The following is a 141,697-nucleotide window of genomic DNA, read 5'->3' as shown; positions in this document are numbered from 1 at the left end:
GCCTCCTCCGGCTCCTGCACCTGGAAACACAACCAGGACGTCAGTTCATTCACCAAACTCATCACTGAATTATATAATTACTTTTCCCACAGATTTCTTTCTTTCTTTATTTATTTATGTATTTGACAGAGATTGATGTTTTTACAATTATTTTACATTTGTACTGATATTATTTATTCTTGTGTTTTACTGGTACAGTCGTGTGCTTGGTTTTTGCATTTCACTGCACTGTTTTTTAACCCTGGCTTTAGCTTTGCATGTGACAAATAAAAATATCGATCCATCAAGGTTAGTGTTTTCTGTGCCATGGATAATATTCAGGCTATTTACATGGGACAAGAAAATACCAAAGGATACACAACACCAAATAACATACACACCCACTTGCCACTTCATTAAAATACTTGAAAATACTTTTTTTTGAAGTTCAACTTTAAACTCTACACTTTGCAAAGATAATAACTGGGTTTTGATTGAAATTGTGAAGCAGGACTTTATTTAATTATATGATAATTAATGAGGTTGCTGCTGCACTGGACTTTACTGGTGTATCTAATGAAGTGACCTCAGCACCACTAAATGTAACCATTAGAAAATGTTCAAATAAACTGAGCCTCTGGTTGCCATAGGAAGAAGATAAATCCTACAAGACACTTTCAAACAATATGTATGTAAACAGGAAACTCAGTCTTTGTGCTACATCATAATATTCACAAAATCTATTTGTTTTAAACCTTATCTAAATTTAAGTATTGAAAAGTTCTCAGTAAAACTGATAATCACAGAACAGAATCATATTCACATTCATTTTCCAGCCTGAAAAAACATCCTGTGACAGAAGTGAGAGGAGTAACACCAGACCTCAGCTGGAAACATAAACTTCTTCACCTCTTAGATGAAGGTCAAATATTAATAAAGAACCATAATCATGAATAATATCAAAGATATAAAGAGGAAAGTTCAAGTTAAAGTTCACTTTTATTTATATAGCACAGTTAAAAGACCTGTGAAAGGGATGTTATCATTTTCTAATTTATCTTTCAGTTTAGTTATAAAGCAGAAATGACAATGAATTATAATTACAACTGCAATATGAGCAGTGGTAACAGTGTGACACTGTGCAAACAACCCAAGAGCTATTTTAAGCCATAACTAATACTGTCTGTCAATAAAATAATGAGACAAACACTTCTAGACTCTGAATTATCCCAAAGCGCTGGCAGACAGGAGGAAGAAGCACAAAGTTTCTGCAGCAACGATTTGAACTGACAGACAGACAAAGACCATCGATGATTTACAGTCAAAACTGAGCGCTGCAGAGCACAAACTCACTGTAACTTCTTGTTGGACAGTACGAGGCTCCGACTCCGACTCCGACAGCACAGCGCTGGAAAACTGAACATCTTCAGGGTTCAGGCGCTTGTACGAAACCATCCTGACAGTGTGTTGCTTCTCCAAGTGAGAGACTGGACACATGTGAGAGAGACAGAGACACAGAGACACAGAGACAGTCGGGCAAAGGTCAGTACAGTGTCATTTCCGGCTGTTCAGAGTTGGTGGGAGAAGAGGCTCGTGCATGTTGCATAAGAAAAGGTGAAGTGCTCACTTTCAGTACTGTAACAGAAAGGAAACACAACAGAAAGCAAAGGATGGGAGTGTCGTCTATAAACTGTCAGGGATTAAAGATGAGCATGACCTTATTCGAACGGGGAACTGTTTTTTGTAGGACAATAATATAGCCTACTGAATTTTATGAATATACATACAATAGTGTATTGCTACACCCAAATGAATTGTCTGTCTTTTTGTTGGCATACACAAAGGCATATGCAAAGCAATCTTGTATTCAGACTGTTACTGCAGTCACAGTACAAAAGGATCATCTACACCTTTCATGGAGAGTATCAGGTTCCATTATTAAATATTAATACATTATGTCAGAATTTGTCAATGTAGAGCCAATTTTAGGTTATGCATTGCGGATAAAAAGCACTACGCCATCATTCATAAGAGTTGAGCATTTTTGACATACAACATCTTAATTTGAAAAGTTACTAGTTGCTGAAAACTGATGACTTATCTGACTAGATTCAGATACATTTAAAAAAAATCTCTTTGCAGTGTCAGTACAAAGCAGCACAAATTGAAAACCGTCCAGTAAAATGTGTTTCAACTCAGTTGGCACAGACACACACATGATAGTGAATATTGTCCATAGAATAAGAAAACAGCATATCATACATGTGTATTGTGTGTAATCATCAATCATACAAGTACTATTAATCCACTTTGCTAATCACAGCTGAATAATAATACGGCTTATTTAAATCTTGTTATGTGAGGTTACTCTTTTGAATACAGTGTGGGGTTTAACCTGGTGTACATCTCAAATATAGCTATCTACATGTCAGGTTTTTGGTCCAACCATGAGCAAGTTCAAACAGCGATACAAACACATGGTGTTCACTAGGTACAGGGAATATACTTGTTATTTGTTCTATTTATTTTGTTTGAAAATAAAGAAAAGAAAAGAAACAAACAGGACACACAGGAAGTCGGCTAAACAAGTACTAATAATAAAGTATTAAGTGGAGAAGAGGTTGGACTAAATGAGCTAATGCTTCTTCCTACTCCTTTTCAAACATGCAAAAGTTGTACTGACTGAAGTGCTTTAAATGTGTTATATGTTACTCACATGTTTGAAATAAAGCCTTCATTCATTCAGTCATTCATTATTACTGTTTCAACTCGAGATGTTGTGAAAGCTGACATGAAGTTTCTGCACATTTCACCACAGAACATGCTGCTGCTGCTGCTGCTGCTGCTGCTACTGCTGCTGCTGTTGTTGTTGTTGTTGTAGCTGCTGCTGCTAACTTCAGCTAGCTCCTGCGTAGAAAACCGAGTGAATGTCAAAGTTCACCATGGAAACATTTGACCACTTTTTGTTTTTTACTAACTGCAGTTTATTAACAGACTGATTGTCTGGCTGTATCTATGTTATATATTTTTTTTTATCTTAGTTATTTTAGTCAGGAGAAAACAGAGGCTAATTGGCCACGACTGGCATAGCAGCAGCTGTTCGGACGTTAGAAAATCAACGTTTATTAGCGTTAGCCACCTTTAGCAGCACCGTTTACTGTTGCTGCTAACGTTAGCCAACAACCAGAGCTGAGCACGAAGGCGTTTAACATCAGCATTTACTCACCTGGACGAACTTTACTGGCACGAAATATAGCAGGTTTCCACTTTGGATAAATGTTACGTTGGCAAGGTAATCGGTAATGTTGATAACCTTAACTGTCTGGATGGCACGAGTCTGTTTATCTCCATGTCACATTCAAGGACCCTCGTAATTTCCGAGACTTCCGCTCCGTTTGAGTGTGTGTGCAGATGACGGATTCACAAAAATAAAAGTCATGATGGTGTTATAATTATTGTCTAGGTGTTGTGTTTTTATTATGTCAACTAAAATATGCTGCATTATTAAAAAAACCTACATAAATGAAATATATTGGTTGAGGATAAAATCTTATACATTTTCCTGGGACCTTGTAGCTACATGCAGTTTTACGTATGTTACTTGAACACATGACTTGACATAAAGTGCAATGTTGTTATTTTTTTTATTTTTTTTATTTATTTATTTAAGTGTTCAAAGTGTACAAAAAGTGTCAAACACCGACACACAACACAACACGAGAGCTGCTCCACATTCAGAAAGACAGTGGATAAAACAAATAAATGTGCAATGTTGTTATGGGAATGGTTCATTGGTTTGTGTGACGTCACGAGTCACTTCCGTGTCCAACTCCTGCTGCTAGCAATGCATGTTCTATGTATGCACTTAAACTTTTATATGAAATAACAGGGTATCCGCGGGGTCTTAAAAAGTATAAAATTTGAAAATCTAAATTTTAGGCCTTAAAATGTCTTAAATTTGTTGAATTATTGTGTTCAAGTCTTAAATAATTTTAGTCTCGCATTTGCCCCTAAAAAAAAAATACATGTGTGAACCGGGGAAAAAAAGAAAGAGCACAACCTGCGATTGGTCAAAAACTACAAATCCCACAATTCTCTGGCCTCAACAATAACAGTAGTTAGTGCAAGTAAGGGAGAGTGGAGCTGTCGGTGAAAAGAGGAAACAACGCCACGTCTGGTCCTGTTCTATGTTGTTCGTTCACACCGTAACCGTTTATTCGTTACGTCCGCGGTGTAAAAGGCCGTGACGCAAAGACGCGATTAGGCGCGAGACGCGATTAGGCGCGAGACGCGGTATACGCGACTTTTTTTTTTTGCGACGCAATACACCCGATTTTTTTTGTGCGACGGGACCATCGCGTCTTCGTCTTTTTCATCGTGTTTGGTGGGAAGACCCACAAGGGGCTTCCCACCAAACACGAGGAACGCTTTTTTTTCGCTCGAGTTGTGACGCGCGACCAAACGCGAGATACGCGATTTGTCGCTCGTTTTGACTTTTCGCGTCTTCACGTCTTCGCCCATTTTCACTACAACAACAACATTTCTGCTCTCATCAACCATGGTTGAGGTCACAACGCTGCCCTGTAGCTGCTCTGGAAGTCCGAGACACTGAGGCCAAGTTCCGGGCTGATGAGCTGACCGGCCGGTGCCTCAGCGCGGTGTCCTCCCGTTTTTGACCTGGGTCGCTACCGGAGCTTGATATGGAAAAAAAAAAAAAAAAAAAACCGCCAGGCGCACGTGGAACCGAGAACAGCTGAGTTTTCCTCCTCCAGCTGAACATCTGATCTGTGGTGAAGACGTACAGAGACCTGCCACAGTGTCACATGGAGCTGTATGACAGGTTGAGTTTTATTTATCATGATAATTAATACATACTAACAAGCCCGTAAGTTCAACAAATCACCTATATGCTACTGTGATTTAACTTGCCGAGTTAAATAAAAAGATGTAGTTTAATACCATAATATATAGGGGTGACCAAAGGCCAATTTAAGTCAGACATAACCTCAAGATTTGTTTCTGTTAGGTTATACATGATGTACATGCTGACAAAGTTAGACATATGTGCTCGGAGAAAATCGCTTTGTTACTTTCGTCCCACGTTACGTTCATCTCTCTCTCTTTTTTTTTTTTACTGTAAAAAAAATATATATATACATATACCGGTATATGCTATATTGTGCATTGAATTCATATACATGAATATATATGTTTATTTATTCATAAATGAAAGCTCCCGCGGTGTTTTTGACCCGGCTCATATCCTGCGATTGGACACGGAAGTGATGTTTTAGAATGCGATGACGTAGCCACTAGCCATTAATCATGTTTGGGAATATTATATATATTATTTGGCTCAGTTTTAATGCTCAAACCACTTTTTAAATTAACCATAATGTTACTTTTTCCAAGTTTGGACCATCAATCCCTTTTAATAGTGTAAACCACACAAATTACACAATACTTTTAAATTATTCAAATACTTATAGGCTACTAGATAGATAGATAGATAGATAGATAGATAGATAGATAGATAGATAGATAGATAGATAGATAGATAGATAGATAGATAGACCTCTCTTACACCAACACCTGCAGACAGAGATCCCCACACACAGTTTAGTACTTCTGACTTTTATTGTTCAGTATAACATGTCCCATACATTTAGACAAGAGGCAGCACTGGGCGATACTTTCCACCCTTTTCGTATCACAGCCTTAAAGGTTGAATTAATTCACAACAGTTACTTGGCCTTAAAGAGCTGTTTCAACCAGGTGAACCTGCTTCATGGTTTGGTTGTTGAATAACTACAGTATACTGTACAAAACAGACATAAAAAATGTAATCACCAACTAAGGCAAAATGGTTTTGGCAAACACCTGATGAAAATCATGATCCTTCGTGGTTTCATTTCTGGGTACAACCCCCCTCCCCTGAAAAAAAAAATGAATTCCAGTTTCACCTGACTGCTCATTGGCCACAGTAACTGTCTGATACAAAAACATAATTCTTCTTCAATCCAATTTTCCACAAACACAATTAGTTGGAATGAAAAATACTGCATGGACAAAGTGAAATCACAAACCTTATATACCGGTAAGTCATTTTGCACTACCTTAAATACTATGATATTCCAATGCAACTAACATAGGAAAGAGTGATAAATAAGAGCAAATATGACCTTTAAAATTTATCATATACCGTAATCAGTTTCCAAGATTTTACAAAAGTTTAGCAAATTTTTTTTGTTTCTGTTGTTGTTGTTTGGTTTGAAACTCTGTTAGTTAGTTGCAGGACATCAGTGGGTTTGTGTGTAAATTTGGCTGCACCTTTGTGGGAGTTAAATATTTTATTTTTTAATACTTTTTGGGTGAACCGCCACATAAAGTTTTAATACAGTCTATTCACAGAGGTAGTCGCTTACGTCTCACTTTCAGTTCACGTTCTACTGCCTACAAACCTTGCACTGCTGTAGCACTACTGGCACGAAATCTGCGTGGTTCATATAAATACATTATAGGATGTTTTTGTCTGTTATACACATATTAATCGGAGAGTTGTCGTCGCTCTGTGAGAACTCGTCGTTCTTCTCGTTGAACGCCGACTCCTCCTCAGTCTCAATCAGCTCGTGTTTTCGTTTGTGGAGCCTCAGGCTTTGCGAGCGGCTGAACCCTCTCCCGCAGACGTCGCAGCCGTACGGCCTCTCTCCCGTGTGCAGCCTGAAATGGTTCTTGAGGCTCGACGCTCGCGTGAAACTCTTTTCGCACTCGGGACAGTCAAACTTCTCCCCGAAGTGGATTTTCTCGTGTTCCCTCAAGCGGCCGGACTGGTTGAAGCTGCGGTCGCACACGGAGCAGTGGTAGGGCCGCTCGCCCGTGTGCGTGAGCCGGTGTCTGTTCATGGCCCCCGAGTGGGCGAAGCTCTTCCCGCAGTCCGGACAGGAGAAGGGTTTCTCTCCGGTGTGGACCTTCTGGTGACCTTTGAGTTGACCTTTCTGCGTGAACTGCTTCCCACACAGAGAGCACTGATAGGGTTTCTCCCCCGAGTGAATTCGCATGTGGATTTGCAGCGCGGACATCTTGTGGCAGTCTCTACCGCAGAGCCCACAGCAGTACGAGCTCTTGGTCAGATTGTTGTTGAACTGTTCCTGCTCTTGCGATAACGGAGGACTGTCGGCCACGCGGTCGGGGTCCTCTCCGCTCACTGGAAACAGAAATGGAGAGATGGACACAATTCAGTATCTGTTCATTTCATCAATCTTGAATGATGTGTGAACTGTAATGCTGAATAGTAACAATCTTGTTCATAAGACGAGTTTCTTGTGTACAAACAATACTCAAAACAACCAACAAATCGCTCTCATGGACAAGTTGTGACCTGCACATTCACCACACTATGAGATAATAACAGAACGTTACCAGACGGAGTTGTTTTAGAGGGAAATACAGAGACTGTTTGCTGGAAAACTGTCCCTGAAGGCAACGCGCATCAGCGGTTTTGCATGAATTTACCTCTAAAACAACTCTGTCTGGTAACGTTCTGTTATTATCTCATAGTGTGGTGAATGTGCAGGTCACAACTTGTCCACGACAGCGTTTTGGAGTTGTTGGATTGTGTATTTGATGAGTTTGATGAGGGAAACCAAGAAATCCCATTAGCCTCCGTAGCGTAGCTCTGAGCAGCTCGCGGCTCTGCTCCACCGTTCTAAAAATAGCACCGCCAATTAAAGGTAACAAAAAAATGGGCCACTTTGCCAAAATGTTGAACTATCCCTTTAAAGAGAGTGCCTTAAGAGTTTTTCTCTGGTTTTATATCCCTTATATCCCTCTCCAAAGAGCACCTCTCGTTGAGAAATGAGTCCACGAAGCGCTTCTTGTTTGAACATTTTTTGAACAGCGGACTTCCGTCGGGTCCCTTGGATAGACACCACGTCTGAAACGCGTCCAAGTGGCATCGATCATCATATTTGTTCTGGCACGGCTTCTCGTGTTTAGTCGACTTATAATGTTTGGACTTTGTTTACAGCGCGCAAGCTTAGCTTTCCACTCTTCTTCTCTGTTTCTGGCATATTTTATTTGTGTGGCAGTGTGACAGCGCCCCCACAGGCCTGGTGTATGTACTATAGCGTAAGGAGTCGTGTCCAGAAATACACAGGAACTGTACGGTTAATATGCAAACTTGATCGTCATTGCAGGCCTAGTGTTGAGTGATATCTGCACTCGTTTTAATATATTTCCTTACAGTCGACAGGTTCCTCGTCTTCTTCCTTCACTGTAATCCTAATTTCTGTGCTGCTTTTCTCTTCCTCCTTCCGCTGCTGCTGCTGCTGCTCTTCAATCTCCTCTGGCGTGGTACAATCCTCTCCTGTGGACGGCTGCTCAGGAGCGTCTTCTGCAGAGGGAAACCACACATCACAGTTAAAATCATCATTACAGGTTTTCATGTTTGTTTTTTGCTATATACAGTACCAGACATAAGTTTGTGTATCCAAACCTCTGACTGGTACTGTGCAAATTTGGGATCTCATTCATGTTCATGTACCACACAACGGCTCCTCTTCTTCCTCCTCTTTTACTATTACATTCATTTGTGGACTTGAGGTGGTTTCCTCCCGCCGCTCCTCCGGCTGTCTCTGGCTGATTTCACACGGAGCTGCTTCAAGATCGTCTGAAGAACGAGGTTCATCTGAACTGGGTGAACTCTGTCTCCCAGACACCTACGAAAACATTTGCATAAGAAGAAATAGACACAGCACCTATGTTAGGAGGGTTAAAGAGCTACATGTATATAAGGAAAGAAAAACACAGATTCCACATTGAAATTGCTGTTTACAGCTGTGGCCAAAAGTTTTGAGAATGACACAAATATTAATTTTCACAAGGTCTGCTGCCTCAGTTTTTATGATGGCAATTTGTATATACTCTAAAATGTTATAAAGAGTGATCAGATATGCCATGAAAATGAACTTAAAGGGATATTCCGGCGTAAGATTAACCCATGGTCTAACACACCATGACACTGAGTAAGACCCCCGCCTCGAGAGATCACATTTGCTGACCGCAAACTTCTCTAGTTGTAGCAACTTCAGCACAGACCCCATGATAGCAAAACACTGCTGTTGATTCCTCCATGAGCCAACCGCGATCAAAAAAGCCACTCATAGCCACAAATAACGCTCAGAACAGCACCAAACTTCATCAGCAGTACAAACAGGGTCCCAGCCCATAATACATAACATCAAACACCTGCTGGCTTCGCCTGGTTTCTATTGAAAAGAGACGAAAACACAACTCAACCACTCTCCTCCAGCCGCTTGCTACTAATGCAGAAGCCCTAACAAGTCGATCACCGAGTGCAGTAGAAAAGTCAGGAGTTATATCAGTGACGTTTAATTCCAAAAATGCAGACTGTGATAGTTTGAGCAACTCAACTCCGTTCATTTCCCTGTCAACACTCGCTAGCTACTGTTAGAAACAGACAGGGAAGACAGAGAGGAACACTGATGCACTTGGTAATCAACTCGTCAGGGCTTCCCCAGAACTAGCGAGCGGCTGGAGGAGAGTGGATGAGTTTTGTTTTCGTCTCTTTTCTATAGAAACCAGGCAAAGCTAGCAGGTGCTTGATGCCTCATATTATGGGCTGGGACCCTGTTTGTACTGCTGATGAAGTTTGGTGCTGTTCTGAGCGTTATTTGTGGCTATGAGTGGCTTTTTTTGATCACGGTTGGCTCGTGGAGGAATCGACAGCAGTGTATTGCTATCGTGTGGTCTCTGCTGAAGTTGCTATAACTAGAGTAGTCTGCAAACTTGATCTCTCGAGGGGGTGGTGCTGTTCCTCTCTCTTCAGCCTGGTGTTTGGCTGCACTTTGTATAAAAACAGTTCAACATTGGAAGATCTAACTTCCATCTGAGACAGAGCACCGTGGATCTGCCTCTAATCAGCTGTTGCAATGTGTGTGTTTGTGTGTGTGTGTGGCAAACGGCACAAAAAAAAACGGTTAATAATCGATTAACGAGCGTTGGTTATCGGTCATAAAAAAAAAGTCAAAATGTGCATCCCTACTCCCAACAGTTAAAGACAATGGATCAACTTGATGTAGTTGTCAATAAAAGCCTTTGACACTTATGAAATGTTTGTAATTATACTTCAGTTAGTATCATCTGACAAAAAGATCTAAAAACACTGAAGCAGCAAACTTTGTGAAAACCAGAAACTTGTGTCATTCTCAAAACCTTTGGCCACGGCTGTTTACTGTCTCTACCTCTGAGGCGACGTCGTTGGTCAGGTCTCGTTGGGACGATTCGCCGACCGGAGCTTGAGCCGGGTCTGAGACGACACCTGCCGTGACCAGTCCGTTTTTGTTCTGCGTGCACGACCGTTTGTGGTTCCTCAGAGTTCCCGCCAGCGAGAAGTGCCTCCCGCAGTCGGCGCAGGTGTACGGCTTCTCTCCGGTGTGAATCCTCGTGTGTCGCCTCAGCTCTCCGGGAGCCACAAACGACTTATCGCACTGCGTGCAGCTGTACGGTTTTTCTCCGGTGTGCGTGCGCATGTGCGTCGTCAGCGTCCACTGCTGCGCGAATGTCTTCCCGCAGTCCGAGCAGTGGTACGGCGTGATGCCGGTGTGCAGCCGCTCGTGTCTCACCAGCGTTCCCGACAAGGCGAAGCGCTTGTCGCAGAAAGAGCACTGGTAGGGCCTCTCCCCGGTGTGAGTCCTCTGATGGTCTCTCAGCTCCGCCGCCGAGTTACAGCTCTTATCGCAGTCCGAACACGGGAACTTCTTCCTGGTGAAGCCGGCGACGACCTCCGAGTGCATCGCCTCTAAGTGCGTTTTCAGGTGCCAGTGGCGCGAGAAGCTCTTCAGACAGATGGAGCAGTGGTACGGCCGCTCCCCGGTGTGAGTCCGCCGGTGCAGCCTGAGCTCGCCCTGACTGGCGAAGCGTTTCTCGCAGAAAGTGCACGGGAACGGCTTCTCCCCGGTGTGGACCCTCTCGTGGATCATGAGGAGCCCCTTCTCTGGAAACCGCTTCTCGCACATGGAGCAGGGGAAAGGCCGCTCCCCCGAGTGAGTGCGTAGGTGGCGCTGCAGTTTGGAGGCGTAGGGGAAGTCTTTGCCGCAAACGGAGCAGCTGTGAAGAGACGGCGGCTTCTCATTCTCCGTCTGATCAAACGTCTTCGAGGGAACCTCTGCTAGTCCGATACCAGGGACGACGCTCTCTCCTGTGTCAACACAAAGACAAAGGAAATATTTTTATTGAAAGGGATAGTTCAACATTTTGGCAAATTGGCCCATTGCCATAATCCCTATAGTCATAGCAGTAGGTTCGTTACCTTTAATTGTCGGTGCAAGCTATTTTTAGAACGGCGGAGCAGAGCCGCGAGCTGCTCAGAGCTACGCTACAGAGGATAATGGGATTTCTTGGTTTCCCTCATACTCATCAAATACACAATCCAACAACTCCAAAACGCTCTGGTGGACAAGTTGTGACCTGCACATTCACCACGCTATGAGATAATAACACAACGTTACCATACGGAGTTGTTTTAGAGGTAAATGCAGAGACTGTTTGCTGAAAAACTGCTCCTGATGGGAAAGTGCATCAGCGGTTTTGCATGAATTTACCTCAAAAACAACTCTGTTTCGCTCTGTTATTATCTCATAGCGTGGTGAATGCACGTCACAACTTGTCCACCAGAGCGTTTTGGAGTTGTTGGATTGTGTATTTGATGAGTTTGATGAGGGAAACCACGAAATCCCATTAGCCTCCGTAGCGTAGCTCTGAGCAGCTCACGGCTCTGCTCCGCTGTTATAAAAATAGCTTGCACCAACAATTAAAGGTAACGAACCTACTGCTATGACTATAGGGATTATGGCAATGGGCCAGTTTGCCAAAATGTTGAACTATCCCTTTAAGACATAACATAGAAGGAACTGGGGATGCACAATAACTCTTTTTTGCCATCGATACTGATGACCGATAACTTCTCATAACATCTCATAACCAAAGTCGGTACAGATTACGATAACATTTAGAAAAAGAAAAAGAGCGCTCGACAGTACGATTAATTTAATATTTTGAACTAGTATCAAGAGAGGAAAAAGTAGGATCACTGTAGCTCTAGTCTTAAATATGTTTGGAGACATGGTGCATTCAGGTACCTGGACATATTTACAGACTAATCTAATGCAAAAGTGTCAGACCTGGAGATGTCTCTGGACGCTTATGATGCCTCTTCAATTAGATTTGATTAATACTAAAACACTAACACGAGATTGTCCTGTATGTGTGCAACATCTAAACTTTGTGTTTATGACACGCTTGCCTTCACTCTACCTTCCTTCACCCATAGTATGAAGAACAAGACCCTGACAACAGCCAATCATGGCTCTCTAACACATGACAAATGACAGTGTTTCCAGTAACAGCACATACTCGTTCATCCACGACTTAAAGGGATAGTTCAACATTTTGGCAAATTGGCCCATTGCCATAATCGCTATAGTCATAGCAGTAGGTTCATTACCTTTAATTGTAGGTGTAAGCTATTTTCAGTACGGCGGAGCGCAGCAGCTGGCTGCTCAGAGCTACGCTATGGAGGCTAAGGGAATTTCTTGGTTTCCCTCATTAAACTCATCAAATTCAACATCCCAAAACTCCACAGCGCTTTTGTAGACAAGTTGTGACCTGCACAACCACCACGCTATGAGATAATGACGGAACGATACGAAACGGAGCCGTTTTCGAGGTAAATACAGGGTAAATACGGAGACTGCTTGCTGAAAAACCCTCCCTGAACGCAACGCACATCAGCGGTTTTGTATGAATTTACCTCGAAAACGGCTCCGTTTCGTATCGTTCCGTCATTATCTCATAGCGTGGTGGTTGTGCAGCTCACAACTTGTCTACAAAAGCGCTGTGGAGTTTTGGGATTTTGTATTTGATGAGTTTAATGAGGGAAACCAAGAAATTCCCTTAGCCTCCATAGCGTAGCTCTGAGCAGCCTGCTGCTGCGCTCCGCTGTACTAAAAGTAGCTTACACCTACAATTAAAGGTAACGAACCTACTGCTATGACTATAGCAATTATGGCAATGGGCCAATTTGCCAAAATGTTGAACTATCCCTTTAAGTGACAAGCGCCGTTAATAACGAGCCCAGACGTTAAAGACCTGGGTCTCCAAAACCAGTCGGTGATTGAGAAACTGAAACACCCTCAGGCATCTACAGCCACATCCAGTTACCCTCATTTTCTCTATATTTTACTGTGATGTATCATAAAAACATCATATTATATTGTTTTTTTCTCATAATTTATATTATATGACCATGTATCTTCCATTACTTCACAGAAATGCCACCACTAACTACAAAACATCAACATCTAATATCAACATCTCATAAATATCAATTTGCATGATGTAAGAATTCATTACAAGACTATTATCAGATACAAATACATTGAACAGGTGACTCCATTTTTCCTGTCATCCACTGTATTACAATACATTTTTATTTTACTCACTGAGATCCGAGAAATCGACCTCCTCCCCATCAGAGTTGATCAGACCTCCGATTTCTTGCTGGTCTTCCTCGGCGAGGAGCACGGCTGGTCCGAAGTCGTCAGGGTTTTCAGAGCCCATGTCTCAAACATAAAAACCTGGTGGAGGTGAACAATCACAGATCAGTAAACAAACACTCCATAAATATGACGTTTACAGCAAGAGACTGAATATTTACAGAGAAAGAAGCATGACAAAAGCTTCTCTCGGCCTGCTGTTGTGGAATTGCACAATTCATGCATAATAGGGTTAAAGGGATAGTTCAACATTTTGGCAAATTGGCCCATTGCCATAATCCTTGTAGTATTAGGAGTAGGTTCGTTACCTTTAATCGTCGGTGCAAGCTATTTTTATAACGGCAGAGCAGAGCCGTCAGCTGCTCAGAGCTACGCTACGGAGGCTAATGGGATTTCTTGGTTTCCCTCATTAAACTCATCAAATACACAATCCAACAACTCCAAAACGCTCTGGTGGACAAGTTGTGACCTGCACATTCACCACGCTATGAGATAATAACAGAACCTTACGAGACAGAGTTGTTTTAGAGGTAAATTCATGCAAAACCGCTGATGCACGTTCCTGTTGGGGGCAGTTTTCAGCAAACAGTCTCTGCATTTGCCACGAAAACAACTCCGTCTCGTACTGCTATGACTATAGGGATTATGGCAATGGGCCAATTTGCCAAAATGTTGAACTACTGTATCCCTTTAACACTAATCTAAAATTAACTGTCTTGTATTCATGAGGCTGACTAAGTGAAATATATAACAAAATTCACAAGTGCAATATCCAATCTGCAGGAATAGTCATAACACGACATTATAAATAAAGTATAGTGGGGCTGATCCCTACAATAAAATCAAAATCTACATCTGTAACATTTAAAAACTCTCAATATAATAACAATGCTTTCTTTGGGACAACATCCAGCCTTATACGAGGTGCAGTACGAACAGTGTGTTAGTATAATACACTGAAACATATCCATCAAGTGTCTCGGGTTACAATTTACTCCCAACACTACAATTTTATGCTAAACCGTCCAAACAGCAGTGGTGCAGCTTGTAGATTTACAACTGATGTTTTGGTCACATAAAACTAGTAATTTGAATGCATCATTTTGGGGTAAATTATAGTAACATTATCACTATTAATCGAGAAAATAAACCTCAGACTAATCTATAATGACAGTGTTATTTGCAGCTGGAGTGTGCGTTGTCATTTTATGGTTATGAAAATAATAACATCAGGGAGTTTATTCAGTGACTGAGGCAGATTTTATGTGTTTTATTCATAAGTCTCCAGCTGCAAATCTCTACGGGGAGAAGGGGGAAGAAGAAGGGGGTAGACAGAGAGGGGTATAGTTGTCACTTGACCCCTTCGACACAGCGGGGTGGGAGGGGGTCAGTGCCTCCACCCTGGAAGACAGCCATTGTCCTGCTCAAGGACACTTCAGCAGGGCGGATGCTTTGTTGTTGTGACTGACTGACTGGGGGGGTTTGAACCTGGCTGGGCCTTTATACAGCTGCAGGGATGATGAGGTGTCTTTTACAATTTAATATAAAGACACACAACAAGCAAAGCAGCTGCTGCAGTGATATTGCATATGAAATATAGGGTTTACTGCTACTGTCAAAAACAATCCCCAGCAGTGCTTTCAAAGTAGGTTTCAAACCTGCACCTTTTTGTCGTGCATCTTATTCTGCACAGAGCTGCACAGCCACAGCCACAGCTAGCTCAGCAGCGTTAGCCAAGAAGAACCGGTTGTTTTTTGTTTTTTTTCCCTTCAAGTCTCGTTATTATTTCCCATTTAACTTTGTCAACACAGCATTCACAAGCTAACCTGTTGGTAACTACATTTTATCAATGAAAAGACACGATGACAGCAGGAGTAAACGCGACAACAACTGTGCAGCAGCAGCAGCAGCAGAAAACATCTGTATTATAGTTATTATTTCACCTCTGGATGAGTCTCAGTCGTGCCGTGCCGTGCCGTGCCGTGCCGTGCCGTGCCGTGCTAGTGCTGTGTCTGGTCAACGGGCCACCTCACAGACAGTGTTATTAGCCAGCTAGCCACACACACACACACACACACACATACACAGACAGAGACATGGCGTTTCACTACTAGCTCTGGTTATCTTAGCCATCAGCTAAGCCACTGCTCCCTCCCTCCCTTTAAAAAAAAGCTGCTGCAACAATTATCGCGCACGTTTCACCATCGAGTCCGGTGTGAAAATAATAACAGTGATAATATTTGTATTTATTTATTTTTTCCTGCAAATGTCATGCCCTCGCATACCGTATAATACACTGGCTAACTTAGGAGGCTAGCTAACAACAGACAATAGACATTTTGACCAACCTCAGATTTTCTCCCTCAGGTAATAAGAAGAAGAAGCAGCAGCAGAAGAAGTCGCGCTACTGAAGTTTATTTTGAAACGACTGCACAATGTTTTCTATTTCTCTCTCATTTTCAGGCTCAACGTGCTCAACCCGCCCCGTCTGGTTTCATGTCAAACAACTTGGGAGTTGAAGTTAAATGAGCGTTTGGGTAATATGTCTGATGAGAACCTGTCTAGCTTTTTTAGCTGCTAGCCATATACACACACTCACACTACAGCAGCAGCGTCGGAACTTCCGGTTCGGCTTTTTTCTTTTTTCTTTTACCACAATAAAAGCCCCCCCGGCGTGCACCTAAGTGAAATCAAATAAATAATGTTCAATATAAAAAATACAGAAGTATAACACTAATTCACGTCAGCTATAATTCACATTACTTGAAAGCTACACACAGGGTTGAATTACATGTTTCGCTGTCTTTTTTTTTCTTTCTATTAATTCTGGAGATTCCTGTACCTGGACAGTAATGTACTGAATATAGCATCTTTTCTTTTCTTTTTCAATTGTTTATTGAACTATTATGTATATGTTTTGACCTTGATAAGCAGTTTGGCATTTTCTTGTTTTTTGGTTAAAATGTAAATAGTTATAAGTCCAAACATATGTATAGGATTTAAGGGAAGGAAGGCAGGTACAAACTCAATAGCTTCAGCCTACTCCTTTTTCGGCATACGCCATAATTATGGACTCATAAATTAGATTGTCTGGAAAAAAAGATTAACGATGATTGTTTGACTGATTGTTGATTTTCACTTTATGTGCATATGACCAAATTAAACTACTACTGTAGCACTGCTACTACTTCCAAAATCCTTACGTCTCTCTCTCTGCTACTACTACTACTGGTGCATTATCTCTATTATTATGCATATACATACATACTAGTTTTAGTAAAATAAAAAATCAATATCTGTGTAAAAAATACTATTATAATGTAAAAAAAAAAATACTATGATGAAGATAATGTATTCTGTGGATAACGGGGGCGGGACTAGATAAGCTTTTGCTTAATCTCTAATATCATAATTTATTGTTTTATTTATAAACACTGATAATCTGAATATATGAAGTGACTCTTAACTAAAGGTATAATAGCTGTAGTCGAGTAAAACATATAAATAAATTGGAATGAATAACTGATGTTGGATGCGTCTCTGCATTGGATATAACACTCTGTTTTCTGACATCTAACAGGTGTTACACTCAATTCAATAATAACATTTTATGATAAATAATACAATAAATAACAATAATTCACAATATAGTGATTTATTACTACTTTACTGTTATCCAATACAAGTAACAACAGCACAGACTGTACACCATATGCTGTACGAGTACACATAATTCCTACCATGTTGTTTGGCCAATTACATTTCTATAATGAAAGATGTTTAATTTCACATGGTTATAGATACATTTCCTTTTTCCTTTTATGTCCATTTAGATTCCAGGTGACATTATCTAAAGGTCTAAGGGCAGGGTGTTACTTAGAGCTGCTGTTTTGGTCTCCCCAGAGGTTTTGTTCGCACTCTCGGCTTCTTGTTGTGGATCTTCACATGCGCTTGATAACCTTGAGAGTAATAGAAGCACTTGCCGCATTTGTCACAAGCATACGGTTTCTCTCCGGTGTGAACCCGCAGGTGAACTTTCAGACAACCTGCCTTGGAGTAACTTTTACCGCAGATGGAGCAGAGATGAGGCCGCTCGCCGGTGTGAGTCTGGAGATGCATGTTGAGGTGGGACGACTGTGAAAACGCCCTCCCACACTGGTCACAGTGGAAGTTCTTTTCTCCCGTGTGCGTCAACTCGTGTTTTTTCAACGAACTTGCGGTGACGCAGCTCTTTCCGCACTCCGAACAGAGGAACGGAGACTCTCCAGAGTGGATACGCTTATGAAGTTTGAAATAGGATTCGGTTTTGAACGTCTTGGTACAGTCAGAACAAGCGTAAGGCTTTTTGTGACTCTCCCTGTGCTCCTCCAGCTGATGTTTCTCAGGGAAGTCCATCCCGCACTCTCCACACACATGAACTGTCACAGGAGACTCTGCAGGGCGGCTCTTCTCTTCAACTAATGTCCAATTTGGTAACTCTCCTGTGAAAATAAACAAACAAAACACTAGACGCAGTCACACCAGCATTTGAAACAGAAGTAAAAGACGTAAAAACACGGTTGAATATTATATATCAAAAACAATTTCCAAACAAAAGTAAAAACAATAACTGGAGAAAGAAAATCTACTACAAATTACCATTTAAATAAAGGTAAGAAGATTTTACTGAAAAACACATGAGCATAAACGTGTATTAGAAAGAAAAGGGTGTCACTCTGTTGCTTCTGACCTCTGTGAACTTTCATGTGTGTTTTCAGGTTTCCACTCTGAGTGAATCCTCTTCCACATATGAAACATTTGAACGGTCTTTTTCCTGAGTGAATAACAAGGTGTCGCTTCAGAGCCGAGTTGTCGCCGAACGCTCTTCCACAGGTCGCACAGTCGTACTTCTTCTTTGGTCTGTGCGGTGCCTCCTCCTGGTTTCGTTTTGGCTCCACAGACAAGTTTTCAGAGCTTGGTTTGTCCACAGATTCTGGTCTTTTTGCAGCTTCTCCTAAAGAAAGACAAAAAGCACAATGAGTCTGATGTCATTCCTATATCACACTAGCAGCTTCTGCCCAGGGGCGATGACTAACTCACCTTTAGGTACTGATCTGCGATCATGGCCCTTTGTTACAGGTGGCTGTTCTTCATGCTCAGTCAAGTCTTCAGCCATCGTGCTCAGGTGCATTTTCTCTGGCGGGATGTTGACCCACCTGTGGGGTCAGTGAAGTCCCAGAGGACCAGGAGGGCTGCTCTGCTGGACAGCTTTCCTCAAAGTGCTCCTGACAAACAACCTTCTTTTGTTTTTGTCTGAAAGGCAATTTTGTCTTAAGAAGTAAGGTCATTATACAACCAAGATTCATATATTATAAGATTACAGTGTTTTCACCATTGATAAGATAAGTATTAGTCAGTACTAGCTTTAGTAAGGTGTGAGCTATAACGTACAACCTACAAGTGAATCTTTGTAGTTATCTGTTGTACACAGGTTATACAAGTTCTTGCTATATTGATGTCTGCTTATTAGCCATTCCTTACACTTACAAACTAGCTTGGGTCAACTATCTATAAAAATTCTTGCTTCTTTGGGGTTTCCTCTCATGTACATGATCTGTTTGTCAACTGGCTGAAAAACAGTTTTTTCCCCCAAGCTGCCAGACTACTAAATAAACCAACCTAACACTTAATCAATCCAAATGGACAATGGACTCTCGTTGCGGCCTTGTAAGCTGGTCTGGACTCTTTTAACTTCCCTCTAAACCTTTAGAAAGGTTTTAGTATTGTTATTTATTTACTGTCTCTTTTTAATAAATGTATGCATATTGTGGAGCACCCCCTCAACTCAAGCTCTTCACAATCTATGTACTTGTACATCTGAGTGATATAAACTTCATAACTTCTTGTGTATCATATTTTTCTTAGTACATGAATAAAACATCTGAATCTGAATAACATTTTTTAATTTTTACTCTCTTCCTCCCCCCTATAAAACGTGTGCATTTTAACTGACCTACTTTGATCTTTACCTCTACATGACTAAAACTTCTTTCTAGGTAGCCTACCTACACTGTCTGCTAACGTGATGCGTTCACGGCACCGTCTCATTCCCAGTTACTGGAGAGTTTCTATCGTCCTGGTAGCATTTTTTCTTTTTGCTGCTCTGTAACGCAGCTATTTTTTTTCCTGAACAATATTTTAATTCTTCACTACAGCGACAAACTATTTTACTGTACATTTACTAGGCCTGCTCACGTGTTCACACAGCTCTCTCTTTCTTTCTTTGCTAACTCCACTGTTGTTTACATTTACAGTCAAGACGTGCTAGTAACTTTAGCTTAGCAGTTAGCGACAGGGCTCCTCTCTTCCTCGGTGTGTCTTGGATAAACAAATTAAACATTTTTTAACAACTTCAGCCTGGGTGGTTGTGATGTTCACGGTCACTTCGACGGTGGCAGCCGCTCCTACCTTTACAACACAGAGGTTCCCGCTGTCTGTGCGGTGGTCTGTGTTGTTCCTGCCTGCGCCCGCGGTCTGTGGACACAACATCAGCCCTCGGCGCTGATTGGCTATCGCGCCTGACGTGTCACCAAGGTAACGCCCACCTCACTATGCGCAACCATGGCAACCACGTGCCGCCCGCCGCCTCGTCGTTTCGGTCGTTTCCCATGTGGACGGTGCATGCGGGAGGTTCCGCGATACATATTCACAATCACAACAAATTAAACAAAAGATTTTAAAGGGATAGTTCGACATTTTTTGTAAATTCGCCTATCGCCATAATCCCTATAGTCGTAGCAGTATGTTCATTAGTTTTAGTTATCGGTGCATGTTGTTTTGAGATCTGCGGGGCAGAGACGCTAGCTGCTCAGCGAACACAATGGAGGTGAATGGTACAGCTCCCCTGTCCCTCATCAAACTCATCAAATACACAATCCAACAACGTCAAAACGCTCTCATGGAGACGTTGTGACCTGCATATTCACCACACTATGAAATAATAATGTAACATTACAAGGCAGAGTTGTTTTCGACAACGGGTTAGATCGGACTATGCGCAGAAGTAACTCACAGGCGGCCATATTGGGTCAGGTAACTTGCTCTGACTGTGGCCGCAGTAGATGGGTGATCCAGTCGTCTGCACTAAAAAAATATGCATAACTCTGAAATTTTGTCTGTAGCTATTACTTTAACTATTTGCATAATGTTACTATAATATTACTTTCATAGAAAAGTACATGATTAAAATTATTTATGCAGTATCATAACTGCATTTCTGATGTTCCCTTTAACCAATGCAGCTGAGTTTAACCCCCTTCAGCACCATGGACAGCGCGCCATAACAACACGTGTTTATAAACCTCTTGTGTTCAAGTCTGTTCGTAAATAATATTACAATGGAATTTACCTGTAAAATGTCTGTTTTTAAACGTATAGATCACTTTTTCAATGAACATTTTACATTTTCTGGGAGGTAAGGCGGGTTCAGTCGAGGGTTGCCAGATTGGAGGAGACATACGCTGTTGCCCATAAAGTTGGAATCAAATATTTACTTTTACCTCTACTCATGAAATGATTGTGACAATGCGATTTATTCTTGTTAAGTCTGTATTTTTGCAAAACCCTATTGATCAATGTCTTCCAAACATATCACTGCAAAAATTAAATCACAACTAACCTTTATAATAGGAATAAAAAGAGGAATGTGTCTGAAAAAAAAGAATATATTCCAACTTTCTAGGTAACAGTGTATATGGGATTCCAGCAAAGGATCAAGATCTAAGATCTATGTTGTTGTTTTTTTATTTGACATTAAGTGTGTTTAATCTGGATGTCTATATTGTGACATAGCCTACAAACATGAAATTTGTGTACCTACATTCATCCCTAGATATTTGTGGATTACTGTAAATGCATTTGGAAAGTCCAGGTTTTCTTCCTGTGCACCTGCAACCTGGAACACTCTCCAAAACCACCTGAAACTTACCACACTTTTATCATTAGGACAATTTAAATCCATAATCTTATTTTACCTCCAACTGCTCCTGTTTTTAACTAGACTTCTCTGTTTTCAAATTATCTTTGTCACTTTCACTTTTTGGTATTTGGGATATGCTTATGTATGTTTCAAACGTTTTGTGTTTTGTCTCGGCTATATTGTAAATGAAGTTGCTCCTCAATATATTTCCGAGTTTAAATAAAGGTTAATAATAATAACAATACTATTTTTTCTAGTTCTAGTTCGACCCACAAGTCACATTAGTTTAAAATAATTTCAAATCTCTGTAAAAGAAAAAAACAAAAAGAAAAATCCAGACATGTTTCTGAAAAATGTCTATATTTTCATGGATTTTTTTTTAAAATAACAAGGATATTGTGCATATTTTCGAACATTGAGTAGTAGTATTTGGCATGCAGAATACAAAGGCACTCAAATTGTACAGATGGGCTACTAGAGCAAACAGGAACATATGATTACAAAACAAGAATACAGGAAAGACAACACAGTAAGCTTCCAGATTATTCTTGGCAATCCACGCCGGCTCTGTAGCGCAAAACTTTTCAGACACAGTAACTCGTCTATGCTGTAACTGGGAGGAATGGAACAGGAAGAAGAAGAAGAAGAGCAAGGGGAGAAGAAGAAGCGCATTTTAACCGCAACATTTTCGAACACGTTTAAGAACAAGGAAAAAAATAAAACAAAATGCATGAGCAGGAAAACGGCTGTTAAATGTCCAGCCTGGCCTGCTGCTTCGGTCGACCGAGCTGCCTGGTCGGCCCGATGCGTTTCCCGGCGTGCGTGCGCTGATGCTGCCGCAGACCCTGGCGGTAGATGAAGCTCTTCCCGCATTCGCCGCACTCGTACGGTCTCTCCCCGGTGTGCAGCCTGTGGTGCACCTTCAGTTCCTCGGCCCGGGAGTAGCCCTTCCCACAGATGCTGCAGATGAACGGCCTGTCCTTGATGTGGGTCTGGTAGTGCGCCGTCAGGTACGAGTTAATCCGAAACGTCTTGCCGCAGACGGAGCAGGCGAACGGCCTCTCCTCCGAGTGCTGCATCTCGTGCAGCTTGAGGGACGAGGCCGTGTGGAAGCCTCTGCCGCACTGGGAGCAGAGGAACGGCCGCTCCCCCGTGTGGATGCGCTGGTGCACCTGGATGTAGCTCTCGTTGATGAACCTCTTGCCGCAGTCGGGGCACGAGTAGGGCTTCTCCTTCACGTGGGTCTTCATGTGCTCCTCCAGCTTTTCCCTGTCGGGGAACTGAATGCCACAGCGGCGGCAGAAGAGCAGCTGCGTCGCGCTCTGCTCCGCCGCGTCCGGCTCGGGAGGCGACTCCGACTGCGGCTGCGACTCCGGCTGCGACTCCGACTGCGACTGCGAGTGCGTGGTGATGTGATGCGCTTGCAGAGCGGACTGACTCTCGCATTCTTTTCCACACTCGAGGCAACGGAGGGACGATCTGATCCTGGACTCGCCCGGCAGAGACTTCAAGTATTCAGTCAGTTCTGATGCTATGGGGTTCACCTCATCCTCAATGTCTGCAACGCCCTTACGACCTTCACAGAGATGAAAACAGAGACAAGTTAGAGACATGTTAAAGTCTTTGTCCTCTTTGTATTGCATTGTTCGGGACTTCAACTTCACTACATTTATATTTTTTTTAATTAGGGGGTTTTAGGTTAAATCTGTGTCGTTTGGGAAAATATTCAAACATGATGCTTGAATATTTTCAATATTTTACATTTTCATTTATGAATTCATGGACAAGAGTTGCAGTGAGTGAGCCACTGCAACAGAGGAGCTTTTAAAATATAATATGTCAAATTATGACGTTCATCTTACACCCAGCTGTGCTCCAGAAAATTAAGGGCATTTTTAGATTTTTTTTCACCCAAAATTGAAATTGCACTCATTATCTACTCACCCTCATGTGGACTAAGGGCTGGGAGAAGTTTCAGAGTCCTCCGTGGCTTCTCTGAGTTACAGGGGGTCTCGGCGTAGCAGTGCATGTCCATATAACGGTTGCAAATGGATACCAACTGTCTTCGTAACAAAAAGACACACCAAAAAACATCCAAATACCTCCATGCTGCTCGTATGTAATGTCCGTCTTGTATTGAAGCCCCGAAATGCGAAATTGTCCCGAAAAAATTAAATAAGTCTATATTTCAAGCTTGTTTTGTAGCGGAAGCTTCTCGAAGCTCCTCTTCCCGGTTCGTCAAATTTGGATGAACTGGGAAGAGGAGCTTCCGCTACAAACAATCTTGAAATATAGACTTATTTAATTTTTTTCAGGACAATTTCGCATTTTGGGGCTTCAATACAAGACAGGCATTACATACGAGCAGAATGGAGGTATTTGGATTTTTTTTTGGTGTTACAAAGACAGTTGGTGTCCATTTGCAACCGTTATATGGACATGCGCTGCTACGCTGAGACCCCCTGTAACTCAGAGAAGCCACGGAGGACTCTGAAACTTCTCCCAGCCCTTAGTCGACATGAGGGTGAGTAGATAATGAGTGAAATTTCAATTTTGGGTGAACTATCCCTTTAACTAGAGAGACCAACAGACAGTAAACAATATCCTCTCTGTGTAGATCCCTAAAAAAAATCAAACTTTTTCAGTGTTACCTGCAAATGAACTAGTCCAATATAACACATCTACTAACATCGAGTCTCTAGAAAAGATTGAATGTGCCCGTTTCACCCACTCCCATGAACTCTTCAAACACTTACAAAGGTCGGAGTCAGTCGGTTCAGTATTATCCAGATTTTTTTCCTCTAAGCTGTGCTCAGTCTCACCTAAGTGGACTTTGTAGTGTGTTTTGAGGTTTCCCTTCTGGTTGAAACCGCGGCCGCAGATGTTGCAGCAGTAAGGTTTCTCTCCGGTGTGGATCAGCTCGTGTCGCTCCAGTTTGTAGGCGTGAGGGAATTCTTTGCCACACACTGCGCAGTGATACTCGATCTTCTCTCTGGGCTTCTTCAGCAGCTCGGGGGGGATTTCCACCGGCACACGGACCATCTTTCTGCCCGGACGCTTCTTCCCTGTGAGATGGGAAAATATGTGAACGTTAGGAAGGTAAGGCTGCAGGTTAGGATTGTTAATGTGTAATCATATGTCAACCAGAATCTGTGTTAAAGAGATACCTCACCCAAGATCGATAATTCATCAATCATCTACTCACCGCCATGCCAAGGAAGGGTTCGGAGAACTTTCAGAGTCATCAAAACACTTTTGGAGTTCTTCCGTGTTTACAATCATACATCCAATGGTTTACAACGATGAACGAACATCTCGCAGCAAAGACAGATCTCCAAACCCTTCCATGGCATGACGGTGAGTAGACAATTGGTGAATTATAGATTTTGGGTGAAGTACCCCTTTAAAGTTAAACAGTAGGACTCTCTTCATCTGATTGTGTTCAAAATCAAATAAACTTTATTTGTCCCGGGAGGGAAATTTGTCTTGGGCAAACATCTGTGAGCAAACATCTGTATATTTCATGTACACATATTTTTGAGCCAAAAAAAAGAAGGTCAGGTGTTTTCAGATCTGTCAGCTGTTCTGATAATTTTAGCCACAACTGTAGATATAAATGATTTAGATATATATATGTAGATATATATATGTATATATATATATAGATATAGATATAGATATAGATAAATGTAAACACTGAAACTGGCATTTAACTCACAAACTCACTGTGTCAAATTATAAGACACTGATTGGTCTGCTCTATAGCAACAAGTATTTTCCATGTATGCTCTTTCCTATAGGTATAAGTGGCATTTGAGGTTTTACATGAATGAAGATTACCATACATTAAAAAGAAAATGTCATATAACTAACCATAATGGGAAATACTTAAGCATCATACTGTATTATGTGAGTTTAAACAGCAGATGTTACAAATCAGCATGACTTCATGGTGACGTCACATGGTATGGACCAAATTAAAAAAATAAAAATAAAATGAAGACATCCTACTGGTTCTACAGTTTTTTCTTTCTCTTACCAGATGAAGCACCTGTGTTTCCTGCTTCTCCTTCAGCACGTGGTTTGATATCTTTCCTTCTTCTGTAGGGTCGCTTTGCTGTGAGAGGGAAAATATTAAACTTTATCGCTTTGGTCTCAAACATAAAACTGATGTTTTAACTCTCACGTGAATGTGGGTCGGGTTTCAAGAACCGGGTGACAAGCAGAGATTCAAACAAAGTCAAACAAATAAAAAACTAAACTCTACACATGATGAACCAGTTGTTGTTTTTTCTCGTCTCACCAGCGAAGCGACGGACAGGTTTGATTTCGTCTGGTTCCTCGATAATGGGGAGATTTCTCTTCCTTCTGGTCCGCCGCGATACTGTGAGAAAACAGAAACAATCGTATCACGTATAATGATTTACTGTATTGATCTGAATTTAACCCTCCTGTTGTCCCTCTGGGTCAAATTAACCCAATCTGTTCCCTCCCTCCATCCTTCCTTCTTTCCACAATCCTTTTTCCCTCCCTCCCTTCCTTCCCTTCATCCTTACTTCTCCTTCCTTCCTCTTTTGATTCAACTGACCTGATCTGTTCCCTCCCTCCATCCTTCCTTCTTTCCACAATCCTTTTTCCCTTCCTTCCTTCCTTTCCTTCATCCTTACTTCTCCTTCCTTCCTCTTTTGATTCAACTGACCTGATCTGTTCCCTCCCTCCATCTTTCTTTCCTTCCTTCTTTCCCTTCTTCCTTCCTTGAACGAATCTGTTCCTTCCCTCCTTCTATCCTTCCTTCCTTTTTCCCTTCCTTCTTTCCTCCCCTCTCCCTTCTTCCTTCCTAGAATGAATCTGTTCCTTCCCTCCATCTTTCTTTCCTTCCTTTTTTCCACAATCCTTTTCCCTCCCTTTCTTCCTTCCTTTTTGACCAATTGACCTAATCTGTTTCCTCCCTCCTTCTATCTTTCCCTTCCTTCTTTCCTCCCATCTTTCCCTTCTTCCTTCCTTGAACAAATCTGTTCCTTCCCTCCATCTTTCTTTCCTTCCTTTTTTCCACAATCCTTTTCCCTCCCTTTCTTCCTTCCTTTTTGACCAATTGACCTAATCTGTTCCCTCCCACCTTCTATCTTTCCTTCCTTTTTCCCTTCCTTCTTTCCCTTCTTCCTTCCTTGAACGAATCTGTTCCTTCCCTCCATCTTTCTTTCCTCCCACCTTTCCCTTCTTCCTTCCTTGAACGAATCTGTTCCGTCCCTCCATCTTTCTTTCCTTATTTTTCCGTTTCTTCTTTCCACAATCCCTTTCCCCTCCCTCCCTTCCTTCCTTCCTTTTTGACCAATTGACCCAATCTGTTCCCTCCCTCCATCTTTCTTTCCTTCCTTCTTTCCTCCCATCTTTCCCTTCTTCCTTCCTTGAACGAATCTGTTCCTTCCCTCCATCTTTCTTTCCTTCCTTTTTTCCACAATCCATTTCCCTCCCTTCCTTCCTTCCTTTTTGACCAATTGACCCAATCTGTCCCCTCTCTCCTTCTATCTTTCCTTCCTTTTTCCCTTCCTTCTTTCCTTGAACAAATCTGTTCCCTCCTTCCATCTTTCTTTCCTTCCTTTTTCCATTCCTTCTTTCCACAATCCCTTTTCCCTCTCTTCCTTCCTTCCTTTTTGACCAATTGACCCAATCTGTTCTCTCCATCCTTCTATCTTTCGTTCCTTTTTCCCTTCCTTCTTTCCTCCCATCTTTCCCTTCTTCCTTCCTTGAATGAATCTGTTCCTTCCCTCCATCTTTCTTTCCTTCCTTTTTCCCTTCCTTCTTTCCACAATCCCTTTTCCCTCCCTTCCTTCCCTTCTTCCTTCCTTGAACGAATCTGTTCCTTCCCTCCATCTTTCTTTCCTTCCCTTTTCCCTTCCTTTTCCACAATCCTTTTTCCGTCCCTCCCATCCTTCTTTCCTTCCTTTTTGACCAATTGACCCAATCTGTTCCCTCCCTCCTTCTATCCTTCCTTCCTTTTTCCCTTCCTTCTTTCCTCCCATCTTTCCCTTCTTCCTTCCTTGAACGAATCTGTTCCTTCCCTCCATCTTTCTTTCCTTCCTTTTTTCCATAATCCATTTCCCTCCCTTCCTTCCTTCCTTTTTGACCAATTGACCCAATCTGTTCCCTCCCTCCTTCTATCTTTCCTTCCTTTTTCCCTTCCTTCTTTCCTTGAACAAATCTGTTCCCTCCCTCCATCTTTCTTTCCTTCCTTTTTCCCTTTCTTCTGTCCACAATCCCTTTTCCCTCTCTTCCTTCCTTCCTTTTTGACCAATTGACCTAATCTGTTCCCTCCCTCCCTCCTTCTATCTTTCCCTCCTTTTTCCCTTCCTTCTTTCCTCCCATCTTTCCCTTCTTCCTTCCTTGAACAAATCTGTTCCCTCCCTCCATCTTTCTTTCCTTCCTTTTTTCCACAATCCATTTCCCTCCCTTCCTTCCTTCCTTTTTGACCAATTGACCCAATCTGTCCCCTCTCTCCTTCTATCTTTCCTTCCTTTTTCCCTTCTTCCTTCCTTGAACAAATCTGTTCCCTCCTTCCATCTTTCTTTCCTTCCTTTTTCCATTCCTTCTTTCCACAATCCTTTTTCCCTTCCTTCCTTCCTTCCTTTTTGACCAACTGACCCGATCTGTTCCCTTCCTCCATCTTTCTTTCCTTCCCTTTCCCTTCCTTCTTTCCTCCCATCTTTCCCTTCTTCCTTCCTTGAACGAATCTGTTCCTTCCCTCCATCTTTCTTTCCTTCCTTTTTCCCTTCCTTCTTTCCACAATCCCTTTTCCCTTCCTTCCTTTCCTTCATCCTTGCTTCTTCTTCCTTCCTCTTTTGATTCAATTGACCTGATCTGTTCCCTCCCTCCATCTTTCTTTCCTTCCCTTTTCCCTTCCTTCTGTCCACAATCCTTTTCCCTCCCTTCCTTCCTTCTTGACCAATTGGCCCAATCTGTTGGGTCCCTCCCTCCTTCTATCTTTAGTTCCTTTTTTCCTTCCCTTTTCCCTTCCTTCTTTCCTCCCATCTTTCCCTTTGTCCTTCCTTCCTTCCTTCCTTCCTTCCTTCCTTGACCCAGGAGGACAACACGGGACTGGGAACACTCACTTCCAGGCTCCGGCTCCACGTCTTGAACCATCGGTGGAGTTTCTGAAATCTTCCTTCTGCCTCTTCTCTTCACTTTGTCGCATAAAAAGAAAAAGAAGGGTAGAAAATATCAATGTTAATAAATCTGAATGCAATGTTGAATATGAACACGCCTCTTCTCGATCATCATCATCATCAGCTCACTCACCGGGATTCGCAGGAACTTCTTTCTCTGCATCCGACACGTCCTGCGTCACCACCGTCACTTCGGCCGCCGCCGCCGCCGCCGCCACGTTCCTCCGCCTGCGTCTCCTTCCTGTACGACGACAACGACAACATCAGAGCTGAGACATACAGATCATTTACAACCTGAACAGTTTTTAAAATATTTTTCTTATAGATTTTCCGTTTACCGCGGCACGAGGGCGCGACAGCTGTCATCTTCACTACTCTCTCTTTCTCCTCCCCCTCCTCCCTTTCTTCATCCTCTCCCACAGACACAACCTCCATGATGAGCGTGGGGCTACTGCTGCCTCTCTGGTTCTGGCCTGCTGGCAGCTGAGACTCCGACAGGCCGATACCCTGTGGTCATAATAATAATAATAATAATTAGAAACCATTAGAAATATTCCCCCCAGAGTAGAGATGAAGACATTTTTTTTAATGGCAGTCACAGAAAGGCGTGCGCTCTCTCTCTTTCTTTCTGCTGCGCTTTGTCTGTTCCAGTCGCAGATTCATTAGTGACGCTGCCTCATTAGACGCTCTCCTCCGGTGACGACATTTCAGTTCACAAATGTATTTCGACCATAAAAACACAAAAGTTCTGCTGTTCCAGTTATTTTTTGTCAGTCGAGATGAGACTGATAATCTCCATCATCCCTGAGCAAAGCTTTGAAGGGATAGTTCAACATTTTGGTAAATTGGCCCATTGCCATAATCCCTACAGTCATAGCAGTAGGTTCGTTACCTTTATTTGTCGGTGCAAGACATTTTTAGAACGGCGGAGCAGAGCTGCGAGCTGCTCAGAGCTACGCTACGGAGGCTCATGGGATTTCTTGGTTTCCCTCATCAAACTCATCAAATACACAATCCAACAACTCCAAAACGCTCTGGTGGACAAGTTGTGACCTGCACATTCACCACGCTATGAGATAATAACAGAACGTTACCAGACAGAGTTGTTTTAGAGGTAAACTCATGCAAAATTGGTGATGCGCGTTCCCATCGGGAGCAGTTTTTCAGCAAGCAGTCTCTGCATTTACCTTGAAAACAACTCAGTTTTGATGAGGGAAACCAAGAAATCCCATTAGCCTCCGTAGCGTAGCTTTGAGCAGCTTGCGGCTCTGCTCCGCTGTTCTAAAAATAGCTTGCACCGACAATTACAGGTAACGAACCTACTCCTAAAACTATAGGGATTATGGCAATGGGCCAATTTGCCAAAATGTTCACTTTTTTTGAAGTGGGGTTGTATAAGGTAAACCACCAGTCAAAAGTTTGGACACACCTTCTCATTCAATGGTTTCTCTTTATTTGTATCACTTTCTACATTGTAGATTCATACTGGAGACATCAAAACTACACATGTGGGGTTATGTTGTTAAAGCAGATATCAGTGGAATGTTTTTGTTAATATAAGTCCTAAATAGTCCTATTTTCCGTCAGCAATCACTTACATGAAGTATTTCAGCCTAAACACGAGTCTCTCCGTCACTCTGCTCTGCTGTAACCCGAGGAGAAAATTTTCCTTGTGGGATACAAGTGTTATCCAATGAGGGGAGAGAACGGCATGAAGGGCTGTGTGTGCAGCCAAGGGATGCGCGTGAATGTGGTGACGTAGCACGAGGACCAATTGATGCCTGACAAGGGCGGGGGCTGCTAACTCATGGTGCGTTCAAGGAAACTCGTACTTTGTGTTTTTCCTTCCTGTGAAGTCATACCAGTTCGATCTGGTACGAGTTCACGGGTCGGAAGTTACGAGTGGCCGTTATAGGGAACTTTCACAGACAACAGGACGGTAAAAACACGAGCTACGGGTTACCTGGAACGCTACCAAGTCGTAGTTGTGACTTGAAGCTGTAACTTACGGTTTCAAAAGCCTGCCTTGAACACAGCATTAGCCGAAACGGCCGTGCCGATGATATCTGCTTTAACACAAAAACGTTAATTAAAAAACAAGTGTTATCTGTGATCTGACCTAAACCCAAATAAGAAGAAGACGACTTTTCAATGAAAAGTACTAAGTAAGTACTAAGTAAGTCACTTCTTATTTCTCTCTCTTGGTATTCTTCTTCTTCTTCTTCTTCTATCACATAAAAAACACCAGTGCATCGGCAATAATAGTTCCCGGTAATTCACTTCCATTGTGGCTTTTTTATTTGCATGGTTGCTTTTTTTTATTTGCATTTGTTGTTGTAGTTGCAGCGTTTTTCTATGGCATGTTTGTTTTTGTTTTTTTGGTTTGCATCATTCCTGTGTTTGCAGCTCGTTTGCCCTTGTCGGCCACCGTACCATTTGTACGTCATACAAAACCCCACTTCAAAAAAAAAAAGAAATGTTCCACTTTAGTGCACACCTGCTGCACGGACCAAAAGTTGAATTCTGGAGGAGACCTTTGAAGAATCTTCTCCAAAGGATCTCATTTGTTTTCCAACACATTTTCCCTGTCTGTCAAATTGGAAAACCAAAATTTTCAGGTTTTGCAAACCGACTCTACTCTGTTTCCAGAGACTCTGTCCACCAAAGTGATTAATTATGTCTTGACAAATTATAAATGACACATTACCTTACTCTGCCGAGGACTTCCTGTGCAATCAGAGGCTCGGTCGGGACTGTCTCCTGTAAACATCGACACACTTATCTTAGTTTCACCTCCACCTGACACAGGCTGAGCTCTAGATGAAGAAGAAAGTCAATGTAATGACAAACTAAATGCATATTTAACTAAGGTTATGAGTTACAACCACCCACTAAACTGTGCGTCTGAACATAATGATGACAGAAAACAAGAACAAGAACAAGAACAAATAATAAATACAAAGCAGCTTTTCATAAATTTAAGCAAACATTGTGCTTTGGAAACACTTTAATGCATTTGGTTGCCAGTTCCCAGAATGCAACTTTATATCAACTGTTACTTAAAATATTCTCCACCACATAAAACTTCAAACCTCCTGTGGGAAAGTGAAACACGATCCGTCCCTTGGGTAAATAAATAAATGTGTAGTTCTTGTAGAAGTCTGGTCTATTCAGTCAAATATACTGCTGCGACTTCACTTACTGGCATCCCACTCCACCACTTCTCCGTCAGAGTTGATTAAACCTCCAATTTCTTCATCTTGTTCCTCCTCCTCGTCCTGCACCACCTCATCCTCGTCCTCGTCCTCATCCCCCTCTCCCGCCTGTAATCGAACAGTCAGATGGAGCGTTTGGTCCTCTAGGTTTGCGGACGTCATCTTGAGTCCGTGTAACATCAGGCGCTTACGTTCAGGAGAATCCTAAAAAAAAACAGGACAACAAAGTGTGAGAAGGTTTTCATTTCCACCGGTTTGTGTACTCTTAATTATGTATTTATGCTACTGGTTGTTGCATAGTATTGTGTTACACTGTCTGTTTTCTTTTCCCATTGCTGCACAGCGGCCAATTGCACCACTGTGGAAAAATAAAGTGATGAAGATTGAGAGAACTAAACCTGACGGGAAGAAGAGACAACACGAGGATTTGACATTTCTCTCATAGAATAATAGAAATAAGCACTCAGTGACACTTCATAGAGTTATCTGCCCACCTACATGCTCCCACTTGATGCTAAAAGCGGCCGCAATCAAAGTGCTTCAGTTATAATATGATGGGCAGTCAGTCAAGGCAGCTATAACAGTCACTGAGATATTAGATTAGAGACAAGCACATACAGCAGCTGACAGAGGATAATAAAAGACTCTTACACAAGGTTTGTCTCAATCTTCATCATATCTGATAGAAAACTGATAAAGGCTGCATTATAGTAAATCACATACATCCCACTTAAAGGGATAGTTCAACATTTTGGCAAATTGTCCCATTGCCATAATCCCTATAGTCATAGCAGTAGGTTCGTTACCTTTAATTGTCGGTGCAAGCTATTTTTAGAACGGCGGAGCAGAGCCGTGAGCTGCTCAGAGCTACGCTACGGAGGCTCATGGGATTTCTTGGTTTCCCTCATCAAACTCATCAAATACACAATCCAACAACTCCAAAACGCTCTTGTGGACAAGTTGTGACCTGCACATTCACCACGCTATGAGATAATAACAGAGCGTTACCAGACAGAGTTGTTTTAGAGGTAAATTCATGCAAAACCACTGATGTGCATTCCCGTTGGTGGCAGTTTTTCAGCAAGCAGTCTCTGCATTTGCCTCTAAAACAACTCTGTCTCGTAACATTACGTTATTATCTCATAGTGTGGTGAATGTGCAGGTCACAACTTGTCCACCAGAGCGTTTTGGAGTTGCTGGATTGTGTATTTGATGAGTTTGATGAGTGAAACCAAGAAATCCCATTAGCCTCCGTAGCGCATCTCTGAGCAGCTTGCAGCTCTGCTCCGCCGTTCTAAAAATAGCTTGCACCGTCAATTACAGCAGAAGTAAGCAATCCGGTGGTTTTGGCTAACTTCTTGTCAGCCGATGGAGTTAGCAGTCCCCGCCCTCGTCCCTACGTCACCACATTCACGCGCATCCCTTGGCTGCACACACAGAGAGGACCGCCCCTTTATGCCGTTCTCTCTCCTCATTGGATAAAGGTTGTAGGATACAAGGAAAGTTTTCTCCTCGGCTTACAGCAGAGCAGAGTGACTGACAGACCCGTGTTTCAGACCAAACACTCTATATAAGTGATTGCTGTCGGAAGATATAACTATTTAAGACTTATATTAACACAAACATTCCGCTTACTTCTGCTTTAAAGGTAACGAACCCACTGCTATGACTATAGGGATTATGGCAATGGGACAATTTGCCAAAATGTTGAACTATCCCTTTAAGAAGGAGGTTATTTACGTATATGAATAGTCCTTGAAGGAGACAAACAAGCATTTGCAAAAATAAAATCCAAAGGGTTTTTAAACTTCAGTGCTTCAGCCGACCACATGAAACAAGTAACAGCACATTATCATGTCATGCATTTCTACAGATTGGTGTTCCTACATACTGTTTGGCATGGTGCTGGTCTTTTGGTCTCGTGTGGCTCTCCCTCTGTTGGCAAAGATGTGCTTTGTTTGACATCAAGGCTCTGGTCTAGAACATAACACCCCTCCTCCTCCTCCTCCTCCTCCTCCTCCTCCTCCTCAGCATGCGTTGCCTGGTGGGAGTTCACGTTCCCTCTCTGAAGACTGGGGGTTGTTGTCTCACGCACGGGGCAGGAGAAGGATTTCTCTCCCGAGTTATTGCGCTGATCCACAGAAACATTTCCCGGTGCTTTCCCACGAACACAGGAAATCTTCGGTTTCTCATCCGTGCGTCTCTGCCGCCCATCCCCGGCCGACGAGCTCTGGCCGTAGAGAGCGGGGCCGCCCGACTCCTTCTCCCCGTAATTAACTCCCTGTTGTCGTCTCTTCACTTCATGGGAAACTGAGCTCACTTGCCCGTACGCTCTGACGAGGGGCGGACAAGGCTGTGCAAAAGTATCCTGTCTGTCTCCCTCTGCGACGAAGCTCTCATCTGTATTCAACGACACGAAGCAGCACGACAACGTGACAAATCACGACAGATTAAATGCCTGTATGACGTCTAGTTAAAGGAATAGTTCACCAAAAAAATGAAGTTCAGTCATTAGTGACTCACCCTCATGCTGATTAATGCTCTGGATTCGTTTTTTATTCCTCAAAGTGCATCTGGAGACCCGGGAGGTCGGTTCGTAGTCCAACGAAAACTTTATATGAGAATCAAGAGGGCCCCCTGAAGGGATATAGTATATATAGTCCAGAGTTTACTCGAAACAATGTTATTTAGGACATTTTTACAACCTAAACAGTCCTGTATTGCACTCTGACGTTCATGCGCGTGAACACGAGAGCATGCACCAGGCAAATTCAATACAGGACTGTTCAGGCTGTAAAAATGTCCTAAATTACATAGTTTCAAGTAAACTCTGGACTATATCCCTTCAGGACACTTGGATTGCAGCGGACGAGCAGTATGGAGGAATATTACAAGGTTTTTGTGTAGTTTTATGGACGTTTTTGTGTCGGGCGCTATTACTCTCCCTAACCCTAACCCTATAAAGTTTTCATTGGACTACGAACCGGCCTCCCGGGTCTCCAGATGCACTTTGAGGAATAAAAAACTACTCCGGAGTATTCATCAGCATGAGGGTGAGTCAATAATGACTGAATTTCATTTTTTGGTGAACTATTCCTTTAAAGGTGATGCTGATATTTAGGATGTTTTCACTCACGGTGTTCACTCACAGTCCAGCCGTCCTCCTCCTCTTTGATGATCACTCGGATGTCTGGTGTCTCGCAGTTATAGTCGGGACTCGCCTGAGACTTTTTTTGATCATGTTGTGTCAGATTCTGGTCGTCGTAATTTTCATTTAAACTCAACGACAGCGGTTCTTGGAGTTCAGGATCCTGTTTAGACACAAGAAACAGAGACTCAACTCAAGAGGCATGCGCTAACAAACCTCAGATATCCTCAAAATGTGTGGCCACCGCATCAGGGGGAGAAGCATTAAATGGAAAAATGCTTTTAAGTTTAGTCTGGTAGAGATACTTCCACTCTGTAAAGTGTGTGTACTGTATAGCCTATGTGATGAATGGCATGTTCAACTTGAATTAAGATCAGGGTCACAGTGATTAAAGCCACATTCACCACAGCAGAATGAAACTTTTGTTGTGGTGCGTTCAAATATTAATTCAAGAATGTGACCCACACGGCCGGTTTCCTTCAGTCGGACATTAAATGCTTTATTTAATATCGTCTCTACTCTGATGCACACACCTGGCACACAGGCCTGTCGGAGAAGTCGGCAACACTACAGGCTGTCAGCACTGTGTTTATTAAAAAAGCAGTGATAGACGGCGGCATACAGCTCATATCAAATGTATAAAATACAATGGACAGAAACAGGACTCCAACATGAGCTGGGTGGCATATGATTATTTCTTTTTTTTATAACGTGGCATTCAAATAACATTGCATTATTTCCTGTGATATCTTTTTGGTGTCTGACAAACAGGTCAGATACTGTCTGATTGTTGTTTACTACTTTGAACAGATACAAACACACTGTACTGGTTCAATGATAAATGATATACTTAACTAGTAATAAACTAGCTGTATCTCCTCAGTCATTGTTTATATCTAGAATTATTCATATTTATCTGCAGTTCATTGACAAAGTGAGAGATATTGTCACCTTTGGTAAAAGTGAGATCAAATCATCATTTACTTCTCCTCACATATTGATTTCGGTATGAGAGAAAAAACTAATTTACAGTAATTTGCTGTAAATTCCTTGAGGAATCACAATATAGTATATTACATCTACTTTTATAGTATAGTGGTAAATAGCCTATTCCATTATTAAATAGCACAACCCTATAACCCTATTACCGTACATCTGCACTGCACTGGGACAGAGAATATAATTGTGATGCTTCATATACACCAATCAAAACAAAAGACAAATCAGCACACATGTTTCATCCCAAAGATACATTACCGGACTTTTCTGTTTGTGATTAATGAACATACTTAAACAAGAAGACACATCTTTGACTATAAAATGTTTCCATTTTATAAATGATAAGCTGATCAAGTTAAGAAAAAATCAGCTGATTAATTGATAATGGTAATAATTTAACTTATCAATTTAATAATAATAGATAAAGACCTGTAGCACCTTGCTGGACAGGCATTACCACTGATATACAGTGCATTACTGTGGCACTACTTGTGTCCATTGTATGATCAATATACTTTCACTTATATCTCTGGGCAATAAATTGAATCAAAGGCAACTTGTATTTGACTTGTATTTGTTTCATGTATTTCATTTATAATAATATTTATACAGTTCAATAAATCGCACCACAAACTGATGATCACTCAGTTGTCTGAACTTCTCTCAAACAGTTTCAATGAAAACTGATCATTATTAATTCATTTACAAAGCAAGATATACTGCAGATAAACTGTATTACCGAGTCTATAATAGAAATCAATGAACATATGGTTTCCAGTCCTCTAAAAGTAAAAGTAAAATCCCCCCACTTATTATTTAAGGCTTAGCCTGATTAAAAACTGTGCCACATTCTTGTCGTTATTTAAAGATTGGCATTTTATTGCCCCCCTCACAGTGACTGCTTTGTTGACATGATGACAGTAATCTTAAATGCATGACAGCTGTAATGTTACCGCAGCTTTAAATAATAAACTTCACACACACACACACACACACACACACACATGGCCGCTGCCGCCTCGCATTATCCTCTAGTAGTACTATTATGTCTGATATGTTTATATATTTAAGATGATTCAATAAATAATTCACCAAATCATCGCTGCTCTTCAACGCAACGCCGCCAGTTTTAGTTCATAACAAACGCCACCAGCTAACTAGCTAGCTTCAAGCTAATATACGTTGTCATTCATAAATTAACCCCCGCTGCTAAATGTAGGAGGTTTAGGACGTTTAGGAGGAGTTGGGGGGGTAGTTAATGTCTGCACCGATGCCCTACCGGGGTACTACTTCTTATTTATTTATCTGCAGGTCGATAAATGAAGTGTGTGAAGTGAACCTAGCTGCGATAGTTAGTTGCCAGGCTACATCCAGAGCCACAGCCGCCGCCGCCACAGTGTGTAGGCTACGTAAATATAGATGTATATCATCATTATAACAGCAACGTTACCTCGAACATAGTGCGATATGTCCGCCGGATGTCATAAGCAAACGAGGATGGAGGCGAGAATGAAGCTAAGTGAGTGGATGAAGGAGCAGCTGTCAGGTCATGAACTGCCTCAGTTAGCTGCTAAACTGTTGTTGCGCCACCGCCGCCGCCGCCGCTTCTTCTTCTGATTTTCCTCTCTCCCTCTCTCCCGCTCCTCTGTTTCCCAGCGGCGGTGGGAGGCCGCCGCCCCCTGCTGGGCAGCGGCCAGGACTACAGCGGCCTGCAGATAAAAGGTTGGAGCAAGTGGAAGATGAAATCTGCCCTACAGTACAAAGCAGGGCCGTTGTATAGGGGAGAAAGGTGATGATAATTCTAGGGGCCCAGCGCCCACTGGGGCCCATAAAAACCCCAGTAGTCTAATCTTTGTATGACTGATTTATTCTGTGTAAGACCCTGACTAAGACTCATAGTACACTGTAAAAACTCAACATCTTTCCAGGAATATTTGTCTCATTTCTAGTCAAAACTAATCTCTTTCCACTTCAAATAAGACTCATTACCCAAAAATTAACTTGTTTTTAGATCATTTTCACTTAAATTCACAATAAATAGAAAAATCTGCCAGTGAAAGTAAGTTTTTTGTGCTTGTAATAAGGAAGAAAAACTTGCTCCACTATCAGATTTTTTCTACTTATTCCAAGTGAAAATATGCTTGAAAGAAGTCAAAAGTGTCTAAAAACAAGCTACTTCTAATATGATGTGTCTTATTTTAAGTATAATGAGATTTGTTTTGACTAGAAATTACATTTTGACTAGAAATAAGACAAATATTCTTGCTAAGATACTTGAGTTTATGCAGTGTAATGCTGCATTAGCATCAAAACAAAGAAGGCTAAATAAAAAACGATAATACATACGTAGCCTAAGAAAAAAAAAGGAAAAGTTAGGGGGAGGGGCCCACTTTAGTATTCTTTAAGGGGGCCCAGAATTCCTAGCAACGGCCCTGCTACAAAGGCAAAGTGCAGTATCTGTAAAAATGCCAAACTGAGAAAAACAGCTTTCTGTGTTTTTCATTGTCAGGTTTAAGCATCAAATTATTTCATTTCATTTATTATTAAGGACTGCACAACAAGTCGGCAGAATTTGCTTTTGGTACAGCATAGGTACTGTGTGGCAAGTGGCAACAAACATACATAAACAGACATCAGCATCAGACCAGACATTTTACATACAGACTATACATTTAACACAGATGGAGTTTGGAGATGAGTGGAGTTCAGTAATGGGAAAAAAAGCTGTTTTTGAACCGGGTTGTTTTTGTTGATATGGACCTAAAGCGCCTGCCAGAGGGCAACGGTTGAAACCGGTATTATGATATTATGCATTATGAATAACTACCAAGTCTATAATTAATTAGATGGTGGACTGAATGAAATGTATATTGTAGTTTGTCTTTCTGATCAATTTTGACCGTTTTATGGCAGATACTGCACTTTGGCTTGGTATTAGCTACAGATACTGCACTTTGCCTTGGTTTCACAGTGCTTTTTTGGATGGACAGCAAAATAAAAAGCCCAGTAACTCTGGAAATTTTAGCAGTAGCCTACCAATATCAAATACCAGATTGAAGAGAATATGCCACACTTTTGATTAGTCAAAAAAAAAAAATTGGAAAAAATACAGATACTGCACTTTGCCTTTGTAGGGCAGAAATTATCTCCTCAAAAGGCATATAAGGTTAAACATGAAACACTCTTTTTGCAATATTTCAAGCAATATCAGTGTATTATTTTTGTCTTCTATAATTGTAAAGTGATGTTTCGCAAATTTTTAGGCCTGCCGGAGGAGAGTCAAAAAACAAGACCAATGAAACATCATGCGCAATGATTTATTCTCGAGAGGTATAGAGAAGGGATCTCTATTTTTCATTTTTCATTTATTTATTTATTGAATTGGGACAATGCACATTCATAAACATCAATGCGTTAAGCATCCGTGTAAATGCGCCGGACTTGTAACAACATCTATTGCACGTCTGCCCGTCCTGTGGGAGGGATCCCTCCTCTGTTGCTCACCCTGAGGTTTCTCCAATTGTTTCCCAGCTAAAAGGGTTTTCCATGGAATTTTCCTCGGTTGATGTGAGGGTCTAAGGGCAGAGGATGTTGTTATGATGCCATGTGAAGCCCTTTGAGACAAACTGTTTGTAAAAATGGGCTATAGTACAAATAAAATTGCCTTGCCTTGCCTTGCCTTAGCATAACTGCTGAAAAAGAGAGATTATAGAGAGGGAACCACGCAGTAGCTCAGGGTTGTGCCCACTGAACTCCATCCTATGCCTCTGGTTATCTCATTCCCAGCCATAAGATGAGCTCACATAGGTAATAAAACAATCACGGTGCAATACTCAACAGATGTGTCCCTAAATGGTGTTATGTTAACCCTATTTGTTGCTTAACTTTAGGAATTTACAACCTAGATCAGTCTCAGAGAAGGTTATACAGAGTTCATCCTGTTACCTTCACCTCAAACAGAAGGTCACTCATACCAAGGTACTATTGGTCAACACTGATTTCATTCTAACAGAGTTTCCCAGAATAGGACTCCATCAAAATTTCCATCACAGTGAAAAAGGGAAAGCAGCAACTTTGACCAAGGTATCAGACAAGCTATTTACTGTTTATACGCTGTGATAGTTTCCAAAGGGGGGGGGCTACTAGGTACAATCTATGCAGGGTGCCCTTTTGAAAATGTAAAAGATGACATTTTAAAATAATTTTATATATTGTTAAAAATGTAAAGGAGATCATTTCATCTTCCACTTGCTTAACTGTTCACATTAACAGAAATTTTGACCAGGGACACCGTGCCCAAACTTTTGCATGTAACTGTATGATAACACAGCCTGTGGAGGTTGATTTGTGTCAATATGATCTGTGTGAATAGACAGTAGCCTATAATATAGCATAATAGATAGATTGACAGTAAAAACATAAAAAAACTTCCTCAAAAACAAAAAATAATAATTTATAAACTCAGAAGTATATCGTGAATACATGCATTTTCCATTAATGTATAAATTGAGAATACATTTCTTACATTTAAGATAAGATAAGATACGACTAAACTTTATTCATCCCTCATTCATAAAATTCACAGATTAGGGTGACCTGATCCCAAAAAAACAAATGTGCTATTAAAAAAAAGGCAATTTTTAGCATTAAAGTCTAAATATTGATAGATTTTATCTTAGTTCTGAAAAATAAACACATAGACCGGAGGTTTTAATTCTACTACTGGTGCTTTCATCACCTAAAAATGCATTACAAAGAAAACTTTCTTGATGGGATGTGATCTCTGTCAGCAATAGCATTGGACTTGAACCCACAACCTTTATATGAGGAGTCACACATTGCACAGACAGAGCTAATCCGACAGACACATGACCATCTCTCTCTCTCTGAACACCGACATATAGGAGCCGTCAACCTGTCTATGTGCATTTGTGTGAGTTTGGAGAGTCACAGGACTGAGTATCATCCAGCTGGACAACTGATCAATAACTGTAGGATTTATTATCGTAAATTTCTCCACTGTGAAACGAATAAAGGATTATCTTATCTTATCTTATTCTATACAGTATATTATCTTATCTTATCTTGGATCATCATTCTTATCTCAGAATATAAAGTGTGAGCACCCTGGTTTAGGCCTTTGATAGTATGCCTGATGTTAATATTTGTTGACATATTGAAATGTCATATTGTAAAGACTGTTACACTATGTCAAGTTACAGTAATAACCCATTAGGTAACCATGTGAGCAGAGCAACCATTAGGAAACTGAATATGGACAGATACAGAGGTGTGGTGGTGTTGGTGATGATGATGCAAGAGGTCCAACAACTCATTCCTGCTTGTGTGGTCAAGTTGACTGTGTGTTGACAGCTGCAGGTCGACACCGACTGACTGTTGATGCTGTCACAGCGAGAGTGCAAAGTGCTCCATACCGCCGTGTGGCAAGTACAGAGGGGTGTGTCCAGGCAGCGACCATATACAGTCTATGGTAGAGACATACTTTCCTTCAGTGTCGGAGTACTCGAGATTAGTGTTGTGACGTTCACGAACGAACCGATTCTATTGAACGGCTCGTTAACATGAACGATGGGAACCGAGTCACAGCTGGGAACTGTTCTTTTTTTTTTTTTAACATCTCTGTGTGTTCATAACAGTCAATTGAAGCTGCTCCATTGGCTACGTAAGTGGCGTGCAAACTCAGATATTAGTGGGATATCTAATTTTGTATTATTTTGTTCCAAATCTCACCCCATTATTTCCAAGATAAAATGAGTTACCACCAGGCTGGCTTCCTAAAACTTAATAAATATAAAAAAAATCAGTCAAATGAGCCAGTTTTTTGAACGGCTCTTTGAAAGGAACGGCTCACCAAGATCCGGCTCCCCTCAAAGAGCCATAAATCTCATCTCTACTCGAGATCAGTCTTGAGACCACATTTTCAAGGTCCTTGGTCGAGCTGGACTCTGGATTTTTTCCCAGGACAAGCCAAGACCACAGTTGCAGTGACATTTTTTTTTTTTTAACCACAGATGTCTCTCTGTCATTTGCTCACATGGTTTATGTAATGTAATTCAAATTGTCCTACAAAAGTATCTGCTTGTGCAACTGTCTGAAAAACTCAGTTGCACCAGTGTCAAAAGTGGGAGGAGACTTTGGCAGGTTCTTTGCTGTGTTATTCTGTTCAATCCAGACTTTGTTTCAGTTAGGCTACATATGGTACAGATTCCTAATGATAACAATAGCTACTTCATTAATCCACGGGGGAAAATTCAGGTATTATAATTGTATGCAGTTAAAGCAGATGCTACTGTAGAAGCAAGAAAAGCATAATCAATGATTAAATAGTAGAATAATTAGTTATTAAAACAACACAGTTGTAAAAAGAAAAGTGTTGATATAAAATTATCTTTTCTTTTTTAGCTGATAATGTAAATATCAAGCCACATGATTATTAGGGTGGCAGTACTCAAATGGTCTCGGTCTTGGACTTGGTCTTGGTCTTGGTCTCTTGGACACTACTTTCCTACAATGACACACACAAAGTGAAAACAAGCAGCAGACAGTTATCAAACTGCAAACAACAATTATTATTATTAGGCTATTATTATTAGCCTATTATTATTATTCAGATTCAGAATCTACTTTATTTATCCCCGGAAGGAAAATATTTATTTGTTACAAACTCCTGAATAGTACGAGAAATCTACACAAAGTGAGATATACATAGATAAATAACATATTATTAGGCTACTGAAATAAAAGAAGAATAAGAACAGCATAAAATAGAATAAGAATAAATAAAATATATAATAATGATAATAATTCACATATTATGTACATGCACTTGGCTTATTATTATTATCAATGTGGTCAGGAATAAAGATTCAGACTTTAGTCCTCTGAACTTTGAGCGGAGCCAGCTTTTAAAAGCCACGACACCTGAATCAGCTCCATGTCAGACTGCTGCTGTTCCCCAGGTAACAGCAGACTCACAGGTCGTCAGGTGACGCACTGACGTAGCCTACGTACGCCTTTGTGTGTGCGTCGTGCGCGTGTGCATGTGTACGTGGGGTTTTCCATAGCAGCAGCAGCAGCAGCACTAGCGAGGATGATGGCAACAGCTACTGAAGCTGAAGCATTTACCTGCTCAATGGTCGGATTAATTATGAGGGTTTAGATATGAATTGTTATCAACTGTCTGTGAGCTCGTTAAACGTAAAGTGATGCCATTCTCTGTCGACGGACACACCTGAGGAGAGGTAAGACTGATTTTAAACGGCGTTTTCTTAGCCCGTTACTAACTTAGCAGCTGTAACTTAGCACTTAATACTGTTAGCTGTCATCTGGTTTTTATAGTTATTTCACCAACATTATCGGTTATTATTAACTAACACATATGTTTCTGTCTGTAAAACTAACGAGCTGTTCTTTACTTCTGTTGTACAAAAAAAGTGATAATGTTAGATAATATTGTTGCAGAGCTAGCATGTAGCTTAGCCTCGGTCACAGCTAACGTCCGCTGTTGTGATCAGTTATCGTTTCCTCTTATCGATCCTTATAAACACACCAATGTCTACTTTCTGCTTTCTTTCTGTATCATGGTTCGGTGCTGACTAAAGTCTTCTGTCCGGCTGTGTTGTGTTTTAAATTAGCTCATTTTGGTGCTAACGTGACACGCCTTCCTGCAATACAAAACACTACAACTGGATTAAATATGAATGAATGCACTTTGGTGCTATGGCTGTTGCTATAGCTACATGCAGTGAAGAAGGCACTAATTTGCAACCTTTGAATAATTAGTCCGTAATTAAAACAACGTTGGTAACAGCAGGTTGTAAAAATCAAAAGTGAAAGCCCTGTACACCTCAGTAAACGCAGCGTATAACAAGTTTATCAGCAGATATGCGTGAATGATTCACTCTGTATCTTGTAATGATCATTGGCTGTCATCTATTCAATACATGTGAGATTGTTAATACTGATAAATTCATGTGTAAGTAGCATTTTACAGCTGCAACAGTCACACAGTTGTAATGTGCTAAAATAGTACTAATAGTCTTTGCACAGATTACATTTTTTGTTCTCTTCTGTCCTTAAATGAAAAGAAGTACATATGTCCCTTGCAGCCAATACACATTACAATGAGCCTTTATACAAATGTTGACCACATCAATATCCTCCTCTTTGCCAATTGTTAAGCACCAGGGGAGTGGGGGGGTGGAGACTAGGGGTGGAAAATATTCTGCTTTGGGTTGGTTGTGTAACAGGAAACTTTGCACAAATAGAGAGAAGAATGGGTTCTACTGAATACCAGCAAATTCTGGATGTATGTCCTGAGGTCAGTGAAGAAAATTAAGCTTAACAGAGGCAGGCTTCTACAGCAGGACTACCCTACTATCCAAACAAATCCACCACAAACGCCTTCAAAAAAGCACAAGCTGACACTTTTTGCTATGGCTCTCCCATCCCCCCTGAGTGAAACACCAGACTAGTTCTGTTTATTTACTTTACTGTTAATTTGCTTTTTTTTTATTTTTCTATATCCATTACATTGCAAGTCACCTCAAAGTGCACTATATAGGCTACCTAATTAGTTTAGATACCTTTGCATACAGCTCTGCCTGTCTTGTAGTTAATTGGGCTAAACATTAAATCGCTAGCTGTTTCTTTTATTATTATTTTTATTATTAGGTGCTACATTTACAGGACAAGTGGGGAACAAACAGAAACAGAAACACATACAAAAAACAACTTGACAAGACAAATTAGACAAATGAATGAAGACAAGTCGCTGTGGTGTTGTGTGCGGTGCTGTTGTGGTGGTATTCTATGGTGCATTATGTATATGAGAGTGTGTGTGTGTGTGTGTATGGATGCGTATGTGCTGGGGTTGAGCTGGAATGATTGAATGAAGCATGAAAAAGAAACGGGAGTGAAAGCAGGAAAAAACAATGAAAGAGAGAATAAATAAATAAATAAAAATGGCTAGCTGTTTCTGAACAACTTAAACAGACTACTGATGTACTCATGCCTCCTTGTTTGTCCTCCTCCTTCAGTTTCGACTATGTTCCACCACAAGGAGTGGGATTCAACAGATGACGGTCTGGGAGCGTCCATGGATGATCTCCCTCACTTACCCGAATCCTCTCAGTCCAAGTCTTTCACCACCAGCGACATCTCAGAACACGAGTTCTCGTGTCACTGCTGCTACGACATCTTGGTGAACCCCACCACTTTGACCTGCGGCCATAACTTCTGTCGCCACTGTCTGGCTCTGTGGTGGGAGTCTTCGCACAAGAACGAGTGCCCAGAGTGCCGGGAGAAGTGGGAAGGCTTTCCTCGAATCAACATACTGCTGAGGTGAGATTTACACAGCCAGAGACACATCGGTGAATGAATGACTGTTTGTTTTTCTCTCACATACAGAACAGCGAGGAACAGGAGGCATCTGCTGATGACAGCAGCTCAGAGAGTCGGTGTTGGTGGTGGTGGGGCTGATTTCAGATGTTATCACAGATTCACTGCCAACCTGTGATATCATACAGAAGGGCTGCAACCGGTTCTGATTTTTGTTATTAATTGATATTATCACCATTTCCCAGAGCCCCAGAGCGTAAATCTTGAGAGTGTCTTGCGTAATTCTGAGCCGCAGTCCAAACTCCAGTCAGAGAGGGTTATAGAAAGTTAATCCAACCAGCAAGCATTCACTTTGAGAAACTTTAACTAATGGCTTTATACCAGTTTTTGCTTAAAATCTACAAAAAAAGGAAAAGAAATCCACACACTGCATGGGCTCCATATGAATTTTTATTTATCAGGCAACGTTTAAAAGATTTCTTTTCCCTTTTTGTTAGTTTGCACATTTTAATCCTACACCTGCACACAGCAGGCTTCTTTGGATGTGCCTCTTTTTGCCTAAAATCTGCATCAATGATTGAATGTTTAAGAAATAGATGCAGATTAATTTTCTGTCATGTAACTGATAAGTTGCCTTGAGCTCTGCTTGACAGTAGAAACACGTATTTCTTCGGCTACACAAAACACTATGGACAGCTAATCCTAGTTGACACATAATTAATGCAAACAGTGTGTTATTGTAGAGGTGTGTATGATCTCTTGCTTACAGCTGACTGGTTCAAACTCTGAGCTCCAGTTTGCCTAAAGAAACTTCCATATTTCATAGTCTTGCTTCCTGGTATTTCTATTTTCTTGTAGGACTTTGATTATTTTACCTCATACAGTAGGATCCCAGCTTCAGCTCTTATCTTGCTGACTCTAATGACATTCAGCTGTTTACATTAAACACAGAGAAACTTGGTAAAACAGGTTCCCTGTTTACATGATTCTCACATAATCCTGATTCATGACTTCTCTGTTGAGGTGCACGCCTGCTGTTGACTCACAACGAGCCAACTTAGTTACCACGTCAATTAAGGACGAATTGAGTGATAGATGCTAAACATCTGGACGACCACTCTGCTGGTTTCAGCCTCTCTAATTCAAGGTGACAAGCCGACATGTGCTCCATGTTACCAGGACTGGTTTTTATCCTTTTGTTTCAGCCGGTCGACCGTCATCTTTTGCATTATTTCTCAAAATAGTCGTGTGTTTGCATAGTACAACATACTTTCACTTTCACATGCTTCTAAAACAATAGGTTCTATAAACACAAGTCACACAAAAGTCTTTTGTTCACTGGGGAAGAGGAAGAATACAAAATATGAAGACATGTATTGCAGTCACGCAGGTAGTTAATCAGCAGACTTGGCGTGCTCAACTCCACGTATGAACACGTAAATCGGGTGCCAGTCCAAAAAAAATCTAAGTAAAAAAAGGTTGTGACAGCACTCACTTTCAGTTAAACACTTTTTAATTCATAAAAACTGCTCGGCAGCAAGAAACGGACGCGTTTCGGCAATCAGCCGTCCTCAGCGTTAGTCACGCAGATAGTGTCTTTCTTCATATTGATTTCTCTTTTTTACTGTAAGCACTGTAAGGAGAAAACAGTGTTTGTCCGTAGTATACACAAATAAAACTGTCATGCAGTATGGTCACAATGTTTTGTAAATATGTTTACAAGACACACAGGTAAAAAAAAAAGGCTAAACATGTACAATAGTGTATTAACAGAGGAGTCGTACGTGTCAGAATATAGAATATTACTACACAGTCAGTGCAAAGTGTGTTTTAGTCTAAAACAGGTTTCACAGCACAAATCAGTGACAAGACAAAGTGTGAACTCTGTGCTTCTGAAACAAGCCACCACTAACCAGCATCAGCTTATATGGCTGAAGAACACAACCGTACCGTCCCCTTCTGTTTGCCATTGTCTTGTATAGTTCACTTCCATCTACTGACGCCACGTGTTTATGTGATCCTCCTCTCCGTAGGGATGCGACCGACAAGCTGTTCACTGAAGTCGTCCAGCGGAGGAGAGCAGAGATCCAGGCCAACCCTAAAATCTCTCGGAGCTTACTGGCCTTCCAGAGGTAAAACAGGGAGGAAGAAAAACATGATACACTGAAAGATGCATTGCACTTCTTCAAGATAGACAGTTTTAAAAAGCAAAAAGCATCAACATGGAAACGGGGGAATCAAGACATTTCATTCACACAAAGTTGGTGCCTGTGCAGCAACTCTCTTTCTCTTATTTAGTCTTATTCAGCCGACACCACGTTGCCTCAGGTTATTCGTATTCATGAAATTTATGCCCACAAACAACATTATACAACTTTTTTTTAAACAGACCGATGTGTTCTGCTTTAACAATGATGACTTCATCCATATGAACTGTATGTACAGTTATATATGATCTGTGTGTTGCCTGCAGTCATTAAATACGTAGCTCTGTGTTATTTTCAGATATGGTGACAACTTGGGTCGATCCAGGACGAACACGCACAAAGGAGCAGGTTTCTTCTTCTCCGGCGTCCTGGTCGCGCTCTCGTGTGTGGCTGTGAGTATCCAACAGCGGTGGAAAAACCAAATAATACTTTGTAGTAAAACGACACCTTCAGTATTGATGCTGGATCTGGTCTACTTATCACGTGCTGACAGAGCTGCAGTCAGAAGTTTCACCTAGTTTTGAGTTGCCCTGTCGATGGGGCAATTGATTTATTGATGAGGCACACAGTGATCAAAGAGAGAAGGTTTGTAAGAACAGTGAAAATGACTTAAATGACTGATTTTGTTTTGGATTTGTTCGATAAATGTGAATTATTGGATGAGCTTCTACTGATCCTCATCTATATATCTATATATATGTATCTGCCAAATAATTTGTTACTCTGTGATATTTCCAGTTGTTTCCTTGGGGGAATATTTAATGTTGCACTTACATTTAACATTCAACAGCTGTGATTTTAAGCTGCTGTATATTTTAACCCAAGGGGTTTTTGAGCAGCAGTAGGCTGTAATATTTAAAGGTCACCTCAGTTCCTGGACCGAGGGGTCGGTGGTTCATATCATGTAGACAGTAAATGTTTATTTTGTCCATGTGGAACCTGGGAGCAACATCACTGTGTGTCTTGCCACGTAGCAGTGAATTAGTGTTTGTTTGTAAACAGATTACAGTGTGGTCCCGTTTTGACCCCGGTTTGTGGATGAACGTCACTATTGAATGAGGTCGTTTTAGGGAAAAACGAAAGGAGACCTGAGCCTGTGTGCAAAAACATCTGTTGTTACAGATGACTTTGTCTTTGTGCTTGACCTAACCCATGTTAATTATATGAAAAATAACCGTTCCATGCAAATTATCATGCACATAGTTTTATTATTAAGTTACTATTGAATAATTGACCAAAACGTATCATGATGATGAGAAAGTTAGGAGAAAACCCTGCAATGAAAATACCTGCTTTTATCATTTCAACTAGACATTAAAGGGATATTTCAACATTTTGGCAAATTGGCCCATTGCCATAATCCCTATAGTCTTAGGGGTAGGTGTTACCTATAATTGTCGGTGCAAGTTGTTTTGAGATCTGCGGGGCAAAGATACAAGACTTATGGTATTTCCTGCTTTCCCTCAAAACTCATCAAATACACAATCCAACAACTTCAAAACGCTCTCCTGGACAAGTTGTGACCTGCACATTCACCACGCTATGAGATAATAATGTAACGTTATGAGATGGAGTTGTTTTCGAGGTAAATTCAAAGCTGGTGTTGTGCCGAAAAGAGCCTGCATGCCGAAAAATGACTGCCCCCAATGGGAATCCGCATTTACCTCTAAATCAACTCCGTTTTGTAATGTTTCGTTATTATCTCATAGCGTGGTGAATGTTCAAGTCACAACTTGTCCACCAGAGTGTTTTGGAGTTGTTGGATTGTGTATTTGATGAGTTTGATGAGGGAAACCAAGAAATCCCATTAGCCTCCGTAGCGTAGCTCTGAGCAGCTCACGGCTCTGCCCTGCAGATCTCAAACAGCTTGCACCGACAATTAAAGGTAACAAACCTGTCCCTAAGAATATAGGGATTATGGCAATGGGTCAGTTTGCCAAAATGTTGAACTATCCCTTTAAGCTTAATTCAAACACTGTTTACATGTTAAGGTTAAAGAGACTTCCTGCACTCAGCTGACCCTTGCTGGTTTGGGTCCACCTCCACCTTCTCTCCAGTCTCTTGCCCTTTGCCCTTCCCAAACCTCTAAAGATAGTTTGGTTCCCACTTTACAGCTTGGTTAAAGGGCCGTTGCACTGAACTCATGTGGGTTTAAGTCAAACTCATTTAGTGACCTCTAGTGGTGATAGATAATTCCTACAAGTCAGTGTGTGGTAACTGGTCAACTCCAGCCACCGTGCAAATCTGTTAATCCCCCACTTGTAACCAGCCAACCAACTTTGTGAAGTCAGTTTTTGGTTTTGCAATATGACGACGTCTAAGGAGAATGAGCAGTCGCTGCTGTGCCTTGTCCCTTAATATAACGTCTGTGTGTTCCCACCAGGTGATGGTGTTGGTGTATCACTGGAGCAGTGGCGTCGGGGAGCAGCATGACCTGCTGATCAGCAAACCGGTGTCTCATTGGACGCCAGAGGAAGTGGTGTCGTGGCTGGAGCAGCTGGGGCCGTGGGCTCATCTCTACAGAGAACCGTTCCAGCAGGAGAGCGTCAATGGAAGGTAGAAACAAAACTGTATATATGTGAGGCTTTTCTTTGTCATGATACATATTTATTAAACATTATGTCATTTTTCTTCTCCACTTCTCTTATTTTTCAAACAGAACAGTAAAATAAATTCTGATTATAGTTTTCACCATGTGATGCTTTGGTCTTGTTGTGTTTCATATCATAGGTAATTGTTGGCTAGATAAACCAAAAACATTTTAACTTTGGCTGGACAATTTTTCCTACCATTTTCAAACATTTAATTGACAAAAAAAATGCCAGATGATACAGTTCTCTAAGTTCATGCCCTATGTTGTTGATGTGTTTGCTTCAGGCTGCTGTTGATGCTCGGCGATGAGGAGCTGTTGAAGCCGCCTTACAGCATCGAGAACCACGCTCACCGACGGGCTGTTCTGGCTGAACTGGACAGAGTTAAAGCCCTGGGAGTTAAACCTCCACAGAACCTTTGGGAATATAAAGTAAGGACTAGTATTTACTTCAGGGTGCCTTATTTGGCCAGGCGCTCCGCCCGGCCTGAAATCTGTAGCGCCCCGGCTAGAATGTCCGGCAAAAAAAATAACTTACTTATCTCACTTATTTTTGTTTCTTTATTTTATTTTATCCCCATGGTTGCACTTTTTTGTTGCTTGATGGACCATTAAATGTTTGTTGCATCTGTCAATTTCTGGTGGACATTGCCATTTTTCATCAGTGTGCGAGCCTTTTCCTCCTGTTGCTCTCAAATGTTTGTTGGCCTATGCACCTGAACAGAGGATTTTTTTTTTTTTTTTGGAAAGTGAGCAAGAGCGCAAAGACCTTTTCTCCTTTTTGGTAAAAAAAAAAAAATTCTAATTTCACATGAATTCCCTGTGGTTTGAAATGATTTCTGTGAAATCGTCTCGGTGATTACCGCTAACTAGGGGTGTAACGGTATATGTATTCGTCCCGTGCCGTCACGGTGCGGGGGTCACGGTTCGGTGCACACAGTCACACGATGAATACGTCTGAGTGAATATATTATATACAGTATATAAATTTTAAAAAAAGTCGAGTCCTCGCTCCAATCTAGGTGGCGGTAATGAGCCTCAAAGCTGCCACAACCGTCAAACGAAGAAGAGAAGTGATGAGAGTGTGAAGTTAGAGGAGCTGCCTGCTTCATTTATGTGATGTGTTTCTCACATGTATTTCTGTCTCGTTCTGCCAGGCGGCAAATGCTGGGAAGTCCCTGTTCTTGCTGTATGCACTGAAGCGTTCCCCTCGTCTCACACTCTTCTACTTGTATTTATTTGACTACTCTGAAACCTTCCTGCCCTTCCTGCACACCTGCTGTCCTGCCATCGCACGCATCGACCAGTCTATAGAGAGCAGCTTCCTCAGTGCACAGGTATGACATCGTTAAATCCCGTCGTATTGAGTACAGCTAATATTTTAGAAAAGGAAGATGCTCTGTGTATGGCCATAATCAAGCCTAATACTGCAAGTAGTATTGTTAATATTTGTACATTTTACGATTTTACTGTCAAAAAACATTGAAAAAATGTTGTTTCTTTTGTTTTCCGTGATGTTAGTTGGAGCCCAGCTGGCGACAGTGGGCGGAGTTTCTGGTGAAGTACCTTCTGCTTCCGTACCAGCTGATAGCAGAGTTTGCTTGGGACTGGTTGGCCGTCCACTACTGGACATCTCGCTTCATTATCGTCAACGCCATGCTGCTGTCCGTGCTGGAAGGCTGCGCCCTGTGGAGGCTCTGGACAGCAGCCAGGATCAGGTACACTACACAGGAGGGCTGGGTGTTGTCTTTCCAGTCCTTTTGTTTTCTTTTCATTCATTCATTCATTTTGGTTTATTCCATTCACGGTACACATTCTTCACAAGGCTGCACAAAATCACATAATGTACACATAGTCACCACGAATGAAAAGGAGCAGGATGAAGAAAACTTATAGTACCTGCCCCTCTCTGTTGTTATAATTACATTGGCTTACTTCAACACCAATATTATACTCTATTTCAAAATATTAAAGATGATGAAACATAGTTGTGACAAGAAAACAAACAAAACACCACTCGTCTATCTATCTTTTTCTCTTTCTCCTTCTTCTTTTTTGTAGACGCTTATCTTTTCTTTTTTAAACATTTTATTAAACTGAGACATACTTGTACAACTTTTCAGTTCCTTGCTTTGTGAATGCCATAATTTTATACCTGCAACAGAAATACACATTTGTTTTAAGCTTAGCCTTGCAAATGTATGTTTAAAATCAAGCTTCAGTCTGTTGTCCCCTTCTTCCAGTTTGAACAGGTTTTGTAAATGTTCTGGTAATGAGCTGTTCTTTGCTTTAAACATTATTTTTAAGGTCTGAAGTTCTATTATATCGACCATTTTCAACAAGCCTGCAGAAATAAATAATCTATTTGAGGGATCTCTATTACCTACCTTGTGAATAACTCTCACTGCTCTTTTCTGTAGCAGAAACAGAGGAGCGATGTTACTTACATAGGTATTACCGCACACTTCCACACAATAATTAAGATATGGCAGGACACGAACACATTCATAACATAAAAGCCGTTTCTCCTATGGGAACTTAGGCCTATGTCTTTTTTTTTTTTTGATGCTCCAGTCCTGTGTGTTGGTGTTGACACTGACCTTCCTACCTTCTCTTCTTTCTTCAGGACGCTGCCACGCAAGATGTGGAACCACTTGTGGAAGATGTTATCTCAGGGCTTTGCCTTCGCCCTCCTGTGGCCTTTCGTCCCTCAGTTTGTGTGCAACTGCCTCTTCTACTGGGCGCTTTACTTCAGTCCCATCATAAATATAGACCTGGTGGTGCAGCAGCTAATGCACCCAGAAACACAGGCGCTGTAACAAAAAACTGCATGTAGCCAGCGCACCAATTATCGCCATACAGCTCACAGCAAATAAAGTAACTAGCCAGACATCCAGTTGCTGAAGAGAAGTGTTTATTTTCAGCGTTAAACTCATACGTAACTGGCTCTGTTTGCTGTCGGAAAAGGAAAAGGAAGTTTTCTCTCTTCCAGTCTTGTCTCTCTGCTGGACGGTTGTCCTGATGTGGAACAAGAGAGATCTTTGAGCTATTTTAGGAGAAGCAAAATTCACAAGATAAGAAACAGTGAAACATCTGTGATCTTATTGATTCAGAGAGATCAGCACAGTGAGCTCTCATAGCGCATTCACAAACCACATTGCCTAAATGGTTCAGGGAGGAGAAACGCAAAATGAGTAAGTCATGTTCAGACGTCGGTGGTCGTGAAGACTGGAGTTAACAACTGACACTTGATAACTTTGTAGCACCGAGATGAGCGCAGTCCAGGTAAAGGTGGGCTTCCTAATGCATATGCACAACCTGGATAATGACAATGGGACAAAATGAGAACAATTCATCTCAGTTTAGCTTCTATTTTTCCTGTCATTTTGACATGCACACCGCAAACACTGAAATGAAACAGTGTTTAAATCCTCATCTTTTGAGGTCCACATCGTGACTCTGGCTGGTACTGTGATCTTGGTGCTACAGAGCTATCCACAGATGAGGTTTGGCAACTTGATTGTGATATGTGACTTGTTCAGGCTCAAAGGTCTGCGGCCTGTGAGGACGCTCAAGGTTTACCATTAATTCAAGGGAAGAAAAGAACTCGGACATGGTAAACAAATGTTCAACATTGAAGTTTATTCCTGGAGTTCCTGATGTTCCTTTCACAAGATTTGTGGCACTTAGATTGGAAATAAATAAATAAAATTATGTTCTTAATGTTTTTTTTTGAGATACTGATACAGATCTTGTTCAATTTTTTATGATTTTTACCGAGAGACTGCTTTGTAGCAGATTAAATTTGCTTTTACTGCTGATAAAGATTGTGTTGCACATTTTTTTTATTGTTAAAAATAAATTCTTTTGGACAGTGTACATTAACATGTGTTGGGTGGGGTAGAGCCAATCAAAGACGTTATTTTTTACTTTGTTCATTTGCACTTAAAAGTTCTACACTGTGATTTTGTTCTTCAGTGTTCTCTAATGACCAAGGAAAAATAAAGATTTTTAAATAATGTAATATGGTTGATGTGTTTCTTCAGGATTAAATTGAAATTCAATTGTTAAAAATCTATCTGTCTGTCTGTCTGTCTGTCTGTCTATCTATCTATCTATCTATCTATCTATCTATCTATCTATCTATCTATCTATCTATCTATCTATCTATCTATCTATCTATCTATCTATCTATCTATCTATCTATCTATCTATCTATCTATCTATCTATCTATCGTCAGTCAAATGTAAAGTTAGCGACCGCCCTCTAGCGTTCCACAGTCGTCATGGCAGCAGCGCCTGTCGCCATAACAACGTAGGAACTGTCTCCAAAGAGCACGTCAAGACACAAAACGCAAAAAAAAAAAGAGAAAAAGAAAACAGTGGACACAAAACAGATTATTACAATCATTTCATTTTAATTTAAATTCAAACAGTACATTGAATTCCAGCAACAATAAAGGTAAAAACATTTACAGACAAAGCAAAGAACTGTAGAGACAACAGACAAAAATCAATAGTACTAAAGACGAAGAAAAAAACAACACAAGACTATTTTTCAAATGATACAACAGATGTTTTTTTGTTTAGCACACAGGAGAGAGTTTTGATGTAGGCTACTGCTCAAACAAACTCTTTTTTAGCCCACAAAAAGTTTTGTTTTCTGTTTGTGTATGTAGCAAGTTCATGAGAGAACATCATCCTAAAATCATATAATAACCAAATATGTTTATATAACATATTGTTGATAAAATTTTGGTAAATCCACTGTGATAAGTAGCGTTGTCCAAGGCAACATTGTAAATGGAATACTACCGTTGCCAGGTAACAGTGTCAATCGCCAGCTGATGTGTACGTTCTGAATCTGTCAGTTTATGTGGATCGCCAGTTGACAATAAACTAGTAAGCAAGTTGTGCTTTAACCGTACATCCTGTAGTTGATTAATTGAGACAACAGGACAGGATGAAACGCTGTAGACCACTTTTATTTCTCAAGTTTACACACCGCGTCTATGGTTTACACACAGCGAAGCGCGCGGCAACACTTGACAGACGCCCCCCGCCCCTCCCCGACGTGACGTGACGTGCGTGACGTCGCCGTTGTTGCGGAAGTGAAAAGTCTACGTGGGGAAGAAAGGTTGGTCTGACCGTGTTTGAACACCGTGCACAGCAGCGGCACCGATGTCCAATCCAGGTTAACTAACGGGTGGTGCGTCTCTACATCGAAAACCTCTAGTCTCCCTCCTCTTCCTCTTCCTCCTCCCCCCACCCCCACCAACACACTCTAGGCAAATGGAGGCGGTGAACCGTGGGTCCGGGGGGGGCGTATAAATGGGAGAGAGAGCCGACGACGGGCTGTAATGCTGCGCCGGGTGCGGCAGTCTCTCCGGCAGGTGCTGTTTCTGATGGCCCGGAGACCGGATCTCCTCTGCGGGGCTATCGTGCTCGGCGTCCTGCTCATCCTGGCTGTCAAGTTCACATGCGGGTAAAAAACTATTTAACTACCACTACACCAGCTTCTGTTAACTTAGTTGTGTTGTAATGTGTAGTATTAGTTAGTTAGTTTGTTGTTGTTACTGGGTGGTCCATTGAGAGTTGTGTTGTTGTTGTTGTAGGATTAGTAATCTGTGCGTTAGCTGCTCGTTATTATAATCTAGTTACAACTCGGTCCCCCGTTAAGTAGTTCCCGTTACATCTGACAGAAACCGACGTGTGCTATAGGAGGACAAGAGAGAGGATTAACTAACCCGCACTACTTCCATAGTGTCGCTATACTGTAGGCTACTCCAGTCATTATGGTGAAGACTCAGACACACACACACACACAGCTTCTGTATTTGTGAATGACTCTAAAATACAACAGCTGAACAATCAACTCAGCCCTGTTAACGTTAGTAAAAAGAACAAAAACATTTGCATCTGGGCCCCTCGTCTGACCCCTGCACCTAAAACACTACACATTATGAACCCCTACCACCTCCTCATCCCCAATAAGTTCCCATAACCAGATCTCATGTCCTGAAGCAATAGCCTATACCTGAAGTTGGTAGTTTATTATGAAGTGTCAGTGTCCAGGTCAAAGGCATCTACTGAATAAAGTCAACTGAACTTAGTTTTTGTCTTGAAGATGTTTCGCCTCTTATCCAAGTGGCTTCATCAGTTCATATAGACCAGTGTAGTTTAGTCTAGGCTACTACACAAACTTTATTATGAAGCTAAAACTCTAAACAGATGATGATAGGACTCCAGACTGATCCTAAATAGCAGCATTTTGCCCCTAAAATTTGAGACAGTGTGAGTAATTTTGTGCAACCAGTAAATTTGCTTGCTTGTTTTTTTGTTGTTGGGTTTTGTTTTTCCACACTGGTCTCATTACAAGTGTCAGACCAATGTGCGTGAGGATCATGAATGGAAAGGAAATATGAATATCTGCTTTGCAAGTTAATTTACAGTGTGCACCCCTAAGATTTTGTGCTTCCGCTCCTAAAACTTTAAAGGGATACTTCACCCAAAATCGATAATTCACCACTCTTCTACTCACCGTCATGCCAAGGAAGGGTTTGGAGAACTTTCTGAGTCATCAAAACTCTTTAGGAGTTCCAGGGGGGGTCCGGCTGGCAACGGATTTTCATATAATGGCGGCGGATAGAGTTCACTTTTGAATGGTCCAAAACACACACTATGAAACATCCAGATACCTCCATACTGCTCGTCTGTACTGACCCAAGTGTCCTGAAGCTGTGACATGAAAAAGTTGTTCAGAAAACATTAATTTGATATCTGTTTTTATCCTTGTTGTAGCAGTAGCTCCCAGTGGCTGTGAGATTTGCTGTAAGATGTTCTTCCGTGTTTACATCAAACATCCAATGGTTTACAACGACGGACGAACATCTTGCAGCAAATTTCGTGCACAAACATCAACAGAGCCTCTGGGAGCTACTGCTACAACAAGGCTAAAAACAGAGATCAAATAAATTTTTTCTGAACAACTTTTTCATGTGGCGGCTTCAGGACATTTGGGTCAGTACAGACGAGCAGTATGGAGGTATCTGGATGTTTCATAGTGTGTGTTTTGGACGATTCAAAAGTGAGCTCTATCCACCGCCATTATATGAAAACCCGCTGCCAGCCGGACCCCCCCTGGAACTCCAAGAGTGTTTTAACTCTTCTCCAAACCCTTCCTTGGCATGATGGTGAGTAGAAAATTGGTGAATTATCGATTCTGGGTGAAGTATCCCTTTAATGTGATGCATTACGATCCAACAGCTCCACTAGTTGCATCCCTCAGAAGTGAAGTGACCCCTCGTCGGTCCGACAGGGTCATATACTGTAAGACAACTGGGGGCTGACCGTGACCGACCCTCAGTGATGTTGTGTGGTCGTGCGTTTGCCACTTGCAAAAAAAGACCTTGGTTTCTCCATTTCATCTGTGTTTCCATGATCTTATTGATCATATTTGTGCAGCTCAACCATGCAGCGTCGTCCTTCCTCCATCCTGAGGCTCTTCTGTGTCAAAATCTAGTCCGACGAGGACCATAATTGTTTTAGTTGCTGTTGATCTCATTTGTTGTGAAATTATGTTTTGTTTAGTTTTTTCTCCGTCACAGCCTCAGGCAGCCTCCATCACCGTCAGGAGAACTGTAATTCAATTATCTTTGTACAACAGCTGCAGCGATTAGACGAACAGAACAGAACAGAACAGAACAGAAAGACGATCTTTCCAAGTTAACTCCTCTTCATTGTTTTGAGACAAAGCTGAGTTTCTGTGGTTTCACCATCCTTTGTTTGAATTTCCTTTGTCTCCTATCATAGCGAACTCCAAACATTTTGAGGTTTTACACTGATTAATCACACAAAACAAGACAGCTGAAGACATAATCTCGAGGTTTGGGAAGTTGGGATTGACATTTTTGCCAGTCTCCTGACATTTTATTGACCCTACAACTTATTGATTAGTCGTTAGGGAGTCGTTAGGGACCCAACAACAAATCTTTTAGCCTGTGGGTCCCAGAGGAGATGAATCTGACCACAGCCAAGAGGATGAACTACAGTAATGCTTTACACCATTTACACAGACGGATGATTCACTGCCAAAGAGCCACTGTACTCTCTTCAATGTGGGTTTTTGGCCTCTGTATCTGTGACTGACCTTGAAGACAAAAGGCTGATAATCGACTCTTCGTTCCAGTGGATCCAGCTGTGGAGACTCACTCAGCTTCAACGTCTGAAACTGAAACAAACTGTTGTTCAGAGGTGGCGAAAGCAGAGTCGCAGTATTTTAAAGAGACACAGAGGAGTTTGCTTTTGGTTATAAAAGAGTTTCATATTAATGTGGATGAATCTATGTTACCCACTTGTTAATGGGACCATTTTCCATAAATATATAGTCTTGTCTTTATAGTTATTTTGATATTATTATTTAGTGGTCGACTTGCCCAGCATTTCCTAGTTTCGGTTTCCCGGACGCTGCCCGGCAGCTCATGGGTATAACGCTGCCGGATCGCTAGTTGGCATCATTTATGGTCGGAACTACGACGGTATCTGATCGTCTTCGAACCTCCGACTTTCGTTCTTGATTAATGAAAACATTCTTGGCAAATGTTTTCGCTTTCGTCCGTCCTTGTTGTCCCTTTAATTTAGAAAAAGGTGTCAAATAATTCATATAAACTCTAAAGTATATAAAATTGATAAATCACTTAAACAATGAACTGATTTTTTTTCTGACATTTGTGGATGGATTTATTGATGAAGCTGCTCATTGTTTGAGCACCAAACACACACACACACTGAGTGAAGCCAGCTGTGGAAGTTGCTGCCTGTGAGTTTGAGTTTCTAAGCAAATTTCAGACAAATGAGTTGAGAGTTTTCCGTCTTCTCCTGCAGCTCAGTGACTGTGACGAACTCAGAGCGTGAAGAGCTTTCTGCTCAGTTCACTGGAGGAGGATGATGATGATGATGATGATGATGTTGTTGTTGTGTGCAGTTTAAGGATGTGCAGTGTAAGGATGCACTGAAGATGCAGCCTCTTCTCTCTTCTCACCTGTTGATGCTGATCCCAAATCAGCCCTATTCTCCCCTCCAAATTTAAAATCAGCATCATGCCTTAAATCTTTTTTTAATTAAATACTAATATTGATGCCAGTTGCATTTAGGTGCATCCCTAATTTCCATGTACTTATATATCAAAATCTGATACATTTGAAAATTAAATTATAACAAAGATCAAACTATTTCAGCAAACTGAATTCTCAACAAATCAAATAACTTCTTCACTTACAGCACAGAGAATATGGCAAAATGATATAAATTGTTTATTGTATATTATATGCCACACCCCATGTTGTTGTTGTTTGTTATGATTATTAAAACTATAACCTCTCCTCTTCCTCCCCAGTCGTGCTAAGAATGTGGTGGCAGCAGCTCGGCCTCCGGTGCGGTTCTTCTCTGCCGAAGCCCCGGTAGTCGACCTCTACCTGGGTCAGCTGGACCAGGTCAGACACACACACACACACACACACACACATCTGATGTAAAGTGTTTTGTTATGAGTCAGTTTCTGGTAAAACTGGAATTTGATATATGCATGAGAAATGTTTTGAAGTTTTGCCGTATCACAGGATCGTTCACCTGTGACCGGTCTAGATTCCAGCCGGTCTTTTTACTCTGTTGTGTGTTTTTCAACGACACATCCTGGTCCGTCATCGTAATAAATTCAAAATCATGACAGAATAACAGCGATTTAGTCTCAGGCATCAACAACTCAAACCCCAACAACTCTCTTGAGCACTGCAACCTTTTACTTGAGCACTGTAGCACTTTATTACATTGTATGTTGTTGGTTCTCGTTTGTGTTTCTCATTCCATCTTAGCACAACTCCAACAAAAACCCTGCTCTGGTTCTTGCATTGCTGCACCCCCATTTCATCTATCCATCCCTGACAGTTTTTTTGCGCACTGTAGCACTTTATTACACTGTATTATATTTGGTTTCGTTGTGTTCTCAACCCATCCTAGCACAACTCCGTTAAGAAACCCTGTTTTGGTCTTGCATTGTTGCATCTCCATCCATTTTATCCATCATAAATAGTCCATCTCGCCTAAATCTATTAAATTGCACTACACTTCTTGTTTCTGTTTTATAATAGTGTCATGTTAATTGTCTTTCTTTGTAGTTTTTAGTCTGTTTGTTTCTGTTGGATACATGTGTTTGTTGTATGTGTTTTTCCTGTTTTATGAATTATGTTGTTATGTCCTTGTGTTCATTTAATAATAATAATACATTTTATTTGTAGGCGCCTTTCTAAACACTCAAGGACACCGTACATTCGTTAAAAACAGTGCAACAATGGCTTTTAACACCTTGCCAGGAGGACTACAGTCGGAAACTAGCCATTGGCTAACACTGGCACCTTTATTATGTTCATTAATGTGCATTAAAAAATAAAAAATAAAAAAATGTCAATAACATGAAGGTGTTGTCTCCAGGTGGAGCGTCTGAGGAGCATGGCAGAGGTGTCTCTCATCTTCTTCTACGCGCCGTGGTGCGCTCACTCGATGGCCGCCCGGCAGGAAGTGCAGCAGGTTGCTAAGAAGCTGGCCAAACAGGTACAGGACAGGACAACAGGACACGGCTCCGCAGCGCTGTTTAAACACCAAACAGGAACTCCAACAACGGCTTGTTGTAGAAACATGCTGCTTAGCACGAATAACTCCTAGGAGTCTGTGAGGCTTTAAAGTGGGATTTAATTAATGAAGAATTAAACTGACAAATGGCAGCAAAGAGCTTCTCAGTTTATGTGGAGTTTATACAAATATGGTTGAATAAGACAATTAAATCAATCCTTACATTCACAACGATATAACTGAGATACAAATAATCAGGCACAGGTTTTATTATGTGTGATGTAAATGTGAGAGAACAAAGCCTCAAGTCACATAAGACTGAGAATGAGAACACAAAACACACCCTGTTTAGAAATAGTTTTGTTTGTTTAACGCTGTCTTTCTCTTTCTCTCACTGGCACACACACACACACACACACACACACACACACACACACACACACACACACACACACACACACACACACACACAGGTGCAGTTTGTGGCTGTGAACTGCTGGTGGAGTCAGGGGAAATGCAGGAGGCAAAACCGCTTCTACCAGTATCCCATCATCCACCTGTTTTACAGGAGGTGAGACAACGACTTGGAAGAAGTCACAGTAGCTGTGTATAACCGTATATAACTATATTTAACTGTATATATTATACATGCATGTTGAAGTCTGTCCCCTCCATAGTTTCCCTGTTCTGGATCAGTGTGTTTATGAATATTGACAAAGTTGGTTTTTCTCAGTGGTTTTAAATCTGCAGTTTTACCTCCCTGCTGCTCACTGTGACTCCCGTCTTCTCTCTTCCTGTCTTTATTTAGTGAGTTGTTGCTCTTCTTGTTGTGTTTCCACACTCTGGCCCTGTAGATCACTGGAGTAGTGTGAAACTGGCAGCAGGCGCACAAAAACAAACAAAACAGGAACACACTTTGCTCCCTGAGGCTTACGTGGTCAGAACCTCTTGAAAGGTTTTTATTAGAGCTTATTTTTCATGGTTATCCTTCAACAATGCGGGAATAGAAACACAGGATTAACCCTTACCTGGGTAAATATAGTTATGAACACATCCTGTCTCCATGGAGACACCGAGAGGAAAACTAGGACTGATCCATAGGAGTGATGCTGGTTCAGTGGATGCAAAGCTGCAACAAATGTTTGTTTTCATTTTCTCGTTTTAACTGATGATTAGATTTTTTTTTATATTTGACTACTTCATTAATAATTTTGTCTGTATAATTACAAATATAATTTAAGTTCATAAGAAGTAGTTTTTTAAAATCAAAATTAGCCTCCATATGAAGAGCTCAGAGTCCTGTTGCCTTACGGCTAAACATTATATTTATTTTACAGTTCAGTACCTCTAAAACAACTCTGTCTAGTAACGTTCTGTTATTATCTCATAGCGTGGTGGATGTGCAGGTCACAACTTGTCCACCAGAGCGTTTTGGAGTTGTTGGATTGTGTATTTGATGAGTTTGATGAGGGAAACCAAGAAATCCCATTAGCCTCCGTAGCGTAGCTCTGAGCAGCTGTTCTAAAAATAGCTTGCACCGACAATTAAAGGTAACGAACCTACTGCTATGACTATAGGGATTATGGCAAAGGGCCAAAATGTTGAACTATCCCTTTAAAGTTCAAAACTAATTTCTGTGATTTTAATACCATAATAATGTTTAATGGCATCTTTACCTCAGGGGGAAAATCACCGTATAGATCAGCATTATGTTCTTTGTGTCTCTTTGCTGCAGGTTTGGACCCATCGAGTACAGAGGTCCGGTTGTGGCTCCGTATGTGGAGAGTTTCATCCTCAGAGTCATCACACCGCTCACTTACCTCCCATCCAGAGCCCGACTGGAGGAGTTCCTCTCCTGCCACGAGGTATCGTCCAAGCTTAGTTTGTTGTTGTTATGAAATCTGACCTTCCCTTTTCACTTAAAAGTGTGTTGTATAATCTTTCTGTGTCTTATCCAGTTGAAGTAATCTACGTTTTGTGTGTCTTCTGTGTCTTTAGCCTCGAGTGGTGGGTTTCTTCCAGTTTAACTCGTCTCCTCAGCCGCCGGGGTACATCACGTATCTGTCCACTGCCCTGCAGGCGCTCAGAAGGGGTAAGACGTGGTGGTGCAGCGCTGAGACCAGCTGCTCAGATAGTAAATAGTCGATGAATCGATTAGTCGACTGGCAAAAGATGAATCTGCAACAAATAACTTTATTGTAAAGCACTTATCTATGAAATAAAACTTACTTATTAGTTACTTAAAAATGCAACAATAGGAGCTTTAACAAAAATTACAGAAAGAGGTTAAAAGGATACTTCACCCAAAATCGATAATTCACCAATTTTCTACTCACTGTCATGCCAAGGAAGGGTTTGGAGAACTTTCATAGTCAGAGTTTCAGGGGGTGTCGGGCTGGCAACGGATTTTCATATAATGGCGGCAGATAGAGTTGACTTTTGAATCGTCCAAAACACACACTATGAAACATCCAAATACCTCCATACTGCTCGTCTGTACTGACCCAAGTGTCCTGGGTCCACTCTGTTTTTAGCCTTGTGGGAGTAGTAGCTCCCAGTGACTCTGTTGTTTGTGAGATTTGCTGTGAGATGTTCTTCCGTGTTTACATCAAACATCCAATGGTTTACAACGACGAACGAACATCTTGCAGCAAATCTCGCACAGCTACTGGGAGCTACTACTACAACAACAAGGATAAAAACAGAGATCACATTAATTTTTTCTGAACAACTTTTTCATGTGGCGGCTTCAGGACACTTGGGTCAGTACAGACGAGCAGTATGGAGGTATCTGGATGTTTCATAGTGTGTGTTTTGGACGATTCAAAAGTGAGCTCTATCCACCGCAATTATATGAAAATCTGTTGCCAGCCGGACCCCCCCTGGAACTCCTAAAGCGTTTTGATGACTCAGAAAGTTCTCCAAACCCTTCCTTGGCATGACGGTGAGTAGATGATTGGTGAATTGTCGATTTTGGGTGAAGTATCCCTTTAATTAGTCAGTTTATCAACTTGTAGCTACTCTCTGAATGCACGTGGTTTGTTCATGGAAAAGAAGCATTTAGAAGACGTCATCCTGTGAGGGGGACTTAAAACTTTTCTCTGCCATTTAGATGATCAAGAATTTAGAAAAGAATAGATACTTTATGTAACGCCATAGAGGAACTGTTGTATACATGTGCAACATATAAAAACATAACCACATAACCACATAAAACATATAAAAACCGTTAAAAAAGACAATGTAACTACGTCCTTGAGGCTGGCATGTAAGTGCACTGTGCAGATAAATTACGAATTAATTAAAGAAAATAAACTGTCTGGCTTTAACTGATTTAACCACTAAATATTTGGCAGATTAATTGATGACGAAAACAATTTGTAGTTGCTACTGATGCAAGTTCAGAGTAGGAATAAAAGGAGGAAAGAATGGGAACAGGTGGCAGGACAATATTACAAAAACACAGTTGAAAGAACCGACTATTTTCCGCGCTCTGAACCTTGTTTGTCTCTTTCGGGGGCAGATTACCCCGGTGTCGTACGTTTTGGGGTCGTGACCAACAAACAGGTGGCTGAGGCCATCTCGCTGAAAGAAGATGAAACAGTTTACCTCCACAGAAGATTTAACTCCTCTTTGGTAAGAAACCGCATCAGGAGGTGGCGAGAAAATGTAAAACTGAATACATGATGGAAGGATTTCTAATACTAAAACGTGCCACGGGCTTCGTGCTGTATGTTTTTTTTTTTTTTCCGTCGTCTTTTCAGATTTTCCCCCGAAGTGAGCGTAACTTCACGTCGGAGGCGATCTGCAGCTGGGTGTTTGAGCACCTGGAGACCGTCCTGCAGTGGATGCAGCCGCCAGGAACCAAGTCCCGCCTGCTGGAGCGCGAGCTGAGCAAAGGTCCCGCGCTGCTGCTGTTCCTGCAGCACAACCCGCTCGGGTCCAAGCCCAACCCCGTACTGCAGCAGGTAAACACAGGCTGCATCGAAGTCGTTGCACAGTTATTCTTGGGGACGTCACATAATGAACATGAATTGTTATTTTTAATGCCAATCACACCAGGTTTCTGTATCAGTAACACCTGACACTGACAGTTTTATTAGACTCACAAACTAAAATGTGTTGTCCAAAAATACATCTTTATATTATATTATATTATATATTTATAATGTCAGTCTAAAGTGTAGAAGTAAAGATCACATCACTTTTTTATTCTTCAAAGTGCATCTGGAGACCTGGGAGGCCGGTTCGTAGTCCAACGAAATCCTTATATGAGAGTCAATAGGGCCTGACACAAAAAGGTCCATAAAACTACACAAAAACCCTGTAATCTTCCTCCTTACTGCTCGTCCACTGCAATCCAAGTGTCCTGAAGGGATATAGTCCAGAGTTTACCCGGAATGATATCATTTAGGACATTTTTACAGCCTAAACAGTCCTGTATTGAATTTGCCTGGGGCGCTCTCACGTTCACGCGATGCACGTGGACGTGACCGGACTTGCTTTAATTATGTTGTTTTGGGTAAACTCTGGACTATCTCCCTTCAGGACACTTGGATTGCAGCAGACGAGCAGTAAGGAGGAATATTAAATGGTTTTTGTGTAGTTTTATGGACCTTTTTGTGGTGGACACTACTGACTCTCATATAAAGTTTTCGTTGCACCACAAACCCCCCTCCCTGGTCTCCAGATGCACTTTGAGGAATAAAAAACTACTCCAGAGTATTCATCAGCATGAGGGTGAGTCAATAATGACTGAATTTCTAAAAACTAAAACACTTTCTAACTTTGTTTTGAAAAGTGTTGTAGAAGTTGTTAAAGGACAATTCCGGGCGAATTCAACTCAGGGGTGTATTTTCATATCATTTTAGGTCTAAAAGAATGAAACTGAAGATTTTCAGTTTAATCGCTCCTGTTTTGCGGTAGTTGCGTTTGTCCCTGCATCGCCACGGCAGCAATGAATGGGAGTGGATGTAAGTTCCGCTGTTTAGGCTGTTTCCAGCCCTCAAAGCCGCAATTTTTTTCCACAGACAGCATCAGATGGCTACTCAAACATGCACCGAGAAGTTTATTTACTTCAAGCAAGCCGACATGTTTGTAAAACTAGATCTAATTCAAAGTCTCCCGGAGTCTCGCGCGAGCCCGAAGTTGCAGTGCTGGTGTGTTCAGGCGCAGTAGGAGCTACCACTTGTGTCATAAACACAGGAATATCAACTCTTTACTTGCTTGAAGTGTACATTTTTTTCCACAGACAGCGTCAGGTGGCTACTCAAAGATGCGCCGATAAGTTTTTTTTACTTGAAGCAAGTAAAGAGTTGATATTCCTGTGTTTATGACACAAACGGTAGCTTTTCCCACTGCTCCTGAACACACCGAGCACAGCAACTGGGTCTCGCGCGAGACTCCGGGAGACTTTAATTAGATCTAGTTTTACAAACATGTCGGCTTGCTTGAAGTAAATAAACTTCTCGGTGCATGTTTGAGTCTCCATCTGACGCTGTCTGTGGAAAAAAATTGCGGCTTTGAGGGATGTAAACAGCCTAAACAGCGGAACTTACATCCACTCCCATTCATTGCTGCTGTGGCGATGCGCGGACAGACGCAACTACCGCAAAACAGGAGCGATTAAACTGAAAATCTTCAGATTCATTCTTTTAGACCTAAAATGATATGAAAATACACCCCAGAGTTGAATTCGCCTGGAATTGTCCTTTAATACTATAATATTATATCATACTTTTATACTTCTGTCATGAAATACTTCATTTATATTTTCCTCCTCTCTCTCAGATCGCCGACATCGCTCTGCGTTATCATTCCTGTAACAACAACCGCTCCAGCCTGGACTCAAACTCTCTGTGCTGCCAGTCGGTTCCTCTCCCAGAGTCCAGCACCAACGTGTGCGAGGTTTGTCACAGCTCTTCCAAACGCTGCTCGTTCCCCTCTTCCTCCTCCTCCTCCTCCTCCTCCTCTTCCTCCGCCACCACCGCCGCCGCCGCCGCCCGGGGAGAAGGAGACGTGTTGCAGCCTTATCTCCGACACTGCTGCCTCCAGTCCGTCAGCGTCGCCGCCTCAGACGGCTGCAGCAACTTCCTGAGCAGCTACAGCCCGTTCAGCCGATACAGTGCCTGCTGCAGGAAAGTAGAACCTCAACTCAACGAGTCGCAACACGCCAAAGACGGGCCGGACGGGCGGAGCGCTCCCCTCACGCCTCCTCCTCCGTCGCCCGCCGCTCCAGGAGGAGGAGGAGGCGAGGGGGCAGACGGCATCACGGGGCTGCGCTGTCAGACCAACAGGACGCTCAGGTTTTATGTGCTGGACGTGGCCCTGAACTGGCCGCTGGCCGTGAGGCTCGGCGCCACGGGCAACAGGAGCGCTGCCTTCCACCACCACCAGCAGCAGCAGGAGGAGAAAGAGGAGGAGGAGGAGGAGGAGGAGGGACGGGCGCCAGGCAACTGGAGCAGCGACGGCTCGTTCGCAGCCATCGTGAACCTGAAGGACGAGGTTCACTACGTTCTCCATCGCAGCCCGGCCGCCACGCTGACGGAGTCTCTGGGTGAGATGACGCCACACTCACCGGTCACTTTGTTAGGAACATGTGGTAGGATCTAAACTAGTAGAGCAGCTCAGAGCCGTTAAAGCAGAAGTAAGCAGAATGTTTGTGTTAATGCGTACGTGCATGTGGGTCGGAGGGGTGGGGGATAAGGTGTATTGTTGTGTAGCGATCTGTGATATGTGTGATGTATATCTGTGTGATATATATCTGTGTGATATATATCTGTCTTAATGTGTCTTAATGTAACTTTTTATATACCTTTGTTTTATGTTTTATTGCCATGCTCCATCAGGCAGGGGGACTGCCAACGGAAATTAGCCTTTTGGCTATAATTGGGTGCATTTACATTTTATTTTTTTAAAATGTTCATTGATGTACACTGTCCCTCTTAAACAAATAAAGGAAATTAAATTAAATTAAATTAAATTAATATAAGTCTTAAATAGTTGTATCTTCCGACAGCAATCACTTACATAGTGTTTGGTCTGAAACACGGGTCTGTCAGTCACTCTGCTCTGCTGTAAGCCGAGGAGAAAACTTTCCTTGTATCCTACAACCTTTATCCAATGAGGAGAGAGAACGGCATAAAGGGGCGGTCCTCTCTGTGTGTGCAGCCAAGGGATGCGCGTGAATGTGGTGACGAGGGCGGGGACTGCTAACTCCATCGGCTGACAAGAAGTTAGCCAAAACGACCGGATCGCTTACTTCTGCTTTAAAACTTCACTTTTTCTTTTCTTTAAAGTCTTTTTTGGGGCTTTTATGCCTTTAAATGATAGGAGAGTCAGAGAGAGACAGGAAATGGGGAGACAGAGAGATAATGATATTCAGTTTTGATTGATACTGTCAGAGAGGTGTTCATGATAATAATGGTTATCATAATAAGAATCAGATAATAAGAAAACGACTCTTGTCTCATAACATTCTGTTATTATCTCATAGTGTGGTGAATGTGCAGGTCACAACTTGTCCACCACAGCGTTGTGGAGTTGTTGGATTGTGTATTTGATGAGTTTGATGAGGGAAACCAAGAAATCCCATGAGCCTCCGTAGCGTAGCTCTGAGCAGCTCATGGCTCTGCTCCGCCGTTCTAAAAACAAACCTACTTCTAAAACTATAGGGATTATGGCAATGGGCCAATTTGCCAAAATGTTGAACTATCCCTTTAAGATCACATTCATACTGGTCACGTCTAAACACAATGTTTAAAACAAGTTGCTGTCTTCTTTCCCTGGTTGGTTTCGGATGCTCATGTTCTCTACAGACAAATAAGTAACAAATAACAAACAGCAGGTTTACATATGAGCAAAGCAGCCGAGTTGACTTAGTTTCACTGTGTTTTGCATGTTGGACACAGACAGATGCTTTCAGGGCAGAGGAGTCAAGACATTTGCACTGAAAAGGACAGACAGAGCGTTTTGTGTTTAAAGTGTCTGTACGAGTCGAGGTTTCAAGTCCAGTCAGCTTTATTTTTAGAGCACATTTAAAAAAAACAAAACAAATGTTGACCAAAGTGCTTTACAATTATGTGCAAAACAAGAACTACAATGACAAAAGAATATAAAAAGAGAAAAATGAAAGAGAGAAAGAACATTTAAAATCAGTGGGTGCAATAAAATAAAATGCTGAATCAAATGCTATGGAAAAGAAATGGGGTTTTTAGCCGTGTTTTGAAGATTTTAAGTTATTGATTGAAGATATTAAAGTTTCAACTTTAGTCCATGATCTGCGTTGTTGTTTCTGGCTCCTACGGGATGTTTAGTGATGTCAAGAGCTGAGATTTACTACTGTTTAAGGCAGGAAACTGCGGCTAATATATGACATATTGAAAATGATCCTTACTGTAACTTTCTGTTTTCTTGGTGTTTGTGTTACAGAGGCCTTCATCAGGAACTTCAGCGCTCCTTACAGTCTCCTAGAAAGACACTTGGTGGGAGAGGAGAAGAAGAGGAGCGGCGGTGAGGAGGAAGAGGAGGAGGAGGAGGAGGAGGAGTCGAGGCAGCGGACGTCGTCTCCTCGGCCCCTCATCACGGAGCTGACCACCTCCTCCTTCCTGCCGTCCGTCATGGACATTCAGAAGGTGAGAGGAGACTCTGCTTCACCGTCTCTCAGCCTGTCCACGCTGCAGTCGGTCGTGTTTTAGGAAACGACCCAGATCAGATAAAAGTAAAAAAAAAAAGAAATGTTTTGTCTGGAAAAAAAATAGAATTAAAGTATTTTGCATACTTGACTGCCCGGGTTGACTTTATTGTCATTGTATAACGAAATACAACCGAATTAAGAGTGTAACTTCAATGATGTTCATTTTGTGATATTAAATGTGTTAAAAGTGCTGATTTCCCTATATAAAAAGCAGTTTTTAGGTCTATTGGTGCAGGTTTTGAGTTTTAATAGGTATCTTCTTCAACACCCATCCTCACACAAGTAATAAAACCACCGACTGCCCTGTCACAAAAAAAAAAAACTCCCATTACAATGATATAACATTAATCTAAAACATGTAGTTTATCATCAGTCAAGTATGTTAAGAATTTAAATTTACTTTAAGTGCATTTTTGTAAATCTACATGTGTGTATTCAACATTAAAATATAGCAATTCTCCCCAAAAAACATGAAAACACAACAAAAAAAGAAAACAGTATATAATCTTGAGTGCAGGAGCTAAACACCCCCCCCAAAAAATTAAAAAGACACAATGTGCATTAGATTGTCAGAGATTTATCGTTCAAGAGTCAAATAACCTCTGGGAATTTACCCGCTCAGGTTTAAACTGTGGTCTCTGAACCTGGCGCCAGGTTTATTTTGTACAACAGGTCAAAGGTTACAGTATATAATTCAAACAGGAGAGCTTTTAACGTGATGTCTGAATGTGTGTCGTGGTTTCAGGACGTCGTGCTGTTCTACTACACTCAGTGGTGCGGCTTCTGCTCCGTTCTCAACCACATCATCATCCAGCTGGCCAGATTACTGCAGGGAAACAGCACCATCACTGTGGCCAGGTGTGTGTGTGTGTGTGTGTGTGTGTGTGTGTGTGTGTGTGTGTGCGCGTGTGTGTGTGTGTGTGATTGTTTATCTATGGCACTATCTATCTGCTCTCATAAAGGGATAGAAAATAATTTTCCCACAATTCTCCTCTGTGCAGGGTGAATGTCGCCCGCAACGACCTCCCCTGGGAGTTCATGACGGATCATGTTCCCTCTATTCTTCTCTTCCCCAGATACAGGTGAGAGCAAACACACACACACACACACACACACACACACACACACACACACACAGTTAGAGATGCAAATTTCTATTTACCTGGTATCTGGATATCGTGTTATTAAAATGTCTGACAGTTTGTAACAGGCGGCTCCGTCGGTAATATTATTGTTATTGGATGTTGGAAACATTTCTTGGGGAAAAAAAACATTAAATCTGGTTGAATATACAGTAGTTAGATTTAAAGGTCCAGTGTGTAATATTTGTCAAGGTTTACTGGCAAGATCTGAATATACTACCCATGAATATATTTGTATAATAATCACTATAAAATAAAGTTTGTTTGGTTTTTATTATAGCCTTATAATTATTCTTTTATATCTACGTACATACAGCAAGTGTCGCCATCTTGCACCGCTATGTTTGTACGGCAGCCTGGACTTTCGCGTTTATAGATAAACCAATGAAGAAGAAGGAGTATAGGAAACAACAGACATATCGTAAAATTAAAGATCTTCATCTCGATGCTCCTGAAATACTCCCAGTCGTTTTATTTCAGTCATGGTAAACACGGTTTTTTTTTTGTCCTCGGAGGCCACCGTCACTTTGCCGACAGGAGGGGGGAGAGTGAGCGAATGAGCGCTACAAACTAGAATCTGAACAATAGATGTCACGGTTTTCCCCCGTTTTACACACTGGACCTTTAAGAAAATAAATGAATAAAACAAATAAACCAAAAATTGCTTTGTTACAGTTGTGATTGTTGCTTTGTTTCGCCGTATTTACTGTTGTTGAATGTTAGAAACATTTCTGGGGGAAAAAAAGATTTAAATCTGGTTGAATGTAGTAAGATTTAAAGGAAATAAATGAATAAAACAAATTAAAGCAGAAGTAAGCGGAATATTTGTGTTAATATAAGTCTTAAATAGTTATATCTTCCGACAGCAATCACTTATATAGAGTGTTTGGTCTGAAACACGGGTCTGTCAGTCACTCTGCTCTGCTCTGAGCCGAGGAGAAAACTTTCCTTGTATCCTACAACCTTTATCCAATGAGGAGAGAGAACGGCATAAAGGGGCGGTCCTCTCTGTGTGTGCAGCCAAGGGATGCGCGTGAATGTGGTGACGTAGGGACGAGGGCGGGGACTGCTAACTCCATCTGACAGGAAGTTAGCCAAAACGACCGGATCGCTTACTTCTGCTTTGAAAGGGGACACAGACTTTAAAAAGACACTGATCATTCGCAAAAATATCGACAGATTAGTTTTCACTCTTGTTTTTTCTCTTCTAGAAAACATCTCAGTGTGAAGTTTCCTGACGACCTGCCCATCACGCTGCCGAACCTCCTCCGCTTCATCCTGCAGCACTCCGGCTCCGTGCACGACGCCGCCGACAAACCGGTGCCGCCGCCGGTCGACGGGAACTGCTCGGGACCGGGCGCCGCCGCCGCCGCCGTCCTGCGCGTGGAGTTCCTGTCGCTGCAGCGCCAAGTCCAGGCGCTGCATCTCGCCCGCGAGCGCCTCTCGCGGCAGCTGGCGCAGCTGTGGCGCGACAACCGGCGGCTGACGCTGGACGCCCGCGGCCTGGAGGCGCGGAGCGGCGAGCTGCAGCGGGAGCGGGAGAGCCTGGAGGAGCAGCACCGGGAGAAGAGCCGGCAGCTCGGCGAGGCGGTGCGGCGGCTGCAGGAGCTGGCGGACGCGTCGGAGAGCCTGCTGAACGAGAACACGCTGCTCCGCATCCTGCTGAGGGCGCTGACGGACCGGACCGACGCCAGAGAGCAGGCGGAGGCGGAGAGGAAGGAGGAGGAGGAACAGAAACGAAGCCATATGGCGGCGTCCTGACCACACGTTCTGCACTAGGGACTCCTGAGGGAAATCACAGGACACGAGGTGAAACAGCTGACATGACGAGGTCGTGTTTAAAGGGATAAGTTCACCCAAAATTAAAATTTCACTCATTATCTACTCACCCTCATGTCGACTAAGGGCTGTGAGAATTTTCAGAGTCCTCCGTGCCTTCTCGGAGTTACGGGGCTGGGGGGGGGGTCCGCGCAGCAGTATTTGTCCATATAATGGTTGTCAATGGATACCAACTTTTCTTCGTCCAAAAAGACACACTAAAAAACATCCAAATACCTCCATGCTGCTCGTCTGTAATGTCCCTCTTGTATTGAAGCCCCGACGTGAGAAATTGTTCCGCCAGTCACAAGAAAAGCAGTGAAATGAGACACTGGGAGCTTCCGCTACAAACAAGCTTAAAACATAGACTTATTTAATTTTTTTCGGAACAATTTCTCATGTCAGGGCTTCAGTACAAGAGGGACATTACAGACGAGCAGTATGGAGGTATTTGGATGTTTTTTGGTGTGTCTTTTTGGACGAAGAAAGTTGGTATCCATTGACAACCATTATATGGACAAATACTGCTGCGCGGACCCCCCCCCCCGTAACTCAGAGAAGGGACGGAGGACTCTGAAAATTCTCCCAGCCCTTAGTCGACATGAGAGTGAGTAGATAATGAGTGAAATTTGAATTTTGGGTGAACTATCCCTCTAAGCCGCAAAACAGCGATCGAGCAAACTTTCTCATCAGAGGAAAAAAAGAAGAGAGGAGGAAAGGACAGTTAGGATCGGAAAACAGTAAAAGGAAAATGAAGACTGCTGCTAACGGAGACGAGACGTAGAAGGGAGGGAAGGAAAAGAAACAGCAGAGTCCGAACGAAAAACCTCCAAAGTGCTGTGACGATCGAGGATCTTCACTAGCTGCAGGAATCCAGTGCCAACATTTCAAACGAAGGCGTGACTGAGTTCAACTTTCTAAAAAAAAAAAAAAATGTAAAAAAAAAAAAGACTCTGCAGCCAAATTCTCTACCTTCCCTGAATTAAAGGAATAGTTCACCAAAAAATGAAATTCACCCTCATGCTGATGAATACTCTGGAGTAGTTTTTTATTCCTCAAAGTGCATCTGGAGACCAGGGAGGCCGGTTCGTAGTCCAAGGAAAACTTTATATGAGAGTCAATAGCGCCCGACACAAAAACGTCCATAAAACTACACAAAAACCTTGTAATATTCCTCCTTACTGCTCGTCTGCTGCAATCCAAGTGTCCTGAAGGGATATAGTCCAGAGTTAACTCAAAACGACGTCTGTAAGGCTGTAAAAATGTCCTAAATTCATCGTTTCGAGTAAATTCTGGACTATATCCCTTTAGGACACTTGGATTGCAGCGGACGAGCAGTGTGGAGGAATATTACAAGGTTTTTGTGTAGTTTTATGGACCTTTTTGTGTCTGACGCTATTGACTCTCATATAAGGATTTCGTTGGACTACGAACCGCGTAGTATTCATCAGCATGAGGGTGAATCAACAATGACTGAATTTCATTTTTTGGTGAACTATTCCTTTAACATGAATCCAATCCTCACATAAAAGCCCAGTGTTCAGAGTAACGGCACCAGTCGATGATGACGAGCACCAACAAATACAGACCGGTCGTTAATATTTGAAGTAAAAAAAGTCGAGCTGCTCTCACCACTCTACTGCTGCTGCTTCACTTTCTCTCTCTTTTTTTTAAACACGAATCATATTTTCACACTCTAATTCTTCGCCCTGCTCCTAATCAATGCTGCCCTCAACACTTCCTGTAGTGTTTTCACATTAAAAGCCCAGCTATGGAAGGAAGGAAGGAAGGAAGGAAGAAAGGAAGGAAGGAAGGAAGGAAGGAAGTAGGGGTGCTGGACTGTTGATGTAAAAAAAAAACTGTTGGAAGTGTTGAGAAGCTGTTTATGTTTTTTTTTTTTTTTTTTTTTCTGTGGGTGATGAAATTTCATATTAAATCCAAATAAATCACAAAGAAGTTTCCTGGAAAGAAACATAGAAAGTGAGATTATAGTGACAGAGAGTGATGTGTGTGTCTAAATGCAAAATGCAGGTGGACTATAACGCATGCGACATGTGCGAAACAATTCAAATAATAAACAAATGAGTAATTGATATTCACTGGAACAGTTTCTTATTTCATCTGAAAAAAACAAAACAACAGTTTCAGCCTCTTTATTTCCTAGGATCACATGAATCTCTCCAGGAAACTTAATGGAAAAGATTAGGAAAATAAAATAAAGTTTAAATCATGGGAGCATAAAAACACTGGGACATCTGATGTAACTCTCTATTGTTATTATAGGGATTATAGGGATAGTTCAACATTTTGGCAAATTGGCCCATTGCCTTAATCCCTATAGTCATAGCAGCAGGTTCGTTACCTTTAATTGTCGGTGCAAGCTATTTTTTAGATCGGCGTAGGTTTCCTTCATCAAACTCATCAAATACACAATCCAACAACTCCAAAACGCTCTGGTACGAGACGGAGCCATTTTCAGGGTAAATGCAGAGACTGCTTGCTGAAAAACTAGCCCTTGAACATCAGCAGTTTTGCATGAATTTACCTCTAAAACAACTCTGGTCTGGTAACGTTCTGTTATTATCCCATAGCGTGGTGAATGTGCAGGTCACAACTTGTCCATCAGAGCGTATTGGAGTTGTTGGATTGTGTATTTGATGAGTTTGATGAGGGAAACTAAGAAATCCCATTAGCGTCCGTAGCGTAGCTCTGAGCTTGCACCAACAATTAAAGGTAACGAACCTACAGTACTCCTAAAACTATAGGGATTATGACAATGGGCCAATTTGCCAAAATGTTGAACTATCCCTTTAAGTGTAGTAGTAAGTATAAAGTGTGTATGTAAGTATAAAAGCCACTATTGGGGAATTGACACTAAGATCTCGTGTGCGACCACGGGTTAGTGCTGTAGAGTTTGGCTGCAGGGGGAAAGGGCTACAACAAATGAAGCTGAGACGATTTACTGAATCCTGAAGACGCAGCACACGACTGCTCATCGATCGATCGGTCTGTCGGTGAGTCGATGAGCACTGATCAATAATCGGCAAGAAATCTGTTTGTTTCTTTTTTTTGTTTGTTTTGAAGGGGATAAAAAGGTTCTTTTGTTAAGCCGATCTATTTTTACAGGAATCCTTGAGTCACTAAAATTTAATTTCTGTAACTATTCAGGTATTATGAATGACATGCTGCAATTGTTTACATGTGAAATATTGCACCTGTTTTTACTGATTAAAAGAATCTTTCATCTTAGTGTTGTTGTTGTGTTTTATTGTGGCGAAGAAGCAGGAATATACACAATACACAAATGCAAATCTATACAAACTCAGGCTCATCACATCACAAGGTTAATGATTAATTATTATTATAGATATAAGTCATCATATATTTTACACAAGTTGTAGAGATAAGAGTTTCTCATGTTGTTGCTGCCACCTGGTGACAAAAACAACTGCATCTCCATCAGTATAATTCAGAACAAGAATTTTAACGTCATATTTTCATCCAAATAAACAGTTCAGTCATTTTTATAATATTGATTTTTTTTTTTTTTTACAGGGTTAGGTCCTGAGGAAATAAATAATGACTAATCTCATAAAACTGTAGAATTTATTTTCTTTTTTAAATGTCCAAGAGGGGTTGGGGGGATGAAACATAATGTTGATATGTTGTCAGGTTTATCGTACTGTAGACATTAAAATATTAAAATATTGGGTTTAATGTTTAATTCAGTGTGAAATCAGATTCATGATCGGTAAAAATAAAAGTTAAAATGGAATAAAGATTAACTTTACAGTGTGTCTTTGAATGCCTCATTCTGTATTCTCTAAAGCAGTGGTTCCCAACCTTTTTTGGCTCATGACCCCATTTTGACATCATGAATTTCTGGCGACCCTGTGATCGCGGTCGTCAATCAAGACATTTTTATATGCTACATTTTATTTGAACTCAATATATATTAGAGAAAGTGAAAGTATAGAATACAGTTATTTACGATTGTGTGTGCTGTTTTTAATCATAATTTTAAAAAGAAGTTAAAATAGTGAATTCTCATCAGTATTTTTTTTTTTTTTTAATCAATTAGCCTACTAGACATTTCAGGCGACCCAATTTGAATTCCAGGCGACCTCACGTGGGGTCCCGACCCCATGGTTGAAAAACACTGCACTAAAGTGTAAATTTAAATGTTTTCTGTTCAAAAACTGAAGGCGCATTTCAGCCAATCAGAAGAGAGGAGGCTCTGATCCTCTCCTCTGATTGGCCGACTGTTTTTTTGTTTGTTTTGAATCCAAATCCTGCGATGTCCGATAGTGGGCGGGGCTTAAGACATGGCTAAACCTGATTGGTGTTTTGTTGTGACATCATAAAGTTACAGAAATCCTGATGGCTCATTTTAAGGTCGAGTTTCTGAATACAGGCTGCGTGCACTTGTCTGTTGACTGAGGCTTTGATACTTTCACAGAATTAATACGAAACAGATTTATGAATCCACTTTTATAGAGTTTGGACCTTTAAAACAGCTGATGCAACAGCATAGTAACACTGACCCACCCCGAGGATAAATTTGATGACAATAAGCTAATGAGCGTTAACTGTTTTAACGGTGTCGCAGCTATATTGGCCTAAAAATAAGGATGCAGCTTTATCCTTTGAGGCATGTGGAGTGGAGTGAGAACAGATTGGCACTGTGTGACCGTGAATCCAGCACGACTGTGTTCAGCATAAAGACGTCAGATGCCAGAATCTAATTTGGATCAGCAGGAGCATGTGCTGCTCATTTTTTACTTTCAGTGAAAGGTCGTCTGCAGTTAGTTTCCTGCTCCTGCAAAAAAAAACCCTCTCAGCCACAGACATGTTTGTTTTATTTTACACAACATACCAGATAATATTTTTTACATCTTTATCTTAAAGAAACTAAAAGCTGCTCTCACTTTTTGCTGTTACTGTACTCTTATGTTATTTTATTAAGTTTGCACTGCAGCCTTGAACTGACAACATACACACACAAACACAAGAGACAACAGGAGTAAAGTTTCCTATGACAATGGGGTATAATTTCATTCATTAAAGAAGTTTCCACTGTCCTATCGCAAATAAAAACCCCATTACAATGATATAACATTCATCCAAGCCGTGTAGTTTATCATCAATCAAGAATGGTAAGAATTTTAATTTACTTTCAGTGCATTTTTCTAAATCTACCTGTGTGTATTCAACATTAAAATGCAAATTATTATAGCAAATATAGCAATTCTCCCCAAAAAACACGCCAGAAAATGAGCCGGTTGAGACCAGGACAATATATTTGAATGTAATTAAATGTAATTAAATGAAATGGATCAATAAATATGAACATCAAATTATAATTCTCTCTCATACACCAATCTGGAAAGCTGTGAATGTAAAGTTCAGCCTTGGTTTGGGATGGGGTTGGGTCAGTGAGGTTCGCTGCAGACGATTCAATCTGATCTCATGACTTGTGGAAGTGAACGAGGTTGGCAGAGAAGGTGTCGCCCACACTGTGGGGAAACCGTCCGCTCTGCAGCCGCACGACGTCCTCCTATACACAAACTGTGAGTATACATTCAAATAGGCTACGTTAAATAAGTTGATTTGTTAAACTAATTATCACAGTATTTATAGGACTTTAGTGGCTATTTTTATGGGGAACTTGTTGGCACCTATAGGTAATTCTCTCTTTCATGGTAGATAGAGATTCAATTTACACTTTTTTTACCTTTTATATAGTGAACAAATAGATTTTATTATCACCAAATGTCAAACCTTTTACTATACAAACCAATTTAATTGTACATCTTCATCTTCATCTTTGAGTTCAAACACAAACTAATTTCTTCAAAGTTTTAAATTATGGTGTCAGGTAGAGGCTGCAGATGACGTGATGCGTTTATGGCCCTTGTGATTTATTAGTTATTTTGTTTGTTTGTGTGCTTGAGTAAGAGTACAAATACTACTGGTCAAAATTTACTCCGTTACAAGTAAAAGTAGCTCAGTCGACATGTTACTCGAGTAAGAGTAAAAAAGTACTTGCTTTTAAAGGTACTTAAGTATCCAAAAGTACATACTTTTAAATTTACTTTAAGTATAAGTAAGAGTAAGAGTAAATTTCTTATTTTTCACATCAATGAATTACTATATTTTTTTCTAAATGAATATAAGGAGCTTTTAACTCTTATTTCTGAGAATTGACTCTTTGAAAGCAGCTGCACTGATGTGCTGCTTTTAGGGGTTAGGGTTTCCTTCTTTGACAAACACAGCTTGTGTCCAATAGGATTTTAGAAAAAAAAAAAAGCAGACCTGAAAGTAACGAGTACTTTTCAGCCTTCCTAGAAATTAACTCGAGTAAAAGTAAAAATATTTGTCTTGGAAATGTATTCAAGTAAGAGTAATAAGTACCAAAGAAATCTAATACTCAAGTAAAGTCCTATATTTAAGTACAGTACTCAAGTAAATTTACTCCATTACTGTCCACCACTGTGTGTGTGTGTGTGTGCATGTTGTAGCCTGCATTACTTTCATCTTAGATATAATTTGTTTACAGGGATAATGGCGAATGCACAAGTGCCTGTCGGTGAGTCAGTGATCCTCGCATGAGCAGCACAACTCTAATTAAAACAAAAAATAATTAATCTGATTCAAAATGATGTGCCCTTCTTCCCCTCTCCTCTCCTCTCCTCTCCTCTCCTTGTTTCGTGTTAGCGACAGTCGGTCCGCTGGGAGACAACCCGGTCCAGACTGTCTGTCCTAAGTGCAATCAGACCGTCCTCACTAAGGTCGACTACAACGCCGGTCTGCTCACCTACCTGTTCTGTGGAGGCCTCTTCTTCTGTGGGTAAGAAGGTGGTGAACAGCCCTGGAGACTAAAAATAATACTAAAGTAAAACCTACCATATGGCAACTAATAAAATAGGTTGATATGTCATAGTGTATGAGAAGTTTATCTTTGTTAAAGATCCCATATTATACTCTTTTTACTCAATTTCACTCAGCTGTCAGACGTCCAACTAAACTGTATTCGAAATGTATTGCCCCAAACTGATCCGTGGTCCTGAATGTCCGCTGTCTAAAAGTCGCTCAAATGAGCTCTGCTGAGAACAAGCTGTTTCTGTGCCTGCACCTTTAAGTAACATGGTTACTGTACTGTACATGGCAAAGATTATTACGACTTTATGACTTAAAATTGGTCGGTATTTCATCAACTAATCTCAGGAGTTTCTTTCTGTGCACTGCTGCCATAGAAATAGTTTTATTGCGTTTTATCGCGCTGCGGGGCCGGCCTCACTCCCGTCGTGACATCACCACAGGAGCTGAGTCTGAACAGCCTGTATGAGCAGCGTTTTACTAGTCGGTGGGCTGCAGAGTCGACGCAGGACCTGTTTGCTTTCCTCATTCTAGGAGTTGATAGGCTCAGGGAGGATCAGTTTATGTATGTAGAAACCAGAAAAAAACTGTTTTTCATAATATGGGACCTTTAATACATATTTTTTGTGTGATATAAAGACATTTATTGTTATTTTAGTCCACTTAGTCCATGCCTATAATTGACTTGACCTGTAAACTATATAATATTTATCATGATAAATATCTGTACACATTTGCTTCTCCAGTTTTGTTTTAGGCTGCTGTCTCATCCCGTTCTGTGTGGACCGGCTGAGAGACGCCAAGCACACCTGTCCGACCTGCAAGACTGTCCTTGGCGTGTATAAACGCTTATAACTGATCCTACAGCTGCAATGATTAGTCAAACAAGAAATAAATAACCAGCAACTATTTGATAATAATAGTCAAACACTTTTTTATTTCTCTTTTTTTTTTGCATAAAAGCCAAAAATATGCTGGTTTCATGTTTATTAAACGTGAAAATTTGATGCTTGACTTTGTAGAACACTACAGTAAACTGAATAGGGCATTTTTCATTATTACGTGAGCTTTTATACGTAAAAATATGAATCAATAGTGGAAGTAATTGTTGTAATCGCATCCCCAAACGGATATGGGTCCCTCCCTACTCAGGGTTAAACTTCCAGCACATTCACCAGTCAGCAGTTTCCTCCTGAATGAACCAGTGTTGAACTCAGAAAATGTAATTATGCTGAATTAGACAGTAATAAAAGTTTCCACTGACACTGTTACATGTTGACTCATGCCTCTTATTCAGTTGTTATTTGCAGCCCTACAGGTTTTTTACAGTGTTAGACTTGACATGTAGCTACTCCTAACTCGTTCCCTTTTCACTCTTGACTGTAATAAAAAAGGAGCCGGGAGGGATATGCAAAGATAAACATGTGTTTTTTTTATTATTGATCGTATAAATCTTCAGGTAAACCATTCATTCTTAAGGTCAGCCTGCCTTAACAAAGTGCTACGTCAAATGGAAACAAGTTTACAGTGAGCAAAACGGAAGTAGGAAAACTGTCACCTTCATTTTTCTGTTTATCCTTCATTTCAACAGTTGAAACAACTGAAGCTTCAAGTGAAAAGACAAAAAAAATCTGAAAAAGTATTGAAGATTACCTAGTAAAGAATATTATTTACACCTATTGTGTTGTTATTGCACCGTAAAATATTTCATTCGTAACAAGCAGTGCAGTGCAGTGCAGGACGGAGTCACAATATGGTGTGAGGTAACCTTTTGGCTAGAGATGAATAAAAAAAAGTATTTCTCCATCTTGTCAACTAAACAATTCAGGATCCTGAAGTTAAATAACGTAAGTCAACTTTCTTCACATTACGATGTGCTGAGAAGTGACGAAGAGTGTGAGGAGAAGGAGGAAGGAGAGGCCGACGTCTGCCCGGATACGCACACCATCACCTGAGGGAAAGACACATTTAGTTAGAGCTCAGTAACACAATATGTTCTCCACTGTTAGATGATAAGTCATGTTTCAACATTAGTGAAAATGAAAAACCAAAATAATACAGTGTGAAATGCTCCTTATTGGCTTTGGAAGAGATGTAAGCTACAAACATTAGCATGTCCAGTTTATACTAGTACCTTTCTTCCACTTAAAAACACAAGACATCCACCTCCAAACTCTTCATACACAGTGTCTATCTCATGATGTGTTACATTAGAGTTCAGAAGTCAAATAATCAAGATGTCACTACTAGGCTACGTCATTAAAAGTCCCAACTTGGAAACTGTAGAGAGGAACGAAATCCAAGATGGCGGCCTCGTGCAGCAGCTGCACTGTTTACCCTCCACTCAGTTTTGTTTATGTTTTTTTGTCTGTTTTAGTTGAACACTGTGTTCTTTTAATTATAGTTTTAATATCAACTTTCAATAACAATTTGTTTCAGGCACAATACAACTTGTGAATAGAGTGAACTCCACGGACGGAGCCGAGCTGCGAGCTGCTCAGAGCTACGCTACGGAGGCTAATGGGATTTCTTGGTTTCCCTCAAATACACAATCCAACAACTCCAAAACGCTCTGGTGGACAAGTTGTGACCTGCACATTCACCACGCTATGAGACAATAACAGAATGTTACAAGACAGAGTTGTTTTAGAGGTAAATGCAGAGACTGCTTGCCGAAAAACTGCCCCCGACGGAAACGCGCATCAGCGGTTTTGCATGAATTTACCTCGAAAACAACTCCGTCTTGTAACGTTTCGTTATTGTATCATACAGCAGCGTGGTGAATGTGCAGGTCACAACTTGTCCACGAGAGCGGTTTGGAGTTGTTGGATTGTGTATTTGATGAGTTTGATGAGGGAAACCAAGAAATCCCATGAGCTCTGAGCAGCTCGTGGCTCTGCTCCGCTGTTCTAAAAACAGCTTGCACCGACAATTAAAGGTAACAAACCTACTGCTAAAACTATAGGGATTAAGGCAATGGGCCAATTTGCCAAAATGTTGAACCATCCCTTTAAGTTTGGGGGATTTTGATATTAGTTCATCCTATAGCTCACCTGTGGTGGTGTTGGTGGAGCCCGTTGTGGCTGCAGCTCCAGCAGCGGTCGTCGTGGCTGCGCCGCTCTGGGCGGTGGTGGTGGCGGCAGACGGAGCGGCGGTGGTGGGGTCGGCGCGGCCGCCCACAAGCCCCACGCCCAACGTGTCCAGCTCCGACTGCAGCTGGCTTCTGATCCAGGTGTTCACCAGAGTTTCGTTCTCGTAGTCCTTCAGATCCTCCAGGTTGGTGCCGAGAAGACCTCGAACTTCAGAAACAGTCAGGCTCTGTGGAGGGAAGAGCAGCGCAGGGTTTATTATCATCACCATCATCATCATAATACGCAACACACACACACACACACACACACATTTTAACCCTCAGATGACCCTTCAATTTTTACAATCTGGACAAACATGTTTACCTACAGTGTCTGTAGTTGGGTTTCCATCCAAGTCGTATCGAATTTAAAAGCGGATTTTGTGAAAATGCGCAAAAAGCAAAGCGAATTTATGCCCGTTTCCATTCATTAGTGTTTTGCGATTAGGAGGAGTGCACCGTGAGATTACGTCATAAGAGAGCGTGAATGTATCCAACAGTTGACACTCAGCTGACACTCAACATCATGGACAATTTACGTACTTTCCGGACTATAGACGCACCTGTATAATCCGCACCAGCTACATTTTAAAATAAAATACATATATAGGCCGCACTTGAATATAAGCTGCAGGTTTTCATGTTGTAACATGAGATATTTACACAGAAAGACAGTAGGAACTGTGACAGTCTGCTCGCTTTTCCGCTGTTTTGGTTATGCTCCTCTCCTCCATGTGCATCTGTTTACATACGAAGCCGGTGAAAAATCAATAAGTTACATAACGATGTTACGGCGTGTGTTTGTGTAGTCTTAACCGTCATAAACAAAAGATTATGGGTTACGGAGCGCGTTTGTGTCGCGGGGTGCAGAGAGGAGAGCTGGGAGACCGGGGCGTCGCTGGGTGAAGTCCAGCAGCAGCTTCACCCACAAACTCTGCCTCAATTCGCATAATCTGTTTCCATCACAAAAACTCGCATTTCCTTTATTCGATACGCTGACAAATCCACCCCCTCCAAGCGTATAAACTTTTATGCGCATTTACTGCCTTTATTCGAATTTCTGGCGTTTCCATTCAAGTATTTATGCGCATTTTCACAAAATGCGCATAAGAAAAGGTGGATGGAAACCCAACTAGTGAGAGACATTGAAGATCAGTTACTCCCAAAATATTTGTGATACATATAGGGCTGGGTCTTGACTAAACATGAAAATCACTTTTGACATGGGTTTCAAATTTTTTAACCCCTTCCTGGCCAGTTGTTTTTGCTGCAAAAACACATGATTTCTCATACTATGTTTTTTTTTTTAAATAATTTTTTATTCCTGTCTGTATTACGAAGGTTTTTACAGAGGGGATTGTTGATATATCATTCATACAACATTTTATTCCAAAAAAATTTGGAAATTTGATTTTTTTTACGGCTGGTAACAGTATTTTACTTATTTACATTTCACGGGTGTGGTAAAAATTCATTACGGGCCCAAAAATTGGACTTTCATTCTGAAATTCGGGACATACAGAGTTTACCCAAAAATAAACCTCCTTGACCGTGGGGAGTTGGGAAAATGTGAGAGGTGGACAAACATGTCCAGGGGTCATCAGAGGGTTAATTTCTTTAATCCGATGGAGAATAAACCGACCAGCACGACGTCCTCATCCAGGCCGGTGAACGTCGCCAAGTCCATGCTGACGTTTGAGATCGCCAGACTTCTGAGATAGCCTAAAGGCGCTCCCCCTGCAGGCCCGGAAACACAACGATCAGAGATCTCACTGTCTGTTTGTATTCAGATTCATTTGTGTGTGTTTGTGTGTGTGTGTGTTTGTGTTTCCTACCGAGATACGGTTGTGTGAGCTGGTAGGACGACACGGGGACAGTTGATGTGCGAGCGGTTGAGTTGAAAGCTTCTCTGGCGATGACGAACAGTGACCTCTTCTGCTCCAAGGTGCAGTTGGTCACGTCGAGGGCGTCGGCGTCTCTGCAGGACAAAAAAAACAAAAAAAAACAACAACAACAACACACAGTCAGAGTCACAGACGAAAAAAAAAAGAATATTTGTCTTATTTCTTGTCAAAATGTCTCATTTCTAGTCAAAACTAATCTCTTTCCACTTAAAATAAGACTCATTGACTAAAAATGAACTTGTTTTTAGATCATTTTCACTTGTCTCAAACTAATTTTCACTTGAAATAAGGTGAAAAATCTGCCAGTGAAAGCAGGTTTTTTGTGCTTATAATAAGAAAGAAAAACTTGCTCCACTATCAAGTTTTTCTACTTATTTCAAGTGAAAAAAATGCTTGAAAGAAGTAAAAAGTGTCTAAAAACAAGCTGCTTTTTATGTGATGAGTCTTATTTTAAGTATAATGAGATTGTTTTGAGTAGAAATAAGACAAATATTCTTGGTAAGATTTTGAGTTTTTGCAGTGTAGACGCTCTGCTCAACATTTTTATTTTCAGTTCCCACACACTACAGCAAAATTACTGCATAATAATAATAATAATAACGCGGCTAAACATTATAACGTTATTTTGTCTCGTCTCATTTTGGTCAACGATAATGAGGTGACATTTTAGCAGAGTTTTTATTTTGTAAACCACATTTAGTCTTGTTTTTATTCGCCAACAATGTTGCACTATAGATTTCATTATAGTTACTGTCATATGACCATTTACGCTGCGCCTTTTCTCGTTTTCGTCTGCAGGACAAAAAAAACAAAATAAAAACAACAACAACACACAGTCAGAGTCACAGACGAAAAAAAGACGACGACAACCACCTCCAAACTCTTAATATACTTCGCCAAAACTTCATGGACACAGTTGCTGCTGCTGGGAAACCATAAAAATAAACGAGCGTCCTACCTCAGACTGGAACCAGAGTTTACAACATCATGATGATTTAATAACGTTCATATGTGGTAGATCATCGTTATTACATTTTGCCTCCCTGAGGAGAACCCGTGTTGAGTTTAAATGAGCTCTTTGCTGTTGAATGTGAAAAACCCTCTCTCTCTCATGGAGGTAACTGAGTCTAATCAGAGGATAATAACTTCTATTTACTCGTATGTACTGTATATTACATTTCATATTTTCATTTTTCTTTTGGGAGCTCTATAATGAAAGATCAATTAAAGCAGAAGTAAGCGATCCGGTCGTTTTGGCTAATGCTGCGTTCCAGGCAGGCTTTTGAAATCGTAAATTACAGCTTCAAGTCACGACTTACGACTTTGTAGCGTTCCAGGCAACCCACTCGTGTTTTTCCGACCTGTTTTACCTGTGAAAGTCACTATAACGGCCACTCGTAACTTCTGACCCGTGAACTCGTACCAGATCGAACTGGTACGACTTCACAGGTTGGAAAAACACGAGTTACGGGCTGCCTTGAACGCACCATAACAGTCCTCGTCCCTACGTCACCACATTCACGGCGTCCCTTGGCTGCACACACAGCCCTGCATGCCGTTCTCTCTCCTCATTTGATAAAACTTGTAGGATACGAGAAATGTTTTCTCCTCGGCTCAGAGCAGAGCAGAGGGACTGAGAGACCCGTGTTTCGGTCCAAACACTCTATGTAAGTGATTGCTGTCGGAAGATATAACTATTTAAGACTTATATTGACACAAATATATCGCTTACTTCTGCTTTAAGTAATTCTGATTCTATTATTGTCAAATAATAATATGAACAGAACGCGTGAAGTTGTGCATTAAAAAAAAAGAGCAGAGTTAAAGATTTATATTAACACCTCATTAACTTGGACAGCTGTGATTTGTATTCAAAAAAACAGAAAAAAATATTATTAGTTTACGTGCTAGTTTTAGATTAATCTAAGTTTCATGTGTTAAACATCCACCGATGAAAAAGTTTTCTTTGACACTGATCTATAAATAAAATAAACATTGAGTTGGTTGCTCTTTGTTGGCACTTGTTGAAACTCTCGTGGAGAGAAGGGGGGGGGGGTAACTGCTTCTATTTCTCTAAAATTACAGCTGGAAATTGTTGCTCATCAAGAAATGTAACCAATTTAATTTACAAGCTGCTAATTACGCGATGATGCCAAGAAATAGCTAATATAATAGTTAATAGTAATTGCGTCAGAATGTCTAGAAATCCTGCCTGAAAGCCTGTAAATAGTAGTAGTAGTTTATTCGATCTTTAACACAAAATTATTTACAGTTGAGCATCAATCACAGTCAGTCAACCTTCCATAATACCATAATTCATTCAACTGGTTCATAAATAGATGGAAAAGGTGTAGGCTGAAGCTATCTAGCTTATAGATGCCTACCCTTTAATTCAATTTTCCATTATATCCATTAGAGCTCTTAATGATTTCAGAGTCATAGAAAGAAACAAGTATCCAATAATTAACAAATGTAGCCAAAAATAGAATAAATAGATAACTAAACAGTATTACAGTTGCAATCAGAGTCATAGAAAGAAAAAAATATCCAGTAATTAACAAGTGTAGCCAAAAAAATGTTTTAATCTATTTTTAAATTGTGTTATGTTTTTGCATTGTTTGAGATCCTCTGACAAGCTATTCCACAGTTTTACTCCCGCCACAGAAATACACATGCTTTTTAATGTAGTATTTATTCTTAGTTGTAAATAACGGTCAATTTCATAGTAATGTCGAAAAAATATAGCCAAGAAATAACAATTGATTGTGTAGGAAAAGCCCAGAAATAACGGTCAATTGCATGAGAATCTTGTGTAATATTTTGCCTTTATGAAACACATGACATCACTATGAACTGACCGTTATTTCTTGGCTATTTCTTGACATTATCACGTAATCAGCAGCCAGTAAATGAAAGGGTTACCACCGGAGGAATTAAAGGACAATTCCAGGCGAATTCAACTCAGGGGTGTATTTTCATATCATTTTAGGTCTAAAAGAATGAATCTGAAGATTTTCAGTTTAATCGCTCCTGTTTTGCGGTAATTGCGTCTGTCCCCGCATCGCCACGGCAGCAATGAATGGGAGTGGATGTAAGTTCCGCTGTTTAGGCTGTTTCCAGCCCTCAAAGCCGCAAATTTTTTCCACAGACAGCGTCAGATGGCTACTCAAACATGCACCGAGAAGTTTATTTACTTCAAGCAAGCCGACATGTTTGTAAAACTAGATCTAATTCAAAGTCTCCCGCAGTCTCGCGCGAGCCCGAAGTTGCCGTGCTGGTGTGTTCAGGTGCAGTCGGAGCTACCGCTTGTGTCATAAACACAGGAATATCAACTCTTTACTTGCTTCAAGTGTACATTTTTTTCCACAGACAGGGTCAGGTGGCTACTCAAAGATGCGCCGAGAAGTTTTTTTTACTTGAAGCAAGTAAAGAGTTGATATTCCTGTGTTTATGACACAAACGGTAGCTTTTCCCACTGCACCTGAACACACCGAGCACGGCAACTGGGTCTCGCGCGAGACTCCGGGAGACTTTGAATTAGATCGACTTTTACAAACATGTCGGCTTGCTTGAAGTAAATAAACTTCTCGGTGCATGTTTGAGTAGCCATCTGATGCTGTCTGTGGAAAAAAAATACGGCTTTGAGGGATGTAAACAGCCTAAACAGCGGAACTTACATCCACTCCCATTCATTGCTGCCGTGGCGATGCGCGGGCAGACGCAACTACCGCAAAACAGGAGCGATTAAACTGAAAATCTTCAGATTCATTCTTTTAGACCTAAAATGATATGAAAATACACCCCCGAGTTGAATTCGCCTGGAATTGTCCTTTAATATTTAGCTTCACAACTCTTTGGACTTCATGTCAAAACGCTGGTGTGACGTCATCATACATACCTGAGGCTGTCCGCGGAAATGCCGCTCAAAACGGCCACGTCCAGGGAGCACAGGTTGACTCCTCCGATGACGTTGAGCTCCGTGCTGCCGAGCGCGTTCCCCGCCGTACGCAGATACTTATCGATGACGGCTTTGGCCTGGACGAGAACACAGCAATGAGAAAGCTGAAGCATATACAGAATAATAGTGTTGTTTTTGGCTGCCTGTTTTAATTTGAGTCTATTAGTCTTTGTGTCAAACTGTCATTTTAGTTTTTATTAGCTTTAGTCACGGTCATACTCTTTTTTTTTGTCTAGTGAAGTTTCAGTCGACTAAAACTCTGAGCATTTTAGTCTTATTTTAGTCAGACTAACCCATGACTATTTTTGTTTAGATTTAGTCGACGATAGGGATGTTTTCACAATTAATCGTGGTATTAAACACCACACAATTAATTAATCGTAAAAATTCCTAAATACCGTTACTCTCCAGAAAAGATTATGTCGGAACCATATCAACAGAATTTAAATGTTAGCGTGTCATTTTTAATTAAAAAAAACAACAAAACAAAACAAAAAACGATTAAAATAAACATAAACATTTGGTATAGATGACAATTTATGACCTGGATGTTTCAAACATTTCCCCTGGGGGATTAATAATTGGTCCTATATTAATAGATACTTGAAATATTTTGTGTAAACAATGAGTAATGTAATTATATTTTGACTATATTTGATTTTACACATTCATAGTGTCGTGAAATTAATTAATGCATAAAAATAATCATGATAATCGTAGTACCGTGATTATTTCTCTGACAATAATCGTACCAGGAAAATTTATAATCGTGACGTCCCTAGTCGACGAAAACTGACGACATTTTAGTCTAGTTTTAGTCAATGATTTTAATCTCTTTCTAGTAATGTAATTCTATTTAACCCAGTCAATATACTATAATTACCTAGTACAGTAGCCTGCTAGACGAAACCAAATTTTTCTTTTAGTCAAACCCATTTCACAATTCAAACATGATTATTATATTATTATATTATTGTTACCTTATAGACTCATCCATTCCTGACATGGTACACTGCAAAAACTCAAAATCTTTCCAAGAATATTTGTCTTATTTCTTGTCAAAATGTCTCATTTCTAGTCAAAACTAATCTCTTTCCACTTAAAATAAGACTCATTGACTAAAAATGAACTTGTTTTTAGATCATTTTCACTTGTTTCAAACTAATTTTCACTTGAAATAAGGTGAAAAATCTGCCAGTGAAAGCAGGTTTTTTGTGCTTATAATAAGAAAGAAAAACTTGCTCCACTATCAATTTTTTCTACTTATTTCAAGTAAAAAAAATGCTTGAAAGAAGTAAAAAGTGTCTAAAAACAAGCTGCTTTTTATGTGATGAGTCTTATTTTAAGTATAATGAGATTGTTTTGAGTAGAAATAAGACAAATATTCTTGGTAAGATTTTGAGTTTTTGCAGTGTAGACGCTCTGCTCAACATTTTTATTTTCAGTTCCCACACACTACAGCAAAATTACTGCATAATAATAATAATAATAATAATAACGCGGCTAAACATTATAACGTTATTTTGTCTCGTCTCATTTTGGTCAACGATAATGAGGTGACATTTTAGCAGAGTTTTTATTTTGTAAACCACATTTAGTCTTGTTTTCATTCGTCAACAATGTTGCATTATAGATTTCATTATAGTTATTGTCACATGACCATTTATGTTGCGTCTCGTCTAGTTTTCGTCACGTGGTAAAGGTTAGTTGACAACGATATTTTACACAGTTAGACACATTGCACATTTTCTTCTTGCACTAAAATCAACGCTGCCAATTTTGTTTTTGTATATAATTTTGTACATCACATTTTATTTTATTTGCTATTTTATTATGTATAGTTTGTTCTTTATACTTTATATTTTACTGTTTTATTATGTGTAGTTTATATTCTTATTCTTTATATTCTTATACTATATGTTGTTATCGTCACTGTGTGTCTGTGTAATGCTGCTGCTGCACTGTAATTTCCCAGATTGAGATCAAAAAAGTATATCTATCTATCTATCTATCTATCTATCTATCTATCTATCTATCTATCTATCTATCTATCTATCTATCTATCTATCTATCTATCTATCTATCTATCTATCAGGTGCGCCACAAACACACATTTTTTTACTCGTGGACTTGTCTGCTCACCAGGCTCGGGTCCCACTCGCCGTCGGACGAGTCCATCAGAGCGGAGAGCGTGTCGAGCTCGGTGATGCTCCACTTGTCGATGTCGTCCACCGTCGCCACGCGAGCCGCCGCGCCCAGGAGCTGCACCTGGTCCTCTGGGACGGAGGAGTTGGCGGCGTAGGCCTGAAAGAGATGACGGACAATCAGAAATAAGACGATATGAGACGATTTAATTGTATAAAGAAAGACACGAAGAGTGAAGAGAAAAAAACGAAGAGAAAACACGACATAGTCACCAGTTAAAACACACACTTTTCTTCAGCCTTCTGTTATTTGATAGAGGGGAAAATCCTCCTGTAGCTTCTCTTTAACCCTCTATGGTACGCTGCATTATGATGCCAGTGGGGGAAAAATGTTTGGAGTGTTTTTATGTCTCAAAATAGACTAAATAAACATAATCTAAAGACATTTAAAAAAATGATTTATTTTTGGAAGTTTTGGGGATGTGTTTCCTGTAGGCAACATTGTACCATTACGGTTCATCATCTACTGTATTAGAAACACCAGTCTCTGTAGACTTTCACCTTCACTGGCCTCATCCTCATCCGAATTCTCACTCTCATCTTCCTCATCATCATAGCCTGATGTTTACTTTACTGCATCTAAAATCACATTTATTAAGGATAAAAAACTAAATTATGATGAATTACATGTTTTTGAACATTATATTTACACCTAAACACACACTACCATAGTCTCATAATGTAATATTGATTCCATAATGGTCCACTGTCGCCTCAAGGCAACACTGCAATTTTCTATAATGGTACGTTGTTGCTTTGGGGCAACAGGTGCATTTTAACAAGTTTCCATTATTAGTAAATAAATTGCATGGAACTATTAAAAATTAAACTTTACTAATCTATTAGTGTAAATATTTTTTTTTCCAGATGAAAAAGGGCCAGGAAGTTACTGTATGTTTTCAGTGGAGCAAAGTGGCAAACCTGTTTCCTTTGAAAAAGTCTGCAAAAAAGGGTTTCAGTATGGCTTCTTGAAAGTCATGTGATAAATTAAAGCATTGTTATTGGTTCTCTAAGGTCTCCTCTCTTTTTTAAAGTATTACAGCATTAAATGGGATGAATTGTGGAGATGTGACAGGCCAAAAAGTGGTATGTTGCCTGAGGGCAACATGGTACCATAGAGAGTTAATATTGACATTGTCTCTTACCATATGTTACCATAGTAACTGTGGCTGCACCAAACACCAAACATAATCATCTTAATAACTCAGTTCTATGCAATAATTTGCATCTGATAGCAAGTCACCGCTGCTGCTTATAATGGACGATGAAACTTTGACCTGCAAAATCGGTGTCTTCGTTTTAATATTGAATATTTTTTTCAATAAATTCACATATTGTAACATTTGTCATTTTATTTAGTTTGTTGCTAGTTTTTTTGTTTCAGCACTTTATAATTTCTGGTATTAAAAAGTTCTATATAAACAGTATTTATAAACAAATCTTCTTTGTTTTCTTCTTCTTCTTATTGTTATTATTATCATCATTATTATAATATTAATAGTAGTAATAGTAGTAGTAGCAGCAGAAGTATTATTGCTCATTAATATGAGCAATTTCTTATAGCAGTGAGCGATTCCTGTCTTTATTTATCTACTTATTCAACAGAAGTAGTGCATTTCTCATGTCTGTTTTTGCATTCTTAATCAAATTGTGAGCTGGATGCAACGTCATATACCTGCACATTTGGTGTTTTGATGCGTTATTAATAATAATAATTAATAATTAAACTCATATCACTGATTTTAAATGGGCACACACACACACACACCTCATGGAGCTTGCTGAGGACGATCTGGAGGTATTCTTCATCGTCCACTTTACTGGTGATGGCGTCCAGGTTGTTGACCACAGTGTCGACGCTGAGGCAGCAGTTGAACTGGGCGACGTCGTCGTAGTCGAAGGGGAACGCCTCGTCGCTGATGGTCACCTGGGTGATGTTTCCCACGGTGCACCCGTTGCCTAAAAAACACAGGAGAGAGGCACAGTTAAAGGGATAGTTCAACATTTTCGGTTTGTTACCTTTAATTGTCGGTGCAAGCTGTTTTTAGAACGGCGGAGCAGAGCCGCGAGCTGCTCAGAGCTACGCTACGGAGGCTAATGGGATTTCTTGGTTTCCCTCATCAAACTCATCAAATACACAATCCAACAACTCCAAAAAGCTCTGGTGGACAAGTTGTGACCTGCACATTCACCACGCTATGAGATAATAACACAACGTTACCAGACAGAGTTGTTTTAGAGGTAAATTCATGCAAAACCACTGATGCGTGTTCCCGTCGGGAGCAGTTTTTCAGCAAGCAGTCTCTGTATTTACCTCTAAAACAACTCTGTCTGGTAACGTTCTGTTATTATCTCATAGCGTGGTGAATGTGCAGGTCACAACTTGTCCACAAGAGCGTTGCGGAGTTGTTGGATTGCGTATTTGATGAGTTTGATGAGGGAAACCAAGAAATCCCATTAGCCTCCGTAGCGTAGCTCTGAGCAGCTTGCGGCTCTGCTCCGCCGTTCTAAAAACAGCTTGCACCGACAATTAAAGGTAACGAACCTACTGCTATGACTATAGGGATTATGGCAATGGGCCAATTTGACAAAATGTTGAATTATCCCTTTAAGTGAACTGTTAAAACGCGTGGAGTTAAAGTTGAGGAGAGGAGACGAGCAAGAGGCCGACCTGTGGAGCGCTTAGACCGGCTTCTTCTAAGGGACTCTCTTATTTCTCTCCTCATCCTCCTCCTCCTGAATCGGCCAACGCCGCTCCCCCGGAGACTTCTCAGGAACGACCTCAAGAATCTGCGTTTGGTTCTCTGTGACGGGGAGGAAACAGATGTCGAGTCAACACCGAACAGCCCATCCACTGGACAAAGATATAGTATCTACGTTGTGATGCTCACTCTGTCGAAGTTGTCGTAGAAAGTTGAGGTTAAATACAGCGGCAACGTCCCGAGGCCTCTCAGAGTCTGGATGTCCCATGTCGATGGAGCTCTGGTTTATCCAAAACAAAAGAAAGGGAGAAAAAAGACAAACCTGTTTAAATAAATCACTTTTTATGCAAGAAAAGCAAAAGTTTGACTTTGGTGCGTGCTTTATTGACATCATATATAACACATCTCCTCGTGGGGAGGGACTAATGTGATTGACTGTAAAGGAGTGAGACGACCCTCTTCGGAGTCACGTCGGGGTGAGTCTCAAAAATCACACACACAAATGCAGGGAAGTGAACAAATTAAAAGCAGTTTGTAATTGCAAGTTTGACAGTTCATATTTCAATGTAACAACCAAACACATATTTGATTAAAATTGCAAATACTTTCACATGCGTATATTTTTGGAATTTCATTTGCACATATCCAAAACAAGAAATATTTGTGTGTGCTTCACGAATATGTTTATACATTTTATTTTTAAATGTGGAATGAAAAATGAAAATATTTTTGTGTGCACTGAAAATGTTTTTGTGTTTTGAGTCATATACAGTACATATATACTGTAAATACCTAAATACATTTGTGAATCTTTTTTTGTGCATTAATTGATTTCTGTGTGCAATGCATTGATTCATTTTGAGGCTGTTTCAGCTCCATACGAGCGCTGCGTCGTACCCGAACTGTGTGTTGCCGCTCAGCAGCAGCGTCTGAGCCGCCAGGCCCTGAGCTCTCGTCAGGAATCGACAGCTCCCGAGGACGTTCAAAATGGACGAGTCGGAGTTCTCGATGAAGGAGCCGTCCACGACGCAGCACATGTTTCCCAACACCTGGATGTTGTCTTGAGTCAAAGTGTTGGTTGTTATACCCTTAGAAAATAAAGTAAGCAAGAACAGGATTACACAGTTGACACTTTATACACTTTACATACATTTATTTTGAATAGTTTATGTGTTTCTAATGTGTTGTATTAAGGCTGTCAGTTTATTAAAACATCTGAACACAATTAATCCCAAGTGTTTAATAAATGGACAAATTTGCAGTTTTATGCAAATGTAACTTGGCTTTAAAATTAATATGTTAAAATGTTAAATGTGCAAATATGTTTATTTTACTGGAATGGGGTTTATCCATATTCTGAGGAGTTGGATATTGTACTTATTTTATCTTATAAATATTATTATCTAGCAATATCTTTGTTTTTCCTAGCACTTATGTATATTACATTTAATATTTTCATCACTTCCACCTCAGGAACCAATAAAGTAATTCTGATTCTGATTCTGAAAATAATAATATGAACAGAACGTGTGTCGTGCATCAACAAAAAGTTAAAATGAATTTATATTAATGCCTAATTATCATGTTAACTTGGACAGTTATTCGAAAATACAGAAAAAACAAAATTAGAAATAACAATATTTGTTTATGTGCTAGTTTTATAATCAGGGTGTAAGGTGTCTCTGGACTAATTTAAGATTAATTTACATTAAAGATTAATTTCAGTTTCACGTGTTAAACCGATGAAAAGGTTTTCTTCGACACTGATCTTATAATGAAATAAACACTGAGTTGATTGATTGTGACGTGTCGTGTGTCGTGTGTCGTGTGTTGCCGGGGGAACTCACCAGGCAGCTCCTGGCGTTGGTCAACAGAGCGTCACGTTTGTATCCGAGGGCGCGGGAGAAGACGAAGTAGTCTGCGGTCGCCAGCTGTTGGAAGTAGGACCTGCAGTTGACCTGAGGCACCTGGGCGTAACTGTGGGAGGAAGGAGGGGGGGGGGAGGGGGAGGCAGAGGGACGTTAAAGGGATAGTTCACCTATAATTGAAATTTCACTCATTATCTACTCACCCTCATGTCGACTAAGGGCTGGGAGAAGTTTCAGAGTTATCCGTGGCTTCTCTGAGTTACAGGGGGTCTCGGCGTAGCAGTGCATGTCCATATGACGGTTGCAAATGGATACCAACTGTCTTCGTAGCTTGAAAAATAGCCTTATTTAATTTTTTTCGGGACAATTTCGCATTTCGGGGCTTCAATACAAGACAGGCATTACATACGAGCAGCATGGAGGTATTTGGATGTTTTTTTGGTGTGTCTTTTTGTTACAAAGACAGTTGGTATCCATTTGCAACCGTCATATGGACATGCACTGCTACGCCGAGACCCCCTGTAACTCAGAGAAGCCACGGAGGACTCTGAAACTTCTCCCAGCCCTTTAGTCGACATGAGGGTGAGTAGATAATGAGTGAAATTTCAATTCAATTTCAACTACTCCTTTAACTCTCTAAAACTCTCTCACTGCAGCAAAACGTGTGTTTGCACCGACGACGATCCCAACTCACTTGTAGTAGAGCAGCATGTCGGGAGGATACAGGCTGAAGCTGGCGACGTCTGGTTCCACTCTGATGTAGTTGTACATGCAGGTGAGCTGCAGGTGAGATCAACGCAATTCAGATCAGTGGTGGTGTCTCGATTCATGAAGGTGAAGGGATGTGATTCAGAATTGGGACTGGGTCTTAAAGGGATAGGAGTTCAACATTTTTGGCAAATTGGCCCATTGCCATAATCCCTATAGTCATAGCAGTAGGTTCGTTACCTTTAATTGTCGGTGCAAGCTGTTTTTAGAACGGCGGAGCAGAGCTGTGAGCTGCTCAGAGCTACGCTACGGAGGCTAATGGGGTTTCTTGGTTTCCCATCATCAAACTCATCAAATACACAATCCAACAACTCCAAAACGCTCTGGTGGACAAGTTGTGACCTGCACATTCACCACGCTATGAGATAATAATGTGACGTTATGAGACAGAGTTGTTTTAGAGGTAAATTCATGCAAAACAGCTGATGCACGTTCGCGTCGGGGGCAGTTTTTCAGCAGTCTCTGTATTTACCTCAAAAACAACTCTGTCTCATCACGTTCCGTTATTATCTCATAGCGTGGTGAATGTGCAGGTCACAACTTGTCCACCAGAGCGTTTTGGTGTCTTGTTCAGTTCCCGTCCCAGACAGTTTCTCTCTCTCACCTGAGTCTCCACCAGTGTGACCCTGTTGTTGCCGCTCCTCCGACAGGCTCTGATCAGCCTCGTGATCTGCAGCCTGCTGATCGTCCTCACTGTGGTGCAGCTGAAGCCTTGGAGCACAGAGGACGACAGGCTGCAAACACACACACACACACACACATGCACGGAGCGTGTTATGCACCATTTTTAATTCAGTTCAATTAAAAAAACTTAACTGTCCCAAGTGACAGAAAATCGCCTTCAGTTTGGGGTCTAAACAATAAAACATACAACATCAAATGTAAAATTCACATTTGAACTCATGACATAAATCACATAAAACAGCTGTAATAAAGCAGGTGCAGCGGTATCTATTGTATTTCCTCTCGTTTTAAATGTGCACTGCACTGGGGATAAAAGAGTTCCTATAACAGGGGTATTCAATTAAAATTCATTGAGGTCCAGTTACTAAACTTTCATCCAAGTGAAAGGTCCGAACCTTATAAAGTCCAAATGGTGTCTTATATATAAGCTATAGCCTACCCCAACGAAGTGCATTTTCATATCTATTGTCAATTTTCAACACAGGAAACATTTAACATAGTGCACTTTTATAGTAAACAACTAGCTTTTTTTTTTTATTTTTTTTTTACCATGAATAAAAGTAGCTCCCAGGCAAATTAATTTAAGGCCTGTATTTCAATTAAAGAGAACAAGACCGAATAAATAAGGGGGTTTCCCTGTTTGTGTGTTTGTTTGTTTGTTTGTTTGTTTGTTTGTTTGTTTGGTTGGTGCTTTTTTCTTTCTTCCTTTCTTTTTTTGAGGCCAAGGTGTCAAAAGCATCTTGATAGCTGCACTGTCATTGTATTGTCCCCCTCCATTAAATATGGAGGAAGGCTGAAAATCACAGGATATGTCTGTTCTGTTCTGGTGATACAAGTCAGTAGTCCTGAAATAGGTGTTTCTCTAACACACATTCTACACCTCTGAAGCGACGTCTTCCCGCATACGAGCTTCCTGCTCCTTCCAAACGGGGCAGAGCTCCGCGTGAAGAAGTTTACAGACCGAGGGAGAACCGGGGGTCAACACAACACCGGCGGAGAAGCAGGAAACAAGCACGTCGCACCGCTACGGCGTTGTGAGCGCACATTAAAGTAATGGGCTTGTGCGCGCAAGAGACCCTTCTGAACGGCCCCCACACGCGCGCACACATGCTTAACCAAGGCGGCGGCGGCGGCCACAAACGCCCAGCGGCTCGCCTTTGACTTCAGCATCAACTTTTTTTTATTTTGGAGCAAGACAGGCTGTCATCACTCCGTCTCCTTTCTCTTTCCCTCTCAGACGCACTGGCCGCACCGGGTAAACAAACGATCTGATTGGCTCAATTGAGTGAAGCTGCCGTATTGACCTATAGCCTAGCTGAGCCCGCTGTCCCGTCGGAAAAAAATGTTATTATTAGAGATTGGTCTCGGGTCCGGATCGAACCATCACTCGGTCCGGGTCCGGACCGAGGTCCGCCATTCGGTGATGCCTGTCCTATACTGTAAGTCTTTTTTTTTTGGGCCAGAGAAGCAACAGTGGAAAGTTTTGTTCATTTCTTGTAATCAATCTGCAGGACATTTTTTAAAAACTCACCTGCTCGGGCTTCCCAGCGATGTGGTTGCACTTTCTGATCCCATTACGCTGAAGAACAACTCGGCCTGAGGTGAAAGATGATGATGATGACACACTGACACTGCAGCTGTGTGTGTTGAATATAAAAGCGTGTGTGTGTTTTCCTCTGTTGCACACTAACTCACCTGCTGCCGTTTCCATCTCTTCCTGTTGAGCACCACGACGTTGCTGCTGGAGAAGCTCTGCAGCCGAGCGCGGGGGATCTCGGTGGCCAGGTCGTCTGGGATGTTCTGTATCAGAGCGCTGCTGCTGCTCGTCACCGTTATGATCTGGGAGAAAGTGTTACTATTACTTTCTGTCTCTTTTGTGCTCGTTTTGTGACTCTTGGAGGTCGTTTTGTGTCTCTATGTTGTCAATTTGCGTCTTATTATTGTATTTTTTTCTGTTATTTAGTGTCTATGTGGTTTTATTTTGACTTTCAAAGAAGTAATAGAGAGGTCAATGAGGTCAGACGGCCGTGTAAATCAGGTAAATACTGTGTGATGTCCAATTTTTCTATAATTTCATGGATGTGTGTGACTGTCAAGAGTAAATGTATCGATCTGTATGTGTAATATTGATAATTTGTTGATCTCTAATTAGTGTTATAGTAGTTGAGATCAGTCTTGAGACCACATTTTTAAGGTCTTGGTCTTGTCTTGCTCTCACTGTTCCTGTGTTTCTGTTTATAGATTACTATTACTTTATAATATAATATAATATAATATAATATAAATTAGGGCTGTCAGAGTTAACGCGTTAATCACGATTAGATTAATTTAAAAAATTAACGCGATTAAATTTTTTAATCGCTGTTAATCGCGGCCCATTTTGTCCTCTGTCTGCTGGACTGGAGGACTGGAGTGTGGGACCTCCAGTCCAGTAGGTGGCGGTAAGCCACCTTCAAGTTGGTTGCTACACAAATATACACAGTCTAACATATATCCACAGCTCCATCCATTGATTTTTTGAAGGCTTTGTTGTCAACAAATGCACATGGCCATGCAATTTGTTTCAATTCTGTGTGAGTTTCATGCATCATGTGTTATGATTAGGTACTAGGCCTGCTAGGTCTGGTCTAAAAGTTGTTTGTCTAGAGATTATAACACTTTGGAGGGTTGAAAGTCCAAAGCGCCATATATAATATTTTTAATCGCGATTAATCGCAAGTTAACTATGGAAAAAATGCGATTAATCGCGATTAAAAAAATTAATCGTTTGACAGCCCTAAATATAATATAATATAATATAATATTATATAATATTATATTATATTATATTATAGGCAAGGCAAGGCAAGGCAATTTTATTTGTATAGCCCGTTTTTACAAACAGTTAGTCTCAAAGGGGTTCATTTGACACCATAACAACATCCTCTGCCCTTAGACCCTATATTATATTATATTATATTATATTATATTATATTATATTATATTATATTATATTATATTATATTATGTGCTATACTAGTATGTACAACTATACTATACTTCTACTGTACTTACTATATTACTATACTATTACTATACTAGTGATATCTGTATGCTAATGTGATCAGTAGCTACTAGAGAAGCAACAGTTCATTTCTTATTGATTTAAAAAAAGAAAAAAAAGTTTGATAAAAGACTCATTAGTGTGAATCTAGTTGTTTTGTCAACTCTCTTTTCTTTTTAGCTGATGAATAATGTAAATATCAAGTCACATGAATATTATGAGGACTGGCACTGAATACAGAAACAGTCTTGAAAATGGTCTCGCCTTGGTTTGATCTCGGTCTCTGGTTTAGGTTGTCTAGACTACGACACTAATCTATACATCACATCGCTGTGTTTGACGTTGTGTAGCCGTCGTGTCGTACCCGTCTGACGAAGACCTGCCGGATGACCACCGGAGCCGCTATCAGGTTCGTCACGAACACAGGATTGGTCGACGCCGAGATCAGTTGGTTGCCAGAGATGCTGTTGAACGCTGTGGCGGGAAGTCCCATGACCAGAGAGCCGAGCATGGTCAGCGACGACACGCTGTTCAGCTGGTGAGGAGGAAGCAGAGAAACCAACGTCAGATATTATGCACCACCACACGGTCGTCCCTCTCAGACCGCCACACGCAGGCAGTCAGACTTAAAGCCACCACCATCTTACACGACCCCTCTCGCCCACTCCACAACTCTTTCCAACTTCTTCCCTCAGGCCGTCGCTACAGGGTCCCTTCAGCAAGGACAAGCTTAAAGGTGTACAGAAAAGAAAATTGAATTTGAGCCCACTCTGGATCATAAAATAAATGTAATAACCAATGTTCTCTCTAATTTTCAAAACTCCTGAGCAGAAATTCAACTCCCCTGATGACCTGCTTGAGCGACTGTGAGCGACAGCTTAAGCGTACACACAGTACAGTACGTCCACATGCTGGTGCTATGGGCTCACCTCTCCAACTCCAAATATCAATACAACTGGCTATTACTATAATGATTAGTAACAGATTATTTTGACAACATTACCTAGGCTGCTCCATATCTAGGTCAGTTACAGTTAATGATAACAAAATACAATATTGTTTTGGCAAAATAGAGTTTGCATTTATTGCCATATGAACAATTATGTCAAAAAATAACTAACATCAAGTTGGTGTCATCAACTCTTGGCACAGATCATTCTTGATATGAACAGTAATAATAATTCTCAAGCAAAAACTTAAATCGTAGTTGCACTACAGAGTGTGCAACTTTTTTGTCTTCTGAGCAAAGAGGTGGGGAGCAGTGTGCAATTGCACAGTAAAACACCTTAGAGGGAACAGTGGTAATAACTCATATTTCAGACGATGTAGGCCAAACTTTGTGCAAAATTCTATTTTTGAGTAAATCCAGGATGAAAGTGTGTTGTTTTTTTTCGCATTGGATAATGCAGGCGCACGGATTATACGTCAGCCTGTACACGATTCACCAGCCACTGATATTGGATCCGTAATCCGTCATTCAAACGTCTGAGACACGCACACACACACGGAGCTCGGGCTCGCCCCAAGCTTTGAATATCCCGCCCGCTCGATAACGACCAATCAAATTCGTTTTCCTTACTCGGGTAAACTCGTGTTGCAGCTCGTGACAACTCGGCGCGACAAACAGGACAAACGGCCATTTCTGAACACCTTTAAGGAAAAAAATCATTTATCACATCATCAATAATTCACTATGAAATCTTTTAATGTTCTTGTAAAGCTATTCTTACCTCTCTGGAACTTTTGCACATTTCTTTGTCTAAGTTAAAATGCTATTAATAATCTGATGATACATTAAAATGTAAGAGAAACCCAACACGGTTAAAAACTCATCATTTTTTCATTCTCATATAATTCTGAGAAAAGTCTGACCAATAATATTATTCGGTCCGATTAGTAAGATTTGACGAGCGACCGAACCTACTTAATATGTAATCACTTTGTGCACCCCTCTCCTCCTTGTGAGGGAGGTGGAGCTGTTGATTTTCAAATGTTTGTGCTGTGCTGTGAGAAATGCCAGATCGGTAAGAATTGCTTTAAGGTTTTTATTCTGTTTTTACTTGTGTCATTCTGTATCTTGCTTGTGTCATTATGTACCTGTTTGTTGTTTGTTTTATGTCATGCTAAACTATGTTTTTTTTACGTTTCTTTTATGTGCACGTATGCACACGTTTAAGAAAAATTTCCACTGCTATGTGCAGGGGACAATAAATAGGGCTGGGACGATATGCTTTTCTCCCGATTCTATTCTTCTACGATTTTTTGGATGGCGATTCGATTTAAATTGCGATTCTACGATATTGCCGATTCTCTCGATTTTAGTGTGCATTTTTAACATTTGTCTGCACACAAATACTGTAGGAGCCTATAAATTAACATACTCCATTATAAAGTGAACTTAAAGGTACAGTATGTAAGAAATCTAAAGCAACTGGCCGTAAAATCCTCCTAATATGTCACAGAGACTCAGGAATAATGTTCATATAACATGATGAACTCACCAACAACAATAGTACAGCCAGAGTATTCGCATTAAAAATCTTTTTTTGCAGACTGCAAATCATGTTTATGTTTTGAATTTACGTGTTTACATGTTGCGCCACCTAGCCCTCTCTCCCAGTCACGGCATTTCAGCCTCCAGTCTGGTCCACTGAGCTGCTGCTACGACTGGGAGGAAAAACGAGATCACGTTTTGAATTTGACTGCAGTAACCGTTTTTGGCCACATTCTTACATATTGCACCTTTAAACCCTTTTCAAAACCTGTACTCTCTGTAACAAATGCACATTGCACAATATTTTAAAAAATCCCCCCCCCCCCCCAAAAAAAAAAAATTTAAAAAAAAAATCTTTTCAAAAAAAAAAAAATTGATTTTTGAAAAACAAAATCGATTTAAAAATCATCAAAAAAGATATCACGATATTTATGTGAATCGATTTTTTCTCCCACCCTTAACAATAAAGGTTTTATGAATCTGAATCAAACTGGACGTCAATGAGACACGCGGTAACGGATGGCGGTGGCGGTGGCGGTGGCGGCGGCGGCGGCGGCGGCGGCGGCGGCGGCCATCATACCTGCAGGAGGCCCGAGGACAGCAGAGCCCGGATGATGGCGCTGGCCTGACCGCCGTTCCAGCCCGTCACGCCGCTGAGCGTCCCCAGGGCGGTGAACAGGTCCTGAGGGCTTATTATCCTGATCTGGCCCGTGGAGATGCCGACGCTCTGGCTGCCGAGCGCAGTGATGGCTCCGGCGGTGATGCTGTTGCCGAGGTTACCGGCCAGAGCTGAAGAAATCTACAGCAACCAAAGAAAAAAACAAACAAACAAAGATCATAATTGATTAATAAAGTAAAAACATACTGTTTTCTAATCGTACATCCTGGACTACCAACATGTTTTCACAATAAGTCGGCAAAAATGCAACAAAAGCAAACATACCGGTATTACACAATAACTAAACATGTCCGTTTGTAAGAGATGAAAATGTTGAGACATGATCTAAAAGCTAAATGGACAGTGTGTTGAGATTATTATGTTTTCAAAGAGGACGAGTTGCCAGTGCAAAAACTGTTTTTATTATTATTATTTCCATATTTCTTTATTCCTTATTATTTATTTCTTATATTGTATTTTTTTCTGTTATTTAGTGTCTATGTGGTTTTATTTTGACTATCAAAGAAGTAATAGAGAGTTCAACGAGGTCAGACGGCCGTGGGTCTCCGTAAATCAGGTAAATATTGTGATATATAATATTGTTGTTTGCCAAAAACTTTAATTTCATGGATGTGTGTGACTGTCAAGAATAAATGTATTGATCTGTATGTGTGATATTGGTAATTTGTTGATCTCTAATTTGTGTTATAGTAGTTGAAATCAGTCTTGAGACCACATTTTTAATAAGGTCTTGGTCTTGTCTTGCTCTCACTGTTACTGTGCTTCTGTTTAGATAGATTACTATTACTTTATTATATTATATTATATTATATTATATTATATTATACTGTATTATACTGGTATACTAGTATTTACTACTATACTATACTACTACTGTACATAGATTTCCCCCCTTTCTCCCACATAACACTGAGAAACGCTACCTTAGAAAGAAAATAAGAAATACAAAAATAAATAAAAAGTAGAAAGAAATAAGTAAATAACTGGAAAATAGCTTTAAAAAAATGAAGAATAATGTAATCACCTGTGGGTCGAGGTCTGTGCACAGCGTGGTCAGGTTGCTCAGCAACACCATACTCTGAGCTGCGTTCAGCTGCACGTAGGCCGGACCCGGAGCCACACACCTGAACTCCAGAGGCAGACTGCACACAGACAGGAAGAAAAGATTTATTTAGGGATGGGAAACAAACAACATTCGGGTGTATAACACACACATTTCCATGGGCTGAGACTCACATCAAGGGGTTGAAGTTGGGGTCCTGCTGATAAATGAGCTGAACGCAGAAGTCGGTGAGGTTCTGCGGCAGCGTGGAGAAGGACTGGTTGAAGAGGGCGAGATTCAGAGGGTTGACGGTGAACACCTGGATGACCTGCAGCGAGGAGGGAAGAAGGGAAGGAAGGAAGGAGGTAAAATAACATGCATCCAGCCGCCAGCAGACGTTTTCTTATTACATCCACAGTGTAGTAGTAGAAGTAGCGCCAGGATGAGTTCGGTACCTCTGAGTCGCCAAACGACTGAAGAGCGTCCAGAGTGAGGAACGGTACGAAGTCGCCGATGTACTGGACGAACCAGGCGGTGGAGTTCAGGTCGCGGTCGCTGGGGTTGTAACACCTCGGCCCCGACGCTGCAGCGACAAGTTAGAAACACAATTTATGTTGCTGCTGCTGCTGTTTTCTCTGTTTTCAACACAAAATCTGAGATTATTGAAAAACTGACTGATAAATAAGGGGAAATAGAAAAAATCGAACATTTGGTCCAATTTATGCCTCGATCATGAGAGGATCTGCTACATGTAAACCTTCTGAAGATATAGGGAGAATGTAAAACACAAATATTGGAGTAGTTTTGATTTGTATCATTTATTTTTCTTTATATAACCTTCTTGGACTAACTTTTCAAATTTCATTTATTTATTCATGTATCAATTTAGTTATTTTCTATACATACAGTATATACCTTGTTTATCTTTGGATTTATGTCGGCCTACAGTATGAGGACAAATGTAGTCGCCCCATAGGAGTTTTGTCAGCAAAATCTTGATTGATTCGGAGTAGAAGTCAGAATTTAAAACTTTTTTATTATAATTATTATTTTTTACATCTTTTAATACCTGAGTTATCTTGCTCATTATCTATTTGTTTTCATATCTTTTTCCTGGATTTGCTTTTTTACTTGTAATGCTTCTTTTTCTTTGTAAGCATGTTTCTTAACGTGCAACGTAAATACATTTTTACTTCATTACAAGGAAAACACTGATAGCTGTATAGTATCGACCTATTAACAGCATACACAAGGCATTTAGCATTTAGCATATATTCCTGCATTTAGTATTCACAGTGGAAAGCTTACACTAACTACAGTATGTGGTTTTAGAGACTGACCTAAGGTGAGGTAGTCCCTGATGGTGTCGAACACATCTGCCCTCCCAAAGTCCACAGCTGTGTAGTTGTATCCACCAAGAAGTGAAACACTGAAGCAAAACACACAGACACACACACGATGAAATCAATCAACATGATCAGAAAAGAACTAAAACAGAGGAACTCATTTGAATTGAGAAGGTTTAGCTTTGATAGATTATCTTCAATTGAAAAAGACCAATATTTACTAACGGGCTCAAGAGCAATTGTTAATTATGAAGACGTACAAACTGCATCTGTACGAGTTACAATGGACAAATGTGATTATTTTGATTTATAAGGAAAACATTTACAGTAAAGGGATAGTTCAACATTTTGGCATATTGGCCCATTGCCATAATCCCTATAGTCATAGCAGTAGGTTCATTAACTTTAATTGTCAGTGCAAGCTATTTTTAGAACGGTGGGGCAGAGCTGCGAGTGGGATTTCTGTTTTAGAGGTAAATGCAGAGACTGCTTGATGAAAAACTGCCCCCGACGGGCACGTACATCAGCGGTTTTGCATAAATTTGCCTCTAAAACAACTCTGTCTGGTAACGTTCTGTTATTATCTCATAGCGTGGTGAATGTGCAGGTCACAACTTGTCCACCAGAGCGTTTTGGAGTTGTTGGATTGTGTATTTGATGAGTTTGATGAGGGAAACCAAGAAATCCCATGAGCCTCTGTAGCGTAGCTCTGAGCAGCTGCTCCGCCGTTCTAAAAACAGCTTGCACCGACAATTAAAGGTAACAAACATACTCCTAAAACTATTATGGAAATGGGCCAATTTGCCAAAATGTTGAACTATCCCTTTAAAGTGTAGAGACATTATGTGAGCAGTCCTCATAACAAGTGGGATCTTTGCTTCATTTATCCGATCACACGTACACTCTCTGGAAGGCGAGGCAGGAGGCGTTGTGTGTGAAGCTGGGGCTGATCAGAGGCCGCGTGAGGAACGGCAGGAAGCTCGGGAGGCGTCGGTCGAACCAGGCGTCGACCTCCGGCCTCGTGGAGCTGCTGAGCGCCGTGGGCCAGACGCAAGGCAGCGTGGGCCGCCGCACGCTCTCCGGGAGCGACTCCTGCAGAGAACACACACACGCGCATAGTTTATATCATCATGGTGTGTTTCTGTGTGCGTGTGTGTGTGTGTGGTACGCAATATTTTATTTCGTAGGATAGGTCCAGAAAAGTCCCGCCTTTCCCGCCTCTGATTGGCTAGATGGGCTCCATTTTCTTGGATGCTTGCTTCTAATGTACTGATCTGTCTTAACATATATTAGTACTAGTAATGTGTTGTAATATTGCATGTGTTTATGCTATTTCCTACTTAAAATGTATTCTAACCTTTTGTACTGTATTGTAACACCAACCTGCCTAGAGGACTCCAGATGGAAATTAGCCCACGGGCTACAATCTGGCACATTTACAGGTACTACAGTACATGTTTTATTAATGTGCATTGTCCTGATTTCTAAATAAATAAATTACAAATTACAAATTACAAAATTTTCGACTCTGATTGGCTAGAAGGACTCTCGCCTGATTGGTTGTTTGTTTTGGCTATGAAATGCAGACTGTCGGCAAAGTGTGATAAGTGCCTAGATCTACCTGGACTCTCTCTACTTATCTGGCCTGTCTACGCTCTACCTGGTCTTTTTACTAAACTTAACCAACTCCTTTCTTCATTGCCTAAACCTAACCAATGGCACAATTACACTTCTCTCAAACCCAAAACGTAAACTTGGAATATAAATTTAAAAACTAAATTTTTCGGATGTGAAACCAGCAGGGATTGAACTCGGATTCACCACACTGCAGGCGAAAATGCAAACCGCTACGCCATGGCGTTTGAACACACCCGAAGTTTCAGTTTCAGTGTATATTTTAGTTTACTGCAGTACTGTTGATGGAAGATGACGTTACACGGCCAAATCAAACAACCAATCGGAGGAGAGTTCATTTCGCCAATCAGAGGCGGGGAAGACGGGACTTTCCCGGACCTAGCCTACGAAAAAAAATATTGCGTGTGGTGCGTACTCTCTCCAGGAACATGGGAGTCTGGTTGAAGCTGTTGTAGAGCACACAGAGCTGAGCGTCGTTGTCGACGACGTCAGGGCGATGGAGGAAGTCGGCAAGTTCTGATTGAGACATCGAGTTCACCAACTGGAGGAAGAGAAAAGAGAAAAGAGAAAAGAGAAAATAAAATAAATGAAGTCCCTCCTCCTCCTCCTCCTCCTCCTCCTCCTCTTCAGTTGTGTTTCCCGTGTCTGGACACCGACCTGCGGCATCCTGTCGTGAGGCATGAGCAGCAGGAAGGTCGTCAGGTTCGGGAACTGGAAGCTCAGGAACGTCTGCTGCAGGAAACCGTAGAAACTGTGCTGGTCGCTGTAGCAACGGAGAGGCGTCGGCCCTGGAGGAGAGGGAGAGTGAAAGAGGGTCGGCTGTCAAACTCTGAAGGATGAAAGTGGTACATGTTCAATAAATATTAATTCATACATGGGGTTTTATTAAGAAGTGTGCACATATATATGAAGTCTAGAGAATAGAGTTTAGGGTTAGAGAGTTAAAATAATGTTGAAATACTATTTAAGGAGGAGTTAGAAAGGCATCTGTGTTATCCATATTGAAATTAAAGTTATAGTGACATTAAAGTACATTAAAGTCTCCTGTTTGAATATACAGGGTTAATCTCACTCCAGTGAAGTTAAAGTGGCCTCTATCTGTGTTTTAATACAAACACACACATTGATTGTTTTTCTTTTGTCCATTTTCTTCTTTGTAAAACATTTACACACTTATTTGTTTTTTGTTTTGTTTTTTAAATCTTTACATCCATGTTCCTGACAGCCACTCACGCTGTAATACGTCACCACACAAACACTTGTAAATGTATGTGTTAAACCACTGGCAACAGTGTTTGGAAAATAACTGGTGCTCAATTGACTTGAACTGGTGCTCAAATCAGAAACAGTCATGCAATTTTTTAATTTTTATTTATTTATTTTTACCTCTGAGAGCCTGGACGATGTGGTCATAGATTTCACTCCTTGTTTCGTTATTGAGAGATGAGATTGTTGTATTGAGATCCTCAATTCTGAAATGATAAATAAAATAAATTAAAATAAAATAAAAGACAGGATAAATAGAATCTCATATAGAAATTATACTTTCTAAGACCCTGATGATTTCACACGTACCCCTGCAGCTCGATGCTGCAGTTCCTTCCCGCCAGGATCCCAAAGAACGGAGCGACGTGGCGCGGCGACAGGTTGAACAGCAGCGGGCGCAGCCGGACGAGGAGCCACCGCCGGACGTCTCTGTCGCTCACCGAGTCATCGGACAGGTTCGCACGGTCAAACACGACCTGCAACATGGCCGACCTCACCTCAAAGGGGAAGCTGTCGCCATGACTCTGCAGGACGGAGCAGGAGGAGGAGGAGGAGGAGGAGGAAATGCAACCAGTTTAAACAACAAACCTTCAGTATGCACTTTGACTTTTTAGTAACAGAATTGAAGAAACAAACACTGATGAAGTGTTTATTAAAACTACCACAGGAAATGTACGACTACCTGAGATAGACGACCATGTTTTACCTGATTTAACATCCTTTCCTCTGACAAATTAAAGGTTTTTATGTTTGCATGTTTGTATGACGCAGACTCACCAGGATGGCAGGTGAGAAGTCGTCAAAGAACGCCGCCAGCTGAGGCCCGGGGACGTGTCTCATCAACATGTTGACCTCGGCAGTGGAGTTGAGCTGGTCAGGTGAGGCCGACACCTCCGCCAGCTGCCGGACAGTCAGCTGTGGCAACGCCTCAAACTATATATATACATACAGTACATAGATATATACACAAACACACACAGATACAAATAGGTGAAGGTCAAAACAGAGACAAACAAATACAAGCGGTAAGAACGGTTAAAGACAGAGGAAGTTACCGCGGTGAAGTTGGGGTAGAGCATCTGGAGGTCGCGGAACGACGCCAGGCCAGAGAAACCTCCCAGGTTCCTCTGCAGCCACTCGCCGCTGTTGTTAACGCGCAAGCTGCAGCTGGGGTCTGAAACACACACACACACACTTATTAATCATTTTTTTAAAACATGCATTTTAACATTCATCTATGTATTTGTATTTCTTCCTTTATTTGTTTAAGTTGTATGTTTATCTATTTAAGTTCTATAGGTATCTATTTCTGCTTTTCAAGATTTATTTGTGTATTTATTTGCATTGCTACATAGATTTATATATCCATGCATTTAATTTAATTTATGCATTTCTGTATTTTTACAATAAAAGCATCTATTCTTTTGTCATTGTTTTGTCCTTCATAAATAGCTCCTATAGATTTACCAAATAAATTATACACAGATATTTATGGTCTGCAACGTCAGGCTGAAGCTTTTTTTTTTTTTTTTAATGTTTCCAAGCATCAAAAATTGATCCAAAAGCAGAAACTTATTCAAATATATAATGTTTCAAGTGAACAAGCTTTTAACTGATGAAAACCTTAAAGTCAATATGGAGGAATTCATTTTGTTTTTTTTCCAGTTGCCATCCACCCACATGTGTGTATCATCACCTCCACACACACACTTGTATCCATGTTGTTTTCCTGCTTTTACTCCGGCACCTACCTGCTGTGGTGTTCCTGGTCAGGAAAACTCTGATGAAGTGTGTGTAGACAAACATCTGGCGGGCTCGTGTCATGCGCGGCTGGGCTCGACTCAAAATCTCCACGCTGCGTTCGAAAACGAGTCGATGTGATTAATCCAGAGTGTATTATTATTATTATACATTTTAAATAGAAGGTGACAGGTAGAAGGTGTGTGTGTGTGTGTGTGTGTGTGTGTGCTGCTCACATGTCTTGGTAGGTGGCGCAGCTGAGTCCCTTTGTGGTGAGACACGACAGGAAGTCGGGGGAAACGGCAGGAAGGAACGGGCGGAGCAGGCGGTTGAACCACAGCTGGATGAGGTCGGGGTTGCTGAAGCTGAGCACGCTGAAGGTGTCCAGTCGGATTTCTCTCAGAGCGTCCAGAACCACGGACAAGACGGGGTTTGTCGGGTCCAGAGTCTACGAGAAAGATTCAGATTCACAAAACCTTCTTAAGAAAAAAAATCTTCTTCAACTTCAGTCTTAAGAAGAAAAAAGAGAAGAAGTCATATTCTCCCAAAAGGTTCTTAAGTATTTTCTCAACTTTCTTCTTAAAGGGACGAGGAGTTTCTATTTGGTTATAAAAAAGTCTCACATTAATGTGGATGAATCTACGTTACCCACACTTGTTAATGGCTCCATTTTCGATCAATATATAGTTTTGTCTCTATCCTTATTTTGTTATTTTAATTAATGGTGGAAACGCTGGGCGAGCCGACCAGCGTTTCCTTACTTTCAGTTTCGCGGACGCTGCCCGGCGGGTCATGATAATAACGCCACCGAATCGCCGTTTATGGTCGGAACTACGACGGTATGTGATCGTCTCCGAACCTCCGACTTTCATTGTTGATGAATCAAAACATTCTTGGAAAGACGTCCGTCTTGCGCCGGTCCAAGAATTTCACCGTGGTAAATGTAGTATGAGAACATTTCGCTTTCCAAAACTCCTTGTTGTCCCTTTAAATCAAAGTTCTCAAATTTGTTCTTTACTTTTTTCTTAACTTTAAGACAACCTTGACCTGTCTTAAAATTCCTACGGTGAATAGGTAATCCTCTAATATCACTTTTTTTAAACAAATTTTGAAGTTTAGACTAGTAGGTTATAGTTTAACTAAAAATAATTTGTAATTAATTACACAAAAAGAGTCTGTTAACTTTTTTAGTTAGCATGTTAGTTAAACGTTAGTTAGTTAGTTAGCATGTTAAATTACTGTAAATTTTTGTACATTAATTTCATCCACCGTAACCCTCAAGCTCCTGCCTTGAAAAGTTTCTCTTTTTGTCCTTCTCCATGGTTAGTGAGTGACTGACGGTTAAGACGGAAACTATTCTATAGCCTATATGTTGTTTGTTGGCAAGTGCAATGCAATGCAGTGACGTATTTTAAGAAGTTCTTAAGTAGGAAAAATAAAAAATTTGTAAGAAACGACTGTTCTTAAGGCAATATTGAGGAATTACACTTAATTTTAGATATTAAGACATTTCTTAAGAACATATTGGTGAATCCGGCCTGGTCTGATCGTTTCTGATATTTATTCATATATTTTGATATGATCAGAAATTAAAAGTAAAGTGAGGAGAGCAGCAGATTTCTACCTTATTGGACAGGATATCCAGAGCTCGGTCCAGCACATGAGAGGCTTTGGAGAGGAGGAGTATCCAGACCGGTCTGGAGCCGCTGGAGTTGGAGGAGCGATTACACATCAGCAGCGTCGACAGATCGTCCGGTGTCAGCGCCGACAGCTGAGTGACGACAGAGCAGAGCGACAGGTGAGGAAACACACTGACAGATCGACTGGCAGACTGGTTGATCATAGGTGTTTTTGTCTGTTGTCTTACTGAGGCGCAGGCGAACTGCTCAACGGAGAAGTTGCAGAAGCCTCCGTCCATCCTCCCGCTGTCGAGGTGGAGCTGCAGCATCGAGCTGTGGTTTCAAATAAAAAGAGCTCAAAACGGTGTCAAACACAAAAACAACACAAGAATAGAAATAAGAAAAGATAAAATAAGAATACAATTGTTTCATGAATCTCACCTGTCCACTCCAATACAAATGTTGGTTTCTGTGAGAAAAAACAGGAAAATATATGAGTTCATGGTGATTAGAGACATTTAAATATTATTATTATTTTTAGATTATGTTGTTGTTTTAAGACAACTCACCATTTGTCATAGTGACATTGCACTGAGGGGAAAAGAAAGATTCAACTGGTTATGCATCTTCAGTCATAATATAAACGAATATAAATAAAGATATTAAAAATGTATTTACCTCTCCACTGTATAAGATGCAACCTGTAATAAGGACAGAGGTAAATGTAAATAACTTCTACAGTTTAAAACATGACATACATCAAAGTGAGACATTTACATAATGGAAATGTAAGAACAGGAAAATGTTCATGCACAGAGTCTGCTACTTCCACTTCAACTGAATTGAATAATTATAAGTTAGTTAGTTTCAAAACACAGCCTTTGATAATAGAAATCTCACTGGATTACGGTAGAAATAAAGAAATAAAATCAAAGACAGACTAACAAAACAAAAATAATGTGTTATTTTACTACACTACACACTTACATTGGGGAAAAGCACAATTTCTGTTTAATCTAGGCAACATCGGTGTATTGTCGTCGGTTAAGTATGAATATGGTTGGTCAAATAACTTTATTTGAACTACAAATCACAGGGCCAGCTGTATGAATGTTAACCCTGCTGTAAATGTTTGTTTACCCTTTTATTACAAAAAATAATAAACACATGTTAAAAAAAAGCAGAAATAAACGTCTTATATTAAATGAAGCTTTATAATTTGTGACTCTGTGAATCCTCATTGATCTTCCAGTTGGTCAATCCTTATAAATGTCTTTACCAATAAAATAAACTGTGTCATTTCCCAGACTGTGTTCCTCTCACCTGGTGGGATGTGTTTGGATAAAGCCATCTTGGCGTAGGTGATGTTTGAAGCCACATCCAGAGAAACTTCAGTCATGGCCAGATCCAGTCGGCCGAACCTGGAACCACGGCAACAGGCAGAATTAACATCGTGGTGTCATAATAAAACATGATGACTTCTGTAACCATGAAAAAACACCAAAACTAGTCAGATATGAACTCACAGTGTTCTGAAAGACGAGCAGGAGAGGTTCCCCTGGAAATTCAGGAAACAGAAGATGAACATCACTGAAGGCAAAGTGGAGATACAGACGGAGGAGTGAAGGAAGAAAGTTTTACCCGCTCCAGGAACATGACGAGGTAGAAGAGGAAGTCGGGGATCTTCTGCTGCTGCGGAGGCTCGGTCAGGTAGTCCAGCACCGCGTCGATGACGTCGTCTCTGTCTGGAAGAGTGGGAAGATTCAGCAGCAGCAGCTCGGCGCTCTGCTTCGGAGTCAGGACTCGCAGCGCGTCCAGCTGAGAAGAGGAGAGAAAAAGAAAAGGAAAGAGAAAGAGTTTATCGTTGCTGAAAAGAAAGAAAGAAAGAAAGTGTTTGATTCCCTCCTTTTTGTTGTTGTTTGCAAAGCTGAAATCTGACCGGGTTGAAGCTGCGGTCGAGGTCCAGCAGCTCTCTGAGAGACAACAAGGCTGAAAACGGACCCAGGTTCCTCCTCAGCCACTCCGCGCTGTCTGCGGATGCGTTCACGCAGCCCGGACCTGCAGCACACACACAAAGACGACGTGAAGATGATACACATCTGTGACAGATGTGACAATTGAAGGGATAGTTCACCCAAAATTGAAATTTCACTCATTCATTATCTACTCACCCTCATGTCGACTAAGGGCTGGGAGAAGTTTCAGAGTCCTCCGTGGCTTCTCTGAGTTACAGGGGGTCTCGGCGCAGCAGTGCATGTCCATATAACGGTTGCAAATGGATACCAACTGTCTTCGTAACAAAAAGACACACCAAAAAACATCCAAATACCTCCATGCTGCTCGTATGTAATGTCCCTCTTGTATTGAAGCCCCGAAATGCGAAATTGTTCCGCCGGTCAGTGCAAATCACACGAGATTTGCACCGACACAGGAAGAGCAGTGAACTGAGACACTGGGAGCTTCCGCTACAAACAAGCTTGAAATATAGACTTATTTAACTTTTTTTGGAACAATTTCTCATGTCGGGGCTTCAATAGGGACATTACATACGAGCAGCATGGAGGTATTTGGATGTTTTTTGGTGTGTCTTTTTGTTACGAAAAAAATTAAATAAGTCTATATTTCAAGCTCGTTTTGTAGCGGAAGCTCCTCTTCCCAGTTCGTCCAAATTTGATGAACCGGGGAGAGGAGCTTCGAGAAGCTTCCACTACAAAACAAGCTTGAAATATAGACTTATTTAATTTTTTTCGGAACAATTTCGCATTTTGGGGCTTCAATACAAGAGGGACATTACATACGAGCATCATGGAGGTATTTGGATGTTTTTTGGTGTGTCTTTTTGTCACGAAAACAGTTGGTATCCATTTGCAACCGTTATATGGACATGCACTGCTACGCCGAGACCCCCTGTAACTCAGAGAAGCCACGGATAACTCTGAAACTTCTCCCAGCCCTTAGTCGACATGAGGGTGAGTAGATAATGAGTGAAATTTCAATTTTGGGTGAACTATCCCTTTACAGTAAAACGGATCTGAAGTGAGTCACAGCGTCAGAACGCAGCGGGTACCTGAGTTCGGTCGCGACAGGACACGCACGATGAAATTGTCCACGACGACGCGCTGCTGCCTCATGGTCATGTTGTCGAAGCGTCGGATGAACACCCGCAGTCTGACGATGACATCACAGACAGGAAATGGTTTTAACAGTGACGATAGATAGATAGATGGATGGATAGATAGATAGATAGATAGATAGATAGATAGATAGATAGATAGATAGATAGATAGATAGATAGATAGATAGATAGATAGATAGATAGATAGATAGATAGATAGATAGATAGATAGATAGATAGATTATATTGACCAGGGTCGATAATTACATTATCTGACTAAAGTCTTTCTCTGTGGCGTCTGCAAGTGACAATAAGTGGAATAAATTAGTTTTTTAATATAGTGTTTCACAAACTTTCCACTAGTGACCAAAAAGCCCATTGGATAATTCTATATATGAGTTGTTTTCAATATTGAAACAAGTTGTGCACAGTATGAGGCTGCTTTGGATTCTGAAATGTGTGTTAAATTTGTCAAACTCTGTTTATAGTATACTGTACTCATCTTATAATGACCATGAAATATCAATGTAATGCTTTAAATGTTATGTGTTCTCTTTTTCTTTTCTTCCCTTTTTCTTCTATGTATTTTCTTTCTCTCCTTTTCTTTATTTTTTTCTATATTGAAAATCAATAAACATATTTCATTAAAGCAGATATCAGTGGCACGGCCGTTTCGGCTAATGCTGTGTTCAAGGCAGGCTTTTGAAACCGTAAGTTACAGCTTCAAGTCACAACTACGACTTGGTAGCGTTCCAGGTAACCCGTAGCTCGTGTTTTTACCGTCCTGTTGTCTGTGAAAGTTCCCTATAACGGCCACTCGTAACTTCCGACCCGTGAACTCGTACCAGATCGAACTGGTATGACTTCACAGGAAGGAAAAACACAAAGTACGAGTTTCCTTGAACGCACCATGAGTTAGCAGCCCCCGCCCTTGTCAGGCATCAATTGGTCCTCGTGCTACGTCACCACATTCACGCGCATCCCTTGGCTGCACACACAGCCCTTCATGCCGTTCTCTCCCCTCATTGGATAACACTTGTATCCCACAAGGAAAATTTTCTCCTCGGGTTACAGCAGAGCAGAGTGACGGAGAGACTCGTGTTTAGGCTGAAATACTTCATGTAAGTGATTGCTGACGGAAAATAGGACTATTTAGGACTTATATTAATAAAAACATTCCACTGATATCTGCTTTAAATAAATGTATAAAAAATGATCACTGTAACATTTGAAAGGAAAGGTGGGATGTCCAATTAATAGTCTAACAATAATTAAACAGACAAGATCATAGAGTATAGTCATTTTAAGTTAGTAATTGAGCAAATGAGACTCTTGTTGTTTTTGGTGACATCCAGTGAAATATGTGTGTGAAAAATCTGAAGCATTGCAGTTATAATTCAACCTCAAACTGAGTTATTGGTTATCTTCCTGTCCGCCTTGTACATATTGAATCATCCCCTTGTCTTCTGTCTCATGTCTCTCTGTTGGTGTGTAAGAAGTGTAGTTAGTTACTAGTTACTTACATCTGCTGGTAGGCCTGGCAGCTCAGGTTCCTGCGGCTCAGACAGTGCAGAAACGCTCCTGATGCGGACGGCAGGAACGCGCTCAGGCGCTCGGAGAACCACCGCCGGATCACGCTGCTGTTCCTCAGCTGCTCGTCGGTCAGCGGCAACAGTCTCAACTCTCCGATCACGTCCAAAACCACCGACGCCGATGGACCAACCATGGGCATAGACTGTTGGAGAGGAGGAGAGAGCAATGGACTGAATCACTATCAGTTCTTTCCCTCCCTCTGTTGGTCTTTTTGCATCGTGTACGTATTTGTTTTGTACAAATTGACTTGTTTCATAAAATGTTTCTTCAAAAAAAGGAAGAAAAACACCTGCACACTGTCTTTACTGGCAACATAGTTAAAGTTATTAAACAACATTTCGGTCTTGGGCCTTCCACAGGGAGATCCAAGGTCCAAGAATGCAACATAGTTAATAAATGTAAAGGGATAGTTCAACATTTTGGCAAATTGGCCCATTGCCATAATCCCTATAGTCATAGCAGTAGGTTTGTTACCTTTAATTGTCGGTGCAAGCTATTTTTAGAACGGCGGAGCAGAGCCGCGAGCTGCTCATAGCTACACTGCGGAGGCTCATGGGATTTTTTTGTTTCCCACATCAAACTCAGAAAATACACAATCCAACAACTCCAAAACGCTCTCGTGAACAAGTTGTGACCTGCACATTCACCACGCTATGAGATAATAACGGAACATTACCAGACAGAGTTGTTTTAAAATTTAGAGGCAAATTCAGGCAAAACCACTGATGCGCGTTTCTGTCGGGGGCAGTTTTTTGGCAAGCAGTCTCTGTATTTACCTCGAAAACAACTCCGCGGTTCTAAAAATAGCTTGCACTACAATTAAAGGTAACAAACCTACTCCTAAAACTAAAGGGATTATGGCAATGGGTCAATTTGCCAAAATGTTGAACTATCCCTTTAACTATGTTGCAAGTATAAGACAGTGTTGTGTGTTTTTTCTCATTTTTTGGATGCCGTCTGCTCCACCTACACACCTGGCTGTTGAAGATCGCTATCTAAAATATTTCTTCAAATTTTTTATTGTAGCTATTTCATCTTATTGTTGTATTTTCTTTAGTTGTTGGCAGACTTAATGCATTTACTTGTTTCTAAACAAAAAACTAAACTCAACACAACTCACCAGCCCACACCCATTACATGTTTTCTACAAAAAGCTCCATAAAATGCTTCTGTGTGAAAGAAAAATATATAATATATAAATATATAAATGAACTTATATAACTGTATACCTTATCTATACAGCATTAAGATGGGAAGCCAGTAAGAAGGGAAATTATCTCCAGATAGCTATAAGACTGTTCTTATAAAGAATATAAATCCTACTTGTTAATTAACCAGATTGATTTGATTTAAAAACTAAATAAATAAAATAAACCACCCACCATGTTGGCCAGCATGTCCAGAGCTGGGTCCAGGACGTCGGAGAGTCGCGTGAGCAGCAGCTTCCACAGCACCGTGGAGCGGCTGCTGTTTCCAGGCAGGTCGCACATCAGGAGAGACGTCAGCTGTTTGGCCGTGAAGTTCTGCAGCTGCACGACACAACGACAACAGTAGTGGACGGTCATTTCACTTCTGTCAGAATAAATATAAGTATTTTTTCTGTGTATTTCTGATCTCGACCCACCTGAGCACATGCGTATTCCTCCAAGGTGAAATTACAGGGGACGCCCATCGACGGCCACATGTCCAAGTGAGACTGTAGTTCAGAGCTGTGGATGCACGAGAGGGGGGGGGGGGGATTAGCAAATGCACAGCTGTACAAAAAACAGTTCTGACAATTCTGGATATAAATCATAGAAAAATAAATACCTGTTGACTCTTCTGCAGATGTTTGTGGCTGTTAAATGATATAAAAAGAAAGAATTTAAACAACTTCCCCTCTAAAAACACAATAGTGAGATTTAACACTGATGTCACTCAGTGAGCTCTTACCATTGAACTGGGTCACCTGGCACTGTGGGAGACAAATATAATAATAACACATTTAAAGGAAAATACAGATAGTACTTAAAGGGATAGTTCAACATTTTGGCAAACTGGCCCATTGCCATAATCCCTATAGTCATAGCAGTAGGTTTGTTACCTTTAATTGTCGGTGCAAGCTATTTTTCAAACGGCAGAGCAGAGCCGTGAGCTGCTCAGAGCTACACTACGGAGGCTCATGGGATTTCTTGGTTTCCCATCATCAAACTCATCAAATACACAATCCAACAACTCCAAAACGCTCTGGTGGACAAGTTGTGACCTGCACATTCACCACACTATGAGATAATATCAGGATGTTATGAGACAGAGTTGTTTTAGAGGTAAATTCATGCAAAACCGCTGATGTACGTTCCCATCGGGGGCAGTTTTTCAGCAAACAGTCTCTGAATTTACCTCTAAAAGGGTAAAAAAGGTAACAACTCTGTCTCGTAACATTCTGTTATTATCTCATAGTGTGGTGAATGTGCAGGTCACAACTTGTCCACCGGAGCGTTTTGGAGTTGTTGGATTGTGTATTTGATGAGTTTGATGAGGGAAACCAAGAATCCCATTAGCCTCCGTAGTGTAGCTCTGAGCAGCTCACGGCTCTGCTCCGCCGTTTGAAAAACAACATGCACCGACAATTAAAGGTAACGAACCTACTGCTATGACTATAGGGATTATGGCAATGGGCCAATTTGCCAAAATGTTGAACTATCCCTTTAATTATACTGTATCACTGAAATTCAAACGACACACTACAGAGTAGAAAAAGAAAGAAAAAGAAATCTCACCGTGGCGTTCTCTGGGATACAAACTGTTCAAACGCAAACAGAAAATAATGTCAGAAGTCGACTCTTATGTTGCATGTGTGAGTTAAAAGTTCGCTGCACCCTGTGTTTATGGTGTGTGAGACTGACCGGCTGGTGCGACGCTGATCAGTTGATTAACACCGGCCGAGGCCAGCGGCTCAAGGTCGAAGGAGAGAGACGGTATGATGTTGGACAGACGCGTAAAACTGATCAAACAAAAAAAATAAACATGTAACTAGAGTTAAAACAACTCATGTCACCATCATCAGGGCTACACAGTCCTGGATTCAAACTAAAAACCTAAACAAGATGATAATAATTACAGTGAAGTATGAAGCATGATGGGTTAACTTGTAGAAAAATAAAAACCCAAGACAAATGGAGCTGGAATCAATCAACAAACCCATCTACTCACATCTGTCTGAAGACTTCGCAGGGTGGGTTGACCTGAGAAATGAAATATTTATTATCATTTATCCTACAGGGCAGATATAAGTTTGCAGAAAGACTGTCTGTCACGTCAAGGGTTTTACCTCGCTGGCGAGTCGAACCAGGCTGCGTAGGACCTCTGGTATTATCTCAGGGGACCTCTCCAGGAAGTCGAACACCCCGTCGATGACCACGTCTTTCTCCGGAGGAGTGGGAAGCGGCAGCAGCAGCAGCTCTGCCAGTTGTTTCGGGGTTAAGATGTTGAGAACGTCCAGCTGGAGAGGAGAGGAGAGGAGAGGAGAGAGAGAGAGCCCATTATTCCAACTGTACTTAAAGGCATCTCTTCTTCAGGTAGTAAACAGATGAAGGAGGTTTTCCAGACTCACTCCATTGAAGTCCGGGTTCAGCCTGTAGAAGTCGACGACGGAGGCAAATCTGGAGAAGAAGCCGAAGTTCTGCTGCAGCCACTCTGCACTGTTGTTGGCTGAGGAGAGACACTGTGGGTCTGAAACACATGCACAGCAATTAACCATGTGAATTAGATTAAACATTTTAGATTTGTAATCATGACAAATAAAAGAAGCAAAAGTCATAAATAACTGCACTGAAGTACACAAGGTGCTACTTGCTCTTTACTAGCTTTTACTCCACTGCATATATTTGACAGCTAAAGTTACCAGCTTCTACTGTACTTTATAAGTAACATACAGTATAATACATTTTTAAAATACAGTACATCACAACAGATTAATTACAGCTCTGAATTAACAAATGTAAACATTAACATGCTGCTAATAGGTATAATTGTCTAATAATATCAGTTAAATCTGCAATGTTTTGCATTCAACACTCAACGTACTGAACAATTTCTACTGTAAATGTCTCTTTCACTGCATATTGTATATTGTATTATGTGTAAACAAAGAATGTAAATACAAATCATATTCTGTAATCAGCTTATTAAAAGGGAGCTGAAGCTGGTTGCTTACATGTAGATGCATCAGTGCTAACAATCGAATAATATAACATGCAGGACTTTTACAGTGTAGACTGTGCTACTACAACTTTTACTTATAAAATTATCTGAAACACAGAAAGAGAAGAGGGCTCCTAAAGTGAGTCGTAGCTAGCTACCATGTAAAGATTTTTATGATATTACAGGATCAAACTTTTAAATGAAAAAAGGCACAACTTTACTATTTTCTTGTCTTTTTCTCTGTGTGACTGTGAGTTTTCTTACCGGTGGTGTTGTGGTTCAGCAGGAAGGGGAAGATGAAGAGCTCGTAGATGTTACGACTGTACATTGGATCAGTATCCATGAAACTCATGTGTCTGCTGAGAGCTGCCACGCTGCACACAGCGACACAAAGACAAAATGAAGATTACTACACCAAACAACGTGTGTACTGTAGTAGTAGTAGAGTATAAACCCAGTAGAGCTCTGATAGTGGAGCACAGAGTTCAAGCCAGACATGGTGAAGCAGCATTTAGCTGTTATGCTGCACACAAGTGGAACAAACTAGCAGAACTGATCCAGGTTAAAAACATTTCTCTTTTCATGTGTTTAGTGCTGAGCTCTTTTTAAGAACTTTAAACTTTATCTATTTTCTTTTATTCTACTATTTTATTCATCTTTGCTCCTGCTTTTAACTCTGTGTTTTTGTTTTTATGCTGTTTTCTGCTGTTCTTTTTAAATGTTTTGTCTTTATGTAAAGCACATTGAGTTGCCTTGGTATGAAATGCACTATATAAATAAAGATGCCTTGCCTTGCCTTGCCTTACTGTATGTGTGTGTGAAGAAAAAGAAATCGTCTAAAGCCTGTGAGCTCACATGGTTTGGTAGGCCGGGCAGGAGAAGTTGTTGGTGCTGAGGCAGGAGAGGAGGGCCGGGGGCACGTTGGGCAGGAGGGGCATCAGTTTGATGGGGAACCAGAGCTTGATGAAGTCCGGGTCCTGGAGGTGTTGCTGGGCCAGAGCCGGAGAGTCCGGCCGGCCGAAGATCTGCTGCAGGTCGGACGCCACATCTGTGAAGTTCTACCGAAGGAGCAACACAGGGAGGAGATAATAACGCTGATTTTAGTTTGTTTTAGTCCAAATGTTTGGTGAAAATGAGCAGATGTATGTAGATACAGTACTGACGGCTGTGGACAGCTCCTGGATCAGTGAGTTCAGTCGTTCTGTCAGCTCCATAATCAGCCTCATGACCGACGCCTCGGTTAACGTCAGGTTGCTACGAGCAGCACAGTGCAAAACACGGGCCACATTCTGCACTGCATTAGTCAGCTGGCACCGAAAATATAAACAAACAAACCAAAAATTTAGACACAGACTAGTAGAAAAGGTTGAAAAAAAATCTAAACACTCAAACTTCATTCATTACGACAGAGGTACAAATAAAAAAAATCACAAACTTCGAGACGACTTTATTCTCGTAATGTTATGACTTTTTTCTCGTAGGAAATGTACGACTTTATTCTCATACATTTACGACTTTATCCTCGTAAGTTATGTCTTGTTTCTGGTAGGAAATGTACGACTTTATTCTCGTAAATTTACGACTTTATTCTCGGAAATTTACGACTTTATCCTCGTAAGTTATGACTTTTTTGTCGTAGGAAATGTACGACTTTATTCTCATAAATTTACAACTTTATTCTCATAAATTTACGACTTTATTCTCGTAAATTTACGACTTTATTCTCGTAAATGTACGACTTTATTCTCGTAAATTTATGACTTTATTCTCGAAGTCTGTGTTTTTTTTTTTTCTCAATGTGGTCCTAATACTCTGTCGTAATTCATATTATAAAATGAAAAACAAAATGAAACCTCACCCCGCAAGGGTTCCCATCAAGGGTGATGCTACAAACATCCTGGATTTCAGTTTCATTGTCCCTCCTGTTGTCCAGGAAGCTGTACAGAGACAGAGACATGCATTTAAAACTCATTACATTAAACCATCTTACAATGTAGATATAAACAGTAAAGACCAGGCATAGCATGACAAATATTGGTACAAAAATGTCCAAAGTATAGACCACAAACTTTGATGCACTGCTCCCACTGAAACTGAATGTAATTTGAATGTAACTTTTCTTTTACTTTTAGGTAATTGGCTTTTACATTTATCATAGTTCACATAAACACTCTCCATCCATCTGATACCGGTCCAGCCTGGACTTGCCGTCAAATTTTAAAACTCATTGCAGCCCCTAAACCAAAAGGTTTGCCCCCTCCTGGTGTAGACTGACCCGAGACTGAGAGGATTTAATGGTGTTTGACCACTAGTGGGCAGAAAAACTCAGGGACAACAATGTGCCAACAACCCAACAGCCGGCCATTTGGTTATTTTCTACTAGCTGTTGCTGCAAACAACAAAGCTACTGTAATAACCAATTGGCACACCCAACAGAAACATTTGGTGTTGCGTTTCTGGTCGACCGGTCAATCAAATATTCACTTTTCCACCAACTCCAGAAAAATACACAGTAGCTATAAGTAAATTTGTGTTAGAATACACTGGATGTGTCTGAGTTTCTGTTTTGTTTTTAGTTCTTTTGTGTATTTTATGTTTGTTTGGGGTTTTATTTATTTATTTATTTATTTTTACCACACTGTGTTTTACATTTTGGGGTATGTTATGCTTTTATTCAACATGAAAGAAGAAAACGGAAGATAAGGGCGGATGCAGCCAGCCAGAAAGTGAACCAGACACTCACAGCTCAGTGAATCTGTGTTTTGTGGAATCTGCCCAAACCACTTTGTCTTTCAGGGTTTCTCTTATTTAACAGTTTTTTTTTTTTTACAAGGTCACTTCATGCACTAGACACACCAAATGAAGGAATGTGTGGTATGGAGAAAAAACAAAAGAAAAAGCAAATCAAATAGTTTACTGTAGCTAAACTTACAACAGTTCGTGGAAGGCGAGCTTGATGTTCTGGTCCATTAGGTTCTGATCGTTGGGCAAGAACCTGCGTAACAACGGCATCACGACATGCAGGTACCAGTCCTCCACGTTGGTCACGTCAAACTCTGTTTTTGTTGTGTTAATCCCTGGAGGGACGGATGTGTTTTGTGGCCGGTACATGTCTGCCAGCTCAGACAGAGTCCAGTTGAGCAGGAACTGGGTCAGAGTAGCACTTCTTATTTCGGACACGTCTCTCTGCAGAAACACAGCACAAGTTTTTGTACTTTATACTGTACACATCTGCTTGTCAGTACAGTGTATATGGTATAAACACGGTACATACAAGAAACCACTTTCACAAATGTTTCTTAAAAGCATCTCTACATGTATGACAGTCATTCTTTTCTTTTCTTTTTTAAATACCAACACAAACACAACTCATTCTACTTAATGAGACACTGATGAGGTCATCACCTGAACCACATCTGGTTTTAAAGGAAGATTATAAAAACCACTGCTGGGATTAAACATTGACATTATCCCCCAAAAACTGATTTATAAACTCTTCCGGAGTTAAAATGTTCTTGCTGTGTTTTTTAGGAATAAATATGAACATGTTTTCTTTGCATTATTATTATTTAAGGTCTGAAAAGACTTGATATGTTTTGTTATTTAGACAAGTTTAGTCATTTTCACCCAATAAAAGCTCTAAACGATTATATTTTTATTTCAGTTTTGGGAGAAATGTTGTCGGTAGTTGATAGAACAAAACAAAAAAATTGAATCTAAATTTACTCAAACACATACCTATAAATAGTAAAACCAGAGAAACTCATAATTTTGGGAGTGGTCTCTTAATTTTTTCCAGAGCTGTATAGTGTGCGTGGGCGCTTTTACCTCACTTGTGAAGGACACAAAGTTATGAACGAAGCTCCCGATTGGTCTGAAAGCCGTCATGAACCCATTTACGACCTGCGAGTGAAGTGAAATAACATCTTTTATAGCTCTTCATAGCATTAAAGACTTGCTAGTATCTGTAAGTCCATGCATGCTACATAATAATAATACCTCTCTGAAGTCATTCTGAGGGGGCGGACGGGGATAGAGAGTCAGGGCTGCAGGCGTCGACCAGTTGTGGGTCATATTAGGGCTGATTGGAGGGGGGTTGGGGTTCCCTGTCAACAGATTGTGGAAGACCAGGGACAAGGTGCCGTTGTCCAAACCCGCCACCTCCGGCATCATCAGCAGCTCGGCCGTCTGTGCTGGAGACAGCAGGTGAAGAACCTCCAACTGTGGTGGAGAAACAAACAAGAGACCAAGAATAAGAGCAAGGATGATGATGGAGAGGTAGAGCTGAGGAAATTGAGGGTAAAAAGCAATTATAGGATCAATTCTCAATAGTTATTATGACATGAACAGCTCTTTGAAGGATCTCTGGAGAGCAATTCACAGTCAAACTCCTCCGGTTCTGTTTCTGTGAGGTTGTAAATCTTACATATAAATGAGGAGAACTCAAGTTAACTCACTCCGCTGAAGACCATGTTGAGCGTTGAGAAGTCCTTCATTCGGGCCATGGCTCTGAAGGCACCGAAATTCTTCATCAGCCACTCCTCGCTGTTCTCCCCCGGGATCACACAGCCTGGAAACACAAAGAGTTTCTAACCAATCTATCACCAATCTATCACTTTAGAAGAAGAATCAATTAAAACATGTCACAAGCATTGTGCATGATTAAGAGAACACAAATATCTCTAGTCTTTAGTCTAATAATAATAATAATAATGATAATGGATTACATTTATATAGCGCTTTTCTAATGTTACCCAATACCCAAAGCGCGTAGCTACAGCAACCATTATATTCATTCATACCAAATTCACAGTCTATCACTAAGCTTTCTGTCAACAACCTACAGTTCATTCAATGTCAGACTTGTTAGCATAAAAACTATTACCGTATAGTCCGTCTCGAGACAGGAAGGGGTACATGAAGAACGTGTAGATCCACTGTTGTCTCATTGGATTCATCTCAGAGTAAAACAGACTGAGGTCCCTCACCCTGTTAGAAAGGAAAGGATGGTGAGAAGATGCTGTAAAAAAACAAAACACGGACAGATAGAGATAGAAATAGGACGTAGTAGGCTACGTACACGGTCTGGTAGGTGGCGCAGCTGAAGTTCTTGGTGCTGAGGCAGGACAGGAAGTGTCTGGTGATGGATTTGAGCAGCGGTCTTATCTTGACCTCCAGCCACATCTGGACCAGGGCTTCGTTCTGGAGGGCGTCTGCGTCGGGGTTGAACTCCAGTTCCCCCTGCAGGCTGAGAAATGGCACTCCTGTCATGCTGGACCTCTGTGGTGGTGAAGATGGAGGAATGAAAAAAAAGAAAGGCACAACCAAGTGAAAACCTTATATATGGCTGGATAACCTATTCAAATTTTATTTATTTTAATTACCCATCCTATCTACAGCAGTATCTTATACCATATACAACAAGTTATCATATCAGACATTCATCGCAGCCCTTTTTTTCTGTTCCCAATGTCATTAAATCATTTGGTAGAAGAGCTTTTATGTTTAAAGCACCTGCAGATTGGAACAACCTTCAGATCCAGTTCCTCTCTTGGTATTTTCAAGCATGCTCTGTCTTCTCATCTCATGGTGACCTGTTACTGTTTTCACTGAAGACGCATTTCTGATTTGTTGATCTGTTACTTATCATTATATACTATCATTTTAGTCCCAGTGTTGACCTTTGTGGCCCTACTATGGTTGTTTTGTTTTGTCCCAATGTAGTTACAATAACTGTGGTTTGTCCTTGTTTGTACTATTGTTTTTGTCTTTTGGTTTGTTTGTTTTGTTTGTTTATTTGTCTGTTTGTTTTTCTATATTGTTGAGAACATGTTTGTCTGTTGAATCTATGTTTGTCTATATGTTTGGACCCCCTCGAAAACGAGATGATACATATCAAGGGGTTTTATCCAAATAAACAAATTTCAATATAAATTCAAACAAAAAAAAAAATGGATGTAGCGGTAAGTTCAAGGCCTTCTTTGATGACTGTTGCCATCTCTCTATGTGTAACTCTCTCCTCTTATAGCTGTTTATTTTTTCCATTTCCTCCTCTGTAGGCCTACAGGGAACACAAATATTTCATTCACTGTAACAGGTATGTGTACTGTAGGTATGTGCTCAGTGTATTGGAAGCACTCCTCTGCTTCCCAGCCGTTATACTGTAGGTACTGTAGGCCTACTACACTAATTATAGGCTATGTGACAGTATGGAAATTGATTGTTTTCATTCATGAGGGAAAAAATAGACAGTGTAGGGTATTACAACACAAACTGCTGGGTGGCGTTAATGGGAATGTTCCTCCTCACATGTCAACCCAGCGAATTCCTGCGCATGAGTTTTTAACGTTGAGCCGTACCATGAAGGTGTAGACATCCATTGTTGCCTCAAGCATGCTTTTCAGTCTCCGCACGTGATCTCTCCCTGTGTCTGTCGATGGTAACCCCACACACTGGAGGAAATGTGAGGTTGAATCCGGCATCTTGGAAGGAATGACAAATGGAGAGTTTGAGTAAATATGTAAATATTTTCCCAAGGGAAAGCAAACAATAAATTCTAGTTTAGATTTGCTTTTACAAACAGACACTGCACCAAAGGTCACACCACTGAGCTGACAATCAGTTTAAATGTGGTAGTAGCTACAAAGCTATCAGCTGATTCACTTCACTTTCCTACATTATAAAATGGACTGTCTGAATGCTAATGTTAGCCAGTGTCAAAGTTAAGCCTTGAGCTAGCATTTAGCTAACTTGTTAACTAGTTTCCAATTTAGGCCCTAAGTTTAGCTATCTAATGTTAGTTTCTAACTAACTGACTAATTTGAAATTAAGCCAATTTCTAATTTAAGACTTAAATTACAGTTGTTTATAACTTGCAAGTTACGGGAGCGTACATCCCCAGGTCCTATGTTTCCCTATCGGGGAATATAGGACCCTCTTTTTGAAAATGTGTCCTATGTTCCCCGTTTTTAGCTGTTGCTGGTCGATGGACTCTCTCTTGGACTCTATCTATCTGGCCTGTCTAGCCTCTTTTTTACTAAACTTAACCAACTCCTTTCTTCATTGCCTAAACCCAACCAATGGGGCAATTTGCCTACACTTCTTCATTTTGATATTAGCTTTGATATTAGCTGAATGGGTAATTGAGTATTGAGTAAGAGCCCATTCACGTTTCTGTACGTGCAATTTTCTTGAGTGTACGAAACATTTCTTCATACTTTTACACCCCTAGCTACACGATAGGCTACTGTAAGGACTGTAACACGCCACTTCACTTCACTTCACTGACACGCCGTACTCAATGTCCTTTCAGTCTTGAGAGAAAGACGTCTACAGAATATTTCAACCAGTGTCTGGTTTCTAAGTGACTTTGTAAGTCCACATACCAGATGTGGATTTGAAAACAAACACTAATAATAGACACGGTCGGTCGGACTGAAAACTTAACTTAACAGACGAGCTGGAGCGGCATTAGGCAGAAAAACTGCAACAAGGAAGGAGGATCATCACGCTAATCTTACAAATTGTCAACGTGACATGTGTCCCTACAATGGTATTTACTGCAGACAGGTCTAATCTTTAGTGATTCAGGTCACACTGTGAAGTACTAGATGATTCGATAAACTCTGATTAGATTGATTAGGTTTCTTCATATTTGGTATCATTGTTGTCACTGTATTTTATCAAGCATTAAGACTGACATACCGATCATTGTGGTGCCATGTGAGATATGATCAGCTTTCTAACTAGTCAGGTTGGTTAAGACACTGACTCAGTTTAATGCTTGTTATCATTTCCCCATGACCGATACATTAAAACGTCAGATATTCTGCTTTGAAATAACAATTAATATTGAAGTAGTGACAGTGAAAATTACTAGATTGAATGACGGAAACAAATCAGCAACAATAACAATGTCGCAATGTTGCAATCGTGAAAAAATACTTTGGAAAATTTAAGTGTGTGAAAGCTTCACTCACCTGACCACATGTTCCGCTTGTCATGCAGGTTTCATTCCTGAATATTTCCAATGAGGCAACAGCACAAGCATTTGAAGACAAAAGATGTCATCATTCATACAAATACATTCATATTACAACAAGGCATAGTCTTGGTAAAACCATATGCACTTATGGCGTTAGCTATATCTCAACTTTCAGACTTACCTTTGTGCACTTGATGCCCCTGTTAGAAAGAAGAAAAACATCATTCTTAGACTAGATGTATTAATTTGACCATACACTAATTAGGACATTTCTGTCATTAGATGTTATATGGTGAAATGATCATTGTTAATTCTTTCAATGTAAAAAACGTGACCAGAAATCAGTAGGATCCAGAGAAGTCAGACACACACACATTGTTGATTTGGGTGAGGTTTTTTTTTGTCAACACCATCTTCATACTGTACACAATACAGCTGTTATTAAGTTGTTTTGCTATTGTCCTCGAATCCAGTCATAAGAGTTAAACTTATAGTTCCTGTCTCACTACTTTCTGGCTTCCCTACCCTGCGTGTATCCAAAACATATTCATACTGATGGATGTAGATGTAAACATTGGCTCATACACACATACAGGCTTGTTTCACCTTTTAAAGTTATGTCTTACAACAGCTGGTCACTGAGGTTCATAGGAAACTATGGTTCAAACAAGAATATCTATGTAGAGTAGCTGTTTTCAACGTGTTAGGGGCAGAGTTAGGTAACGACTCATAAAACACGATAGAAAATGTCACCCATTTCAGTATCAAAATGGGTTTAGTATCAATATAGAACCTCGATCTGCGTTACAATCAAAGAAGACAGAGAAATCTGCCCTTATATAACACTATATGGAGCTCTATGTCAGATATTACTGTAGCTACACAGACTATGCTCTGTGGGAACAATTCATTGGCGACTTTGATTGGTCCTTTCTGACTGTATATTGATACCACTATTAGAGAAAAGACAGAGTGACATCTGATCTTACCCAGGCAGCTCCCTAGAAGGTAAACGAGTAGGAATAGGTAGCGCGATGTCATGATGTGACGAGTCTCATGGGACGTGAGGGCTTTGTGGTGAAAATCACTGCATGGGGGAGGAAGCAGGTGACACAGTCAGTCACGAAACCACCAACAAGCGCTATACTGTGTAGACTATAGGTGTAAGTGAATCAGCTTTTAAAGAAATTAAATCACAGTGCATGGTTGTTTAATCTGAAGGTAAAAAATAAATCAAAGACATTATCCAAAATCATCTTCACAGGACAGAAACAGAATACAGTATGTGATATGAAATACAGTATGTTATGTTATGTAAACATTAGAGGCAGAACATTAGGCCACGATAAAGTTTAATATGTTTAATATTTAGAGCAACATTTCACACATTGTAGTGCATTATTATAGTCATTGCCAAGCACTGTGCACTTTGTACGTACATCAAAAGCTCGACGGAGCCTGTTTTTTCAGTAGGCAGAGGATAAAATCAGGGAGTGGCTGTTAGCTGGCTCACAGTCAGTGGCACAGAGTGACCTTTAACATAGCGGTACAAAAGTGATGAGACAATAGATGTTTCAGAGGGAAGAATGCTGAAACTCTACACCTTAAACCCACGAACAATTGGCACAAAGACAACAAACACATATCTGTAGACTGTGGTTGGAAAAAAAAATAATCTTATGAAAGGTCACTTGAGAACATGTACCTCTCATCGCAATAAGAATTAGTTCACAGATTTTGTATTGATCTGTCATTAAGACCTATTGAGGCGGGAGGGTAAAAAGTGAAAAACATAAATATCTCAGAAACAATCTCATGTGAGACACAAATGACGTCAAATGATAACGACTAATGCACCTGTTGTTTTCCTTTATTCCTTACATTGCTTTTTTTCCTCATACATATACATTTGTTTGGTTTTTTTTATAGCTAGACTTCCAAGTCTTTCTAACCAACCCTAACTTGAACTAGATCTACAAGTCCAAACCCAACCAAAACCTGAGGAAGATTCCTTTCTAATCCATCTTGATACCATCATGTCAGACTGTATTGTTCTGCACGTACAGCGTTATCAGTTGCTGTAATTTATGACCAATCAGATGGGTATTTTTCCACAGTTTTGGCCTTTTTACGGTCTTTAAGGCCAAAAATGCTAAAAGAAGTGATCAGTTTAAAGCCATTAGGAAGAAGAGAAATCACTATATTAACCAATAAACAGTAGGTGGGTCCCCATAATGCCCGTGAGAGTCTCTTAAATTATATATCCAATGTGTACGCACTTTGTAGCATCTCACTTTTAAGAGGCCCTGTGAGAAAAGTTGTGACGTATGTTAAGAAGTTAATCTGTTTTTTGTCGCATGTTATTATAAGGTAAGAAATAAGGTTCTCGTCCAACAAATATTGTAACATTGTAAAGATATTTTAGTCTCACTCACAGCCACACACAAAAACATGCTCCTGTTGATGAATTTCCTCTCCACACTTTCGCCCAGTTGAATCTATATTATGTACTGTATGTCGCAACACTCTCTGAACTCTTGTATTAAAATAAATATGTGGTTAAAGTTTAAGTGTTTGTTCAGGTTCATTCGTTCTCAGCACCCTTTCATAACTCTGGCAGGGGGAAAGAAGACAAACACTATTTAGAGTTTCGTTTTTGACTAATTATCTGTGACCAAAGTTGCTGCTCAATGGACGTAGCATGAAATGACACTTGAAAATGTTTGTCCATTCAAGGCTGGTCAAATGACATCACATCTACACTCATGTACAAAGTAAATACACATTTCCTTTCCTCTTTGTGTGTTTTCATTCTATTTATTATATAAACTGGGACTGCAGGAGTTTAGACAAAATAAAAATGAGAATTTCCATTTGATTAATGACTTAACAGACAGATCATATGAAAGGATTTTACAAATTTTACAAAACATACAACCAGTCTATCTGCTGTTGTTTAAGTGCTCAGAAGAACGCACTATATAGGATTATATGATTTTATCTCCATATTTTTTTACCTTCATATTTTTCATACTTTTTTGCTCCTCCTTTTGCACTTTTTCCCTGAATAAAAACATTATAATTAACCTTTTTTTTAATTACCTGAATTAAATTAAGGATCTGGATACTTCAGTGAAAGTGACAGTGATTTTGTCACATGAACAATCTCTAATACTGTACCTTTATCATTCATTCTTCTAAAGATTATTTAGAGCACGATATCTATATCATATCATATGGAGAGAGGATCTCCTTCTGGGTTTTAAACACCGACCGACTTTAATGAGGCAGAACTTATTCCCATATGTTGAAATCCCCAAGTCGGCACGTTGATGCCGGAGCTGCACACTCATTAAACAAGAGCAATTACAAAGCAGGTCAGATTATGGTACATTGAGTGATAACTTCACTGATCCTTAAACTTGTCTGTAGGCTATATATATATACTGCCTATACATACACACATAATGAACACACTGCCACAGCTCTTTTGTTCTCTGTTTGCTCTTAAATATGAATCCACACCAGTCAGACAGTGGATTTGAGTAAATCCAGCCACAGTTACAACATGTACAAACAAGTTAACAGCGATCCTTCAGGCTGCAGAGACAGAATAAGAAGGCACATGACACATTAAAAGTGAATCTCTTACCAAATCTCGCTCGTGGCTAGAGTCCTTTAGGCGCAGTGGTTAGACAGTATCTCCTCTCTCCTGACACCTGAGACACAGGTGCACTGCTGGGGCGTGTTGTCTTGTCACGACTGCTCATGTAATGATGGCGGATTCCTCCCTGCAGAGCAAGGGGGCAGGACGTAGTGTGCTCCTCTTCTCCTCCTTCTCCTCCTCCTTCTCCTGCTGCTGGAGCTTCAGGCATGTACCTGCACTACACAGCAACATTTGAGTGGGCTACTTTATTGTGTAGATTACCTGAGTGTTCAGCTTTTGTGTCCATGAACGCCCATGTGAAAGGAAGCCAGAATAAAAGACAAAGAGAATAAAGTTACACCTGATACATCTTCAGCAGGTTTCACCTCCCTAGTATTAATTTCTCTTTTAATATAAGCTTTTATTTTTTGTTAATAATGCAGTTATTTCGACTTAAAATGTGAGAGATCATCTTAGAGAATAAAGATTTATTTTTAGAACAAAACTTTCTCTTGTTCTGTGGTTGTTACATTGCATCCAGCCCAGTAATAATGTCTAGATATGCAAATAACAACCGACTTTAAACTGCTGAACTGCAAAAGGTTTAAAAGTTGGTATATCATGACGTTAAAATCTAAAAGTGGACTGTGCACATCAATGACACAGACTGAACATAGCTCATGATAAACTATTCACAAAACTGCGGGCGCACACTCTCAAGCATACACAAACACAAACCTTGGCATGCACACACACATCAGGTTAAACTGGTTTGATAATAATCTTCAAACAAACTGAATTCAGTATTAGTTAGTCATTCGGCATAAAGTTGACCGATTGTTGTGGTGAACAAAGCTGCAGCCAAAAATATAAAAATACTGTATATAGGCCATGGGTTACAAAAATATTGAATGAATTAAAGGTAAAGGTAAAAGTTTAACAACCTGATGAATCAGAAGTGGTATTAATAATAATATAATAAATTTCATTTGTAATGTGCTTTTACAAGCTCTCATGTGCACAATTAGATCAATGCCAAAAAGAAATAAAATGATTAGACAGACTTAATTACACATTAAAAGCCAGTTGGTGGGTTTTTAAGAGATATTTGAAGGTTTGGAGGTCTGTACAGTCTTTGATGAATTAGGGGAGTGAGTTAAAGACATTGGGGGGGCGGCGAAGGAAAAGGCTCTGTCTCCCCCAGGTTCGGTGCTTTGGTCCGAGGGGAGATTTCCCTCTGATGATTAGAGAGTTTATTGAGGACGTTGGATGTTTACAGCCACCACAGATGCTGGGTCAGAGGTCATTTAGCGTCACAGTGTTTCAATGGCCATCTTATTATTTTTTTTAAAGATGTAGCTTAATATAATTGTTTTAAATGTTCATGGCAGAAATGTTGTATTTGAAAGGATATTAAACAATGGTAATCCTTTCTGTGTGTATCTATAATCTGAATTAATTGCTATCAGGAAAGGATTCACTTTTTTAACAAAATTAGCAAATAGTCTCTCTATGTCTTATCTCTACCACACATACACAGTATTGAGGAGTTAATACTCCAATAGTAATAAACTGTTTTTTACAGATTAAAAATAAAACAGTGTTACTACATTGACTTAATCCTAATTCCAGCGGCCCTGAGCCTGACCCCGGTCCTTTACGTCATGCTATTTCCCCTCTCTCTGACTTTCCTGTCTGTCTTTAACTTAAATGAAATGTATTTAAGGGACTATAAATTAACTCTACGCCAAAATATATAAATATATATAAAAAAAGAATTTAATTTTCTTTTTTAAATGAACATTGTTTTTAGGAATCTATTAGGTATTTTATCTCAAAACACGTGACATAAGGTGGAGATACAGCTTTAATTATCTTTGTGTTAGTGAAATACTTTTGTCGCAAAGATAACTCATGTGACTTGGCAGCATCAGTGTTTTTGCATTGTTTTCCTCTGGGCCTCTTCAGCTCTGCCTCATATGACATTTCCCTCGGCTGCCTCTGCTATGACTCAACGTAAAGTGGTGTCTCCTGCCACCTTTCGTCACTCGGTCATATTGTTCTGTTTTCCTCACCCTGAGTCTGACAGATTGTTGTTATGGCTGCCTGTAGATGAGTGGACATCTTCATCACATGCAGGTGTTACCCTGAGTTGTGGTCCAACAGTTTCCAACCTAATGTTCTTAAATCATCGCCCACATCTCGTATTCACCTAATGAGCTTCAGTCGTGACTTTTCTCCTTTAGGTTTCTCCTTCAGCTCCTGTCTACAACCTATAACCTATAAAAACAGAACCATTGCTCTCTTGCCATCGTGTCCTCGCTGGTGTACCTCTCTTAAAAATCGTCCTCTCCAGTTTTAAAAAACATGTATCCTAGATGATATTTAATGTGGTGACTGAATGGTTTTCTGTGATAGCTTTATAACCCTTAAATGGGCAAGCATATATAAAAATTTTGGAAAAATAAAAAAATGTTATTTTCTAATGTTTCTAGGGTAGAATAACACAATTTTATGATTTTTTTCAAAATATGACCTTTATTTTTCATTTTAGAGTTTGTATCTCCCAAGATACATTGCCCGTTTAGGGTATAAATTTGCCATTTACCAATTTATCAAATATTTCATTTATGAACTTTTAAAACATATTATAAGCAATTAATTAGCCACTCTCTGTGGCTCTGTGTGTGTGCAAGTGTATGTGTGGAGGATAAGACCACTTGGTGCGGGATTCAAACCAGGGTCGCCTGCAATTAGGACTATAGCCTCAACACTGAGCTAAACACCGCCCAACAACACATCATGTTTTGTTGCAGACAGATGCTGTATCTATCACTGGATCTTTTACATAAAAATTCACTATACTACTCTAATCATGACCTGAACATCCTCCCTCTTTTACTGTCGTTCGCTCCCTTTTCTAATTATTTGTTGCCTGTCTTGATCAATAGATGGTGGTATTCTAGTAATATTCCATTTTCAACCTTTAACACCTTTATATTATTGATTATCTGTAGAGTTTAGGCTTCCAAACATAAGTATATCTGAGAGTGATTATGCCAGTTTAAATACCCCTGTCTGGACAACGTATCCCCCAGGATACAGACATTCAATGCCTGTTTATCAAAGTTGTGTTAATGGTATTCATTATTTTTTTTACAAGAATACATAAAATTATCCTTAAAGAGCAATAATTTCAAAAACAAATCCCCCCATAATGTAATTAACAAGAAAAACCAAAACACTTTACTTATGCCTAGTGTCTCTGTCCACGTAGTTGGCCATTTTAGAGTTTGACATAAAAGTATCAATTTAGTTTTGAATGCTGCCATAAAGTCACATGACCTGGGTACTTGACCCATCCCCCCTTAAGACTTTCTCATGATATTAAGTTCAGATACTTAATGCCCCTCCCACCCACAGCCTGCCAAATGTCTGTATCCCCCAGGATACAGAAACTGTTAAAGGGTCATTGGCTGAAAGTATACAGGAAAAGCACATAAAAAATAACCCCAAACTGGAACATACAGCTATGTAACTTTTTCTTTTCTCATTTGAGATATTTGTAAGATAGACTTTTGATTAAAAGCCATTACAGAGTTAAAGATTTGCACCATAAAGCCTTATTAAGATGAACTATTACAGTTGTCATAGAATAGAGAATAGAATAGAGAATACTTTATTCATCCCTAGCAGGGAAATTCACGTTAGTCCCGTAGCTCACACAACAATGACAAAAAAGATGAACACAAAAATACATTTTAACAAGTGTTATATAAAACGATTGCAGCAGGAACAAATGATCTCTTAAATCTTTCTGTTCTGCAGGTCAGGGAGATGAGCCTTTTGCTTCGGCTGCTCCTCTGACCTGAGAGGGTTTTGTGTAGAGGGTGTTGGGGGTCACCCAGGATGGTCTTTAACTTACACCCCATCCTCCACTTAACCACAGCCTCTACCAGCTCCGCTCCCTCCCCCATCACACAGCTACATTTTTTGATGAGCCTGTCTAGTCTGTTCCTGTCCCTGACCTTGATGTTGTTACCCCAGCAGACAATAGCAAAGAATGTAACACTTGCAATGACAGACTGATAAAACATACGCAGCATTACATTACATACATCAAAAGACCTGAGTCTTCTTAAAAAGAAGAGCCTGCTTTGTGTCTTTTTGTACACATCATTTGTGTGTACGGACCAGTCCAGCCTGTCATCAAGGTGTACTCCAAGGTACTTGTATGACTGAACCCTCTCAATGTCCACCCCATCCACAGTCACAGGCCGTAAGGATCTCTTGGACCTGCCAAAGTCAATAATCATTTCTTTGGTCTTTGATGTATTAAGCAACAAGTTGTTCTTGTTGCACCAGACTGTGAACACCCCCACCAGGTCCCTGTATTCATCTTCCTGTCCCTTCTTCACACATGCCACTATGGCCGTGTCGTCAGAGTACTTCTGAACATGGCAAGATTCAGATGTGGATGTGAAATCTGCAGTGAAAAGTGTGAAGAGGTAAGGTGAGAGCACAGTACCTTGTGGTACTCCTACACTGCTCACCACTGTGTCTGACATGCAATTCCCCAGCCTCACATACTGTGGCCGCTCTGTAAGATAGTTATAGACCCACAAGATGATGGTTGGATCTACACCCATCTTCTCCAGCTTTCCTCTCAGAATACTAGGTTGAATTGTGTCAAAGGCACTGGAAAAGTCTAGAAACAGCAGTCTCACATATCGCCCAGGTTCATCCAGGTAAGAGTAAATCCGATGCAACATGTAGATGATTGCATCGTCCACCCCAATGTTCTCCCGGTATGCAAACTGCAAGGGGTCCACAGAATGCTGTACTTGAGGTCGAAGGTGGCGAAGTAATAGTCTCTCCAGAGTCTTCATAATATGAGAAGTCAGGGCTACTGGTCTGTAGTCACTGATTCCTGCTGGCCTCGCCACTTTGGGAACCGGCACCAGGCACGAGGTCTTCCAGAGAAGAGGGATCCTACATGACTGCAGGCTCAGGTTGAAGATGGTACGGAGAGGCACAGCCAGCTGGGCAGCACAGTCCTTAAGGAGTCTAGCTGAAACACCATCAGGGCCAGCCGACTTGCCAGGACGCAGTCTCCTCAGTTCTGCCGACACTTCCTCCAGGGAGAGTAGAGTGTCACCGCCATATGGAGCAGGACCGCCAGGTGGAGCAGGACCGCCAGGAGGAGCAGGACCACCGGAAGCAGGACCGCCGGATGGAGCAGGACCGACAGGAGGAGCAGGACCGCCGGAAGCAGGACCGCCGGAAGCAGGACTGCCAGGTGGAGCAGGACCGCTGGCTGGAGCAGGACCACCGGATGGAGCAGGACCGCCAGGAGGAGCAGGACCACCGGAAGCAGGACCGCCAGGTAGAGCAGGACCGCCGGCTGGAGAAGGACCACCGGATGGAGCAGGACCGCCGGAAACAGGACCGCCAGGAGGAGCAGGACCGCCGACTGGAGCAGGACCACCGGATGGAGCAGGACCGCTGGAAGCAGGACCGCCGGAAACAGGACCGCCAGGAGGAGCAGGACCCCCGACTGGAGCAGGACCACCGGATGGAGCAGGACCTCCAGGAGGAGCAGGACCGCCGGCTGGAGAAGGACCACCGGATGGAGCAGGACCGCTGGAAGCAGGACCGCTGGAAACAGGACCGCCAGGAGGAGCAGGACCGCCGACTGGAGCAGGACCACCGGATGGAGCAGGACCGCCAGGAGGAGCAGGACCGCCGACTGGAGCAGGACCACCGGATGGAGCAGGACCGCCAGGAGGAGCAGGACCGCCGGATGGAGCAGGACCGCCAGGAGGAGCAGGACCGCCGGAAGCAGGACCGCCAGGAGGAGCAGGACCGCCAGGTAGAGCAGGACCGCCAGGTAGAGCAGGACCGCCAGGTAGAGCAGGACCGCCAGGAGGAGCAGTACCGCCAGGTAGAGCAGGACCGCCAGGAGGAGCAGGACCGCCAGGAGGAGCAGAACCACCAGGTAGAGCAGGACCGCCAGGAGGAGCAGGACCGCCGGAAGCAGGACCGCCAGGAGGAGCAGGACTGCTGGAAGCAGGACCGCCAGGAGGAGCAGGACCGCCGGAAGCAGGACCGCCTGATGGAGCAGGACCGCCAGGAGGAGCAGGACCGCCGGAAGCAGGACCGCCGGATGGAGCAGGACCGCCAGGTAGAGCAGGACCGCCGGAAACAGGACCGCCAGATGGAGCAGGACCGCCAAGTGGTGATGGTGAGGGAGAAGAGGCTATGTTAAACCTGTTGTAAAACTGGTTAAACTCATTTGCCAGGTCAACATCTCCCTCAGGCTGCCTATTTCTCTCCTTGTATCCAGTGATGGTCCTCATTCCTCTCCAGACCTCCCTGATGTTATTATTTTGTAGTTTGCTCTCCAGCTTTTTCTTGTAGTCTCTCTTTGCTTGCCTTAGTCTCACTTTCAGTTCCTGCTGTGCTGTCTTAATCAAGACTGAGTCACCAATCTTAAAAGCCTCCTTCTTCTTATTTAGGAAGCTTTTGATGTCACTTGTGATCCACGGTTTATTGTTAGTGAAGCAACGAACTGTTCTGACCGGCAACACCACATCCCTGCAGAAGTTTATATAGTCAGTGACACACTCTGCCATCTCATCAATGTCAGTGGATGTGTTGTTAGGTGTCTGCGAGTGTAGCAGAACATTCCAGTCTGTAGACTCAAAGCAGTCCCTCAGAGCCTCAGTAGCCTCAGGTGTCCACTTCCTTACTGTGAGTGTAGTTGCAGGTTCCCTCTGCACACAGGGTTTGTAACAGGTCTGCAGAGGCTCTGATGGAAGAATATTGTATTGGTATTATGAAGTATGACTTTTTTTTATTCAGGGGAGGACTGAAAAATAATAATAATTATGAAAAAAAAGAAGAAAAAACATGTATAAGTTAATGTAGTTTGGTTTGGGTTATAGTCCTATGCACAACCAGTCCATTTTCAGAAACTATGATAAGTAAAATCTCATAAATGCATTTTGGCCTTACAGTTCTTCGTTTATAACCTTATTATATTTACATTATGTAAATGTATGCAAATTAAGTTTAAACCAGGCCAGCTCAAGAGGTTAAATGTAGTCAAGGTTTAACCAGCCAACCATGCAGTACCAAGATTGAATCAGTAGCAGTACCGACTCTCTCCGCCTGGGGGCAGTGTGCGCTCTGTCGCTGCTGAATTCTACTTCCGGTCTCATCTGAAAGAGGAAGAAGCAGAAACTCCTTCAGTCAGTGGACTCGAATCATGAATGACCCAAACATTTACACATGTGAGGGACAGACCTTCATGGCCACAGCGGTTAGATCCACGGTGCTGTCGGCGTCTCTGTCCCGGTGACCGGCTGCACCACGAGCTCCGGAGGCTACGGTGCCTTTGTCGCCGTCGCTTCCGTTACCGGTGTAACGTTATATACACGTTATAACCGTTGAAGCGCGTGTCTCCACCGTTAAACGCCTGCGGTAACGTCACCGTCGTCATGGCGCTGTGGTTACCGTGGTTACGGTGCTGTCCGCGCTGCTACCGGAGCTCCGCGGCGACTCCCGGAGGTTTCCCGGGTCTCCTGCTCCGGAGCAGCCGGCGGGGGAAGCTGCCGCCGGCCGCCGCCGCAGCCGTCAGGAGACGCTGCTCCTCGGCCCAGGGGCAGGAGGGGCAGGTGGGGCAGGAGGGGCAGGTGAGGGTCCGGTTTGCCCCCAGTCCCACAGGTGAGTAACTTACGGTCCTCCCGGAACTCATTCATTCATTCATAACCTTTATTTAAACTCGGAGATATATTGAGAAGCAACCTCATTTACAATATATAGCCGAGATAAAACACAGAACATATAAAGACAGAAGACAAAACAATTGAGACATACCGGTACATAAATATTCAGACATAACAAACATACATAAGCAAAACTTGAATAGGCCTACATAGGTGTAGTTAAAAGCAGGAGCAGTTAGAGGTAAAATATGATGTAATTATGGATTTAAATTGCCCTATTGGTAAAAGTGAGGTAAGTTTCAGATGATTTTGCATAGAGTTCCAGTGAGAGCTTTTTTTTTAATGTGCACATTCCTCATCACTTCACTGGTTTTCTATTAGAGATCAACACATTTACAAATCAATACATTTGCTCCTTAATTCATTTGTCCCTGCAGCAGCAATCAGATTTTTAAATGACCTGTAGTGATTAGATGTGTTTGTTGTCTTGTTATAGGATACATGTTTGGTTTTAAGTTTGTTGTTCACTTCTGGGCTGGCTGTGAAACAAATTGCCCCTAGGGGATAATAAAGATTCTTGAATCTTGGACCCTTGAATCCTGAACAGGTTTTTGACAAAGCTGAAAAAACTGGACGTCATAGTTAACTGACCTACAGGGAGACCCAGGCTCCATCTGACCTCACTGACCTCTCTCTCCTCTATTACTGTCAGAATAAAGTCAAAGTAGAACCACATATAGATTGTAAAGAAACACTAAATGACAGAAATGAATACAATATAAGACACGGATTGATTACAGAGAGATGCAGGAGTCACAGAACGAGCACAAAGAGACTGAAAACGACTTAATGCTCTGTTGTAAAATAGAGTTACTGCAGCCAGGTGTTTGCTCTTTGTGGGAACTGATGGGTTTCTCTCTGTAATGTAGTATGATGATCTTCCCTTTACCCTGTAATAATGTAATTAATAGATAATGTGTGTTATGATTTGGTGCTGTACTAATGAATTGTATTGAGCAGACACCTCTCCTTTTTTCCTTCAATCACAAGTTAGACAACAACCCATGTTCAGTTCATGTTAAAATGTTTCTCTGCGAACCAATCTCCTTGGGAAATCTCTTCATACAGTTTGTGTCAGTCTGCTGCTCTAACAGGATGTCTCTTTGTGCTGCAGGCTTCTTGCACCTCGGAGGCCTTCGAACTGCCCTCTATAACTACATCTTTGCAAAGAAGTATGGAGGGGCGTTCGTGCTGCGACTGGAGGACACGGATCAGAGCAGACTGGTGCCGGGAGCAGCCGAGTCTATAGAGGACATGCTGGAGTGGGCCGGTAAGAAACACTGGGACTGGGCTATTGTTGAAGGGATAGTTCAACATTTTGGCAAATTGGCCCATTGCCATAACGCCTATAGTCATAGCAGTAGGTTTGTTACCTTTAATTGTCGGTGCAAGCTATTTTTAGAACGGCGGAGCAGAACCGTGAGCTGCTCAGAGCTACGCTACGGAGGCTAATGGGATTTCTTGGTTTCCCTCATCAAACTCATCAAATACACAATCCAACAACTCCAAAACGCTCTGGTGGACAAGTTGTGACCTGCACATTCACCAGGCTATGAGATAATAACACAATGTTATGACTTGTTTTTAGAGGTAAATTCATGCAAAACAGCTGATGCGCGTTCCCGTTGGGGGCAGTTTTTCGGCAAGCAGTCTCTGCATTTACCTCGAAAACAACTATCCCTTTAAAACCAAACTACGGTATTCACCTCTCAAACTGCAAACACTTTTCAAATCTGGCAAATATTTAATGTTAAAACTTAAAAGGTTGATTCATTTCATGCCACCGTTTTCACCTCTGCCAGGTATTCCTCCAGATGAGAGTCCTCGGCGAGGCGGCCCAGTGGGTCCGTACCTTCAGTCCCAGAGGTTAGACCTGTACCGCGAGGCGGCCCAGCAGCTGGTCAACAGCGGTCACGCCTACCACTGCTTCTGCAGCCAGCAGAGACTGGAGCTGCTCAA

The 141,697-nt window shown here is 41.1% G+C and overlaps 9 protein-coding genes and 1 long non-coding RNA gene across 13 annotated transcripts in view; 5 read left to right on the top strand and 5 right to left on the bottom strand.

Annotated features, from left to right (window-relative positions):
• Window positions 1–3,358, bottom strand: part of gaa2 (alpha glucosidase 2) — a 17,770-nt gene extending 14,412 nt beyond the window's left edge. The window contains exons 1-3 of one of the 2 annotated variants that reach the window (XM_085784770.1): window positions 3,206–3,358; window positions 1,333–1,466; window positions 1–20 (exon numbers count right to left, since the gene is read on the bottom strand). The exon at window positions 1–20 is cut by the window's left edge and continues 550 nt beyond it. In XM_085784770.1, coding sequence (XP_085640896.1) covers window positions 1–20; window positions 1,333–1,434 — 122 coding nt within the window. In that variant the 5' untranslated portion in view covers window positions 1,435–1,466; window positions 3,206–3,358. Of the gene's footprint in view, window positions 21–1,332; window positions 1,467–3,205 lie in introns of those variants that run through there. The other variant, XM_085784780.1, reaches the window with a different exon arrangement.
• A 2,230-nt stretch (window positions 3,359–5,588) lies between these two features.
• On the bottom strand, window positions 5,589–16,145 carry LOC146992216 (uncharacterized). Its single transcript, XM_085784759.1, has 6 exons — window positions 15,902–16,145; window positions 13,500–13,634; window positions 10,242–11,197; window positions 8,522–8,696; window positions 8,222–8,371; window positions 5,589–7,183 (listed from the first exon to the last, which is right to left on the bottom strand). The coding sequence occupies exons 2-6, from the start codon at window positions 13,615–13,617 to the stop codon at window positions 6,495–6,497; spliced, it is 2,088 nt and encodes a 695-aa protein (XP_085640885.1). The 5' UTR covers window positions 13,618–13,634; window positions 15,902–16,145; the 3' UTR covers window positions 5,589–6,494.
• A 1,047-nt stretch (window positions 16,146–17,192) lies between these two features.
• LOC146992215 (uncharacterized) lies at window positions 17,193–20,067 on the bottom strand. Of its 2 annotated transcripts, none has more exons than XM_085784739.1 (3): window positions 18,633–20,067; window positions 18,283–18,546; window positions 17,193–18,034 (listed from the first exon to the last, which is right to left on the bottom strand). In XM_085784739.1, the coding sequence occupies exons 1-3, from the start codon at window positions 18,721–18,723 to the stop codon at window positions 17,430–17,432; spliced, it is 960 nt and encodes a 319-aa protein (XP_085640865.1). In that variant the 5' UTR covers window positions 18,724–20,067; the 3' UTR covers window positions 17,193–17,429. The 2 variants fall into 2 exon arrangements, with proteins under 2 accessions (XP_085640865.1, XP_085640873.1); XM_085784747.1 differs by having other exon boundaries at window positions 18,283–18,540.
• Window positions 20,068–21,891: 1,824 nt separating this feature from the next.
• LOC146992214 (uncharacterized) lies at window positions 21,892–37,635 on the bottom strand. Of its 2 annotated transcripts, none has more exons than XM_085784714.1 (12): window positions 37,483–37,635; window positions 35,022–35,196; window positions 33,777–34,285; window positions 31,873–32,089; window positions 31,378–31,430; window positions 29,009–29,177; window positions 28,804–28,911; window positions 28,617–28,688; window positions 25,814–25,894; window positions 25,550–25,627; window positions 24,333–24,575; window positions 21,892–23,086 (listed from the first exon to the last, which is right to left on the bottom strand). In XM_085784714.1, the coding sequence occupies exons 1-12, from the start codon at window positions 37,489–37,491 to the stop codon at window positions 22,260–22,262; spliced, it is 2,541 nt and encodes an 846-aa protein (XP_085640840.1). In that variant the 5' UTR covers window positions 37,492–37,635; the 3' UTR covers window positions 21,892–22,259. The 2 variants fall into 2 exon arrangements, with proteins under 2 accessions (XP_085640840.1, XP_085640830.1); XM_085784704.1 differs by having other exon boundaries at window positions 22,108–23,086; window positions 24,267–24,575.
• A 5,468-nt stretch (window positions 37,636–43,103) lies between these two features.
• LOC146992213 (bifunctional apoptosis regulator-like) lies at window positions 43,104–54,211 on the top strand. Its single transcript, XM_085784726.1, has 9 exons — window positions 43,104–43,294; window positions 45,092–45,395; window positions 47,426–47,524; window positions 47,898–47,991; window positions 49,983–50,155; window positions 50,477–50,621; window positions 51,347–51,526; window positions 51,711–51,907; window positions 52,816–54,211. The coding sequence occupies exons 2-9, from the start codon at window positions 45,100–45,102 to the stop codon at window positions 53,006–53,008; spliced, it is 1,377 nt and encodes a 458-aa protein (XP_085640852.1). The 5' UTR covers window positions 43,104–43,294; window positions 45,092–45,099; the 3' UTR covers window positions 53,009–54,211.
• A 1,076-nt stretch (window positions 54,212–55,287) lies between these two features.
• txndc11 (thioredoxin domain containing 11) lies at window positions 55,288–72,472 on the top strand. Its single transcript, XM_085784691.1, has 13 exons — window positions 55,288–55,674; window positions 59,584–59,680; window positions 60,675–60,794; window positions 61,286–61,383; window positions 62,548–62,677; window positions 62,811–62,904; window positions 64,336–64,448; window positions 64,577–64,780; window positions 66,603–67,368; window positions 69,243–69,445; window positions 70,253–70,365; window positions 70,509–70,589; window positions 71,861–72,472. The coding sequence occupies exons 1-13, from the start codon at window positions 55,550–55,552 to the stop codon at window positions 72,408–72,410; spliced, it is 2,694 nt and encodes an 897-aa protein (XP_085640817.1). The 5' UTR covers window positions 55,288–55,549; the 3' UTR covers window positions 72,411–72,472.
• A 547-nt stretch (window positions 72,473–73,019) lies between these two features.
• On the top strand, window positions 73,020–75,716 carry LOC146992211 (uncharacterized). The gene is made up of 2 exons (XR_015037191.1): window positions 73,020–74,215; window positions 74,266–75,716. It is a non-coding gene; the product is annotated as an uncharacterized LOC146992211 (long non-coding RNA).
• A 3,312-nt stretch (window positions 75,717–79,028) lies between these two features.
• Window positions 79,029–80,230, top strand: LOC146992210 (lipopolysaccharide-induced tumor necrosis factor-alpha factor homolog). The gene is made up of 3 exons (XM_085792380.1): window positions 79,029–79,056; window positions 79,185–79,317; window positions 80,093–80,230. The coding sequence occupies exons 1-3, from the start codon at window positions 79,032–79,034 to the stop codon at window positions 80,199–80,201; spliced, it is 267 nt and encodes an 88-aa protein (XP_085648506.1). The 5' UTR covers window positions 79,029–79,031; the 3' UTR covers window positions 80,202–80,230.
• Window positions 80,231–81,107: 877 nt separating this feature from the next.
• Window positions 81,108–129,384, bottom strand: mslnb (mesothelin b). Its single transcript, XM_085784677.1, has 64 exons — window positions 129,292–129,384; window positions 128,484–128,502; window positions 128,298–128,334; window positions 126,678–126,800; window positions 125,399–125,598; window positions 125,204–125,307; window positions 124,776–124,888; window positions 124,318–124,539; window positions 124,147–124,221; window positions 123,251–123,504; window positions 122,177–122,255; window positions 121,482–121,625; window positions 121,174–121,376; window positions 120,583–120,692; window positions 119,729–119,847; window positions 119,447–119,617; window positions 119,329–119,360; window positions 119,022–119,119; window positions 118,896–118,918; window positions 118,069–118,090; window positions 117,946–117,973; window positions 117,761–117,845; window positions 117,519–117,665; window positions 116,067–116,278; window positions 114,496–114,596; window positions 113,368–113,486; window positions 113,070–113,246; window positions 112,955–112,986; window positions 112,752–112,849; window positions 112,107–112,129; window positions 111,998–112,019; window positions 111,870–111,897; window positions 111,677–111,761; window positions 111,434–111,580; window positions 110,046–110,257; window positions 109,821–109,924; window positions 109,125–109,243; window positions 108,847–109,002; window positions 108,379–108,593; window positions 108,190–108,275; window positions 107,461–107,591; window positions 107,219–107,344; window positions 106,070–106,260; window positions 105,163–105,251; window positions 104,278–104,405; window positions 104,017–104,150; window positions 103,805–103,922; window positions 102,682–102,900; window positions 99,972–100,142; window positions 98,260–98,403; window positions 98,096–98,160; window positions 96,485–96,614; window positions 95,807–95,892; window positions 95,092–95,221; window positions 94,142–94,332; window positions 93,434–93,524; window positions 93,214–93,346; window positions 92,311–92,501; window positions 90,481–90,642; window positions 88,279–88,415; window positions 84,312–84,454; window positions 84,119–84,213; window positions 82,400–82,664; window positions 81,108–81,297 (listed from the first exon to the last, which is right to left on the bottom strand). The coding sequence occupies exons 1-64, from the start codon at window positions 129,341–129,343 to the stop codon at window positions 81,209–81,211; spliced, it is 7,755 nt and encodes a 2,584-aa protein (XP_085640803.1). The 5' UTR covers window positions 129,344–129,384; the 3' UTR covers window positions 81,108–81,208.
• A 9,799-nt stretch (window positions 129,385–139,183) lies between these two features.
• Window positions 139,184–141,697, top strand: part of ears2 (glutamyl-tRNA synthetase 2, mitochondrial) — a 14,215-nt gene continuing 11,701 nt past the window's right edge. The window contains exons 1-3 of the mRNA XM_085784663.1: window positions 139,184–139,676; window positions 140,853–141,008; window positions 141,541–141,697. The exon at window positions 141,541–141,697 is cut by the window's right edge and continues 33 nt beyond it. Coding sequence (XP_085640789.1) covers window positions 139,451–139,676; window positions 140,853–141,008; window positions 141,541–141,697 — 539 coding nt within the window. The 5' untranslated portion in view covers window positions 139,184–139,450. The remainder of the gene's footprint in view (window positions 139,677–140,852; window positions 141,009–141,540) is intronic.

The sequence above is a fragment of the Trachurus japonicus genome, chromosome 1 (genome assembly GCF_045865225.1).
Source record: "Trachurus japonicus isolate A0001 chromosome 1, Traja_1.0".
Taxonomy (NCBI): domain Eukaryota; kingdom Metazoa; phylum Chordata; class Actinopteri; order Carangiformes; family Carangidae; genus Trachurus; species Trachurus japonicus.
This window is presented reverse-complemented; position numbering and strand designations above follow the sequence as displayed.

What these genes read in the sequence shown, in the direction of transcription:
- LOC146992216 (XM_085784759.1), bottom strand. Translation starts at nt 13,617, where the DNA reads ATGGGCTCTGAAAACCCTGACGACTTCGGACCAGCCGTGCTCCTCGCC. An exon ending in CCAACGACGTCGCCTCAGAG is followed by an intron (nt 8,697 to 10,241) that starts GTAGAGACAGTA and finishes ATGTTTTCGTAG; the next exon opens with GTGTCTGGGAGACAGAGTTC. An exon ending in AGAAGAGGAGCCGTTGTGTG is followed by an intron (nt 8,372 to 8,521) that starts GTACATGAACAT and finishes TTCCCTCTGCAG; the next exon opens with AAGACGCTCCTGAGCAGCCG.
- LOC146992215 (XM_085784739.1), bottom strand. Translation starts at nt 18,723, where the DNA reads ATGCACCTGAGCACGATGGCTGAAGACTTGACTGAGCATGAAGAACAG. An exon ending in TCGCAGATCAGTACCTAAAG is followed by an intron (nt 18,547 to 18,632) that starts GTGAGTTAGTCA and finishes GTCTTTCTTTAG; the next exon opens with GAGAAGCTGCAAAAAGACCA. An exon ending in ACACATGAAAGTTCACAGAG is followed by an intron (nt 18,035 to 18,282) that starts GTCAGAAGCAAC and finishes TTATTTTCACAG; the next exon opens with GAGAGTTACCAAATTGGACA.
- LOC146992214 (XM_085784704.1), bottom strand. An exon ending in GACCAGCACCATGCCAAACA is followed by an intron (nt 32,090 to 33,776) that starts GTATGTAGGAAC and finishes GTTTTTTTTTAG; the next exon opens with GATTCTCCTGAACGTAAGCG. An exon ending in CGTGGAGCCGGAGCCTGGAA is followed by an intron (nt 25,895 to 28,616) that starts GTGAGTGTTCCC and finishes GTTTTCTCACAG; the next exon opens with TATCGCGGCGGACCAGAAGG.
- LOC146992213 (XM_085784726.1), top strand. Translation starts at nt 45,100, where the DNA reads ATGTTCCACCACAAGGAGTGGGATTCAACAGATGACGGTCTGGGAGCG. An exon ending in CAGGAGAGCGTCAATGGAAG is followed by an intron (nt 50,156 to 50,476) that starts GTAGAAACAAAA and finishes TGTTTGCTTCAG; the next exon opens with GCTGCTGTTGATGCTCGGCG. An exon ending in TGGACAGCAGCCAGGATCAG is followed by an intron (nt 51,908 to 52,815) that starts GTACACTACACA and finishes TTCTTTCTTCAG; the next exon opens with GACGCTGCCACGCAAGATGT.
- txndc11 (XM_085784691.1), top strand. Translation starts at nt 55,550, where the DNA reads ATGCTGCGCCGGGTGCGGCAGTCTCTCCGGCAGGTGCTGTTTCTGATG. An exon ending in CCGTCATGGACATTCAGAAG is followed by an intron (nt 69,446 to 70,252) that starts GTGAGAGGAGAC and finishes TCGTGGTTTCAG; the next exon opens with GACGTCGTGCTGTTCTACTA. An exon ending in AGCACCATCACTGTGGCCAG is followed by an intron (nt 70,366 to 70,508) that starts GTGTGTGTGTGT and finishes TCCTCTGTGCAG; the next exon opens with GGTGAATGTCGCCCGCAACG.
- LOC146992210 (XM_085792380.1), top strand. Translation starts at nt 79,032, where the DNA reads ATGGCGAATGCACAAGTGCCTGTCG. An exon ending in GAATGCACAAGTGCCTGTCG is followed by an intron (nt 79,057 to 79,184) that starts GTGAGTCAGTGA and finishes GTTTCGTGTTAG; the next exon opens with CGACAGTCGGTCCGCTGGGA. An exon ending in GGAGGCCTCTTCTTCTGTGG is followed by an intron (nt 79,318 to 80,092) that starts GTAAGAAGGTGG and finishes TTGCTTCTCCAG; the next exon opens with TTTTGTTTTAGGCTGCTGTC.
- mslnb (XM_085784677.1), bottom strand. Translation starts at nt 129,343, where the DNA reads ATGACATCGCGCTACCTATTCCTACTCGTTTACCTTCTAGGGAGCTGC. An exon ending in TCAACATGGTCTTCAGCGGA is followed by an intron (nt 124,540 to 124,775) that starts GTGAGTTAACTT and finishes TCTCCACCACAG; the next exon opens with TTGGAGGTTCTTCACCTGCT. An exon ending in AGCAGTTCGCCTGCGCCTCA is followed by an intron (nt 111,581 to 111,676) that starts GTAAGACAACAG and finishes GTCGTCACTCAG; the next exon opens with CTGTCGGCGCTGACACCGGA.